Here is a 142,103-nt window from a genome sequence, read left to right on the forward strand (position 1 = left end):
CTTCAAAATAAAAGCACCAAAAAGGGAAACGACTATCGCTGGGATACGTGTGTTTGTACTTGTTAGCTTCAATCATTTATCTGAACTAGCTAGTATAAAATAGCATCAAAATATGCACAGACTCGATTGTAATTTTATTACTTTTTTCCCTTTTTATATCTAAAATAAAAACATAAAATAACCATAAATGCCTTGTTTCTCGGACTGTTAAGGTCACCAACTGATGGTGGAAAGCACACATTATTATTATTAACTATAGCAAGTTGTCCAAATGTTAACACTTAATGACTTATTTTCTCAACTGTATTTTTAGGAATAATTTGGCCTACTTCACGATGTCAGATAGGTTCTGTTAAATATATATATATATATTTTATTCTGAATTCTGTGGTGGAGGGGCTGGATGATGTTAGTGAAACTTCAACCAAAAATCAGGCAAAATAATGTGAATTTCCAGTTTTCCAAAAAGTAGCAAATCTAGCTATAGCCAGCAAGTAAGCACCAGATTGGTTTGGAAAGCTTTTTTTTCCCTTTCCGTATATACTCAAGTTATATTAAACATTTAGGTGTGGGAATTAAAGCAAAAAAATAAAAATAAAAATAAAAACATGAAAAAAACAAAACATTTGCCTCACAGATTTCTTCTATTTTACTTTGAAACCCGTAACCGGAAGAGGTTTCTCACCTTGTCTCTGACTTCCCTCCTGCCTCTCCGCGGTGTAAACTCAGCAGGGGGACAGTGAGCAAACGGTGGGAGGAAAAGAAGGGGATAAAACCCTCCAGTCTGCCGGAGGTGTGGGGACGGGAAAGGCGTCCACACGTGGGGGGAGAACAAACCAGGAGCTTCGCTTCACAAAGAGGAAGAGAAGTAAGAGGGAGGGGGAGAAAAATCCAAACTTTGACTAAACTGCTCGAGTGAAACATGCCAAATGTGTTACTTCTTTGAGAGAAGACAAGCGGTTTTGTCAATATCCACTACTGTCAGCTAGTTAGAAAACAGGACTGCTCGCAGCGGGAGGAGATCATGGAAAACCTCTGGAGGAGATGGAGAACGGAGGCGCTTAAATTTCTGAGGAACTCTCTGCTGCTTGGTTTATTCACGGGTAAGTCTAACTTTTAAGTCAATTTTTTTTGTGACGATTTTTACCACTTCAGTCATTAATTAGGTCCTTCTTGGCGTTTTAATTAATAATCTGACTCAGAACCATCCCTGCTGGGATAAGATGAAGGAGGGATATTTTCAACAGAGTGGCACTTTCAAAACTGCAGGAAATTTGAGATCTGGTGGGTTCAGAGGACAAGCTGATGGTGTGGAGAGAGGGAGAGAAAACAGCAGGCGGGGATAGAGAGGAGGGGAATGAGGGACATGGTGCCCCCATTGTCTCCCAGCGTGTGGAGAGACAGGAGCCAGGACCTCATAGTGGACCACCCAGACAGATGTCCCCAGGAGTCTGCCAGTGGGAAGCGTTTAGGGAGTGTGAGTCACCAACATGAGCAGCTTGGAGGAAATCAGAATAACCTTCCTCTGATTTAAAAACTTTTAAAAACTGTGACTCATCATAAATAGGCATTTGATTTCCTCTTTTAGACTCCCGCTCCCCCCTCGCCCCCCCCAAAAAAAAGAAAATCTGCTTCCTTTCTATTAGTTTTTCCCACCTGTGTTTGAACTTCTTGCTTTTGAAACGTGCATATTTGCCTCCAGGCACGCATCATTCCAGCTTGAGTGATTGCTGAGACAAAGCAGATCCCTGAGCAAAGACATGTGTGTGTACACACACACACACACACACACACACACACACACACACACACACACACACACACATGCACACAGATGGGTGTGCTGCTTGTTTTCTGCACAGCGACATTCATCCAAGTTCCATGAAGCGAACCGTACAACCTTTCAACTTCTTGGCATTTTAGATTGCTAGATATGTGTATTTAGATCCATCCCCACAGCATGATGCTGCCCCCACCATGGATTAGAGATGAGCACATGACTAGTTATGCCTATTCTCCCTCCTGAGCTGTACTTTCTCCAGCTCCTCCAAAGTTACCATGGTAATTTTTGGCTTGGTTAAAGGGCCAGTCCTGCAATTCTGAATCAGACTTCACCAAAATCACAGTTTTTTTTTCTTTTACTGTTTAAATCTAACACAGCTGCAGTATTGTATATTTTTCTAATGCTTTTCTGCTTCGTCCTCCACTTTATGTCAAGTTTTGCCTACAGTTCTTTCATTTTTTTCCAGGCTTTGAGCTCGTGAAATGTCAGAGGAAAGGGTAAATCTTGCGCCCAACTGCTCTCCACATCCATTCCTGATGTCATCATTAGATATGTATGTCACAGATTAGATTGTCGGCCCCATCCGGCACGCCAGCCTACAGCTTTTTATTCAACAGGTGGGCTCCGTGGGCCGCTTTCGCTGCCTCGTTCCCAGAAAAACAAACACAGCAATTCATATCCAGGAGATTGTAATTGTTGCTGTGTTTTTTTTTCTCCCTGTGGACAATTTTGTATTATTTGAACAATTTGTAGTGAATATGTAATGGGTTCTGCTCAGCATAGCCAACCTGCTGAATCAAGCAACGCAAAGATCATGACTCAACTCTATGGAAATAGTCCTAGGCTTTCAAAAGGGAAGATTTGTACATTTATTTGTATTTGCAGTCTGAGGATTTAGGAGGGATTTAAAAATAGAACAGCAACAACGATGGGGCTTTGTGCGGTGGTCCTCCATCCAGTGTAACCGCCGTCTGTCCTCATCCCCCGTCACTAGTATGTCGAGTTGTGCTTATTTATTTTTATTTTTTTTCATTATTTACGCGTGAGAAGAGGGTGCTAATAAGAACACGGCCGTGTGTTTGCAGGTGGTAGCGAGGCACACTGTGAAGGCTGCATAGAGTACTGCTGTGAAGGCTCGCCACCTTTCTGCTGCTCCTACTACGCCTACGTCGGGGACGTCCTCTCGTAAGTAAACGCGCTGAGGAAATGTTGCTAAAGGACAAGCTTGTCTTTTTGTAAACTCATTTGTTTTCTTGCTCTTCTCTTTGGTAGAGGATTTCAATGAAATGTAACTTATTTTAAAGTCTGTAATGTGCAGGTAGGACACCTAGTTGAGGTGGCTACTGAGTTAAGGTACCCAGGCTTTAACAGCCCCTATTGCTAGGAAACCTCTTATATGTCTGTGCATTGAATAATTTGTGCTTTTAGCCTTGGACACTCCAAAACGTAAAGTAGGTCCAGACTGTTTCTTCATGCAGCGTAACTGGTCAGAAATTGGGTTTGATTTAAAAAAAAAAAAAAAAGAAAAAAAAAAGAAGAAAGCAAGAAATATTGCAATTCGGACACTTTGGATTGTGGTTGGATGATTCAAATGAGGGGAGACCAACTGTTATACAATTGGAGCAAAAGAGGACAGACTTGGCTGACTAACTACAAACCTGCTAATGAGCCCTTTCCTATTTTTCCCCCGAGTGCCAATTCGCAGACTCCTCTGCAGCGAGCGCACATGTTCTTGTCACACGATTTGCGCACGCCTCACAGCTGAGCTAGATCAGATGAGGCGGCACATCTCCATGGCAGCACTGGAGAAGTGATGGCAGAGAGGAGAGAGCGTTGATGAAAAGCCCTCGCACGTCTGGATGGCTCATTACGTGCGTTGTGTGTGTGTATGTGTGTGTGTGTTCCAGAGGCACCGCCATCTCCGGCATAGTGTTCGGCGTGGTGTTTCTGATGGGGGCGGTGGCGGCCCTGTTCCTGTGCGTGTGCATGTGCATGAAGAACGGACGCGGAGCGCGGGTCGGAGTTTTCAGCACCTCCTACATCAACACTGTTACCCAGGGTTACCCAGGTGGGTCGCCGTGTTTGACCGAAAGCCTCCTGCACCACACTGTAAACCTCTTTTGAAGCCTGGTTGTTTGGTAAAAAGTGGCACTTTTATGACGTTCGAGTACTTTTTTTAAAGGTTAATTTATTACCAAACGAGCAGTTAAATGTTTATTACCTGAAAAAGGGGTGTAATTATGAAAACCAAGAGTTTGATGTTTGCTATTATTGAACAAATATAACAAAGTGCTGTGGCTAAGCAACTTCTACAAGATTTTTAAAAGTATTTTTCAATTATTTTAAGGATAGAAAATCACTGTGCAAACCGTAGAATATCACTTTAAAATCTTTTAAAAATGCTTCAAACTTGAACTCAAAGCTAAAAAGAATCGAACTAGTAACCTTCTTTACACTATCATAACTCATGTTCACTTTTATTTCCTCTACCTGTCACACGATTTCAAACTTTTTGTACTTAGTTCTTGAGCTGGGCACCACATTTTGCTTGTGCACCTTTTTGCTACCATACTTTATCCTTCCACTGAACTTTCCACTGATATGCTTGGACACATCTCTTGGGGAACGCATTTCTGAAATAATAATAATAATAAAAAAAGCCCTTAATGTTCTTGTATAACATTCTACTTCTCAGAGAAACTGAAGTTTGAGTTTTTTGTCAGCTACAATCATCCATATAGGCAGAAATAAGTGCCTTGTACTTGTGCTGTGTTTTAATTTCTGGAATAAATTAGCTTTTTAAATATATTCCAATGTATTAAAATACAGCAGCATGTAGAGTTATACATGAACTTGCTTCTAACTTTACCAGCTGTCCACAGAGGTGGAAATGTGAAGCAACCCAAAGAGTTTAGGAGTTTTCCTGGAAATTTTCTTGACTCAGTTTCCCCCTACGTTTTAAACTCTGTCGCATAAACTACTTTATGCGACAGAGTAAAAAAAGAAGTTGTTTTTTTTTTTTTTTCAATACTTTTCTTTACAATAGATACATACTATTGTCCACCAGAGCCGGTGTTCTGTGACACTCCTCGGCCTTTGTGTTGCTATTTTCTCTCCTCTTCCTCATCATTTATTCACAGTGTTTTGTTCACAGCTGTGTTTCCCCTTCATGCGACAGTAGCTGAGCTGCTTTCGCGCTGCCCTGCGGCGCCGATCGTGTTTCACGAAGGCACCGCTTGACCTGATGCAGTATGAATGATTATGCAGCGTGTGCAGGAACACACGATGGAAGTCATTGTGTTTTGACACGGTGGTGTTGGTTCCCTGGTTCAGTCGCTCAAAGATCACAGCATGAGCGTCCTAAAGCTGTTGTTTGACACCATAAGAGGAGGCAAGGCAGGTTTGTTTCTAGAGTATTTATACACAGGGATTTAGAGGAAAGTAAAGGAAGAGGGATTAAAAGAACACATAATGCATAAACAAAATCTTTAACATTTATTTACTAGTAAATATTAAAATGCATTTCTAAATTAGATGCTAACCTATGATAACAAATACAAAAGAAATCTCCCTTTTAATGTTGAAACTAGAGTAAAGTTATGTTTTCATGATTTTCAAATTGAAACTGGAATCGGACCTATGATCTTTTGAGTTTAGTTGATTTTTAAACACTTTTTTTTATATCTTTAATCTTGCATTTTGCTGGTCAAGGACAAAAACAGTCCCATAAATATTCAGTTTTTCGTGGTAAAGTCTGTACTATATCATTTTCATTATAAATAAAAATTTTTCTCACAATAAGATTTTTTTCTTTTCACTTATTTCGATGGTACACCGGCTCAGCAAAAACTTCCCAATTTGTTATCTTCCCAACTCTTCCCATCCACTTCTTTCAAAGTGCAATTCTGTAATTCTACCACTAGATGGTGCAAGAGTTTCATGAAAAATGTTGTGGGCCTGATTCATGTTAAACCTTGAAGAAATCTCAATCTAAATCATGTGGTTTTAACTTTGGGTGTGTTTTTTTGGTTTTGTTTTGTTTTGTTTTTTATCGTTCTATAACCCAGGTCCTCCGCCTCCTTACAGCTACGACTATGAGATGTACCCACCATCATTACGACCCCCACCCTACACCCCAGCCCAGCCTCAACAAGCCAACTACTCTCCGCCGCCTCCTTACCCCGGCTTCACCCGCAAGTGAGTTCTCGCCATGCAGATCGCACGCTGGTTGGACCATAAATGGACACTCGTCGCGGTTGCTCTTCGGGTTCATCAAACTAAAATTCTCAGAATACCCCTCCCACCCCCCAACTCTGCTCTCTCTGCCCCCTAATGCTCAGCTTTACTGCACTGCCGCTGCTTTGAAGCAGAACCACTGGTGGGAAGAGAACCATTTGAGAGAAAATGTGGGTCAGGATTGGAAACGCACACATGCCTCATCACGTCTGAAAGACTTAACTTGTTGGCAGCTTAACTGTTCTGACCTGTACTCTCTGCCCCCGTTTGTGCACATCAAAGGTATTGGCTACACTTTGATGAAAGTGAAGACCATGTTTTTTTTCTTTTTTCCGCATCATCACGAGTGGGAAGGAATTGTCAGCGATAAACTGCGGACAACTTCTTTTTTTTTTTTTTTTTTTCATTCTTAGAGCTATTTTGCTCCACTTTTATTTGAAACAATGATTATTTTTTTATTATTATATCAGATCGGGACTTGCTTTGTATTAAACTGAAAGACTTGACTTAATCCATTATAATAAAAATGATGGCTTTAAACCAGTCGGCAGCTCAAAACTGGACTGTTGTAATATACTGACTTTTTTTTTTTGCCGCGTTTTAAATTATTTTTATGTCGGGGGAATTTTTTTTTTAAACTCAAAGTGACTTCACTGTGCTTGAACTGTGAATTGATGGGACTTCATCATTATAAATATCAGGTCAATAACTGTTTCTCTATTGTGTCAGTGCCTGTGTTGTAAATTAAAGATATGTTTTTGAATACAGAGGCAGAATCCAGTCTCAAGTTATTCACCTAAATATACTACGCAGTGGTGTGTTTTTGCCTTATTCCCATGTAAATTGACATTAAAGACACAGTTCAGTAATGAAGTATGGGTTTCCCTAATACCTATAAAATAAACGGGTAGGATCTGAGAGGAAAAAACACATCGGCTTTTGATCTTCTGGGAAAAGAATAAATACTTAATGTCTCTCTCTTGGCTGCTTCAGATCAAACAGCAGCTCTGCGATTGAGAAGGTTGTTAGTTCTGGTTTAGTTTTTAAATGTGCAGGCACTTCCTTCCTCTCTTTAGATCCATTAAAGGGGGAAAAAAATCACAAAAATGTACAAAGACATCAAACAAATCAGCTGATATGTCTACGGACCGAAGAGTCAGTACTTGGTTACATTTTAAACCCCAAATATATGTTCACTTTTAAAGAGATCTTCTATTTGCCTTATGTGATGTCACAGGAGGCACTAAAGTTTTTTTTTTTTTTGTTGGAGGGTGTATCATGACTGTATAACAATTGCAACAAAATAGCTAAGTAAAAAGGGAAAAACTCCATTACAATATGTTTTGTATGTGGTAAATCTCGAATCAATTGTGTTGACACGATTGATGAGTAGTACCTTTAAGATATTAATAAAACATTTATTTTAGTGTGAAAATAAAAAAGGTTGAATCAGAGAACTTTTTTCTGTGGGTATGTACACGAATTAAATAGGAAAACAGGAGGGTTAGAGTGATAATGTTGTGAGCATGGGAGGCTGAGTTAATCCCAGCCGGCTGCGGTCAGGTGATCCGACTCCGAGCAGCTGTGCAGCTTCAGGATCGCTCACCATCAGACAGCGGGAGTCACCGGCGGAGAGAACACCGACTCATACGCTACACTAGTTAGGAGACAAACGCTGCCTTCTGGAGCGTCGCTTTCACGAAACGACATGGGAGACCGAGTGGCTTTACTGCTGCTCGCTGTGGTGGCCTCGGCCATGGCTGTGGAGGTAAGGAATATTGGTTTTAAAAAGCGACATTGGAGTATTTTTTCCCCACCGAGCATATTGTTTTGCTGCCATCTCAGTCAAGCTAACACGAGTTAGCTAAGGATAAGACCGGAAGCGGAATGGTTGTGCCTTTTAAAATTAAAGCTGAATGTGTTTGGAAGTAAAAAAAATATAGTTGATTACACTTAATCTCGGATTCACCAGGACATCTGACATGAGTATGGAATTAAATATAGCCTGTTCTTTATGTACTCTAGTGTTGTACGGTTTTCTTAAACAATGTCTATTGCTTTATGGTGAAGGTTTAGCCGGAAGTGTGGAACATTTTTGTTTGGTGGGTTTTTAAGGATGTCGAAAGTGGAAAATTCACGGGAATTTCACCATTCGCGGCTATAATTGGCGTTCATAAGGAAACGTTATATAACATAAAATATAAATCAGCATTGTGTCGTTGTTTTACGACGTTTTTACCCGTTAAAGTCGTACGTTAAGTCCCCGTTCCGTTTGTGTTACAGTGGAAAATATGCTCCCCACTTTGTTGTTTTTGTGCTTTAAGCAGTTCCCTTACATTTCTGTGATTTAAAACGATACAAACGAGTCGTGTATGGTACAATCATTAACACAGACAACATAAAAAGACATGTTGAGGACATACATTCTACGTTTCCGGCTCATTGGACTGAATATCCATAGCGGATAAAACGCGTATTGTCTAATTTTTCCATATCCCGAGGGCTCATATTTTTAGAGTGGGTGTGTTTGTAGTTATGGAAGCAAGTTTATGTGTCTAGTTGTTCCTTCTTGAAGCCTTTTCGTGTGATTCTGTTCTGATTGAAAGAGGCGAGGTTGTAAAAAGGACGGTTAATTTGGGAAACAAACATTACTGACGCCCCTCGTCACATTTCAGTTACACGGTTAGAGAATGGAGAGGTAAGATGGCGGCGGTGCACTGCACCATTTATGGAGGGTCGGGAAGCTGGAAAGCCAACAGGAGAGTTAATCATCACGTTCCCTTTCATTCACGCCTTTCTCTCCCATTATTTTTAAGTGTATTAGATTTGAAGTTACATTTAACAATGTAGAGTATTTTCCCCACAGACTTGTTTCTAAATAAATCACTGCTTATACATTTTCCCCCCCTAACATTTTGGTATATGTGCGTGTTTATACCCTTAAATAAATGTTAATTTATTCCATGTCGTTCGCATGTGAGAGGAAATGTATAACTGTTTGGCCCAACATATTTTATTAAAGTTAAAATTATTTTAGTAGGCCTACACACTCCTGGTTACTGAATCAGTTATTAAGAGTAGACTAAACCTATTTCTATTTTTTCTGAATAACAAACACTTAATTTTTTTAAAATCTATACATATTTTAAAACTCAGAGACAGCAATTAGTGTGTCTTAAAACGACAATTATATTATTTTTCAATGTATAGTTAAATATTGAAATTAAGACACAAACTAACAGATTTTGCTGGAACTTGTACATTGTGTGGAAGCAATTATGGTTATAGTCTAACAACTGTAGGTAGGAAGGATCTACAATAATGCTCCTTTGTGCACATAGGATACAGCAATCTGCCACTGAAGAAGCTATACACTTCAGCAACTGCTTCTTGCATTTTTTTTTTTATTATTTTAATGTTTAATGTGCAGCTCCTAGTCAATTAAATATTTTTGTAATTCAGCACAGTTTTTAAGAATAAGCAATCAGTTATAGCTATGAATAGGAACTTAAAATCAACAAATTTCCTAAGTACATTTTGTATTTTTGACAGCAGCCGATGTTTAGTGCTCATCTGAAATTTTAGGGCGACTTTTACTGATCATAGAAAGTTGGCATAATGCCTTGTCGAACTCCCACCTAAAATATGCGTAGCTTCATCATTTATTTATTACAAGGCATTGCAGCTACAATTGCCCATTTGGTTGCAGAAACTCCACCTTTTCATAATTGTGGTTCAGTGGCAGCCAGAGTTCACCGTTCTCTGTGGTCATGTCTGGTTGTTACCATTTATGGTTTATAGCTGGAAGAGAATTTGTAGGAATGTGAATTGACTTTGAATCTGTCTGTAGGACCAGACTGAATTGAATGTCTATTTCTGTAAATAAATCCTTTTCTTTGCACAATTCCTTAAAAAGTAATTTGTATAGCAATATAAAGCTGAATTAAACTGCATTAAACTTATAAATACGTGTATTTTTCATTTAATGTCTTGTACACTTGTAGCAGGTTTTTTTTTTTTTTTTTTTGCCATTTTGACTGAAGTGAAATTGGGACACTAATCTACTGCTTCCCTCCTCCCAGGCTTCAGTGGGTTTGGCATGAGTAGGATTCGTCTTTTGCTTTGTTCTGAGTACAGTTCTGAGGTCATTGCAGATGAACAGAGCTTTCTGAAATCCAGCATAACATTCGCAACTTCAAAGGCAACAGCCAGGCAGTCTGATTAGCCGCTCAAATACCGAGAATTAATTTGAACAAGATTCAGTCCGAGTTGAAAGGACGTGTTGCAAGTTGTCGGGGCTTGATTCTTGCCTTGGTGACCGGGCCGCCCAAACACACACACCAACACCCTCCGCTAAACACACAACCGAAGGAAGCAGCTTTTCCTGCACAGGGAGGCTGTGCTGTGAAGCGTGGGAGCTGGATGCCAGCCTTTGTGTTTTTGTAAGGGTTTGGGAAATGCCTCTTGGATGGGTGCACAGTCTGTCTGTTTGTGTACGTACTGCAGTCTTTCAGCCTGGGGCGGACCAGCCTTCTCCTCTTATTAGAAGGCCCTAATGCCATTATGGCTGCTGGCGCTGCCCGTGTTTCCCACTCTGGCACCTTCTCTGCTGCTCACGCTGCAGTTTCAGGTCTAAGGAGGAATCCGCTTGACACCAACGTGTCTCGTTATAGCTGCTGAAATTTTTGCTTGCCGGTGTGTTTGCTTGAAATATATCTTTAAAGAAAACCTTTTGACTGCTTTTAGGGAATGAGTTTGAACTTTGCTTATGGTCCAGTGCTCTTTTTAGAATGAAACGCAACACCCAGTGCTAATGTGTGATCTCACACAAATGGGTAAAATTGCCTGGTAAGCATAGAGAAGCTCTTTGTTTTCTCAAGGATTAGTTCTCAGAGTAAACTGTAATGTCTAGAATTAAAATCTTTTGATTAGTGCCAACAATTTCTTACCTTTGTTTTTATCCTTATTGTGGGCTATATGGAACCCTTTCCGGTTCTGAAATGTGGATGCTTTGGGGGTGGGGGGGGGGGGGTTGTACTGCCTAAGAGAAGACTCTCCAGTAGCAGTCAGTGTTGCAATAAATCTGACAAGGCCTCTGACTCAAGACAGAGTCACTACTTTCCACACTAGTGTGGTTTAATATTCAGCTATGTTCCTGAGAAGCATTACTAATTGACCTCATTTGCTTTTGTTGCTCCTCTTTAAATTTCTCAATCTTTACGGTTAGAAAAAAAAAAACATGAGTAACATGTTTTAAAATGTAAAGATTTTGTGTGTGTGTGTGTGTGTGTGTGTGCGTGTGTGTGTGTGTGTGTATTGAATTAATCTCTGAGGGAAAGAATTAGGAAGATAACTTGAGGAAATGATGGCCAATATTTTTATCTGGGTTAGAAAAAAATTAGCTTCATAAATTGTTGCTTCGTTGATTGCTTCCCCCTTTTTTTTAAGTGTCCTATTTTCAGTTGAAGTGCAACAGAAAAATGAAAACATGAAATAATTGTTGCTGATGCAGTTATATTTGATCGTCACTGATTGCTTTAACATAGGAATATGTTTTGATCTTGGCTCTGAAACAACCTTGTTATGTCAGTATGCGCCATATGGTCAGGTTGGACAAATGTTGCTCTCCCTGCTGGATCCCTGTCATCTGTGCCATTTTTAAACTGTGTGCTGTGCTCTGTTGGCTGGCATGAACATGGTGTTTAGCTGTTTGAAGATGGCACATTTATTTCTTTGAACCAGTGTCGTAGGGCCCAACGGAATCACTTTTCTTTTTCTTTTTATGATTTTTCTACTTGTATTAAAAAAAGAACATGTTGGAAAAATGACGCCAGTATCCAACAGCAAAGTGAATTTCTTGCGGTTATTTTCCCATATTCATTATTTTTGACCGGTTTGGTCGCTTGATATCGAACACATATTTCTTCCTGTCCACCTGTCGCCACGTCCTCACCTTGGGACCATTTTGTTCCCTTTTTGACAGCTAAAGATTTGAAGTGTTTTTCTGTAACCACTGTTTGCTGTAAGAATGTTTGTCCACTCAAATTAATTCCGGTTTGATAAGTTATTACAATGTCTCGTACTTAATTAGAGCTGATTGACGATCAAAACCTTGATGAACAAAAATGGTTGTACTAGCATCATAATTATTGAGAGAAATAAACTGATGTGCGATGGGTAAGGCATTGGAGACGAAACGGCAATGTGTGAAGATGAAAGCAAATTGACGCTTGGTCATTGAGAGCCTTTAAAATCAGGTTTGAAACAGTTTTGGAGCAGGAAGCTGAAAATGTGTTTCAGCTTCCTGCTCCAGGAAACGCACGACTGTCAGAACGGTCAGGCATCCCAAACCTTTCCTCTGGTGCCACATTTTGGCTAACCCTTTACTCAGCCTTGGTCCGAATGCAGCCCTCGTTTCTGTTGTCACGGTAACCAGGACGAGGCAGACAAGCCTGCGTTCCTGTAGATCTGTCCATCCGCAATGTCTGCTCCTTGGTTGCGAGTCTCATTGGCGTGAGTCGAATTTGTTCGCGGGGGGTTTGTGGTCTCCCCACTTTGAAAGCATGCTAGGAATCCAGCAGTGCTGATTTTGCTGGTTTCAGGCCAGCTGGTGACTCAAAGGCCTGTTTTGTGCTCTGCCACACGCTCTCTGAATGAAGCGGAGAGTAAACACTAGAGTTAATTTGATAATAGAAAAGTCTGAAAAGGTTGCAGTTTGTCTGATTTTGTTCATTAGGCTACTATTTGTATTTTGATGCTGCGGTAGTTTTTAATTGCTGGCTTTTTCAGTCATCTCTTTGTTCGCAGAGATGGATTTTAAATTCCAATGCTGAGGTTTACTTCCACTTCATAAAGGTCAAACATCTACTTTCTTCCTCAGAAGTCTTCTCCACTTCCTCTTCGGATGCTTGATGAAATCCCCTCGGGCCAGGAGCGCTCATCGTCATGCAGCGGTTGTTTCCATCTGCACATATCGGGAGTTCACCGTGAAGTCTCTCTTTTCTTTTTCCTTCACAGCTGCTGAGCAAGCAGCTCTCGGTTCACAATCAGAGCAATAAGTCGAGAACCAAGCTCGCCTGACCCGTGCAGACGCAGAATACATCCAGCCTTCAGCGTATCATCAAGGACACACGCGTTATTCACTCACAAAGCCTTCGTCTGAAAGCGTTTACCTCCCTCTGCTCACCGAGGCATCAAATCCGCAGCCGCCGCCGTCAAAGCGCCATTGTGTCACGCGTTGCAGTAACAGATGAGTTATTCTCCGTGTAACCGACCTTCTATTCAGATCCAAGCCTGGTAAAGTCATGTTGAAAACGTGGATTTGATTTAAAGCCGTAGGTGTGTAATGGAAGGTGGTTTACGTCTTAATGAGACTAATTCATAATAATTGCAGCTCCCCGCATTGCTGTGCTATAGGAATGTGGTCATTATTATTAATCAGACATGATTAGTGTGTATGTGGTGAATTGGGTACCCACACAATTTCTTGCGTTAAAATGTAAGCAGCAAGGATTTTTTTTTTTTTTTTCTGAAAAAATTAGAAAACTGAAACGCAAAGTTTTCGATACGAACAGCCATTTTTGCCCATATAAAATTAGTCAAGAGCTGCAAAAACATGATGTATCACAATCATCATCCTTTTTATGAATAACATTTGCTTTAAAAATCTTTTTTTTATCGTGAAATCACGATTATTTTTGTTTATTAGGTTTTAGAAAAAAGAAGAGTCTTTAAAAAAAATGGGAACAATTATCTTTTTGTACATTAAGTCCTCCCAATATTCATAGGAAATTTGAGATTAAAATAGTTATTTTGTATAAGATTGTGGGAAACGACAATGAGGCCTTTCAGCTCCGTTCACAGCTAAATAACAATAAGTGATAGAGAATATCCTCGTTGCATTTGAATACTTTTGTTGTAGAAATTTTATGCAGACAAAACTATTAAAAACTTCTAAAAATACAATGTAAATGTAGAAATATTGCTAATCTGCAGCTTTTTATTTTAACTAGAGCCGCAGTTTGTACACCCCTTGGTTGAGACCTACGACTCATAGGGCAAAGGTTAAAGAAGGCATGTTTTTTTTAGCAGTAAGGTCGGATCTTATGCGACACCTGCTTCTGAAGCTAAAGATGTTCGAAGGCAAAAGGTTAAGAATATAAAAAATGAAATACTGTTTCAACTTGATTCATAATAAAAAATATATACATTTCTTATTTTGTTAAATCCTGATTTTGAATTGTCGTTTTAATTCTGTTGAAATCAGAACTACTTTCACAGCTCCAGCTTAAACCGTAAACAGTTTCTCACTCTGTTTTGTTAAGACATTAGATCTTTTTTTAACAAGCATACGTAATCTTTTTCAAAACCTCACTTCCCATTTCTCTTAACAAGTGTTCACTCGAATGTGTGTTCCTTTGCTAGCAGAAGTGATGTAATCTTTGCGTGCTTCTCCTCCCTTTTCTCCACTCATCCCAGGTTTGCAGTGTTGCTATAGCACCGTGGCCTTCCCCAGGTGACTGGACTATAATTAGGCCGCTCCATGTTAGTTCTTGTTACTTCTCTCACCCTTTTCTCCTCCTCATCATATTCCTTCAAAATCAATGTTTTCTTGTATAGAAATCCTCATCTGTGGGAATAAATAATGGTCACTTTAAATTTTAAGATCCGATGAATGGTAATCTTCTCAGCTGAAATACTTAATATTTAGAAAATTATAATTGAATTGTAAAAGGTAAGACATGTTTTGAAAGGTTGAGCTTTATTTATCTGAGCTGTTCAGATTAGCACAAGAAGGTGGAATTAGGAATCTTGACTGTCCTACAGTTTGTAGATCCATTTCCTGTTTGGTTTTCCGGATGGGGACGGAGATCCGCCCTTTGTGCTACAAATAGAAATGATGAAAAACAAATCAAGTGTGTGTGTGTGTGTGTGTGTGTGCGTGTGCGTGTGCGTGTGCCTGGATTGTTATAGGAAGTTACTGTTTGTGGAAAATCCCTTATAGAAAGGTCTTGATTGAATCAATCTAACCTAGATGATTTGGCTATTCATGGCAAAGCAATTTTATGGTTGTGAATTATGATATTTATTTGGTTCTTGTACAAGTGAAAGGTAAAGAGCAGTGGTGGGCACACTTCTGCTAATGCGCTAAAAGTAGACTTAATTTTTCATTTAGTGCTTTTACTAACTTGTCCCATTGTCTAATCTGTGTTGAAGATTTGGTGATCTTTTATTTATGCTCTTATTTTGAAGTAGGTGAAGACTGTTTATTCCACAGTTTCATTTCTTTTCCTCGGTTCTCGCTTGTTTTTTTTCCCCTTATACTTTGGTGCAGTGCTTTAGCAGAACAATTTTTTTAGCTAGTGGTATCTACCACTAGCGAAAGAGTGTGTGTATTTACAGTGTCTTGTTCTATACACAGGGCACATATATGTACACATAGAGCAAACCATTACATTTTAAAATGAACAGTAAAAAGATAAAACAAATCATGGTCCAGTTTCCTACAATTAGGCTTTAAAAAGTCTGTATATTGATAATTGAATAAACTTTGCAAAAACATTTTGGGCCAAAAGGTACCTCAAATGGTAAAATGTGAAAAAGTGATAACTGTGGTATCCTTGAAGTAATTTTGCGTTCGATAACGACATTGGGACTGATTTACGTGGCAGAATGACTCAACTATTACACTTAACCTTCTTTTAAGGCCTATAAAACCCCGCATGACATCCGTAAACACAGCCAACCCAGATCCGTCTCCAAAGCAAACTACCCACATGATGAAATTGTCTCCCAGGTGAGATGGATAATGGTGTTGCCTTAGGTTGTTAACGCTGATGACTGTGGGAGGTTATAACAGGCAGGTCCCTGGAGCAGAAGGTGTATCCATGCCGAATATAATTAAGGACACCAAAGAGAGTCCCTCTTCGTTTTTTTATCTAGACGTTTTTAGATGTCCAGTAGTTCCAAATGTGATTCTTTACACACTTCTAATCAGATTTGAACAGATTGGCCTAAGACGCTTATTCCACTGGAATCCCTCAAGACAAAGCTTAATCGCATTAAATATAAATGGAGATCATTCTTCAATTGAACTTTGATGAAAACTTTTAAAGGCGAGGAGCGGAATATGAAGAGAAGCAATCAGGAGCGGTTGAGGAAACCTTTCATCGTGTCTGTTTGACCTGCTAAAGACTGAATAAGTGGTGCAATCAATACGTCTCGCAGATGGTTTAGGAAATAATGATTTAAAGAAACGCCTGGCTGGTCATGGTGCAACCTGCGTGTCTTAATCCGAAACTTCTTGGTACATAAAAGTAGAATCGTATTTTTGTATTCCCACCAAATATTTATGATAAATCTTTTTCTCTCAACATCTAGTCTGTAACTAAAACGTCCAGTCTACAGTGAGGATGAGGGACATCATCCCACCTACAAGACTAGCTCCCCAAGTATCACACACACATTTGATAGTGGTCCAGTCAAGGATGGAGGGTTCTGAGCAACAGCCTGAAGTGTTTATGTGAATTTCGTGGTTTTGTCCTGTCCATTGAGACCCCACTTGTCCTAATTAACTCTGCTGTCATGCATCCTCTCAAGGAAAGTCAACAAATTAGCAAAGTGACGCATCAGCCGCCTGACCACCAGTCCTGCTAACGCCGTAAACGATTGATTAATAACTCAAAAAAAAAAAAAAAAAAGCAGAGTAGTTGTGCTACACCCCATAACAACCCCGTCGCATCACGACTGCTCAATGTATACCAGAGGGATCCGTCTTCTGTCTGCTCTGTGCACTGATTGTGCATCAGAGTCACGTTCTGGTGTGGACAATACCAGAACGACCATTAACCATCGTTAATGGTTGGCCCTGACGCGTCGGCCACTGATTTCTATAAAAGACGTGTGGGCCACAGAGAAATTTGTGTGTCAGGTTTGTGCTCTCCGGGGAGTCTCCCCAGTGGAACGAGTGCTGCTTAAAGACACCCCGCCCACACACACTCCGTTTATCCCTCCCTCCAGCCGCCATCACCCCTACCCGGCTCCCCACAGCAGTCCTGGGCCACTCAGATAAGACTATGCAATTAATAGCGCTGCAGGACCAGCGCCCATCGGGGACACTTCAAAGATTGCACAAGAATACATTAAACTGTTTTGCCAGTCTTGCTTGGCTGCGAAGGGGTGTGTAAAAATAGATTTATTTGCCTATGGCTTGCTTGTGTTGTAATATTTCTTTATTTCTGACACCCCCCATTTAGACGTAATGGGCAATAAACCCATCTCTGTTTTTTTTTTTTTGTTTTTTTTCCGAGGTGCTGATCACATCACTGACTGCAGTCATAAGCCTTTTCACTTGCACAAGGCAGCGTATGTTATGCAAGGCTTCAGGCAATGACTTTCAGATGGGAATATTTGGAAAATTAGCATGAAGCGGAGGAGGAATGACGAGGCAGGAAGTTGGATTTGTCACATTAAATTGTACTTCTTGTTAGTCGGCGTTGAGGTCATAAGCACCCAGGACAACTAAAAACAACAAAGACTTGGTGTTCCAGCTGGTGCATGACATCATGTTCCATGTATTTAAGACTCATTTGAGCGGGATTTGGGTCATGAATCCTGACAGCGATCCACAACGTGATTGAAGTCACTCCTTCTAATGAAATTGCAGAGATATTTCATGCACTGAGCGTGGCGTTCTCATTATAAAGCCGCGCGGACGAAAGCACTCCAGCAAATTGCACAAGCAGATCTCACTTTAATCAGTTTATTAAGATAAACTTGATTTTTGTTGTTTTACATGATTTGATTGTTCCTTTGGGGTTTTCTTTTATTTATGGTGTATAAATAAATCTTCCAAAAATGAGTTTTAGCTACAGTTTTGTGTTGCTGTGTAGTTTAATGAGGCTATCGGCTGCACACTGCCTTGAAAAAATGTTCACACAATTGTGTGATTGGGGATGCTTTCCTTTAACCCTAAACCTACAATCAGAGCTAGAGTAGAAAGCATATTAAGTGTCAGTGGCCTTGTCATAGTCCAGACCCAAATCCAACCAAGTCTGCCTCAAAACCTGGCTATTTTGATCAAAAATGTCTTCCCAGTATCCAATTCGTCCCCTGATAAGAATAATGGAAATGTCAGCAAGCTGGAATGTATTATTTTTGAATGCTCCATATTTTGTATCTGAGGCTCATTTACACCATCTTCATGAGGTCATTGTCTCGCAACATTGGCCTTCTCCGCCCTGATTCATTCAGAGTCAGGTAATGGGACGGGTATCATGCCAGATTGGGAGCGAACCGGGATATTTCTCCTGAGCTGACTGTTGTCCTAATCCACAGCGCCCAGATTACTGCTCCCTTCTCTGCAGGATGGCCGACTGTCAGGCTGGCAGACTTTGAGCCAGAGCTGAGATAAGATAACGACAGAAGGGGGGTGGGTTGGATGTGGGTGGGTGGGTTGGATGTGGCCGGTGTCTTGGTTTATGACACACAAAGCTTTACTGCTGATGTGGTTTGGCATTTGTCTGCCTGTCATCAGAGTCCATCTGTTCTTCATTGATTTGCCTCAAGATCCAAACAATCAAGTCTCACCCTGTTATTATCTTTGAGTTTTTCAAAATGCTACCAGAACCTTCGAATAAGTGGATCAAAGTAGTTTTTTTTTTTTAGTTTTTGTTTTATGCAGACATGTTTTTATATTCTGATGACAGAACTCTCTGCTTTGAAAAGTTGCCGACCTCATTCCTGACCCCAAAGGCTTATTGTCCACCTCATCTGTTCTCCAATCTCTCCCTGTCTCTTGCTATTGTAGCCATTGTTCTCTCGTGCACTCTACTCTTGTCTTTTTTTCCCCATCGTACCCGGCCTGTGATTTATAGACTTGCGGCCGAGGCTTGACCACTTTACCATCCCCTTGCTTCTCCTCGCCTCCTTTGACAGAAGAGAGGTCAAGAGGCAAAGGGCCAGAAGATGCTGATTGACAAGGATTCGATTTGCCATCCAAATGAGGATGACCAAGAATTTTAATGTCTGCAAGCAGCTTGTCGTGTACTGATTTACCTACATGTACCTCAGGGCAGAGACAAAGTTTTATCTACTAGGCCAGGTGTGTCAAGCACTCGTAATGAGGTCAAAATAAAACCGTGGACCCTTTGGACTATCTTAATTAACCGCTCTCTATTTTTATGTTTTATTTTTTTAAGCCACCAGTTTGGCTTTTCTTATCAATGAGTAAAACGTGGTGTGTATCTGTTAGCGTCACAACCTCACAGATGGTGGTGTGGAAACATAGCGACAGACTTCCAAATAATCCTGTGGTGGTGCAGATGGCTCCGTGTCAAGAGTAATGGCTGCCGGTGTTAAGTTATCGTTTGTGTGAACAGAGGAGGGTTGTGGCCAATGGGGGATTTTACACCCTAGTGTGTGTTTTGTGAGGGATTTTCTTCAGCGTGCAGCGTATGTTGACCTATCGCTGAAATATGAACTCTAAAGGCGAACCCTTGACCTACAGTATGCCGATATATCTGTATCTAATGGCTCTAAATGAATGAATTGTGTGTAATGACGGGATTATATTGATTCAGTGAAGATCAGTCTTCAGAGGTTTTCATGTTATTTCCTTCAGTAGTTCTTAGTACAGTATATTACCTGTAATACACTCTGACGTTCCTTCCCCCAGGGAAGGAACGTCAGAGTGTATAGACAGATTCGAACTGTAGCTTTCCATCTAAGAAAAGCAAAAATGCTTGTTATGCTGACGTTGTGGTGCAGTGTCGATATATTCATTAACCGTTCTCACTTTTTGGAAGACGAGGCAGAAGAAAAAAATTTATTCTGTGAAATGGCTTCAGAACAGTTGAGGTCCAATCAATTTGTTGTTTCTGAGCAATAAAATTGATATTGACCATCTTCCCAGCTCTCCGCTCATTGTCTTGCCGTACGACGCAGTTGCTTTGCACAGTGCAGATGCCGTTTTCTTTAGCATTCGTTCCGTGTTTGTGTACCTGACCAGCTCTCTGCTCTGCTTTGCTCGTTTTGTTTGGTCGCAATCTGGTGAATGGAGAACATCTCCCGAGAGTGCTGTCACCCTCGGATGATGCCAGCTGTGTAAATACGACGTGTGTAAAAGCAGTACAATGAAGTTAATCTTTGCACTGATACACCAGGTACATTGCTGCTGGATCGATTCAGGCATTTGAGTTTTTCTTTTTTTCTTTTTTTTTTTAATTGAATCCAAATCGACCAGCTATTCTAACGGCGAAGGGGACTCGCTCATGGCTGCTGGGAGAGAATCAAGTCTGCAGGGGAAAATATGCTATCCATCTCACAAAACATTTGTTTGCCTGCCAGGGCCTTCAAACCATTAACAAGATTAGGGAGCATACAATGGCAACAGTCCCTCTCCTTCCTCAGTCTGTCTCCGTCTCTTTTTTCTCTCCCCCCTCCCATATTCCCTCCCATTTTGTTCTAGCTCATTTGACAGTACAATGCAGACATTCAGCGGTTTGTCTGCACCTCCTCTCTGAGGAGAATCTGCACAAAACCTTTTTTTCCTTGTAGGCAGGCTGTTGTAGCTCGAACAAGCAGAGGTACAAATCATCACACAGGGATGTAAACCAACAGAAAACGACTACAGTCGTGTCAAAGGTGGGCTTTTTGTCCTCCAGAGACGATTCCTCAGACCAAAACCGACCAAAGAAAAGTTCAGATTTTCGTGAGCCATCTTTGCTTTTAATTTTCAAACTTCACTGCCAAACTGGAAATGCAGTGAAGAAAAAAAGAAACCACAAGAAACTCCATTATGATCCTTTGTCTTCCATTCCTTGCATCATCATTCCTTTCCCCATATGAAGATTTTAATCCCATTACAGTCGCGTTTTTAGATACCAGCACACAAGACTTTAGATCTCTTGACGTTTTCTCTGTACGCTCTTCCTCAGGTTCCCGCGGACGTTTCCATGGGTCTGCTGGCTGAGCCCCAGGTGGCCATGTTTTGCGGTAAACTCAACATGCACATCAACGTGCAGACTGGAAAGTGGGAGCCCGACCCCTCCGGCAGGAAGAGCTGCATTGGTTCCAAAGAGGGCATCTTGGAGTACTGCCAGGAGGTAAATTGTCTCCGAGAGTTTACAGTAGCTCTTCAGGAGAGGTTTTGTTTTTCTTGTCGATGAGTAAAAATAATTTTTTTTACAAGCTATCGGTGCAATTATTTTGTGTTTCACTTCATTTATTCACAGCAAATTATGTCTCAAGATATCATGCAAGTGGTGCAGTTACAAAGACTCTAATTTAGTCATCAGTTCACCATGATTGAACTGATCCTAGTAGGTCCGTTCAGTCATGGTGTTTTATACCACAGCGATGTCTGTTTTAATCTAAATTGGTAAAAAAGTGTTTTAAGAAGCCAAGCTGATTGGGCAGGATGGAGCTTGATTTAAAGAAAAAAGAAAAAACAAACGTGAGGCAAGAATTAGCTTCTTTGTTCACAAAGTTTGTGGGCACAACATCAGCAGAGTCGTCAAGGAAAGAGACGAGTAAAACGGACGTAAAATGGAGAGCACAACAATATATATTCATCAGTGGCTTTGTCCAAGAAAGACACAGCTAACCTCCAAAACGCTGAACTGATATTAATCTCTATGGAAATGAGAATAATGCAGCAATGCAGTCGTCAATGGCTTTGTGGAAGAAAGAAACAAAACTAAAGAACCCAGAGAACTTCCTGTTGGAATGGAAAACAGTGTCCCCATTGCTAACGGCAACAATGGCCTCAGCTGTTGCTTTATTGAAGAAAAATCTAGAGAACCCAGGAACGGGACGCAGCTAAACGCAACCCTGACCTTTTAGATTACTTATTAAACAGAAAACAAGAATGTCTTCTAGGAAAAAGACGTTGTTAAAGACAGGAGCTCTGAGCTAGCCGACGTTCGTCTGTGGTTGAAAACTGTAATAGTTGATGACATCAATGGCTTTGTCTGAGAAGGAGACTAGACTAAACACAAACTGTTTGCCACAGGTTCTTTTAATAGACTGAACAACAAGCTGGACTCCGTTGATGCTGTGACAGACGGGAACACTGAGCCAAGAGAAGTTTCTGTTGGCTGCAGCAGCTCTGTTAATGATTCCATCCACAAGAAAGTTATAGCTCAACACAAAATCACTGAGCCATTTTAGACACAAGTTTGTTTTATTTGGTGAGTTTTAAAGCAACTTTACCAAATTGAAAGAAAATCAAAACTATTCTGAAGAGAGCATCTACTTCTGTTGGTGTAAAAATAATAAAGACACAAAAAGTGTTTCTTCAGGGTTTGTACACATGTTGAAATCCTGAAATGATTGAATTTTAGTGAGATATTTAGGTTTCTAAAGTGCTTGATTTCTGTTAAATTAGTGTTTTGTTCTTGGACCAATCAGCTGTACAGGGTGTGTGTGAAAGAGACATGTCAAAACATAGCTTTTGTTATATTTTAGTATTTTTTAGTCTCTGCTGTAGAATGTAGAATACCATCACCAGACATGATTTATAACGGTGATCATTTATATCGTATAGTAGGGTATTGAAACTGTTTTTGTTAGTCCATTTGTATTGTTTTTATCTCAAAATTGTTTTACTGGAAAAGTTTGAAAACTTACATTGAAAATGCTTGAATTTTACTTTGTGAAAATGAACGAACCCTGCTCTTTAGAAAGATTACACCTTCTGGAAACTGATTATTATTAGATTTTTTGGTATTTGTTTTTCTTGCCAACTAAAAACCCAAATTTCTCTGGATGACATGGTTGCCAAAATACGTCTAATTACAAGCTGACTGTTACTGGGAAAATGAAGTTACATGGATATAAGCAGCTTGTTGGTTGGGCAAAGGGAGGAAAACCAAACAAAGAATCTCAACATAATGCAGCGAAGATCTGTGGTTTATACACTATAAACCACAGATCTTTTATGTTGCGTTGCTCTGGAGACAATATGACAGACGGGAAAATTACCCCATCTTTAAATCATCTGTAATGTTGTCTACAGGTGTATCCAGAACTCCAAATCACCAATGTAGTGGAAGCCAACCAGCCAGTCAGCATCCAGAACTGGTGCAAGAAGGGACGCAACCAGTGCCACAGCCATATGCACATAGTGGTGCCCTATCGCTGCCTGGGTAAATCCGCCATGTTTTGGTTTTCAAAAGTGCCCGTTTTTTTTTTTTTTTCTATCTGAGGGGAAAAAAAAAGTTTCCGTATGGTTTCTGAGTCTGTTCTGTTTGCAGTGGGAGAATTTGTGAGCGACGCCCTGCTGGTTCCTGACAAGTGCAAATTCCTGCACCAGGAGCGGATGGATAAATGCGAGAGCCACCTGCACTGGCACACCGTAGCCAAGGAGGTGAGGACGTGTTCCTTTTTACTTTTCACCGCTTCTCTTTGACGCATTTCTCACCGTTTACGACTCACTCCGTGTAGAACTGTGGAGACCGCACCATGAATCTCCATGACTACGGGATGCTGCTGCCTTGCGGGATCGACCGCTTCAGAGGAGTGGAGTTCGTCTGCTGCCCCAGCGAGGCGGAGCGGGGCACGGACAGCGTAGAGCAGGACGCCGATGATTCTGACGTCTGGTGGGGCGGCGAGGAGACGGACTACACCGACAACAGGTGGGCACAGAAAAGGGGCGAGGCTGCTGGGAATAGTGCAGTGATGCATCAGAAAGTGCCTTGTTCAGGTGTAGCATTTCCACAAGGACAGATATTATATCCTTGAAAGGAAACGGCTGCCATGACCCTCCTTCACTTCCTCAGTTATTCTTCCTCAAATCATTTGACAGATGTTTGCCAGGCTTCAAACACAATTTGTGTTGAGTGTTCTTTCTTTCCTTCCTTCGTTAGTTTCTTCTTTCTTCCCGTTCAACTTCCTTTCCATTCACCTTCTTTCCTCCTTCCTTCACCTTCTTCATTCCTTCCTCCCATCCTTCTTTCCTTCATTCCCTTCTACCTCCTTTCTTTCCTATTTCCTTATGTCCAAATTCCTTGTTCAGTATCCACCACATACTGACGATGAACTTGAGTATTAGAATGCAGCAGCAGGGAGCAGGGATTTCTGGGAAATGGACTTGGTGGAAGTGTGTAGCTGTTTTAGGACCAGAAGACCTGGTCTTCTCTCTGTCCTTTGCGTTCCTCCTTCATGCCCTCATGTCTCTCAGCATGGTGCGAGAGCCGGAGCCAGCAGAGCAGCAAGAGGAAACCAAACCATCTGTGGTGGAGGAGGATGAGGACGAGCCGGAGGAGGAGGGGGACGATGACGAAGAGGAGGAGGAGGAGGAGGAGGAGGATGATGACGATCAGCTGGACAACGACCAGGATGGAGACGGAGAGGAGGACGAGGAGGCGGTGGACGAGGAGGATGACGACGACGACATCATCGACGCGCTTGACGACGCCGTCGACGCCGACGAGCCCACCACTAACGTCGCCATGACGACCACCACCACCACAACCACGGAGTCTGTGGAGGAAGTTGTCAAAGGTAAGAGGGGGCGTAAACTTTTTAAAATCACAAACCCAGCCGTCGTGTTCAGGCCCACGCGTTTTCTCCACCATATTTTCTGTACAAATTGGCGTATTTTGCCTAAATGATAAGTGTGTGTGTGTGTGTCCTCCAAGATGTGTGCTGGGCCAATGCTGAGACTGGCCCATGCCGGGCCATGCTGCCCCGCTGGTACTTTGACCGCCAGGAGGGCCGCTGTGTTCAGTTTATCTACGGCGGCTGCGGAGGCAACAGGAATAACTTTGATTCAGAGGAGTACTGCCTGGCTGTCTGCAGCAGCGTCAGTAAGTCCTGCCCCCGGCAGCGAGCCAGCCTTAACCAGCCAATCAGATCTCTCTCTGTAACTCCCCGGTTTCCTCCTTGGTGTGTGTGTTTTTTTTTTTTTGTTTTTTTTTTTTGCCTCCAGATGTATATTCCTGTCTAACATGTAATTATTCCTCTATATTCCAAGCTTATTTTTCCCCCTCTACTTTCCCTCCTCTTTTTTGCTTTCTGACACCAGTGTGAATGTTGCTACATGGGCTGTTCTTTACAAGTGGGTCAAAGTGTTTGAACATTTCCGCTTAGTTTAGAAGTGAAAAGTCCAGACTGTGGAGGGATGGAAACACATTTGAAGTGGAGATAAAAACTATGCACACTCTTGTTAAAATGCTAAACTTTCTACTTTATAGAAGTTTTCCAAATCCACCAGATCATCTCTTATCCACGCCACTCTTCAGATTTTTTTTGGTCAGATTTAGTTTTGTACTCAATTTTCTCAGCTTTTCTTGCAGACTACTGGGTGAAACATTCCGCTCCACATTAACAAAAACATAATAATTACATTGAAGGTGTAAATTTCATAGAATATTGTTCCAGAGGGCAAAAGTTATTTAGAGAAAACACAGATTTTGTCACAACTGTGATTAAAGTGATCCCCTCATATCCTAATATCATGCCGTTATATAAAAACAAACTGTAATAGGCAACATTATTACTAGAATGTCCTCCTTATTGTAAAATAAATCTTTACAATGCAGCGGTTGAAAAATGTAAAACCGCCAGCTGTCGTTTAACCTCTGTTTTTCTCATAGAGGCGGCTTTTACAACGCGCCCGTCTCCTGTATATAAGCTCAGCGTCAATATGAGCTGTGAAATAACCCGGGCGGACATTATTTTCACAATAAGCCACGCTTCAGCGCCCGTGTCCTTTATGTGCGTGACATGTTGCAGGCTGGGCTGCTGGTTCCTCTGGTTTATTCATTCACTTCACAATTCAATTTTGTTTGTGTAAAATGAGTCAGAATCCGAACCTGCGCTCGACTTGCTAAACGCCGCATTAGCATGTGTGATAAATCGACAAGTTTTATTCTCCAACACACATAAATCGGTTAAAGTAAGCGCCATGTCGGTGTTTGTTGGCAGTTGTTTTGTGTGTTGGTTCAGGTAATGGAAGGTTGTTTTTAAAGCACTCAATTGCTCAATGTGTTAAGTTTAAACTATAAATTTCAGTGTTTCATTAAGATTCATTGTGATACATAATTGATGCATTGTTTTTCTAAGATTTTTTTTTTTTTTTTTTGACAAAAATCTGAACAATTAACTTCGTCAACTTTCAAGTCTACATTTAGCTCCACTCTGTCCCAATACAAATCATCAACAACATATTCATATTTAAGTTTCTGTAAAGCGTTTGAAGCTGAGGAAGCCCTGCACTGCGGGCAGCGAGTCACGTCCCCCTGGTGTTTTCTGTGCAGTCATGCGCTCGTTAGACGTGACCGATTTCACATGATGTGCGACCTTCACGCCTGCGCTCGCGCGCCGCTTCGAAAGCGCACTTGATGGATGATCAACTTTCCTCTGATTAAACTTTAACGCCGTGACGCCGTCCGATTTACTCCCAGATGAATTCCTGACAGAAGTTTTGCCAGGAAAGCTCCAACATGGTCTGGGTGAAGTTATGTAATTGTAAGAGGTTTTGTCTCTGTCCTGCAATGCATTATGGGTCATCTGATGTATTTACTCACTGTTTGAAGGTCCTGGCTTCCAGCTACACAATTGTTTTCTTCCTTTCTCTGCTTTCACTAACCTCATTAACCCTTTTCTGGACGTTGTGATCCCATTCCCGTCGCTCTCTGAAACATCTCCTCACCACTGAGATTTCTTTTCCTCTCTTTCTCCTTTTTTTTTTTTTTTTAAATTGTGTCGCAGTTCCCACGGCAAAGCCCAGCTCCCCCGACGCGGTGGACCACTACCTGGAGACGCCCGCCGACGAGAACGAGCACGCCCACTTCCAGAAAGCAAAGGAGAGTCTGGAAGCGAAGCACCGCGAGAGGATGTCCCAGGCAAGACAGAAACCAACGTGTTTGAAAACCGACTGACGCATTTCTGCTTCAATTTCACCTGGAGACAGCTCCAGTTTGTAAAACAGCATTCTTTAGAGAAGCTGATGTTTTTTAAATGTAGTTATAACAAATCTGGATTTTCAGGGTTTTTTCATGGAGTAATTGCATTGAATTGATCAGAATGACACTAAAAGCACCAATAATCTTCTTTTGGATCTATTTTCTGGTAATTAGGTTGGAAACCATATGTTTTCTCTGCATCAAAAAAATACAAGTTGCCTTTTCCAAATGCGATGTAACATTAGCGACTCTAAGCGAGTTTTATTTGGCTTCCTTAAATCCACTGTGATGTTTTCAACTCATTTTTTTTTTAAATGGGTTGAAAAGGACAGAGAACTCTGCACTTCGTCTATGAAAAGCAGCAATATGTGAAGCAATGTTCTGCCGGGACCAGACAGAAATAAAAATCAGCTTGCCAGACTTAATAAATGTTTTCCTTCCTGTGTTTCTATGCTCAGGTGATGAGGGAGTGGGAGGAGGCCGAGAGGGAAGCCAAGAATCTTCCACGTGCCGACAAGAAGGCTGTGATTCATGTAAGACCAGCGTGGAAGCACACATCGGAACACCACCCATGTTTTTCGTTTTTGTCGTTTTTCGGTACTGATGGGGATTTTTGTGTCGCTGCAGCGTTTCCAGGAGAAGGTGGAGGCTCTGGAGCAGGAGGCGGCCAGCGAGCGCCAGCAGCTGGTGGAGACCCACATGGCCCGGGTGGAGGCTCTGCTCAATGACCGGCGCCGCCTGGCTCTGGAGAGCTACCTGACGGCTCTGCAGCAGGACCCGCCCAGGGTGAGCGGCACCGACTGTTGCTCCGTTTCGGAGGATTTCACATCAAAACCTCTCCACTGATGTTTTCTTTTGAAGATTCCCCCGCCGCATGAATAATTCTCACCACCTCATTGTCTTTCACAGCCGCGTCACGTCTTCAGCCTGCTGAAGAAGTACGTCCGCGCCGAGCAGAAGGACAGGCAGCACACCCTCAAACACTTCGAACACGTCCGCATGGTGGACCCCAAAAAGGCTGCTCAGATCAGACCTCAGGTACAGACGCACTGCTTCCTTCTGCCTTAAAAAGTCTGAAATTCATCTGTCTAAAATTAAGCCATTGAAATATCTTAAATTCACTTTAAAAAGTACGTTGTTAATCATAGGTCTTAAATTTTGTCTTTACTGGAGAATTTAATCTCCTTTATTTAGTTTTTTTTATTTTCTTGGAACTTTTCTGGCAGGCAAAAGTTTGCGTTGCATTCAGACATCTTCATTGCTTGTGACTCGAGACGGTTGAGGCTACAGCTGTTAACATAGACCAGCTAGCTAGCAAGAGTTTAACAGTGAATTAATGATGGTCAGCTGAGTATTTTTGCTAGCTAGCTAACAAGGGTGTGTTAGCTAAGATATTTTAGCTTGCTAGCTACAATACTTGGTACTTATTTTAGCCAGCTGCATAAGTGCTAGCTAAAATACTAGCTGCAATACTTGGTACTTATTTTAGCTTGCTCCATAAGTGCTACCTAGCTAATTAATTAGTGGATAAGTACAAATTTATCATGAGTTAGCTGGACGAAATTTGTACATTTCTCTGGAGATAATAGTCCTAAGCTGGTTTTAAATCATAATAGACTTAAAGTCTTAAATTTCAGTTGGTTAAACCTGCAGAAACTCTGTTGTGTTTTTGTTGCATCTTAAAATCGAAATCCTCTCGTTTCTCACAGTCTTGTCTGTACTTTTGTGGTACAGGTGCTGACTCATCTGCGTGTTATTGAGGAACGTATGAACCAGTCTCTGGGCCTTCTCTACAAAGTCCCTGGTGTCGCCGACGACATCCAAGACCAAGTTGGTACGTGTTTATTCCCACAGCATCCTGCTGCCACCTCCGTGTGTCACCGGGGGGGATTGTGAGTTCTTCTACACGAACCATATTGTAGTTTTTCGGTTTCCTTGAGGTTGTTCTGTCATAACATCTAGTCGAAATAAACATTTAGCAGCAAATAAACTTTTTTTTAAGGCGTTGTAAATCCAGAAAAAGTTTCATAGCCACCAAAATGTTTGGATTTGGCTGCTTCAGCAGAAATAAACACAAACATTTTAATCATTCCAAACCATTTCTTGCAGCTTTGGATATAAATCTCTTATGTTCTTTGTGGCTGCTGACCCAAATGGGAGGCGGATACTGTGAAAAGCTCAATGCCTTGATTGTGTTACGGGTAACAGATTAAATGCTCTGAATTCCAGTCTGCAGAATTTTTTTCTTTTTTCCTTCTCCTCCCCCTACCAATAAGGACATTGGAGCCGTTTGGCCTAATTCTTCTGTTCAGACTCAAATGAAACTGTTTGCTAGGAAGATAAATCCTCTCCCTCTCACCGCTGCAGTCGCAAGGTTTCTATGGGTGTCATGCGACCATCTGCGTGTCTGTCACATTCTGCAGAGCTCACCAAAGATGAAACAAATACCATTTAAAAAGTCTGCCCATGTGCTTTGGAATAAATGTGCACCAATTAGACGTGTTTATTTTTGCAGAGCTCCTGCAGAGGGAGCAGGCCGAGATGGCCCAGCAGCTGGCCAACCTGCAGACCGACTCCAGGGTGAGCTATGGGAACGACGCCCTGATGCCCGACCAGGAATTCGACCAGACTGACCCGCTGCCCCAAGAGGATGTCCTGGGAGGAGTCGGCTTCATCCACCCTGAGAGCTTCAACCAGCAGAACACGGAGAACCAGGGTGCTTATTTAAAAAAAAAAAAAAAAAAGTTATTGGGTTAAAAAAAAACACTGAAGCAAAACATGAGTTCAGTTATTGTTACAGTTTAAAACACAGATTTTCTGGTAAAGATGTGCAAGACTAAATATATCTTATTGGCGAAACAAAAACAAGGCGACAAAATCACAGCTGCCCAAAAACAATCTCTTGTTATTTTGCATGTTACTTTCAAGCTGAAGCCCATCCTTCAATGTTTTTCTAATTAACTTTGCAGCCACCAAATAGAAGTGATCTCATATTTCTGTTCAACTTTCCACTGAACAGTCCACTATTTTATATATTAATTGACCCAAACTCCCTTCAAGTTGCTTCGACTCCTTTTAACTGTAGTTTCTAGTTTCCCCCAAAAGGGGGCGTGGCTGTTTGTGGGAGAAGGTTCTAGGTTTTTTGCACATTTTTACCAGTGAGACCAATAATGTTGGCACCAGTCATTTGTCCAAACAAACACAGGATTTATCGTGTGTTCCTGCACCCTCTGGTGGTAATAAGAGCCTTTTTATATCTACACAGTTGCTATTTATAAAACCAAACTCGAATCAAAAAACTGATTTAATTATAGATGTAGTCTAATGGGGTCTAGTTTCTCTGCTCCACCAGGACAAAGAGCATCACCACTTCTTAATAAGAGACCTTTGAAAAGGTTAATTAACCTGCCAGCCGTCTTTTATGAGTAAATGTTTCTGTGTTCATAGCTGGGGAAAATAGCTTCAGTAATGGGTTAGAACTCGAAATAAATTAAAAATGTAATGGATCGTACCGTTTCTTCCTGCTAGTGACCGGAGTCAAGATGGACGCCGTCCCCGAGATGCGGATGGAGACTGAGGACAGACAGAGCACCGAATATGAAGTCCACCACCAGAAACTGGTAAAGCTCATCTCCACCTTGTCCGACTGGTAAACTCTCAAGGTCATCACCATGGAGACGAATAGGCGACCGTGATAATGCATGCGTCACACTTTCTCCGCCGGCCTCTGATCGGAGGGAGGTCTGCCGGCGGCGTTTTTCCCCGCTCCGCCCCGAAGCCGCTCCACTAAAGATTATAGGAGCATTTCTGCTCTCCATCTTTAATCTCCTCAATCCATTCTCTGCCCAAATCCACGCACCTCTGTCCTCTCACCTAAAGGCTGTAATCCCATAATCCCTGCATGTTATTAACGCCGCATTTCATGCGTGCACCAGGAGCATCCCAGGCGAAGTCACTTTTTATTAGATTATCTGTCATTTGTTGGTTTCTGTTAGATTTTTCTCATAAAGCTAGGTCTTTAAAGAAAACAAGAACAATTTTCTTTATTCCTGGAGACATACTGAAAATAATAGAGCGCTGTAATCCTGTTTTGTTGTTGTCGAATGCATGTGGTACATAGTGTGGGAGTCATCTGGCCACTGCAGGAAGGAAATGAATTTCCCATCCCAAGTTGTCCAACTCCGCAGCACAATTTCACCCTAATGTCCGTGGATGTAATGACAAAACATCAGACGCGCCGCAAATAACCCGCTCGGCTCATTTAACTCCACTCTTGCGTTTGCAACCTGACCACCATTTTGTCCTTGACCTCCCACAGGTCTTCTTCGCCGAGGACGTCAGCTCCAACAAGGGCGCCATAATCGGGCTCATGGTGGGAGGCGTGGTCATAGCAACAGTGATCGTCATCACCCTGGTGATGCTGAGGAAGAAGCAGTACACTTCCATCCACCACGGAGTCATTGAGGTGAGAAATGGCGGTGTGTGCGTGCGTGTGTGCGTGTGTGCGTGCGTGCGTGCGTGCGTGCGTGTGTAGCATTACAAGTAAGACGTCAATGTAGTTTTGTCCAATGTAGTTGTAATCTGATGATGATAATAAAGGAACATATAGAATCTGGTTAGTAAACGGTTCTGATGTAAACTGGAAAAGCCTGAAAAAAAAAAAAGCAAATTCGGTATAACCTCAGAAAAATAAAAGGCATTTTTTTATTTTTTAACTTCTCGAAACACAACACTTGAACTCAAATTAATGTAGAGTATTTTATTTGCTTATTTGGGCTGTTCGCTTCTCTTACCAGCAGGTTTCACATTGGTTTCAATTCCAAAACAAAATCCCTGAAAGTCCATTCTTTGATTCCAAACAGTCATCAAACCGTCTGGATTTGGATAATCCCGTCCAGATTCTTCCAAGTATTTTAGATTTTCATCAATCTAAATCTGACTCTATATATATATATATATATATATATATATATATATATATATATATATATATATATATATATATATATATATATATATATATATATATATATATATATATATATATATATATATATATATAATCTTTGAAACAGCCCTTTATCACTTCAGAAACCTTTTTTTTTTTTTAATGGGAAAATGTTGAAAAGCAAACGGATTAACGCCTCTGCTGCGTTTAATTTTCTGGTTTCATGTTTCTAACTGGCCGCATTCATCTTTCCTGAAATTTCATTAGCGCTTCGATTTAAAACACGAATCACCGATTTTGTTTTCATTCATTTGTCTTCGAGACGAGTGGCTCCGAAATGATGGAGCGTGTCAGTTTTCTCTCCCACATGACGTGTGTAACCTCCGCCCCTGTTGGCTGCCCTCCAGGTGGATGCTGCCGTCACCCCAGAGGAGCGCCACCTGTCCAAGATGCAGCAGAACGGCTACGAGAACCCCACCTACAAGTTCTTTGAGCAGATGCAGAACTGAGGCGACAAATGAAAATAAATAAACACACACACACACATAAACACACCATCACCTCCTCCCCCTGCCTCTCCTCCTGTGTCAAACCACTTCCTTCACTTTATTGCAGCAAAGACGCCTTTTTCTCTTTCTTTTTTGTTTAATTAAATTAAATTGTAGAAGTTGCTGCGTCTGGGCCGTAAGCGGGGGGTAAAAAAAAAAAAAAAGGCAAAAAAAAAAAGCACACTTTCTCAGTTTAGTTTTGGGTCGGCACGTCTCTAAAAACAAAATGATTTCATCCTCCTGGAGAACAAGTGAGTGTCCCCCTCTCTTTCCCGTCTCCTCCCTCCATCCTTCTCTCCTCTCCTTCCATGCAACAGCTGGGCTGTGTGAAGCCGCCCCGGGCTCCGAAGGGACAACACGGCGACCACGGCTTTAGTAAATGTTGGAGCTGTTTTTACTTTGTCGTTTCCACTTTTCTTTTTTTCAAAAAAGATCGAAAACGGTAAAAAAAAAAAGGAAAAAAAAAAGTCAACTGATGTAAAGTCATTTTTTTTAAATTGCGTGTAATGTTGCTGAAGTAATAATGCTGAAGTCTTAGCTGTTTATGTAGTGTGCATGACAACAGGATTTGGAGTAAGAGGGGAATAAAAAGAAAACAAAACCGGATCTTGACGCTGCTCTCTCTGGAGATCCTTCCTCACTCATAGATTGTCATTCTAGCAAGATTGTACATTTAGTATCCAATCGTGATCACGTGACATCCAAACGAGAACGAAAAATATCTAGAAACCTAGAGGAACGGGCTCTGCTTTTTTCATATCATGTGAATTTAGGTTTCCTCTTTTCTTAATTTTTTTTTTTTTTAAGTTAAAAGTTCTGAGCTCCTCCCGTTCCTGAGGCTGGAGGTCGAGGAGGAGATTCATCTCTGTAAATTTTCACCCATCGAAGTATGTCTCTCAGAATCCTTGCGTATACCGACGTTCTGAACGCTGCGAAAACAAAACCCTGCTAAGCATTTTTGCTCTTTTTTTTCTAGTTTAGTACACATGAAATGAGAAAACTAAATTACAAGTAAGTTTTCAGCAAGAAGTGAGTTTAATTCAATTAAATCTGGCACACTGTTCCATTTATAACTAGTACTTTATCAATATTTAGGCATTAAGCACTTAAAATAAGCTCCGATGGCGTGCTGAAAAGTTACTCGTAAGTTAGTTTTTTTTTTTTTAAATTAGAGCAAAAATACTTGAGATTTTGTGTTTTTGCGGCGGAGTTACTTCTGATCATGTTCTCGTTCTTGTTTGTGCGACGGTTGAGAGAAGCAGGTTGGAATTGTTTCCACGGTTCCTACACAGTCAGGATGGAAAGACATCTTTATTTCCACACCTTAACCCTTTCTGCAATCCTCCCAGTTTCTCGTTTTTTTTTTTTTTTTGCAGATGCAATATTTTCCACTCGCCCACTGTTGGATATTTATCATAGAGTTCTGGTGAACTTGAGTATTTTATATTTTTTAAAGTGGAAACAAAATACTGGGGAGTCTGGAAATTACTATGAAATTGGTGTAGGAACCCTTTCAGTCGCGTTTTCCTCCATTTGTAAGCCAATGCCGTCTCATTATTCCTTTAGTTTTGCTTCAGGAGTGCTGAGAGGTAGAAAAGTAGGAGGAGGAGAGGAAATGACTTGCAGTTTCGGATGGATAACCAACCAGTCAGGCAGTCTGTGTATATAATGGATTTTTCACTTCCCGCTGCACTTCCCCTCCCTTCCTCGCCTTTTCTTTTTCCTCCCGGTGTTGCTGCTCACCTCTCTGCCATCAGCTCAAACGCTGACACACAGACATATGGATGTTTTCACCGCAGAGGACCAACAGCCAAGTTGGAGGAGAGCGTAAAGTACATGGAACCTCTCACACTTGTTCATAGATCCCATGACGAATGAAGCAACTGAGTGAAATGTATATTTTAGGGATGCTGCTGGGTGAGTTTGTTGTTTCAGAGGGTGCGCCATAGAGTAGTAGAAGAAGCAGGATTTTCTTTTTTTTCTGTGGGGTATATGTTTGTTTTTGTTTTTTTTCCACTGTGTAATATTGTGCAGGCCATTTGCATCGACTGGGAAAATGCTTTCTACACTGTATTCCATAATAAAGTTTTGAATGTACATAAAAAAAAAATCAAAATGGCACCTCGTCTTTTATTTCTTTAAATATCTGAGTCTTTGGATCAAAACAAAGCAACTGTAAGGAAAACTAAATATTTTTAACATGTTTCAAAAGAAGGTGGCATGCATGATCTTATTCCAATTGTAAATTAGGATGGACTTTAAAGAAACGCAGATGGAACGGCCCAATCAAAGTCCACCAATTTTTTTAGGTTTGAATTTGGCTGTTGCCTAACGCTGCCATTAGCTGCAGCTACGGTATAACCTGTGGACTTTTAAATAGATGTCCACAGATAATTTTTACTGCGCTAGGGCTAGTTTGTGAATGCAAAAGCATCCCACTCTTTTCAGATTTTTCAAATTCGAAAGCAAATATTTTTGCATTAAGCGTTGGTCTGTCTCAAACGCCAGTAAATGCGCTGTCAAGAGGTTTGAATTGTTTTGCAGCTATTTTTATTAAAATGTACTTATGAATCCGGCTTTACAACAAAATCAAGGTAAAAATCTATGTACGTTCTAATACAAGATGTATGTATGGCTATGTATTATTTGATATATAAATCGTCTTTAAAAAATTATTTTAATCACTTCCCAACCTTCTGTTTATATCAATAAAAATGTAATCTGAAAATGCTTAACGCTGCCAATAGGGGGCAGTATTGATACCTAAAGCCCATTTTCTTCCCACAATCCACCGCGGTCCTCCACATTTGTTACCGAGTGTCAAGCCCAAGGTGAGTTGTTCTTTGGAAGCTCAAACTACTATGAAAATATTCATGATTTCATCTGGTATTTGACTTGTTAGCGTTCTGTGTTCACTTAATTAAGGGTTGTAGCGGTACAATTGACAGCTGTACGTCTGAAAGTACATTAAAAATAAGTGTTTAGAAGGCGTTCGCTTTAGCATTTTTAGCTTGTTTAGCTTTAACTGCGAGGCCTTTTTTTAAACGTTTGTTACTTGAAGAGGGGAATTTGTAACTCATTGTTATTGTTGGTTGAGTGGTTAGAGATGTTTAAAATAATGCAGGTCACCGAAAGTTTAGGCTTGAATTTGTCGTAGCTAGCTGGTGCTAACACTGGCGTTAGCTGCAGCTTCTTCCATATAATCACTGCCTGATTTAAACTCCCCCGGTCGCTATTTACCCTTTATTTCTGTTTCACTGGCCAGATATTAATTTTCCTTTTATTGCATTGTTTAAAGGTGATGGAAAATGTCTTCAGCTTTAATAAAGATGTTTTTAAATTGTGAAGCAGTAGCAGGCATTGTAAGGTCACCCTGCTCTCTAAAGCGAGTCTCTTTGCTGCTTTTTTATGCAGTTTACTGATGAGATATAAAACTCCAGTCGTCGAAGGGCGGCCTAACGCAACTTTTAGATGTCTTTTTGCTTCAGCACACCTGACTCCAATATCAGCTAATTAGCAGAGCTGGACTACATTGTAGGAAAGCTGTTTAGTCATTTAATGTTGGTGTTTAGGACTCTGACCCTCGAAGTCAGCAATTTCAGAACACCTCTTTACATGTTAGCAGTTTTCTCAAATATTATTAAAAACTGGCTTACAGAAGGCACGTTTATTTAACTTACAAGCAACATAAATTGTTCATGTTTGAACATGGGCAGTGACGATGTGCAAATTGGTACCACTCACACTTTATTCAGATTATTACAGTTCAGCAAAAACCTGTTAAGCCTTCAATTTGTCTTTTTTTTTATAAAGTACTACTGTTAGTTTTAACTTGAACTTTTACCCTTAGATTTGCAATGTATTAGCTGGTTTATTTGATTTCCAAGTTCTCAAACACAAGGATTCAGGTTTTGTTCTCCACATTTTTGCTTCAGCGCTGTGATTTGAGTCGTCTGTTTCCTCCAGATGTCGCTGCATCGGCTGTTCCAGCTGTCCTCTCTGCTGCGCTCTGCCGTGAGCCTCACCCTGCGCAGGAACATCGGCATCTCTGCGGTGGTCTTCAACAAGGCCAAGGACCTCGACCCCATCCAGAAGCTCTTCCTGGACAAGATCCGGGACTACAGCAGCAAGAGCCAGTCAGTCAATTTGAGTTTTTCTTCTGTTCTTGTTCACCCCAAACACTCGGTGGTAGCATGAGGAGCTGTAAGTTGACCTCGTAACAGCGTCCCGTTGCCTCGGCTCCCCCCAGGACCTCTGGCGGTGTCGTGGACGCGGGGCCCGAGTTCCAGAAGAACATGTCCGAGGAAGTAGCCAAACTGCAGAGGCTATATGGAGGAGGAGACCTCAACAAGTTCCCAGACTTCAAATTCTCTGGTTGGTTCTCCTTTTTTTTGTTATTTTCTATATAAATGTAGAGTTTATAAATCAGTCCCAGAATCTTGGATGTCTGCGTATCTTCCTGAAGGACGGACCAACCCAGACAGAGCAGTGCAGCTCGTGGTTATTTATGAAATGGCTAAAGTATGGAAGTTTAAGTCAAAGTTCCTCCACCAAGAAGCCTTGATTTATTCCTCTGATTAACTAAAGTGCTTTATTGTGTCCCTGGAGGGCAAATATGGAGCAGCCAGCAGTTTATCCCCACAATTAATTTCAGCTAATAAAAATAGCAGCAGTCTTGGTGAGATGGGGGAGCGAGTTCTTTATGACGTGGCTTTTTTTTTTCCCTTCTTTGCGTAGACGCTGTTTCACGCTTTCCCTTTCATGAATATTTATGCCTCTGAAGAGACGCGCTGTCATTTTTCTTTTTTGTCCGCATCTAAAAATAGCAAAGATGGTGACAGAGAGGAAGATGACTTGTGTTGGATTCAGATCCAGGAGGCTTTTTTTTCTCTCTCTCTCTCAGCTTCAGGCTTACATTGTTGCCTTTTGGAATCAGTTTGACAGTTTGTGCTGTAGCTGGTGTTTAATGCCTTTTTTTTTTTTAACCCTACAGAGGCGAAATTTGACGAAGTCGCCAAGTGAAGGACGTCCATGTTGTAAATCTCCTACATGTCTCAAATGTGTCGTATTTAATAAAAGAGAGTGGAGCGAAAAATGAGGATCTTGATTTTATTTTACGTGAGTTGTTCAAATGATAAATAATTTTGGGACCCATCAAAAACCTGCTGATATTTTTTTTCAGATCACAATATCAGAAATAAATGTTATTTTGAAATGTTTAGCCACAGTTTGGTGTTTTTATTGGTTCCATGTTACAAATAAAAATGTAAAAGGTGTGACATTCCCCCGGAATCAGTTTATTCTCCTTATTTTTTTGCTAAACCAACTTTGGAAAGTCTCTGAACATCAGATTTCATTTGGATTTACATCTGGACTTTGACTAGGCCATTCTAATTATCACATTTCTTGTGATCCAAATTATCTCAGTGTAGCTCTGGCTGTATGTTTATGGTTGCTCTGCTCAGGATTTACACACTTTGTTTAAATATTAAACCAAGGCATAATGCTGTCGCTTATGACAGCATTATGACGTTGTGTTTTTAACACGTTCACATTGTTCTTAGGTCGTTTTGTTCACAGAACAGCTGCATCCAAGATGAGACTAAATCACACACAGGTGCTTTATGAAAGAATTCGCTATTTGAAACAATCTATTTCTCTTAGACTTCACTGTTACCCATTGCTTTGTGTTGGTATATCTCAGACATTTGTGTGACAAAAACGGGGGGGAAAAGTAAATTCCTGGGGTGAAACCCAGAAATGTGAATACAAAATCTTGGGTAAAAACATTCTAAATGTTTCGTGTCGGATCCCGGTTTTATTTCATGACCTGATCCTAGATATTTACTTCTAATTTCTCTCTGTTTATGGATTACGTCTCGGTCTCGATTTGTAGTGAAATGTAGTTCTTATCTGAAACTGACTGAATTACAGTGAGCCGAATGTCTGGTGACCTAGATAGAAATTGGCTGTCACTCTGAATTAGTCTTGAGTGCCACATTATGACAAGGTCAGGGATGCATTTAAAGCCTCTCCAGGATGACTGTTTGAAGCCGAAAATAGCAGCGGAAATGCTGTTTTTATTCGACCCGCTGCTTAAAATTTTAGGCCGGCGCTGCCACGCTTTGAGATCGATCTCAGGAGGCTCCAGATAAAAAGCACGAGCAGGTCCAGCGCTCATCTAGAGTCACTTGAAAGATTCGTGTATAGTTTTGCTCTCCGAGCTGCTGGTGCTCTTTATTATTTACGCCTCTGGGAACGTACAGGAAAATGAAGAGGACATGATAGAAAAGGATGTTTATTAGAAAAGAAAAAAAACTTTTATTGATTCATTCAAATAAAACTCTATAGTCATCCACACGTCATTCGATAAACAGTGGCACGAGAATATATATATATAAAGACAGAAAAGTAAGGCAAGTTTGTTTACAAAAAAGCGTGATCCCGAGATCGATATGACTGTGAAATTAAAAAGGCACAAGGTTTACTGTAGATAATTTATGTATACATTTATCAAAGAAGACCATGCAGGCACATCAGGACGGAAGGGGGGTTGGTCTCAAGTTGAACAAGTCAAACTTATTCCTCCTGGTTTTTACTAAGATCGTGATATGGGGATTTTAATGATGTTTGGGCCTGAGACAGAAGACGAAATACTGACTGGAGGTAAGCTCTATTTAAGTCTGAGTTGTCTGGAAACAACTGAAATAATTCAGTATGGCTTCAGAAGATTCCCCTTAGATTCAATTTCTAAAATGGAAATAAAAGTCACTTGAATTAAACATCAGTCTTTGGTTTAAAAAAAAAAAAGTCAAGTCAGAGGATCACTTTCTAGATATGACCAGCAGGGGGCGGCAGAGTACCACGGCGCTGCTTTGAGTCCCGTAAGAGGAGAGGATTTCGATGGGCAAAAAGTGAACAGCACAAAAAGCAAGATGTAATCAAAGATTAAAATCAAAACAAAGCGAGGATCGAGTTTGGTGTTTGCTGGAAGATCAAAAGCGGGGCAAGAGATCTGAATCCATCGTTGGCACCTCATCACAGGAGGAGGGACGGAAGAGGGGGAGGGGGGGTTATTGTCCGTCGAAGGAGAGCCATCTTCTCAGAGCATGAACGACTGAGTGTGTTTGAAATCCTGGGGCTGACGAGGGACAGAAGCAAAATCATTTATGTCTGGGTGATCAGAATCTAAAGAAGAGCAGCGGTAGACGGGGAGGACACTTACTTCTTGGGGTGGGGGGACGTAGTTGACGTTGGACCTGAAAGACAAAACCAACGTGAGGACAGCAGACAGCTGCGTTCTGACTCATACTACACATGCATCGTACAAGGAACTGAGTGAAAGGCACCTCTGAGTCAAGATTTAACGGAGCACAGCGAAGAGCGTAACAGATAAAAAGCACAAGCTGCTATTTTGTACCTCCGAACAAACCTTTCTCTGTTTTTAGCACATGTTTTATGATAATTGAGTAGTTTTATTTAATCATAGAAATGATCCAACTTTACATACAAGTTAAGTTTTCAGTTAAATCTATTGGTATTGACAAAACCTCTGGAGAAACCGCCTGTTTTCAGCCATAATGGCACAGAAGTGAAAGTTTTTAATTTATTCATATATGTGGTAATTCTTATCTCTGATAGCAACGCACATGGAGTGTCTGAGCTGAAGTAGAATAAAACATAATCAGGAAATTACAGTCAAATGTCGTTTTAAATGCGGCTTTCCACTCCAGGTAAGATACTGACTACCTACAGCTCTCACATACTGCCCTGTTTTAAACAAAGATGTCTATTATCTTGTCAATCTGTCACATTCACTGCGCGCTTTAACTTTAATGAAGCAGGTAAATTTTTTAGTAGACTCATTAACATTTCTACCTGGCTTCATAAATATTCCATTTGTTATTTAATAATGTACAGATGCCAAAGTTGATGTGATGAATTATTCAGATTTGGTGATTGTTTAGACGTGAGGGAGTCTGGTTTTACATTTTGACCCGAAGCTAAAGTTTCTCCTGAACTTTAGGGGAAAATAATTAGACATTTCCATCTTGAACACTGGACTGAAATGATGAGAACGGAGGTTATTTTTCTTATTACTGGATGTTCCTGCTCTTCCGTGTGTTCAATATGCAGCAAGCTTTCAGGACCAAGAGGAAACAAAGAAACGACTCCAACAGTAAAAGAAATCAGCTTAGCGGCAAGTAATTAACACCTTATCTCGTTAGTTTAATCCAAACAAAACGGCCGTGGCCACGATTTATTTCCCCAGCGGAGAGACGGAGAGGGTGGGGGGATGGGGAGGACGTTTCTCGGCCGCGTTCAGCCGTTTCCTGGAGTCGGTGCCGGTAATGAGATTTAAACTCTTCTGGCTGTAAGTTCGTCCTCGTGTTTCACTCACGTGTCGTCCGCTCTGTGTAGGGTTTGGCTGCTGATGTGGGCCGCGCCGTGACACTGGGAGATCCAGAACGACCTGCGGGGGTATCAGGTTGGCGGCTTTAACCACAGCGGGCTCATGTTGCACTGCACACCATGCGGGAGTTCGGAGGCAAGTCGCTCGCGGAAAGGTGCAGGGATGCGGGTCCACGCACCCCGTCGCGTTCGAACAACTATGATCTTTAGCATTTTTACATCTAGACTAAAGATTGCAGCCAACAGGTGATGAAAACCCAACATTCAGTTTCTCTGACAGCCATAAAACTGCATCTTTTGCATGTATTTGTGCATAAGTGTGGCAAAAAGTCTGTTCGCCTCTCTCCTTTGAACCAAAAAAAGTTTTCCTTTCACTAAACTTCCCATTAATCCCCTTCCATTCTGTAGTTTGTGATCAGCCAGTTAACATTTTTTTCTTTTAAATCTGAGAAAGTGAACTTGGAAGTTTTCAGTCGCTGAAAACCAAAACCATTATAATGCATTCTTGCAACTGAGATCATTTATTAGTAAGACAATTTAACTAGTTAGGAGTAGGTATGATGAGAGCATATTAAGAAGCAGATAGTTAAATAAGAAAAAGAAGAGTCAGTTAATAGTGTTATGAGATTTAAATTCATTCAGATTAGTAATAGTTAGCTCCTTATCTGTATCGCTCTGACTGCTGTTGAGCTCAGGTAAGACATTTACCGTTTATAATTACTCCACAAAACCACTCTTAATCCTATTGAGTTAATGGAGACAGGAATTCTCCTTTGTAGTTAAGTGGATATATTTCCTCATCTAAGGGATGTCGCATACTTGGACTATCTGCAGGTGTGATGCTCAGAGTCACTAGAACAGATTGGATCCTGCAGCTGAACTCATTCAGATCATCTCAGAGTGTTTTTGCAGTAAAGGCGACCACAACTCTTTTTTTTTTTTTTTTTAATTTTGCACCACTGTTCTTTCTGCCCTTTGGATGTTCACGTCGCGTGTCGGCCGCTCAGCGCGATATTCCGCCGATGTAATCCCGAGATAACAATAGAGACGGATTGAATCAAACAAAGACGAATACAGTTTGACCTTTTCGTAGACAGATAATGACATCAGTTTTCCTGTGCAGATAGCTCCCGGTTGGACTTAGCAGCATAATACTTTGACACGGCGAAAGCCATGAGGTGAACACTCCTAAAGCGTGTAGTTGTCAAAGACGACGGGATAAGCTGGATATTTTACTTCTCCAATCTGTTTTATAATTTTTTTTTTATTTTTAATGGAAAAAAAGTTGATTTAACCAGGGTTTTTTTCTGTCCTCTTCAGGTTTTCCACACAGGAAGTGCATCGATGTTGCACGGCCTCCATGATATCATGCAAACTTGAACTTTGTAGTCTTTAGATACCTTCTTTTTCCTCGAAGAGATTTTGTAGATCAAGCACAATGACTCCATGCCTCAGAATTAAATTAGATTTTTCTTTGAAGATGTTTAGAATGTAATTATTAGGCTTGCGGAGCATTAATACTTTAATCTGTATCTGATATGCACGGACGTTGACAGCTTCTACAAAACGGTTTCTGTGGCGCTACAATAATGAGCAATTCAGACTGAAAGTGAATAATTTATAAGCGTATGTCTGTCCTAGCACCGACTCCATCTTCAGCATCCAGGACCCACTGATTTGGCAGGACAATTATTAATAATTTAAAAGTACATGAAAGCCAAAATCATTACTGACCAACCACAAAAAGGCCACAGAACCAGATCTGAAAACATCAGAACAATGTCTACAAATTGAAGCTGTACCAAAAAAGCATTTGCAAATTTGCAAATGAATAAATGAATATATATATATATATATATATATATATATATATATATATATATATATATATATATATATATATATATATATATATATATATATATCTTTTTTTTAAGTTGTGGTTGAAAGCATTTAGACATCATGGTGTAGCTTTAAGAAATTTAAGTGGAATCATGTTAATAAAAATGGCACATCCTGCCTTTCTTTTTATTTTGGTTTTTTTTTTGGTTTGAAATCTGTCAGGTCTGAGGATTCAGTTTCTGTAAACATATTTAACCACCAGAGGAAAGGGAGACAAATGTGCTGTAGATTGTTTGGTAGAGATGCTTTTTAATCCTGCAGAAATTGAAGGGAGATTATCCCCATTTCTGTACTGAAACATATGTTCTCAATTTTTTAGATTTAATTTTCAAAAGAGTATTAAAAACGGTAAAACAGCGGTCGCGTTGAAGCATTATGGATATATGATTTCTTTCCTTTTTGTCTGCTTACAGAATGAGGAAAAAGATGTCCTGAGATTTTCTTCAAATACAAGAAGTTAATAGTAAAATATTTTTTTTTGGTATGCCAGACTTTGAGGTGATTGTACAAGAAAAGTTCTTACCTCCCTCTGTGTCCTTCTAGACGGGTCGTATCCACGGTAAAAAAAAAACAAAAACAATAACCAATCAACATCATGTTAATAAATACAAAACTTTTATCTGCTGTTGGAGAAGACACCTACGAGTCAACAAGCCGTTGCGATGCAGCAGCATCCCGCCGCAGCCGCACACCACCAGCAGCAGGAAGACCACCACCACGGCCCCCAGGATGACGGTGATGTTCACGTCCTCTGCAAAACCAGAGAGACTTGAATTTTAATCGGTGTGGGGGGGGGGGGGGCAGCAGCAGGAGGCCGTTACAGAACAGCCTTACCTATGGTCATGTGCTTGGCCTCACACATTTTGGGCGAGCCCACCCCGTTGGACGCCAGGCAGCTGTAGCGACCGCTGTCCTCCTTGGTGACCGCCTTGAACTCCTGCAGAAAAGCAAAACTTCAACGAGGAATCTAGAATATTAACTACCTGGCAAAACTATGTATTACAGCCACAATGGATTTCACGTAAAGTCATGTTTGAATCTAGTTTGTCCGGCACGTCTTAGTCAAAAAAATACTAAAATGAAAGTAAGGCGGTTCTATAAAGTACTGACTGAATTTGAACACATTTCAAATCCTGCATACGATAAACCATCTTTAACCTCCATTTAATAAGATACGGCTCTGAAGGAGACGGTCATGAACGCTCGCCCTGCCTTCTGTTTCTCCCTCTAATCTGCATGCCGCCTCACCAGTATTCCCGTGTGGGAGTTGATTAGATAGGTCGCGTTGGCGTGACGGGGCTTGCTGATTGGCTTGTTGTCCTTGAACCAGGAGTACGTGGCGGGCGGGACGCTCTGTTGGTCCCGACAGCGCAGCTGGACGGCCGAGCCCGTCACGGCCGAGGCGGGGACTTCGCACATGGGGGTCTGCGGGGGCACTGGGTGACGACGAAGTGAGAAAGAGTGAGCCAGAAATTTGGGTTTGTCCAAAAAAAAAATAGCAAAAAAAAACAAAAAAAAAAAAACGGTTTATGTTTCTTCCTTACCCAAGACGTTGAGGGTCACGTTGGTCTCGCCCAGGCTGACCGTGTCCAGGGACGCGCTGATCTCGCAGCGGTACTCTCCGGCGTCCTCCTGGGTCACTCTGTGCAGGGTCACCGTCGCCCCGTCGATGGTCGCTCGGCCTTCAAAGGGACCTGGGAGGAAAGTCGGAAGGTCTTGAGTGGCTGAAAGCGTCGCAGGCGCTGAAGAAAAGACTTACCGAGTTTTTTTTTGTTTGTTTTTTTTCACCCAACAGAGGCAAATTCAGCAGCAGTCAACTTACTCAGACCTGGTTATAAACTAAAAACAAGTGAAGTGAAATTGAACTGAAGGGATGTTTTCTCTGTGAATCCCAACTAAAGCGTAATCGTCCAACTAAAATGGTAAATCTAAAGTGACAAGGCTGCAGTTATATAGAGGTTATGAAACGGGAGGATTTGGCCACCGTGGGACCAAACTGCCTGGGACTAGGAGTCAGATAAAGTGACTTAAAAATAAAATAATGACACTGGTGTCAAACATTTTTGCTGCTATCATTTTAAAAAAATTGAATACATGTTTACAGAGGTCATTAGAGGTCAAGAGCCCGGTCCACAGTTACCGAAATCATGCTGATTTGACGGCAGTCAACTTTAATGACCTCTAAATGTTGATCTCCCATCTCATCACGGTTTTAGCATTCAGAGCTGAAGCTCAAATAAACATGCTGCTTCTGCTCTTTGAAACACACAAGTGAGGGAATAACAAGCTGGTTCTATATGAGGGAAGAAATTGTCGCAGCCACCATCAAGCACCACAAAAAGAAAACGCCACTCTCTTTGCGTGGTTTTTATCGTCCCAGAGGGAAAAAAAAAAAACTGCGTCCTTAACGAAGCAAGAGCCACAACTGGCTAATTGACCGGTGGAGGCGGCGGCAGGTCAAAGACGGTCATCAACAGGGTCTGTCTGGTGAAAGCTTGCGTTCATTACCATTCAGCCTCAAAGACGAGAGGTTACACTTCCACCACACCACCGACATTCATCAGTCGGCTGCATCTTAACGAATTAGAGTCTGAAACTTTGATGATTAAATCAGCTTATCTGACGTACGGATGGGATCGAAACAAACCTCTGAAGCGTCCGTCGAAGTAGACGAAGGAGACTTCTTTTGCCTTCTTCTTCCACTCGATGCGCGGGTTCGGGTCTCTCTCCGTGTGGAACAGGCACGACAGCTCTGCGTCTGAAAGGCGGGAGAGCGCGACCAATCAGGGGCCTCCTCCACGGCGGGCAAAGGATCAGTAGCATTTTAATGGCCCGATCTATTTATAGCCACCCGGTTTGCTGTCGCGAAGAAAGCGGACAGAGGCGTTTCCTTCCGCTTGTATTTCTGTCCCCCCTGTCCTCACCTGAGAACTCCTCCACCTCCACCTTAGGTCTGTTGGTCGACACGGTGACGGGAACTGAAGGGGAACCTGGAGGAAGAACACAAAACAGAACATTCATATGAAGTGGAGCATATTTTTGATGAAACTAATGCAAAGGAAACAAAGTGGCGTCGTGATTCTGATGAGCAGGTTTCTGAGGATGATGAAAACATGTTTTTATCCGTTTGTGCTCTTGTCACTGAAGGCCTAGAGGTATTTTCAGAGCAACAGTCTCCTGAACTAAAATGAAGACCTGGAATTTCAACAGTGTCAGACAATCTGAAACACTAAAGTGACCAAAAGAACTGAACTGTGACTGGCCTAGCATCAGATTGAACTCGTTGGAATGACTGTCAGTGGTGCTGAATGTTTTCCACTGGCGGCTAAAGGGTTGACCACACCAGTCGGTCACTGGTGGATCATGTGTATTTGATTAGAGGCGTGAGGCTGGAACCCTGCTGATTCTTAAAAAGTGGTTCAACTGTGATTTTACTAAAGTACAATATCATCTGTGCAGAACGATAAAAGACCATAGGGCAATTTTACCCTGGTGAGTAACGGAGGCTTTTTCCGACCATTGTTCTTTCAAATGACAAATCTAAATTTATAAATAAGCAAGAGGCCTTTATTCAGTGGACCAGTTTCCTGTTAGTCTATGACTTCCTGAGCTGGCTCCACTGCTGCACTGCTAAACGTGCAGAGTGAGTCGCAGAGGGCTTCCCACTAGGTTCGTAACTTAGTTACTAAGCTAGTAGTCCTGTTAAGCCGCCTCCAGTTAAAGCATGTCGGACCAAGGCGGAAAGACACCATCAAGAGGGAACGATGCACAAAATTAGGAGCCAGGCCGATGAGCTGCTCCACATTTATGAAAGGCGTTCACAGGCTTTAAGATCCAACTGGCAGATAAGGTTTTTGACTGTGTACACTTGGAACGACAGCTGTTATCTGCTGTTTTATTACACTCTTCCAACCTTTTGGCTCAGCTTTCCCTGCTTTCTGTAGCATCGCCTCTCTGTGTGCAAGCAGCCTAGTGTTCCCCAGCTTTGGCGCAGAAGAGAAAGAAAGGGACTGGGATCTCGCAGGTTCAAGTCCTGGGAGCAGGCTGGTGTAGGTAGAGGAAGCCTGACAACTTTATCTATACGAAGCCTCAAGGTTATTCAGCTCTTAAGCTTCCCTGCAGTTTTCTGATAGACTTAAAAGACAAAGTCGACAGCTATCGGTTTGGTTGGTGCAGTCAGTAAAGTGCTGTGCTTTGAATCTGGTGATTGTGAGTTCAAATCCCAAACATGGCAACCTCTGAACACAGTGTGTGAAAATGTCTAGATGTTCTTGGGTCAGGTAGAGACAGGATGCCAGGGGAGAGCCAGAATTGTTTCACTTTAATTTTCTTTCTAAACCGTCAGTGTATATTGCCAGCAGTTTTAAGAGACAAACAGGGAACTGCTCAGCACGTTGGTTGGCACAGTTAGTAAAGAACCAATGTTTTGTCAACTGCTGGCACCATTGACAGCAGAAAAGATACATTTCATCATCATTTCTTCTTAAATTTTTTTTTTTTTATCAAACTATTTTTACTCCAGGAATGCACCGATTTCAAAGTGTTTTGCTGATACTGCCGATATTCCTGTTTTCTTGTTTTTGGAATATCGGCAGTATCAGCAACTAATTTTGAAATCGGTGCATTTCTGGAGTAAAAACAGTTTGATAAAAAAAAAACATATATATAAGCAGAAATTATGTTTTTCTGATCATATAGCCTTAATTTTGACTGATTATGATGAACTTTGTGTGTTTTAATCTAAAACTCCCAAATAAAGCATGAATTTCCACTTAATTTACAGATCAAGATCAGGATTTGAACCGACGTCTTTTGTCTCTGACGTCCGATGCCATAATCTGTGGACCACATGACCTTCCACCCTTCAGAAGTTTCTTGTGGCACATTTATCTTTAGAGGTGTCAATATTGACTGAAAGATGCTGACAAAATAGACATCCTTTCCATGCACTGATTTCAAATTTTTTTGGTGATACTGCCGATTTTTTATTTTCTTGGTTTTTTGCATCAAAACGAAGAAAATGAAAATTCCTTTCCAGGATTTGAGCCATTGTCCTTCATACTTGAAGGCTGATGCCTTAACTTGTAGACCAAACATCCTTCCACACTTCAGAAATTTCTCGTGGTACATTTATCTTTTCAGGTGTCAATATTGAATGAAAGAGGCTAACAAGAAGTATACACTATGTTTTCTTACCAAGATTTGAACCCATGTCTTCCGTACTTAACATCTGATGCCATAACCTGTAAACTGCACTATTTTCCACGCTTTGGAAGTGTTTCATAGCAAATGTATCTTTTCTGCTGTCAATGGTGCCAGCAATTGACAAAACATTGGTTCTTTCTGGCTTCTTTACCAACCGTGCCAACCAACGTGCTGAGCAGTTCCCTGTTTGTCTCTTAAAACTGCTGGCAATATACACTGACGGTTTAGAAAGAAAATTAAAGTAAAACAATTTTGTCTCCACCTGACCCAAGAACATCTAGACATTTTCACACACTGTGTTCAGAGGTTGCCATTTTTGGGATTTGAACTCACAATCACCAGATTCAAAGCACAGCACTTTACTGACTGCACCAACCAAACCGATAGCTGTCGACTTTGTCTTTTAAGACTATCAGAAAACTGCAGGGAAGCTTAAGAGCTGAATAACCTTGAGGCTTCGTATAGATAAAGTTGTCAGGCTTCCTCTACCTACACCAGCCTGCTCCCAGGACTTGAACCTGCGAGATCCCAGTCCCTTTCTTTCTCTTCTGCGCCAAAGCTGGGGAACACTAGGCTGCTTGCACACAGAGAGGCGATGCTACAGAAAGCAGGGAAAGCTGAGCCAAAAGGTTGGAAGAGTGTAATAAAACAGCAGATAACAGCTGTCGTTCCAAGTGTACACAGTCAAAAACCTTATCTGCCAGTTGGATCTTAAAGCCTGTGAACGCCTTTCATAAATGTGGAGCAGCTCATCGGCCTGGCTCCTAATTTTGTGCATCGTTCCCTCTTGATGGTGTCTTTCCGCCTTGGTCCGACATGCTTTAACTGGAGGCGGCTTAACGGGATTATTGTAACTTTGGCCCGCGTACCTCGACACCCTCGGGGAAGTGCGATCTCGCCAAAGGAGGGGCGAGACGAGGAGGAAAGATGCAATCAGATTAAAAGGGGACAAGAATGAACGATCAAGGAGAGATGAGCGTCCCTAAGAATAGAATACAAATGGAGTGAAGGAGAACGAGTCGCACTGAGTGGAGGAAGGAAGGGAGGCGGAGGGGGGACAGGGGACTTAAGACCTGCAGGAGCATGAATAAAAGAGCGAGTGGGACTGAGGGGGAAAGAAATGGTCTCTGACAGGAGGAAGGAGAAATGGGAGAAAGTCTTGTTGTACAATGTGAGAGCAGGCCTGGTGCCACCTTTGAGGAGTGTGTCTGAAAAAACAGAAACATAGCAGGGATGACAAAATGCCTGCACAGACACGGTTGGAGAACAAGGAAGAAAAGAGGTCCTGCTTCGAATGCCGACGACCTTTACAACCTCGATTTAACCGTGAAGGTGTTGACTGACTGCTTCTCTTGGCTGCAGAGGAATCTGTCCGTTATTTGGTCTTGTTCAGTGAACTTGACATCATGCGATCACAGGTCAGATGTAATCTATATTTGACCTTTGTAAATATCATTAGAGAATCAGATCCAATCGGGAGCATCCTGTCGGGGCGGGGCCCCTGTTTGCATCCTAAACGACCCACGAAAAACCAGGTGAGTTCAGGAAACAGGAAAAGAGACAGATACCCGCTAAGCCCAGTGTCGTTTGTCACCTTGGATCAAACAAGATTCTTCCGACGAGAATGAGTCGGAAAGTTGTTTTCGGCAGATCTTGATAAGTTATGCATGTGCGTCGCAGCGGGAGGTCCCTGGCGGTTTACTGATATAGCATCAAACAGGCGCCTCTGTGGTAATTAAAAAACACTCCTGCACTGAGCGCGTGGCATTAGCATGAACCAAACACGGCGACGGCTTATGAGCTCAGAGGGACAGCCGCGTCTTGGCCGAGCAGAAAATAGAAGGACGGCACACTCCGGGCTTGGCTCGGCTCTCGGACTCTCGTTACAAGAGTCCGTACAGGGTGTTACGAAGACCAGGCTGGGCGCTGGCAGGCCTGAGTCAGGGTCAGAAGCGTGGCGCGGTAATAATTAAGGCACTTATTCAAATTAACAGGGAACAGATGAGAGAGGGAGGGAGACGGACCCAAAGGAAGCACCCCGTCTGGCTGTGCGATGGAGATAAAGTGGATGGCACGCGTTTTAAGGCTGCAGAGAAAAACAGGACGTGAACTCTACGTATTCCCGCATGTGTGTGTGTGTGTGAGTGTGTGTGTATACTTCTGAACAAAGGCCGACTGTGTGAGCTGAATGCAGGGAGAGCAACAGCTGTCTCAGGCAGGCACACCATGTGTGGGAGACAGAGATTGATATTTGGGATGGTGGCTCTCTCGCTACAGGGACACGCCCAGTTCTCTCTCGGTTTCGGCAGAAGACGAGGCCGAAAACCTACAGCTCTGAACTCAGTGGCCTGACAGGTGGCGAAATGTCACCGACACGGAGTAAAAGTGTGCATCACTCACTCGCGCTTGTCTCCTCGCATCAGTCAAAGCATTTCCTCCTCCCTGGACGTCATCCCGGTTTCTCAAACAGGATAATCAGGAGGGACTCTGATTATCCTCTGTGTTTAAAATTAAATGTTGTTTTTTTTTTTTTTTATCTCCGCCTGCCTTGTTGCAAACCTTCCTGTCTCCGGGAAGTGTCTGAGGAAAGCTGTTAGTTGGAAGTAGCTTTTCACTGACCTCATGCAAACATCTGCCCCTTCTCTTGCCAACACCTTCACGTGGCGAGACGCCAATACAAGTTCAGGGCCAAACCTCTAGGAGCCCAGCCCAGGCGCTCCGATAAAACAACAAAATTATAATTATAAAATTACAACTAAAATATCTGCCTCGATACAATCTAGTTGTGTATCTTTGCTTCACTGACGATAAAAACACAGATGGGCAATAAAATATAGATTTTTACTTCAGGATTTTACAGGTTTTTAAAAGGCATGTCGAAGAACAAACTGCTCATTTAGCTAGGGTTGATGACATCACACGAGGGACCAGAATCAAGCCAATCAGCTGGGTTTAGTTAAGGTAAACAGGCAGCTTTAAAATAAATAAATAATTAAATAAATAAAGTACTTGAGGTAAGATTGAGTGGAGATGTTGACTGTCTGAGTTGGAGTCTGGCTCCGTTATGGATGCTGTGGTGGATAACGAGGTTGAAGCAGAACTTAAGGTGTTTGAAAAACGTCCATCTGGCTGGTTTCCATGGATATTCTCCATCTCCACCCATAAAATGCATGACTTTAAAGTCTCAGCTTACTATACTCAAAGTCAACTCAACAACTGGCGACAATTGAGTGAATAAATGCGCGGTAGGATTGGGCTCATCCTACTGGTTATTTTTACAGCTGAATAAACACAACCACCTTTTAGGGAGATTTTAAACAAATAAAAAAACAAACAAACAAGTAAACATACTGAAAAGAAGTCTGATCGGTCAATGTACCTTTTGTGATGTCACCAGACACATGTCCACCTGAAAGCTTCGTTTTTAAAAGGAAAGTATTTTAAATACATTTGCAGCAGAACAACAACAAATCTGACCGTGACATGTTAGAAAGGTCACAAACTGTATCTAAAAGTGAGTTTGATTGATTTTCCAGAAAAAAGTCTAGCCGGTAGCTTTAAAAATAGGCTCCTAACCCCCAAAGCGTTAAACTAATTGGCTAAGTGTTTATCTTAATCCAGCCAATGAAACCATCATAAACAAAAGGATCGGTTCGGCTGCCGAGAGAGCAAGCGCTCCCTTTAGATGTACACTTTTGGTTTCCACTTACATTGCATGAGTAAAATAACAATAGGAAGATACAGGGACGTCCCCTCCATTGTCGTCCACAACTCTGGCTGAGTCTCGTCTTCCGTGGACGGCGCGGGGGACGCAGATCGCGGAGCCTCGGCGTTCTTCTCACACTTGTTCACAACTCTCCGATCGTTCATCCAGCATCCAGGGAATAAACTGCCGTCCAGACCTGGGGAGGGAGGGGATGAGGGGTTGAGGGAGGGAGGAAGGGGCAGGAGAAGGCGACCGGACTACCCCGGCGGGGAGCTGCTTTTACAGCGGGAAGAGCGGGGCGCAGCGTGCCGGCGGCGGAGACGTCGGGCAGGGAATGGCGAGCATCGGTCACTGTCTCGGATGCGAATCGATGCCCCGTTTTTTCCCCCTTTCTTTCTCCTTTCTTTCTTTCTTTCTCGTGCCGTGCTGTTTCGGCGCTGATTGAGATTGAGGTGGAGATGAGAGAGGAGAGAGCGCGAGATAGAGAGGGAGAGAGAAGGAGAGAGAGAGGGAGGCGGGCAGAGCGGCGGAGCGCTTAGAGCGCAGCGCCGTGTCCAAAGACGCGCACTGCACCGACGGCTGCTCCATCCTCACGCATGAACTTGATGTTGGTAAATGTTGGATAAAAATAGTCTACTCATTCAACTCCAATTTGCACAACTGTCGTATTTTTGGTCAGTTGAAAAAAAAAAAAACAAACGAATCCACAAAAAAAAAAAAAAAAGAAAAACAGAAAAACGATCCCTTGACGTTTTTCACCACGTTGCAGCCACAAACTTCAATGTTATTGATTGGAATTTGACAAAGCAGAAACTAAATACCAGAAAAACTGAACACACATTTCTAACAGTGGTACATAGTGGTGGCAGCATCATGCTCTGGGCCAGGGAAATTTCTCACTCTGCAAGAAGTCCAGTTTCTGGTTGTGCAAAGCAGGTAAACAAACCCAGAATACCTGCAGCTAATGTGGGTAGCTAGAAGCAGTAATCAAGTAGCATTTATGTAAAATAAGGAATATAAAAATCATGCTTTTTGACCAGCTGCATTATCAAATAGATGGATGATAAATTATTTTAAGATATCTGACTTAAAATTGGAAAGATCCATAAATATGTTGGCTTTAATGTCAATTCAAAATATCTCATGATGGGCAGGGACTGAAAGAGGAGCAAAAGCAAATGAGGTGGATTAGCACTAATGATGAGTAAAGATGTCCCCCCCCTTCCCCCAGAAAAATGTAGATTTTAGTAAAGGCTTCCAGAGGTCATCTATGGTCAACCAGCCATTAATTTACATTAATTTAGCTAATGTTTGGGTTGCAGGTTGATCTGTAATAGCTGCTGGAAACTTTGTGAATATCTTAAAGATTGCATCGGCACAAACTAACATTTTTGCCACGCAAACGTTTGACACCGACTACAAGGCCTTTACTCAGGCCTGATGGTGTCATCTAGGACATGCTGCCGTGGGAGATTGTTGCCAGGAAACTGAGTCTGAAATCAGAGTTGTAATCAGATTTGTTGCAAGACTGACTGCTACTGGAGATTCACAAAGATTCTTAGAAGAAGATACTTTGATTACACGAGTTACAGCAATATTTAATTGCCTTTTGGGATACATGAAGTATCTTTGAATTAAATTCAGTTTTAGGAATGCTTGTCACTTTATATTCAGTGTAAAAGTTACGTCTGAACACTGTTCGAATTAAACAGTTTCTCCTTTCTATGATACGGTAAAACAGAGAAACTTCACTATTAATAAACAGAATATGAACAGAAAGTAAACAATCAAGGCCAGTTAGAAAATGTGTCTCTTCTCTGCTGCAACTACAGCTTACTTTGTGTCTTCTCCTAACTGTTAAATGTTTCTCCCTTTTGCTCACGCGGATCGCTTTCTGATGGCGTTATGTCGATCCGCAGCCGTCACCGTCCAAACTCGTAAAAACCTCCTACGCGCGCGCGCACACACACACACACACACACACACAGTGTAACCAGAAGAAAACACAATATGAAACTAAACTAAAACCTGCTGCTGCTAAACTCGCTCTTCACCATAAAAAAAAAAGGACTATGATTTCATATCTCAATGAGTGAATTATTGTGGAGGCATTCAAGCTCCTCAGCTGGTGCAGGCGCTGGACTTCAAGTGTGCAGCACATGTCCCGGGGTGTGTCTCTCCGCGGGGTGTTGGATCGGGGACGCCCGATTGGCACCGACAGCTGCGGCGAGCGTTTCTGATGGGAGTTCTGTGGAAGTCAGATGATTAGTCTTCGTGCAGATTTACCAGAAGTGGAATTTCCCCAAAGAAGATGACGCACCTCTTGGGTCCAATTCATCACGGCACTTCTGGCGAAAACAAGTCAAAAGACACCAGCTTAGGTGCTCCGGTTAAACTCGGAGGGTCAGGAGCCACCTGTTTGACCACTGAGACACACAGCAGCTGCGGGTACACACACGCACACACACGGCCTTTGTTGCAAAAAGCAGACACATGTCACTTTATCTATTTTGGCTAATTTGTTTACAGCTGCAAGAATCACAAAAATGAAGCAGATTTGTGGCTAATGTTGAGCATTTATTGAACAAATGATACACGGTTGAGGGTCTGACTAGGGTGGAAGACGGTCACTGAGCCGAGTCAGGAGAGGGAGGTGGAGTTGATTCTTGTTTCGCTCCTGCTTCTACCTGCAGACGTGAAAGAAGAAAAAGAAAGAAAAGAAAAAGAACAAGGGTGCGTCACTTATTCACGAAGGTGTACAAATGGCAAAACGCTCATGGCGCGGGGTCGTGATGCCGGTTTGCGGCGTGGGCGGCGGCGTTTGGAGCGCCAGCTGGAGGCAGACGGGAGACGCGCCTCCCTGCTGCCTGCAGCCGGCTGACGCAGCGCATCCGCCCACGCCTTCTGCTGCTTTCCAGCCGTCCCTGCCTTGTTCTGTGTGCCAGTGGACGACACGTCCAGACTTCAAGCCTCCAAAATACAACAACAACATTGACAACTGCACAGCCCTGAGATGAACACAAGACGATGTTGTATGCAGCAGAACAGAAGAAGATTTGTCTTCCTGATTCACTGGAGTGTGTCTGTTTCTTTAAAAACTAACTAAAGCAGGAAGAGATGCACCGGTCCGATGTTAATATCTGAATCGGTCCCCATAGTGAAAAGAAAAAAAAAAAAAGATGGGAGTATCAATGACAAATGTGCCAGATCCATACAGTCAGATCTATGCAGTGTAATTCTACACTTTGTGCTCAGAGCGACGTTGTGCTTTATCGTTTATTTTACATTGTATTAGAATTCCTAATTTCGCTTTCTGAACAATTTGCTGCAGTTTTTTTAAACACATTTAACCAAAGTCATCAAAAAAACCTGGTGTTTTTTGTCAGTTTCAGTTTTAAAGTCGTGTTGTTTTCACACGTTTGACCAAGCTTGTGAAGCTACTGATTTTGTTTAAGTGTGCTGCACTGGAGTAAAACTGGCAAATAAAATTGCAATTCAGTACGTTAATGTCTGTTTTTCAAAAAAAAAAAAAAAAAAAAAAAAAAACTAAGTGAACAGGACAGTTTTCTGTATCGGCCGATTCAGATATCGGTATTGAAAGTGGGAAAAAAAATGGATCAGTGCATCTCTAAAAGCAGATGTGTTTGTTTATTTTTTTTTAATTTTTTGTGAATGGCAAAAAAATGGAAAAATAGCTTCCCATCAGAGCAGACATTTTAAAAGTCTACACAGCTGTGGCATTTAAACAAGAACCAAAACAGACCCCAGCATTATAGACAGATAACATACAGCCTAACAAATCACCTGCTTTAACAAGGTGAACTCTTCTCTCTCGATCAACACATAAACAGAACTGCACAAATTAATATTAGCACTTTTGCTGAAGGGGGGGGACTGGAAAGTCAGATATTCTTTCCACAAACTGCTGCAAATGGTCAGAGCACAGAAGTACTAGATATAACCCCCCCACCCCCCAAAAAAACACACAAAAAAAACAAACAGCTGCTTTTTGAGAAAAACTTTGCAAATGTAGATTTCTAGCTGGATAGTCAGAGTAACTACTGTCTTTTTTTCTGTTCACCATTTCTACTACGTTAGTGAAAAAGCAAACTTAAAGCAAGCATGAAACTTACAATTTAGCCCAAAATTATTCATACCTCTCTCAAATATATATTTTAAATCCATTTATTCAACCAAAATATCTCTAAATATTTATTTCTGCTTTGGAAATTATTTTACTATCAATGTTGCACTTGTTATTTCTTCATTATTACAGCAATCAAACCTTTTTTACCCATCAGTCTTTAAATGATATCACTATTTTTTGGTATTAAGAGGTAAAAATTGAAGTATGATTTGCCAACAAACTATAATTCACATCATATACTGGAGTAAACGTCCTTGACAGAAGTTTCTAACTAACTGGTGGCGTATCTGCTTTGCCACCATATGGGATCCAGAGGACAATCAGGACGCTGCCCTCTGCACACACACACACACACACACACACACACACACACACACACACACACACACACTGAGAGCTGCATCTATTAGACTCAGGTGATAAAAACACAGCAGACTACAAAAAAGGAAGAGCGAATCATCCTGCAGCCGCTCAGGATGCGCTGATAGAAGTCTTACTTCAGGAAAATGTAGGCCACACAGCACACAATGTCATCAGCTGCCAAGTTAAGAGTTTCTATAAACGAACACCTTTTTTTTTACCCCTTTAAATTACGCAATCACTGGTGCCAGCAAAAAATTTTTTTTGCCAACATGGATCCTAAATTAACTCTTAGCCTACTTTACATTTGCAGAATCCTGTGCTGCAGGGCGGCCGAGGCGTTCATCATGCTGAAATGAGACTTTTTCCAGACCTGAATTAATGATTCGCACTCAATTTTAAAATATAGAATACTAAACCGGACCAGAAATTTAGGATGGAAATTCCTACAGTAGGAAAGAAAAGCTTTAAATACAAATGAAAAACAAAATGTGAAGAAAGAAGGAAGGACATAAAGAAGAAACTTAGAACTCAAGGAAGACGGGGAAGACGAAAGGAAGGAAGAGTTTAAAGAAATAAAGGAAGGAAAGATCTAAAGGAAGAAAGGAAGGGTAGTCAAAGAAGGAGATAAGTCTAGAAGTGAGGAAGGAATCGACCTGAGGATGTTAGGATACAAATGCAGCAGGGGATAAATGTTTTTCTATGCTCTTATTTATTTTAAATTCTTATCCAGACCTGGAAAACGATGAAATCAAATGACTTAATGTTTGATCCTTTTCCCGGCTGCGTAGGGAAACAGAGCAGATTGTCCTCTGCGTCGTCTCCAAATCTCCGCCCCATTTGCAGCTCTGAACTTGGAGAGGTTTAAAAATACTTCTTCCCTTGGATCTCCAGTTAGCGCCTGTGTTTTTGATGCTGCGCTCGCACCGGCAGGATGGGACCTGCTGTTTCCGAAAGATTACAGCCCACCATGCATCTCCTCTGCTTTTTTTCTTTTTTTTTTTGCCAGCATTAGAATGAAGGCAATAAAAATAGCAGTGGTAAATCCTAACCTCTGGCTGCAGCTAGGGAAGCTGGCGAAAACGTGAAGCAGGCAGTTTGTTTGGACACCCGTCCAATAAGCCCTGAAACGCTGAGGGGCTCCTGTCAGCTGCGCGAGGTAGAGAACCAAAATGTTTGCTGTCCTTACCAGCTTCTCTGCCCGCTCCCTCAGCCTCCTCCAGACCGTGTGATGAGCCTGCAGAAAGAAAGAGGAAACGTGACATGATGCGGGCACATGTGCACAAACACGGAGCACACATCGCAGCGTCTGCAACTGAGGCGCGTCGCTGTGGAAACGGCTGATTGTTTTGTGTCCATTGTTGACTTGAGATTCATTGCAAATTAACCACAGGGTTTTTTTTTTTCCTTGATGTTTCGTAACAGAATATTTCTTCATGTTTCTTTATGTGCTTATGTTTATATTTGCAAACAAACACGACACACATATCATCAGGAAAACTCTGTAAATGGAAGCACGTCCTCTAAAAACATCCCTTTTTACCATTACGAAAGGAAATGAACAAAAACTGATTTTAAATGATTAAAACAAGGAAACAAATAAAGTGCAATGAATAAAATGTAGCACAACACAGAACTGGGACTCATTCTTTTTATTTCTTTTGTTACCATTTTTACTTTGATTGCTTGAAAACAACAAAAACAAACATCTAATTTTACAAACTGAACCATATAAAAATTACAAATTTTGTTTTCCTGACAAAGAATCATAAGAAGAAGCTTATTAAAAGCTAAAAATGTTCATCTGTTGAAGGTTTTGTGCCGCTTCAGGAGTGATTAACAGAAGGACGGAATAGTAAAGGGATGAAGAAGGAAGAAAGAACTGATGATGACTAGATGGACGGGTGGAGGGACGGATGAAGAAAAGGTAGCTGACAATGGAAAGAAAGAGGGAAGGATGGAATGGAGGTAGAAAGAAGGACAGAAGGTCATAGGAGAAGTAGGATAAGAGGTGGGAAGACGGACGGACAGATGCATGAGAACAACGGAGACAACATAGGAGTTAGAAACCAAAGGAAGGGAAGGAAGTCAGCTAGAAATCCATTTTAAAATTAAGTAACTAACAGCAGAATCAAATTTCAATCAGATCAGGCAAGATTTGCTTTAATTCTATTTCTTTTTGTATCGAATCAAAAAGAAACAGAATTAAGCAGAGAAAATGTGGCAGAACCACGGAAAGAACAACAACAGGCTTCCTGTAAAAACAGGAAGGGAGTGAAGTTACCAGGCTACAGATTTATGAAAAATAATTCAGACTATTCCTCATTTCCATGTATGAAAGATTTACAGAAAAGACCCAACACAAAAGACATGCATCAACGTTGCTTTGTCTTGTAAAGAATGAACAAAGGTAACTTTGGTTTCAAATAATCTGAATAATGGATAGTTCCTGTTTTCCTTTCAGAAGACCACTTATATTAAATCCAAATATATTATGATGAGTATAACTAATGAGTTGTGGTTTCCAAAATATTACAAATGAGTGTTAAATCAGAGAAGCTGACAGTCGATGAACGAGTGTAAATCAACGTTGCAAAAGAGGAACTGATTGGAGGTTTTCAGGAAGGCCTCAGGACATAATGCCTCCAAGGCAAAGGTGGATTTCAGATCATCTACTCAAGCAGACGGCCAATGAAACAAGCCTGGCAACAACGCTAGCCAATGCAAGCACCTCCATCGGGTGGGAAAGCCCTAAAAAGGCGAACACAAAAGAGGAAACTTTGGTTGTTTCCTAGAGGGAAATTCGAGGCAAGATCCTGATGGACAAATAGCCCTGCTGCTGTTTGTTTCTCCAGACCAGGAAAACACTGAAGCTGCACATGTTTCCCGAGCGGTGAGGAAGAGTGTGACTGCAGCTGAAGCTGCTGATGCTGAGCAGGCTACTGGGGGGAAAAAAAACTGCTGAACCAGTTCAGTTCAACAGAGCAGTGCAGAGGAAAACATTTACACACCACTGATAAAATGGTTAATGTTGTAGTTTTTACAACGTTTTAGTTTATCCTCCACAACACTGAGCTGCATTTACACCAGTAGAAAAGAGAAGATCTAATCCGGTTTAGATCTCTTTCCTTCATCTTATCTCGAATGCATCCATTTAATATGGGACACAGAGCTCCTTCTAATACATTAAATACAGCATGCAAACAGCTCCCCCTCCTGGCAAAAGAGGGAACAGGATTTTAAATATCAGTAAACTGGACCAAAAACAATATTTTTTTATGGCCAATATTTATTAAATGAAATTGTTTCAATATTAATAATAATAAAAAAAACTTCCATTAACAGGACAGTAAATAACTTATAAAAAATATTATTTTTTTATTAAAAAAGTAAAAATAAATAAATAAATAAATAAAATAAATAAGATCCATAAAATGAACTCAATTTAATTTTGTTTTAATTCCACATAATAAAAAACGTACCTTAACAGGATTATATTAATTTAAATTAGTGGGACAGTAAATAATCCATCACCACATCTAATATTTATCATGATAACTACTTTAAAAAAACTTCAATATTAGGTGCAGTTAATGTAATTAAAAGGTTAAAAGGGCCAGAAATTTGCTGGGCTTAGATCGGCCTACCTGTAGCTGCAGAGGCAGAGAGAGGCCCTGCGTTCTGCGGTGGTGACCCCAGGGACCCTGACCCAGGCTGTGCATAGCCGTCACCTCATACTGGGAGCACAGGCCTGTTCTGGCCACTAGAGGGCCCCCACTCAGCAGCACATGATCACCGCATCTAAAGGAAATACAGACAGATGGTCAAATTGAGGAAAAATAAATAACCAAGTTAATAAATAAATAATAATAATAATAATAATCACCTATAGAGCATGACTGTGCCTTTAGGACTGTCTGATGCTTTCTGTTCTACTTCCTCCTGTTTACACCTGAGACACAGAACAATAGAAAGTGAGAAAACACACTTGTTTTTTTTTGTTGTGAGTTGGACATGTTCCGAGTCAGTCTGGACCTGCTATGTGAGAAAACCTCCAGTGCCACAGAGGGCGCCACCTCCAGAGGCTCCCAGGCCAGGTTCTGATGGATCAGCTGCTGGGCCCCGCGGGTCAGAGAGCGCAGAGACTCCTGCGAGCAAACACAACCCACAAACTCCTAAAGCTTTGCTTTTCTACAATGTGAACTCAAACGGTACCAAGTTTCACAGAAACAGACAGGAAACTTGTTTCTGATTCAAAACGGTTCAGTTCTGATCTCGGTTACCGGCGATGGAGTCCAGGAGTCCAGCTGAGGGTCCAGGACGACGTCACAGCAGAACGCCCCTGAAGTCACTGCAGGAAGTTACAAAATGAACCAAACGTGAATAATCTGACCCATAAAAAAAAAATAATTTTTAATACAGAAAGGTCTTTCTATTTTTCATTTTTTTAATGAAAACGATGAGACTGTTCACTGCAAAAACACAAAAACTCACTATGTATTTTTGGAACAGTTTGCAACACAAACATATTAGCACACTTGTAATAAGACAAAACTAACTTAGAAGTAACTTTTTAGCAAGATATAAGAGCTTGTTTTACGTCAATAATTCCAAACTCTAAGTTAGTTTTGTCTTATTTCTACTAGACCAAAGCACTTGGTAAGATTTTGTATTTTTGCAGTATTGCTCTGGCTTGTTGAGTTATGTATTTACAACTCTCTCAAGGTAGCACCTTTTTCTCCTCCCCAAATTGTTTTCCTTCCACTAAACTTTCCATGAACGTTCATGCAAAAGAATTTAAACAAGCAGCTTGTTTAGTAATGACCATTTGTTACATATCCTCCTTATGAAAAGTGTCGATCGTTGTCTGTGGGTCTTCCTTTACCTGGGACCTCCGGTGTGCTGAGCAACTCCACGGTGTAGTCATCCTTAAACGCCGTCTCCAGGACCTGTCCAAGGAGGGCGGAGCAGGAACGCCAGTAAGCCTGAAAGCAAAGATACACATTAATAACTTTCTCAAACCGACTTCCAACCCTGAAAAAATTGAGTTTTTGCTGATTTTGATGCTACCTCGTTGAGGAGAGTCGGGTCGCTGTCATTGAACATGAGCAGAGTGAGGGTGCAGGAGTCGGTGAGCGGCTGGTGGAGGGGCCACAACTCTCCGTCCACAAGCGCCAGCGCCGAGTTGTTCACATGATACTCAGTCAGATCTGAGGGAACCGCATAAATGTTTAAGCCCAGGTCGTTTCCCCTTTAGCTTCAGAGTCTGGCGTCTCCTGCTATACGTACGTCTGGCGCAGCTCAGCGGAGTGGACATGCCTTTGTTCATGATCAGGAGTGTGCCGTCCAGGCCCGGCCCCCTCAGGGACACCTCAATCTTCTCGATGCGCGGGTACAGAGCTCTCTGCCTTTGCTGCTCTCTGGAGAACACGGCGTTACGGCGACTGCGTATCTCTGCGGTTGACGGACGCAGAGCTGCTGAGGCGGATGAAAACCCTGAGAGTGGAACAAGACGGAGGAGAGGATTTAAACAGAAAGATGGAAGAAGAGGAAGTTTCAATTAAATATATGAAATATAGTTTTTTTTAAATCTGGACTTTAACTAGGCTGTTGTAACACTTCAGGAGGTTTTTATTTCCTCCTGAAGCTGTTTTATTGTAGATTTGCTGCCATGTTTGGAATCATTGTCCCTTCACCTCTTCAATGTCTTCACAATCAACTCTAGAATACCTACATTGTAAATTAAGTATTCTTCAATATTTATATGCAAAACATTTAAAAATATTTGTGCATGTTTTATAAAAAAGGCAAAATAAATAAATAAATTGACAGTAAATAAATTTTTTTATAAAAATAAGTACAGAAATTGAAAGATAAAAAAAATGAAATAAAGGAACCTAGTTATTAAAACAATGAGAAAATTAAATAATCGTGATAAATTAATAATGTTGAAAATGATCAATTTTGATTTTGTCGTACTGTATAATCCAGTAAGTTGGGATAATTCTTATTGTTAATTTTTTGGATGCAATATTTAGCACATTAATTACTTTATTATGCCTTTTTTATTACTACATTTACTCCCAAGTTTGTCCTCCACAGAACTGACGACTTTAATGAGATGACATCTTATTATTTCATAAGAAATACTGCACTAAAGAAAGCACTGTTTGTCAACAGTGGTTTCTGTGTTCTATATTAAGTAAAAATTTCAATAATTATTTCATATTTACTAATTATCATTATCAAACCTTTAAAGCTAGTGTCCAACATGCTATCATGCTAAAAGCGACTTACGTTTCCTGAAAACTTGACATGCGGTCCTTGTCGCCATTGTTCCGAGTTTTAATACAATTAATAGAGAAAACAGCTAAAATACATACTGTAGAACAGTAAAGGGGAAAAAAAAGAAATTTCTAGCTAGAGAAGCACTTATAGTTGAAGGACGCCATGCATAAGTCGTGTGCACCACTTATTGATGTCCGCTGTGTAACGGAAACTGAACGTTCCGTGTGAAAGAGGAACGAAACTGCAATTCTACTCACTGACACCAGGTGTCACTGTTGGTGCCAAAACAATAACGTCTTAATAAATGATTAATAAAATGACAAAGCATATGAGTTGAATAGATAATTAAAGACCAGTAGTAAGTAATGTTTCAGTTTAAAAAAGTGCAAAATATCTATGTTAAATGCAATTTTTAGAATGAATTTCATTTGTACAAACATATGAATATCGATATTTCTGTTTTCACACTTTTTCTTAACGTTTGCAACATTAATTTATCTTTAATTCTTTTTTTAAAGAGTTTTTTGGCTCTACTGGCCTTTATTTGATAGTTAATTGACAGGAAAGTGGGTAATGAGAGAAGGGGGAAAACATGCAGCAAAGGTCGCCAAGGCCGGGAATCAAACCTGTGACAGCCGCGTTGAGGACTAAGGCCTCCATATGTGGGTTGTGCTTAACTCCTGCGCCACCACAGCACACCCCAATTTATCTTTAATTCTGTACACTTGCTTTTATTGATCACCATCATTCTTTCTGTTGAGTCTCAGTTTTATTTATAAGACACCCTCATCTGATTGGATGTTGCCCTGTTTTGACCTGGAACCCTGTAATAGTCTCTAAAGGGATGCAGATGTATTCCATAAAGTTTAACTGGAGGTTTTACAGCCAGAATCAGCAGTAGGTGTTGGATTAATGGCAGACAGAGAAGGAGAGGCGTAATAAAGCAACCCCAAAACATAACAAATATCTTTTTTCAGACCAATAGGGCAACAGAAAACCTTCTTACCTCCCAAGTGATTACATCAAACAATCCTTCAGCAATGAAACACGTCAGACACTTGTGCATAAAGTTTTATTTTTGTTGAAAATAAGTGTTTCTGACATCAAACCACTAACATATCTGATGTGACCTAGACAGACGAGCTACACGCCGACACTTCTGCTTCCATTATACACATATCATAACATCTGCATCATCCGTAGTGTGAAAAGACGAGTACCCAAAGGTTTCAACGACACGTTTGACTGACTGATACTGCCTCTTTGGACGAGACTGATTGTACTCAGTGTCAGTGTGACAGCACAGCTTCATGCACACGTCATCCACAGTAGGTCAGCATTTAGGATCTTCTGCACGAGCTTCCCCCAAAAGGTGCGGTTCTCTTTTTAAAAGACATTCTTGCATCTTTTCATTCATTCTTGGTTAGGTTAGGCGGGTCCGGCTGTGAAATGAACTCATCACAGTGGTGTTACTTATCTTTTAAATTGGTGAAAGGTCTTGTACTGCCTGATATGTCCTGAAAGTGCAAAAAAAAAAAAAAAAAAAAAAAAAAAGACAAACGTAAAAGGAGGAAGAGAGGTCAGTAGAAACCACTGAGCACACTGCCATAACTGCTTTAACCTATGGCTGCTTTCCCAAATTAGCATTTAGCGCTACAATCCTCTTTGTTGATGGCTTTGGCACCGCGGTGCTTTAGGGAAACCCCAGAATTTCACTCCAAATGAATCAACCAGACGCTGATGGAGACGCTGGAGGTTGACTGCTGCTTAGTTGTTCAAGTGGAAATCCAGTTTTCATCTGAGAGGCAATGAATACTTGAATCGAACTCACCCCAAACTGCTTCAGAGAGCATTTTCCTACATTGTCCCACGAAGCTTTTCCAAGAGCGAGGGCTGAAACTTGTAGAAATATCGGATATTTCCTCCAGCTCTCCATTTTAAAACCATCTAACATGAATACATTTGCACGCTAATGACTACTCTAGCCCTCCCCCGTGCACCACCCCCTCCTTCAGGCTGCTACTGAATGCTACAGGCAGGGCAGCAGGTCTCCCTCCGGTCGGGCAGAGGGCAGAAGTCCATCTGCCTGACGATCTCGGCGAACAGCTCGTCCACCATCGTCTTGCTTTTGGCCGACGTCTCCATGAAGGGGCAGCCCCAGTCCTCGGCCAGCGCCTGGCCCTCGCTGGGGGACACCTCCCTCTCGTCCTCCAGGTCCACCTTGTTACCCACCAGCACCACCGGCACCTGCTGGTACCTGCAGAGGAGACAAAAGGCGGCGACTCGTTTTAATTTGTGACATTTTGTGAAGAAGCTAGGAAGAAGAGGCTTTACAAAGCTGTGGCGGAGTTTTGTGAAATTACAGAACTCTTCCATTTTTGGCAGTGAAATGACAGATTTCTTCTGTTTTTGGCTGACGAATTACAGAACGCTTCTCGTCAGACTTACATGTTTAAGTCGTGTAAAGAAATTTGAATACAACAAAAGAGTTTTTGACAGCATTCCGATGGAATTTCTGACCCACTCTTCTTTGCAGAATTGTTTTAATTCACCCCCGTTGGAAGGTCTTCAATCCTTAATAGTTTATTTAAGATCATGTCACAGCATCACAGCAAGATTTAAGTCCAGACTTTGAGTAGGCCATTCCAAACCCTTCCTTTTTTTTGCAACATACAGAGGTGAATTTGTAACTCTTTTTTATTGTAGTCACAAAAGCTTTGATTATGCTTAAATATTTTTACTTATTAAATAAGTAATACCTTCAATCTCTTTAATTAGCTAAATGTGTGATTAAATCTTTCCTAGAGTAGATAATTGGAATCGATTCATCCTTCAGGCTTAATTTTCATAAATTATTAGTCTGAGTGAGATGGATAATCTACATATATCAATATAGTTTTACATATCTGCAGCTTCGCTGGCCTACATGCTGCTTCTGCACGACGCTGAAACAACAAGACTGTTGAATAATGAACACCGGAGCTCCATGCAGCTTCATTCCCCCAGTCGGCTCCCTTGCTGTCTTATAACAGTAGGAGGCTGCAAATTAATATCTGTCAGGATAAATAACAGCTGTTTCGGGTGGAAAACACTGCTGCTTTATTTATTTCTGCATGCATTACATAACATCCGTCCACTTCCTGTTTAAAATCACAAAAGAAACCCTCTCCAAACAGCGCCGGGAAAGTTTCAGAGGATCAAAAAGCTTCAGTGGCTGACGATCTCTCTCAGCCATCAATACAAGCTGAACAGAGTAATGGAATAAGTTGCTGAATAATTGAGTAAAGATAATGTGTTGCTCTAAAATGGGGTGACATGAACATTAGCTTTCGAAGAAACCATTTTCCGTTCCGTGCGCGTATGATGTACATTAACAGTTCGTTTTACAGGAGGAGGGAGGAGACGTAACAGAATATGAAGATCTGGTTCTGCAGTTTTGTTTGTCTCCAAACGTCATTGGATTGAAGTCTGGCAGAAAAATTTTAAATCAAGTCGGTTTTTGTCTTTTTTTTCTTTAATGTAATGTTTGGAAGTTATCAGTCAACTAGAGTTTAACTATCATTACACATCATTACACCTCCGCCTCCGTACTTTAGCATAAAGTCATCCAGCTGAAGGTATCGCCGTCATCCCGATTTTGCACCAAGATGTTAGCTGCATCTTTAAATCATGTAAGGAACCTTAAGAATTTGACTTTGATTCGGTATCGGCAAAAAAACTGGAACAGGAAGGAAGGAAACAAGGAAGAAATAAAAACAAGAGACAAAGGAGTGAAGGAGAGAAGGACACAAGGTCAGAAGAGAGGTAGGATAAACAGTGGGAAGAAAGAAAGGAGAGAGGGAAGGAAGAAAATTATCTAAGGATGTAAGGATACAAGAAAGAAAAGATGGTCACAGGCAAGGAAGGAAGAAAATGAGGAAACAAAAGAAAAAGTATAGCAGGAAGGAAGAAAATAAGGAAGGAAAGAAAAAACTTCAAGCTCAATCCTAAAGTTGGATCTTCTAGGTAATTTTCCGTCTTCGTCAGGCTCATAAATTCAGTTTAATTTCTTCAATAAATTCAACTGATGTGTCTCAAAACTGAGGAGGCTCATAAATTATGGTGAAATTATGATTTGAATAAATTCTGGAGATTTTTACATCTCCAGAGGGTCTCAGACACTTTATACTAATATACTTGTTTAATACACTACAATAAATTCTATTCATAAATTTTATTTCAAGCACACACACCCTGCAATGTTTCTGTTCTCAAATAACAGCAGAATGTCAATTACAGTAGGTATATTTTCTCACAACAGGCAATGGCACACCCCAGCTAATAGCTTCCACCATCAATCACTTCTAAGTGCTTTCAAGCCTGGCTTATTGATCCGCTGGCGCTATTGAGAAATTCGGCTCTTATCTACAAATTGGTGGCCTGTTGCCACGGCGCTCTGCTGGGAAAAAGAGCTGAGGTGTGGAAAAGAGCTGGCAAACATCTCACTGGCCCAAACAAGGGGCGGCGAGATGGAGGAAATGAGTTTGTAGGACACACAAGGCGGTGGCGGCGGCAGTCCCACAAATGTTAAAGCTGCAGACAACGTCAACCGAGAATTCCCCATGAAAAAACAGCAACCAGCTGGAAAAAGTGCATCAGTCGAGGCTTGAACTCTGAAGACTTCCCTGGAGCTTGACATTTACCCCCGCTGTCCAGCACACACACACACACACACACACACACACACACACACACACACACACACACACACACACACACACACACACACACACAGAGGCAGCAGCTGACCTCAGCAGGGCAAGCATCTCGCGTCGGCCTGTTTGCTTGGAAAGCCCAAGTCTAGAGGGCGTGAGGTATGAACATAGAGAGCAACGTTCAGACAAATGCAATTTGACAGGCTTGCAGGAGAAACTCTATATATAACTACAAAGACACAGGGAGAGCCGGTTTCTCCTGATCCAGGCGGGGCGGCAGGGGGGCAAAGTAGGAGGGGGTTGTATTGGGATTGTTTGTTGTAGCATCCTAGCTCCTGCTTTTTCCTCACCAGATGATGCGAAGCTGCCTAATTCAGCATGAAGAAGCCCCGTACCGCAGGGATCGGCGCTCTACTGCTCCGCGTCGTGTATTATTGAATAATACATCAGTCGGTTCTCAGGATTAAGCACCGGAGTCCATCACGGTTTCCAAAATTGCGCTGGCCAACATGTCGATCCGGAGCACAGCTGAGCGCTAAGATATGAGCATCTGAAACGAAAACGGAAGAGGAGATTTGGAGAGCAGATGCTTATTTCGAATACGATCCCTTGAGTTTAACGCAAGCGAGCTGAACTCAAAGTCAAAGAGAGGAGAAAAGAGCAACGCCAATCTAAAAGAACGAAGTCCGTGTGCGCAAAGAAGAAAATACAACAATAAACCAGGAAGTAAACACAAAACCATTCTAATAATGAATGCACAGTTCCAGCTGAAGTTTCTTTACCATTTGATAAAGAAAAGGTAAAGAAACATGTTTATGTTTGTAATGGTAGGACAGAAAAGATTTCGCTACCAGTGTGAATCTATTTTTCTTATATTCCCTACTAAACAAATTAAGTCAAATAATATTTTTATTACATAAAAGCTAAAAAAAAAAAAAAGAGACACCAATTTAAAATTGCTTGGAAACAAAACTGAAATTGACAGCGTCCAGTTTTTTGCTGCCCTCAAGTGGCCAAAAAGAGGCATTTAAATGTCGGGGGAGTGATGCAGCTCAATTAGCATATGGTTGGCTGGAACTCCTGGAGGTATGAATATGAGAGGGAGAGAAGCTAATTAGATTATAAGACAAACAGACAGCAGGAGGTGAGCTACAGAATCAGATGTCTGTTGTGATAAACCGTTTTCAGAACAATACTAAATGTTTTCAGCTTAGGTTCCTGCAACCCTCATCCTCTGTAGCTCAGATTCAGAACAGTCTTGGGTTTTTAAGAAGCTGCATCCTCACCAAGTGCCAGGAATGTGAAACAACTTTAACAAGCTACACAAAAAAACATCTTACTGCCATGTACTCTGCAGGGTGTTATTTCAGCTGCTAGATGGGAAAATACAAACATGCAACGCTCCAACACACACCAAATGCATCTTTATAACAAAAAAAAAAAAAAAAAAAAAAAAAAAAAATGTTGGCTCGAGTTTTTCCATTTATCCCCCCCTGGCTGCATCACATTTATTGGGCTACCTGCTGTGCTAAATATCTGCAGTGACTTCACTAACTCATTTTCACAAGCCCCCACAGAAGGGGGGAGGCGAAAACACACGCAAACAGAAAATAAACAGTCAGGCATCTTCGACACGAGGCCCCGCAGCCATCTCCGTTCTCTCCGCATCTGTTCTTAATTCATTGTCGGCGGAGTTATGGTGTGCAACAACGCCGCCTTGTATCCGAAACAATCGCAGCCTCTGTAGCACCAAACTCTGCGTCAACTCCCAAAGGGTGTTACTGCCGGAGAACAAAGCTTCTGTAGCACCCATGCTGCAGCGCGCGAGAGGCATGAAGGAGAAGTCAGGGAGAATAAATATCAGACTGTGAATATTCCTGCAATAAACCAAGATAACCCACTTTGAAGCATTTCGACTCACGAGTCAATTCGGGTCATCTGTACGTTAGCAGCAGAGACACTAAACTTTGTACGGGAGTTCACAGAGAGAAGCTTAAAAGGTTTGTTTGGGTTTTTTGAACTGGTGAGGCAAAGCAAGTTTATCTGTATTGCAGCAGTCATGCAGTAGGTCATTCAAAATGTTCTGGAGAAAAACAGAGATAAAGAAAATATATTGAAAGAATAAAATCGAAGGAAAACTTTAAACAGAATAACTGGGAGAAACCTTAAAATACTCATTTAAAAATAATTAAAAAAAAATTAAAACATGATCAACTGATAAAGTAATCTGTGATCTTTATTAAGGTGATATTTTCAGTTTTCTGCTCATCCTATGTTTTCAGGAAGCAGACTGTAGCGCAAGGCATTCTGGGTAAATATAACCAAAACAAGCACGTGTCTAGTGCTGGCCGGAGAAACATCTCGTGGTCCTACAACCACTAAAATTCATTTTGTTTACATTTCATGAAGAAGAAAATTGCGCTCAGTCTTCTTCAGAAGACTAAGTATCGTTTCCTTCAGTAGTTTTTGGTGCAGCGCCACCACAGGCGAGTGAGGGAACAGACTGCATCTGCTGAAAATGTAACAAATGTTGCAATTTTGGTCCTCCATCGAACAGAATCTAACAGACAATAAGGTGTTAAAAACACCACTAAATGCCCTAACAACAATCAGAAAATAGGTCAGGCTGCAGTCAGTTGGAGCCAATTCAAGCACTCAGCATTCTGAGGTGAGTAAGTCTTTATCAGGGCACATGTGTAGCATACATGGCACTAACAATATTCAGGACTCATGCTACATATTTTTTGACCCAAGTCAGTCTAGTTTAGCTGGATATTAAATTAAGCCTGTGATAGTGCCAGAGGCGTATGTTGACAATTAACCTTATGTAAAGGTAATATTCTTTCAAAAATAAACACGCAGATATGCCAAACTTAAATATTTATGACATTTTCCAGCTATGGTAGTTCACTATTTTGCTTCCTTCTCTTTAGAGAATGCATCCATTAGGTTGCATTACCGACTCACCAATTGTTTGAGTCACTCAGAATACTCTTAGGCACAATATGGTTTTCAAATTCCTCATGCTGACTGAAAAAAACCCTTAAAAAATTCATTTTCTTCCTCTGAATCCAGATAAAATCAAAACATTTCTTTAAAATGTAACTCTGTAATCACCCAGAGACCCACGAATATCCCCTTTCTCTCACCCTAACCAATGTCAAATGATTTTCTTTGAACTGATCTTTATAATATTGCTTTTAAAGTGATTAAAAATTCACTTATACATTGGATCTACCTAAACTGTACCCCGCTTTCTCCAACCAAGGAGTCCCAGGTGCCATGGACGTTCACCGTTTCCTCTCATTTGGCATCTGGGAGTACAGTCTCTGGTTTCCAGCTCCCTAGTGGCGACTAGTGGTGATTGTCATCTAAATGTAGGAAATTGGAGATAGACATCAAAGCATGTTTGTAGCCCTGAGGGGTTACAAGATAAGTCGAAGAGGTTGCAATATAATTAACAAGGAGGGGGCTTTGTTTTTGTTATTTAGTCACAAGCGTTAGACCGCCAAAGGCATTTTGGGTCCTTGTTTTTTTTTTCCTATTCTGGATTAGAACAACACAAAGAGTACCTTCATCTTCCAAAGACGTGTGAAATGACAAGCTGGGTTAAAAGACTTCAGCAAACATGCTGCAGTAAATACATTAAATCCAATGAGTGGCTAAGAGGCGGCTGCTTAAACAACTCTCTCTGCCCTGATTGCAAACACTAAAAGCCTCTGGTCAAGAAAATTGCTTCGTACCTACACCAAAGTGCCCTCCGGGATCACAGTTTTAGCCTCTCCACCCTATTCCCACTCAGCATAGCGTGACGCTCACCTCCTGCTATTAGACACAGCATCAGTGCAGCGTGAAAACGCGGCTCTAGTGCTTTGAACACGCTCTCTCCTCGTGGGGCGAGGGACAGTAAAACCTCGACATGCCAAGGAGGCGATCGGCTTGCTGGGAAGGCCACACCCGGTTGTTGTTTTCACACAAAACGTCTTCCATAAAGCCTTTAGATCGGATGCTGTGCTTGTGCACCGCAGGAGTTTGCAGGTTCCTACCTTTTCTTGCCCACGTTTCCCTCTGCATATGCTTTCTCGTTCATGTGGCTCCCTAATGGAGGCCTGATGTCTTCTTGGCTTTCACGCAAAACAATCCCATTAAGTTCTAGTGAGTGGGCACACATCTCTGTGTGGTGTTTGTTGTTACTGCTGCTGGCTCAGCAACAAGTTTGGAGGGAGGAGAGATAGCTAATGGAGACCAGGAGCTAGCATTGTTGTGTGAACGTAGTTGTGCATGTGGCGATCATAAAACACAGATGAGACGGTGGAACGATTCATCATGTGCTTTGAATTGCTGTAGACACAAAAATAACTGTCTTTACTGCGAATAATTGTGAAGTTTTTACCAATAAAATCCCCAAAAGTCAGACCTGGATCGAAATACATATATATTAGGACTTTAGCTAAAATTTTAGTAATCGACTATTCTATTATTCTGAAGATTAATCGGATAAAAAAATGGTCATTTCTGCTGATTTTTCATTTAACTACTGAAGCTTATTTTATATAATATTAGAAATACATTAAAATATGCAAATATACAAATATTTCCATTACCTTTTCTAAACGAGAACATAAACATTCAGAAAATTTAGCCATCTTTTAGTGAATGCTTCATCATTTGTGGCAAAGGATGCATGTGCAGCTAAAAAAAAAAAAGTTTCTAACATCAACATGTGAAAAACTCAGGCATTTCTGCTTCACCCAACATCAACGTCAGCATAGAATTAATGTCGACAATCTATTTGGATGAAAAGATTAATAATTGGATTGGAAAAGGTGTTTAATTAGTTTTTTTCTTTCTTTTTTCTTTTTATTTTACAGAATTTGAACCAGGTGAAGCTAAAACCTCCACTTGAGACTTTTTTTTTATCTTAATTGCAAAATATGTTTATATATTGTACAGTTTCGGTTTAATTACTGCTCTGAATATATTGTCCTGTCATCAAGTGGCCTTTTTTGAGTCTATACACTAGTTAACAATTAATCGATTACTAAATTGGTTGACAATTATTTCAGTGACTCGATTAATTGTGATTAATTTTTTTAGTTGTGTTTAGATGTGAAAATGTTTTCCCCGAGTCTGATTACGCCTGAGGCCTTTTCCTTATCCCAGATTCTGCAGCAGAGTGAAACTCAGGTAGAAACCTGGTGGCTCTTGTTTAGGGGTGGCAGCTGAATGGAGGCTGCTGTGCTCCATCGTTATATTATTCATGTCTGTGGAGTTCCCTCATGCATTCGCCTCTGCTGTGCATCGTCATCCTGCTTCCACTCAGGTCATCCGGTTCACTCCAAGAGCCGAGCTGAACCCCTGGAAACGGGAACGTTACGCCATAACATTTTGAGTCAAATTCCAACGGCGTTGGGTCTTGACGTCAATATCAAACCCCCCCCCAAAAAATCGAAATCATCTGTTCAACACATTTTGAGAGAGGAGCCATAAATTAAAAGAGGCTCAGGGCCAAGAATTTACAACAAGATCACTGCTGAAAAAGGAATGGATTGCGGATTTTCTTTTTTTTCTCAGAGATGACCTCAGTGGACAGACTGAGTCATTGTCCGAGCCGATCAAAGCTGTTCGGAGTTAAATCAAGTGTGAGAGACGCCGTAGAAGAATCTGGGACACTTTGGATGGTTGCTGTGAGACAGGTGAGCTGCAGCTGGGCTATTATGGCGGAAACCAGTTGAAGTTTTTCCACGGACGACTCGGGCGAAGAAGAAGAGAGGGAAGATGAAAGGATGGGTCTTGGTTTTATTCGGGAACAAAAGGGTTATTAGTATTTTCTGATGTGATTTTTCTTAGCTAGTGCATTTAAAGCACATAAAACCAATTGTAATACTTCCCCTACACACATCAGTGGTAGTGTTTTTGTATAAACAGCTTGTGCTGCCTCACACACAACCAAAAAAACACACCCACTTTTCACGACACAACTTACTAAAAACAGCACTGATCTCACATTGATTGACTTAAACAGAACGTTTTCACACGTCTCACTTCAAAAGGGTGCCAAGAAAAATGCTACCTTTTTGTTTTCCAGAATACAAACTTTATAAATCCATCACTGGATTATTTCATTTACGAACAATCCAGTTGACATCTGACTAGTTGTAAATATCTACAATTTTAAACAGTTCAAAACAAAACCATCCATTCGTTTAGATACAAATTATATCACATGTCATTAAAGGTGCAACTGATGATGTTTTATTTAATAAAATATATAAATAAATGAATTGAATTTTTGCCCCAAGCTCCTTGTGGCGTCCCCCTAGGCCCTGCAGCCCTGGGCAGTCAGCCATTTCGCCTTCATCCATTATCAAGCACATATTTTATATCAACTTTACGTGTATTTGGAATGCATGCAGCCGGACAGGGTCTCACCTCTTGACCCTGATGATCTGGTCCCTCATGGGCTTGATGTCCTGAAAACTTTGCTGGTTCACCAGACTGTAGACCAGGATGAAGCCCTGGCCGTTTCTGATGTAAAGGTCCCTCATGGAGGCGAACTGCTCGGTCCCCGCCGTGTCCAGGATCTCCAGCACCGACGGAGAAGAGTCCACCTCGATCTCCTTCCTGTAGAAATCTTCAATGGTCGGGTCGTACTTCTCTATGAACGTCCCGGTGACGAACTGGACCGTCAGCGCGGACTTGCCCACCCCGCCGCTGCCCAGCACCACCACCTTGTACTCCCGCATCGCCTACCGCTCCTCTGGAGTCAAACCCGGCGTGCAGAGGAGAAAGAAGAAACGCATCCCCTCGCACAGGAGCCTGCAGCCAGCCTCCGGAAGACGAGATGCTCCCCACAGCTACACAAGAATGGATGCTGGAGCAGCCTCTCTACTGAGATATTCCCACGCTACCTCGAAGGGACACCATTCCAGAGGCATCCATAATGCAATAAGGCGGCGGTGGGGTAAAAATAAGAGCGGCTATTATTAGAAACATCTAGACGGCTCATTTTTTTAATGCGCCGACAAAACAGAGCCAGCGCTACATTTCCCTGCACCGCGGGGTTCGGCGGAGTTAAAGGCAACGAGCAGATGTAGCCTTAAGACGACAGTGGAGCTGGGAATCCACGCCTCTGGAGTCGGTGCATCCTCTGGATGCGACCATTTCCTGGAAGATATGGAGGGCGATTAGTGCCACTGTTTAACAGGGAGGGAGGAGGGGCAATTCTGGAATAACGCCACATATTTGATTTATACCTTAAAATTATACATTAACAACAGCAATCTTTTTAATTTAATTACTGAGCATTTTTTTTATTTTGTTTTTTAAGCTGTTGCTATGTGGTGAAGGTATGGCATGAGACAGATAATCTGTGAAAAAAATAGAGATCCTTTGCCTTCTCCCAGTGCTAACTAGAAACAACCAATCAGAGGCAGGAAGCAGGCCTTAGTGTTGTCAATCACAATTTCCTGTGGCGCTGCTCATCCCCCCTCCAGATTCTGTTGTGAATGCTCAGGCTACTTAGCATAGCCACCGATGAATGGTTTCCCTGTAAGTTGTTTCTCCACCATTTAGCAGCTACATGAGATTTATTGACAGCGCTAAGACCCGCCTCCTGGCTCCGATTGGTCGTTTTTGATCAGATTTCATCAATAGTAGCTCAGGCAGTAGATGGAGATCGATTTTTCCATTGATCATCTGTCTCATAACATACCGATATACGTTACTGGTTTCAGTCTTCATTACCTTAACCATGTCTCTGAGCGCCGAACGCCTTGTACTTGGTGCTCCAGGCAGGTTGCAGCATTAGAGGAGAACAAGTTGATGGTGTCTTCACTTTTGATTCCTCTCAAGTCCTCAACACATTTCTTGGAACCCTGTTGACTCTTTGCGACAGAACATTAGATACAGAGCACACAAGTGGAAATTTTATAACTGGGCGAGGAATATCTAGAAATAGGTTAACTCCTGTAAAATCTCAGCAAATTTTGTTGCCTTTAACAACAGAGTGAAAGTAACAATTAGTCTTATTATTACGCTCCTTTATTTTAGTTGAAACTTGAATTTTTTTTACATATTGGAGTTTATTTAAGGAAATCATTGAAGGTTACTGCTGAGGTAAAAAGTGCTGCAAATGTATAAAACACTATTTTTACAAATTAAGTTAATTAGTAACCCCTCATAGAAAATCTATTTTTGTTTTTATTTTGCTCTACTAAAGTCACAGGAAATGACCCCAAAATAAAAAGAAATTATGCAAAAATCTTACTTGTACTAGTCTTTGGCTTCTTCATGTCTTAAAATATGTCATAAAAACATAACTGATCAACTCTCAGGCATTCCTAAATCCATGCAGTTCTGAATCCACTCAATGCCCAATGTTTAGTTTTTATGGCGGTGGGAGTTTGGGTCCAACTGTGGCACTTCAGGGAAAATGGCAGAACAAACAGATTCCAGAGAAAAGACGTCGGAACCCTGCTGGTTTCATATGTTTCTAGTTTCCTTTAAAAACATCTTTTTATTAAATGTATAAAAAAACACACACACACAAACAGGGCAAAACAAAGATAATTTCATTTTCTTTATTTCGTTCTCTCAATAGATTTTACACTATCTCGCTGGAACCAAAGAAACAACTGACTATATAAACATAAAATAGCACAAAATATATGCAAAAGAATACATTTAAAAGGATTACATTAAAACTATGAATCCAAAGAGGGTCTTATTGTCAGTTTAACTGTGTAAAGGAGACTGCAACTCTGAGGTCTCTACTGTAGTGCCCTCTGCTGTCATAAGCTGTGAATTACAGCTTATGGCAGCTGTAATAAGCTGTCATAAGCTTATTACAGCTTATGTAATAAGCTTATTACATAAGCTGTAATAAGCTATGTATTACAGCTTATGCAATAAGCTGTAATACATAGCTTATTACATAAGCTGTATTGTAATAATACAGCTTATGTATTATGTATTACATAAGCTGTATTATGTAATACATAATTGCCTTACAATGGGACCCAACATGGCTACTACGTACTCCGGGAGACCAGTTCGGTTTGCAGTGCTCCCAGTTGGCTTCATGACACACACATTAAAACCTTTAAGGAAAATTAAAACGACCTCGGATATAAAGAATCACATTTGAAATGAAACTCCGGAAGGGATTTGAGAAGTGAGACCGTTCAAGTCGTTTTTAATAAATTTCAGAAGAGCTCTTAAAAACATAAAACCTCAAGCACGATGGACTCAAGATAAGGCAAAGTGTTTGGATAAGCTGAGTCTGCTCAGTTGACCAACTGCTCAGAAAGTGCTTACATTTCTCCTTTTTTTTTGTCTTCCCAGTTCTCTTTTTTTTAAAACCATCAACGACAGCAAACCTTACGCCTCAAAGGGATCCCATACACAAGATTGCTGCAGACATATTTTTTTTCTTTTGTTTCTCTTTAAAAACATTCAGTATGTTATCGTTTAGTAAGTAATGAAAAATATTTTCCCATGCAACAATATGTTGAATTAATTACTGATGCCTTTGAAGTCTAAAGGAAGTGGAAAAACAAACAAAAAAAAGTGCAATCCTAAAATCTACGGATAAATACGCTTCAAATAAAACGTCTCAGTGTGGAACTTAAAGGTCCTTTGTCAGGGGAGGAGTTTTACATCTGAACTTAATAATTTATAGAATATTTAGTTCTTACATATATATATATATTCATATTTATATGTAATCTATATAACATTGATGATTTTAAATCTAGAAGTGTTACAGTCAGTATAGAGGCTGTTATTTGCTAGTGAAAATATCAGGTCACTGTCATATTCTCATTGAATAAGAAATGTTCATATCTTCTTTACAATCTACCTTGTGTACAGTGTTCTAGCAAAAAAAAAACAAAAAAAACAAAACGAACAAAAATGAACTTAATGTCATTTACAAAAATACCAAACTTTAGTAACTGTAACATTTGGTTGCCACTGCAACAACTTAATATTGTTATGAAATACTATCATACTAGAGTGAAAAGTACATCTTTTTCAAAAAATTTTTTTCCTTTCACTTTTTTCGTTGGTAAAACGTCATCTATACAATAAACTTTTTCTCCCACCCTCCTCAGTAACACAAGCAACTTTAGTACTACGCTGTGATCTTTTTCCAAATTTTTTTTTTCTTTTTAACCTCGACGAGAGGGCGAGAAAGATCCAGAAATGTTTCCAGTTCCGTCGCTGGGGGAGAGCTTTTCAAGCCACCCCCCCCCCGCCGCAGCGTGACTCCTCATCTGCCGACTCGACGGAGGGCTTGGCCTTTAAAAAAAAACAAAAAAAACAAAACGATCCGTGCAGAAACGCTGCACAGCTCAATAAATTACATTCATCTCAAAACAGGATAGTTTACAACATCATTTCTGAGTAAAACCTCACCTAGAGTGACGCAAGATAAATTACAACAAAATAGGACAATTTACCACCTTTCACAAAAGGGTGAGTAGCAACCGATAAGGTAATAATGACCAGCAGCGCAACAAATACCATTTTAAATGTTATGAAAGAGTAATGGAAAAAAAATGTTAAGTTTGTGGGCCATTAATGTGACATTTTGCTAATAGCATAATTAGTTGTCACGCTATTAGCATAGCATTAACTTCTGTAGACCCAATTGTTCCCTTTTAGTCACTTTTCATTTTTTAATTGCTGATATTTTTGTCAGTGTTATATGGAATTTTCCAAATAGAAACACTTTGAATGATTGCTAAAAATCTCCACCTCACTTCCCCTTAAACCTCAAAAAGTTAAAAGTTACATCCTTACCCAAATTGGTTCCCATTTCATCTTATGTTAACTGTATATTTAAATAGCAATATACTTTATTTAGAATTTCTGCCACAAAAAACTAATTCCTTATACACATTTTAAAAATTTAAGGGGTTATTATAATTTTTATTTTCATGGGAATACATATTCAGCCACTAGTTGGCAGCACAACAGATAAAGGGGTCTAAATGGAACCCATTTGTTGTACTTTGTTGTGCTATTGCATAGAAATAAATTATTGCAACACAAAATTGTCTAGTTCAAACCTTCACATCGCCCAAATCATTCCACTCTGCACTACACAATTTATATAATTTAAAAAAATTTAATTTAATGAGAAAAATGTAAGAAATCGTTGAAAATGAACGCTTTCTGATTAGTCAAACTTAGCACTTATATCATTTTTATAGCAATTTTTTTCTATAGGGAACCTTTTAGGTGTCAAGAATCCTACGTTGGGAGTTTTTTTGGGGGGCGGCAATACCTGCATAAACAGGACTACAATTATCGCAAATAAAGCCAATTTTTCCCAGTTGCTTTGTTATTCACTTATAAACACTTATGCTGGATGACATAAGGTGTTATGTTGGGTTATTGGCTCAAATGCTTCACAACAATATTATGTTTAAAATGACCTAAATCCAGTTATTGGCCATTATTACATCATTGTTGCTACGGTGTACATACAGGTCACAATGTGCATGAAAACAAACTGTTTCGATTGTGGATTGTCAGTGTTGATCAAGCACCATGAGATTACATCAGAATTTTTGATCAAATGGAGAAAAACTTCAAGAAAAAAAAAAAAAAAAAAAAAAAGGAAATCAAACCCAAATGATATTTTTCTTGTCTTGGCCTTGAAAAATGAACACTTGTTACAGGAGGCGGAGGGTCAAACACACCTTGATAGTAGACACAACACAACTTCTTTAAATAAGTCTGAATACATTTTTCTAGAACCGTGAATAGAAACTGTCAAAATAACAGACACTTTACATACATTACACAGTTTACAATACGTTGTTTTTCTCACTCACTTTCCTCATGTAAACTACTGAAACCGATGTAAGAAACGACGGATACACCGTGAAACGTCACCAAACATTCTACAATGCTAGTTTTGATTTGTCGATCCTTGAAATTCTCTCCTTGCAGTGAAGTCACTTGTGATGTAAAAGTAGCCGTTGCCGGGGAAGTTGTCCCCCAACCCTCACCCCGACCGGCAACGTGAAGTGTAATGTCTTTCCCCGAAAAGAGTCCGTATGGATTTAACAGCCGGTGGGGCTTTTTTTGTGACTCTTAGTGATCCACACCCTGGATGCTTTATGTGTCGTCGATGAGCTTCTTTTAAAATTTTCTTTTTTGAGGCACTTCTACAAGTTTTCTAAAATGGAAACAGGATTATCGGTGATAGTAGGGTTGGACAGGACAACCGACGGTCACAGATAGCCCTCCAGTTCAAAGTTCAAGTCATCTTTTTGCTTGACGAGTGTCGTCAAATGCACCGTTTTCTTTGTTTTTTTTTGTTTTGTTTTTTTCAAACTTTTTGTTGTTGTTTGTTTTTATGTTTAGATTTAGCACTTAAGTCCCTCACATGTCCCCCGGTTCTAAAAAAAAAAAAAAAAAAAAAATCTCATTTACCAGGCCTGGAGTTGCAAGTCCTCGCTTAAAGTCGCAGTCTGCCGGCAGACCATCAGTTTCCTGACAACGACACACACAACGCACACAGTCGCACGTACACACACAAAAGGCTTGGTATGACTGAAGCTAACCCCTCCAGCTTCTGTCGAGCCCTTGGCGCAGGCCCGAGCCTCGTCAAGCTTCTCCAGTCCGGACTGCATTGCGAACAAGCTGAACTCACGGCAAATAAAGGGCGAGCGGGGCGACTCTGCAGCGACAGGGGCGATGGCAAAAATAAAAACGGAACGAGCGCGTGGCGCTCTAGTGGCGACAGATGTTTCCGGGCAGAAAATGTCGGGTGTCTGGGGCAGGCTATCGTTTGAAACAGCAAAGGGGACGTGAAGGTGTGGCTGTCGGGCTGAACGCTGCTCTGAAGTTCTAAAATAAATATCCAAGAGTTGATATTCCACTGTATCTATAGTGTGTCTGCACCGATACATAAGAATATTTGTGACTTTTTCATGTTCATATTCTGTTTTCTAGCAATACATACAGTATTTTATATATATATCTGGATATATATATATATAATATATATGTGTGTATATCTTTTATTTTCAATGTGAATGTGTGTGTGTGTTACAGCGGCTCTGCAGTTCTGGTGGTTAAATTGAAGTGTTACACTCTTAGCATGCAGGTTGCTGGACCTCTATGGGAGAGGCAAGGTAGTATTTACAGAGGGGCTGTTTTGGGCTTCCTAGTGCAGCTTCGTGACACTCCGTTTCCCTGGTGATGCTCACTTCAGGATGATCTGCAAGCCAGAGACACAGAAATAACAAAGGAAGAGACCGCTTTAGTTTACATCGAATAGTTCACGAGCTACAAAAGAAATCAAATATAACGTCATCTTAAGCTACCTGAAGCTCTTTTTCCTCTAATTTCTACTTTAAATATTCTTCTTTTGTTTTAACTGCTTCCACATCACAACTCCTACAGTAGATGTGATTAAGTTTTGATAGATAGCTGGCAGTCCTACTCTTATGCTTCAACATAAGAGTAGTTGAGGTATCGTCAATTACAACTTCATTAGATGAAGCAAACTATACATTCGAATAAAATTCTAATAAAATATATTGAAGTTGGTGCAAAACAGGGTGTCAAAATAGGGTGTGAATACATTTCGAAAGGCTAAAATAGCCGACCTGCAACACTTGGGGGTGAGGGGGGAACAAACAAACAAGGAAAGACAGACAAAGATGAGAGAATCTTTGAAGGGGGTAAAGGTAGAGGAGCTGCAGGCTGCAGTCATGTTGGTGACCCAGGCAGAAAGCCAGTGCAGAACAAAGCACTGCATGGTTCCTGTTAGTGGACAGCATTCAGCCAGCAGCATGGGAGCCACTGATCCCATCACACACAACATAGGGACGGCACAGTGTGTGTGACGCGAACACTCCACAGCGCAGAAGGAAGCCGTTAAAAAAAATAAAAAATAAAGTAGAAGCAGCAACAAAGTGGCTAGACACAGATGATGGTTTTAGTTAATCGTTAAACAATCTCTATGTGTAGTGAAAATAGTCTGCCACTAGAGGGTGCTGCACCTTTAGAAAGCTCCTGCAGCAGTAGTGACGTTACCAGGGACACAGCAGTGGTAGCACATGGTTAATATTATGCTCAGACATGGAGGGACGTGATTGGCTCCTTCACGTCGTGTCACGTTAACGGTTCGCTGGTCGTGAGTTGACCAGACTCTGAACCTGTCGCGCTGTCTGCAACTATCTGACGTGTTTGCAGTAGTTACATTCAGCCTCAATTGTTCATTTTTCAAAGCATTTGAATCTTAAATATTTTCTGGCCTGAATGAGACGAGGTAGAAACCACCCAGATACTAAAAGGAGATTCAATCCAGCTGCGTTAGGGCTGTCAGGCGGTGAAAACGAATAAAAACCAGTCAGGGTTCTGGATTTGATAAAACCACATGACTGCGAGTGGAGTAAACAAGGTGAGGACTGTATGCAGCGCAGCTGATGATGAGGATGATGATGATGATGTGCGCCCCTAACTGCTGGGTGGGAGGCAAACGGAGCCAGACAGCGAAGGGCTGACGTCACCCCTTTTTTCCAGCTCCTTGTCCCACATGCATCTTTAAAGAGTGGCTCTGCTTCCTGCTGCTACTGCTGCTGCATGCCAATTACAGGAAGAGACGGTGACTCACAGGAAGTGCGCGCGCTGCCAGCCTATGAGGAGCAATACGACGCTGGGTAATGGGTCTTTGATTGATGATGATGGAGAAACGGACAACACATATCTGTTTGTGTTTTTTGAAAGCAAAATGTTGCTCCGCTCTCATCAGATGGGATAAAGGCACTGCTGTTAATTATTTGATTGTCAAAGATGGTTTTCTAAAACTTAGAAGGGGGGGGAAACTCAAAGAAAAAGATTAAAGAAAAAAAAAAGCACCTGACTGTTGCTGTTTAACATGTGGAGCACGTTGCTGCGTGTCCTCAAAGCACCTCTGCTTGGATCCAGCAGTAAATGACTGCCAGCTGTGTGAGCGAGGCCGGGGTGCTGCCACCGTTCCTGAAATTTCCAGGTTTAAAAATGGGGCCGCACGTGCTTCACCCTGGCGGTCGGAGCTGTTCGTCTTTTCAGGAGGGCTGACGTTTGATCAGAGGCCTTTTTTTTTTTTTTTTTGATGGCTTCTCTGGTTATATTTTCCCTGGAACTGTTTTCTCATGATTTACCTCTCGCATCAACCTTACATTCAGGAAAAACAAAGAAGAAGCGTAATGAGTTCATCTAAAGTTGATCGAGCTTACGATTAACTGAGACGCTCCCATTTCAAAGAGAAACAAAAATACTGAATTTTCTCTTGTATGAAGAGGGTTGAGTGTCTTTCCTTAACATAAAAGGATAATATTTTCATAATATTTTTAAGAAAAAAAAAAAACAGTCACTAGATTTTAACATTATTTTGTGTCAGCTATATTGTACTGACTAAATAAACAGAAAATTGTGGTTTTCTCACGTTGTTTTCGTTTGGACCATTTCTCATTCCCGTTTTTGTATGTCCCCGCCATCTTTGTTTCTGTATCAACTGCCTCTGCTTAAAGCTGACCAGCGGAAGAAGGTCAAAGCGGACATTATTAGTTAACTGATTGGAACTCATTTTAATCTAATAATTCTATTTAATCATCAGTGGAGCCAGATATTTAGATACGATGTACAGAAATATCTTGTTTCAACTGTGGCTACTACTAAAAGCAAGCCGCAGGAATGTTTTCGTGCGTGTTTGCTTGAATGTCTGTGTCTGCGTCGCACACAAGCGGTACAGATGACGTCCCAGCTGCGGATGGAAGTGGCCTCATCGTTTCAGACAACAAGAAAGGTGGAAAATAAAACATGCAAAACAAAACCAGGAAGTGGTGCAACATAACACAAGTACTACTTGCAAATGTGGGAGCTCTGAAGAAGTGCTTTTCATTAGGAGTGGGTTGTGGTCTTTACCGGAAAAAAGAGGCGCTACTCAGGTAGCGTCCCTCTGCTTTTAAACTGTGTGGAAAACACCCACTCACCGGCTTTCACCCTGTGCAGCCGCATGGATGACTGGAGTATGGCTAAAGCTGCAGGTTTTGTTGCAGCTCACTATCGGGAGGCAGTACTTATTCAGAGCTCCAGGGACTGATAAAAGAAAGCTTTAAAAGGAGCAAACCTGATTGGCTGGTGCTGTTGCTGCGTAGGGGACACTTGTGGCAGGAGTTGTTGCTGCAGAGACAGTAGCAGGCGTAGCACTGTACATCATTGGGACTTTGTTTTTGAGGACGAAGGGGGAGGAAGGAGGGGAAGGAAGGGGTAGCAATGAACAGGTAGGTGGAGCATTATGGCAACCATGGCAACAGTCGTGGCGAGTGTTGACGGCAACATTTTGTCGATGGCGGTGGCGGAGGGAGGGAGGGAGAGAGAGAGAGAGAGAGAGAGAGAGAGAGAGAGCCAGCGAGCCATCGTTAGGGTTACACCGGCAGATGGCATGCAACCATTCACAATGCAAAGCCAGGAGGACAGAAAGAGAGAAGGACAGCATGGGAGGATAAAAAACAAACAAAAAAAAACAAGAGGAGAGAAGCTGATTACAATCACAAGTAAAGAAATTTATATGGAAAAAAAATCAGTTTTATGTCTTTCCCAGAGAAGTTAACAAGACGCATATTTTGATGCAAATTTAAACCAGTTGGCCTGACCAAGTGAACAGCAGGAAAACGCCACATGGCTACTGCCAAGAATATGCAATTCTGTCAAAACATGGTAAAAGTTCTTATTTATAGTCAGCGCCTTGCAATCAATATTTGACTTTTTCACATTTCATCACATTTCAACGCCAAATTGGGATTTAATGCGAGGCCAACCCACAGTAGGGCTTAACTGCGACGCTCTAGAGGTGCAAATACTTTTGCAAGGCGCTGTAGCTCCGCTTTGATGACTGCGTTTCCAGTTCTGTGGAATCTCTCTGGGAAACTGATTTAAATTTCCTGGTTAACACGGCACGGCAAAACAGAAGCCATATTAGAGCTCAGGAGTCAGCACTTTAATCGTAAACAAAAACAGTCGTTAGCAACAGAGTCAGTCGGTGGGGAAATAAGAGCTTGGAGCTGCAGCTCCTTCAGGTGATGCAAACTTAGCTTCAATAAATATCCAGAAATGCTTCAGAAAATATCTTAAGGGACTTTTCATCTCACCTGTAAGGGCTGCAGACCATAAATCAGCCTAAATGCATGTGTGTGTGGGTGTGGGTGTGTGTGTGAGTGAGAGAAAGAGAGAGAGAGCAGCGTCAGGACCTACCAAGACTGCTAGCAGGGGTCATGCACAACACTGACCCTGTTGTGTTTAAGCAGAGAACGACAGACAGAGAGAGAGAGAGAGAGAGAGAGAAAAGGGAAGAAATGGGTTAATTGAGGAGGAGGAGAACAACAAAGTTAGACAAGACAAAAACAAAAAGCATCAGTCAGCTCAGATGCTACCGTTACAGCCGTGACGCCAGCTAATAATGGAAGCAGTCAACAAAAGCAAGCAGTGGCGTTCTTCACTCGGAGCTCTGCATTAGTGGGCGGAGCTGCAACTAAACCCAGGCTGGAGGACACCAACCAGGAGCGGCGCGGAGTTTAACTTCAGGCAAGGCGCTATGAATGCGTGCAAAGTTCAGCTTAGACTCAGCTCTGTAGGTTCTGCTTTTCTGTTTTTGCAGTAATTAACGGTAAACTTTTGCAGGATCCCCCGGTGGCAACTGAGCACTGCGACTGAGTCGACTTGCTTAACCGAGGGGCGGGTCGTCTCAACGGAATGCAGAGATGGAAATTTCAGGTCAAACGAGGGGAAGGAAAAGTAAAACTAAAGGGGGGGAGCAAAACGGCAGCATCATGCAGAGCAAAAAGCACAGCTTTCCGTCCGGTTCTGGATTAAACTGAGATACTTTTCACACAGTTTCAGATCTTGTGAGAATTTTTTTTTTCCCTCTAGATTTTGGACAAACCCCACCGATACGAAAGCTTAAACATTTATAGTTTCAATGAATTAAAGCTTAAAAATATAAGATCCCTAGGGGTTAGATTATGTATACTGCTTGGCAAAAAACTTTTTTTTTTTTACATTCTGTGTTGTTAGAGCTAAATACTTAAACATGTCTTATTAGGGAATTAATGTAACAGACATTGTGCAAACCCTAAAGGAAGAGAAGTTTACTTTCAGCTCTTCAATAAAAACTAATGTTTCTCCTATCTGAGCTGTGGACAAAATAATTTCACAAAAAAGATGACTTCTGCTTTGTGTTGGCTTACCAACAAAACAAAAATGCAGAGAGAAAACAGAGCCAGGAATAATTTTGCAAGTTGTAAAGTTTTTAGTATCTTCTCAGGGTTGGAATGAAAAGGAAAACCTCAACTAATTTGGAAAAAAATTCAGACAAAATGGAGCCTAAAACATGGCACTTATCACGTTTTATAGACAGGAAGTGAATCAGAGCTGCTCCACACGACAACAAACAGACTTCCTTTGTAGCCGTGAAGCCTCCAAAAGATGGGTTTGTGATTAATCTGATCGCCAAGACCTGTCTGCAGCTGTGTGCCACGTGCATGAAGTGATCGACCTTACCTGTGGGAAAGAAAGCGGGCTGCTGGAGCTGTGCGTTGGCCAGCGCCTGTTGGTAGTGCAAAACACTGGGGTTGAACAGAGAGCTGGCTCCGTTGCTCTTCTCAAGTGCTGGTCTCTTTGGTAGCGGCTGGAGGACGCCGTGGGGGAACGCCTTGACACACACACGCAAACAGAAGCACAAGATTTGAGCTCCGCACTCACTTGAATCGACACTAGAATTATTGTAAAAGTGTTATTTTTCTCTATGCACGGCACAAAAAAGAAAACCAGAAAAGAACGGCAAGAAATGGAAACACATTAAAGACAGCTGGAATTATTTTAGCTTTACGTTCGTTGCTACAAAAACACAATCTAGAAATGCCACAGGTAAGGTCTACACATTAAAAAAAAGTGTCTTACTGGGTTTCACAACAACAAAAGAGCCAAATTAAATTCTGTGAGTAGCTACAAGTACAATTAAAGAAGCTACATGCAAAGCAAAAGGTGAAAGGTCCAAGTACCAGGTCTACAGTTGCCTCGAGGGGTCGCTTCATTGCTTTGGCAGTCGACTGAGTCTTTAATTAGCAGGCAGCGAGCACATGATGGCAGTGGGCCAATGGGAGTCAAGCGTATTAACATACAGGTAACAGCAAGCAGAGGTGCATCATGGGGGACAGCATTGCATTGTGGATAGGTGAGAAGGAAAAAAAACAAAAACAAAAATAATCTGAATGCCAGTATACCACATACAAAACAATAGGCATGCACATAAACAAAAAAATTGCTTTCATTTAACTGTAAAGAAACATAGCTACTATATTAATTAGTACAAAAGCAAAACAAAAAAATAAAGAAAAAGCAAAATAAGGCAGCTATAATATTAGATCCTACGACTAACACAGCTGTTTATCTATTTGATATCGACGCATGTGAAAATTTTAGATAAGAGATTAGCGCAATTGTAGCAGTTCTGACCAAAACGAGAGAAAAAAAACAACAACAGCTCAACGTTGGGAAAAAAATTACACAAGTTGGAGTTTAATAACAGAATGTGGAGCTCTGTTTATTCCAAATGTTTACGTGGGGTAAAAATTTAGACATTAACATGAATAAATGCTGACTAATTTACCTGAATGCTGCAAAAACAAAACAAAACAAAACAAAACACATGAATATGACGCTCCATGCACAAGCCTCTTGCTTGATGTATGTGGATTTTTTTTTCCCCTCACTTGTGTAACTGTTTCTCGTTGTTAACAAACAATGCATTGCTGATGCGCTGCGGTGTTAACAGACTTCAAAACACTGGTTAGTTCAAATGAAAGATGGTCTATTGATTGAAAAGTGACATGAAAAGCAAAGATGGCTGCGCTTGACTTGCAATGAGGAAGGAGGTCACAGCATGGCAAACAACACATAACGTGGCACAGCAACAAAAACAAAAAAAAAAAAAAACAAAAAAAAAACGACTCACTGCAACTGCGTCGGTCGGAGTGCGATATTGTCTAGTGGACACGTTTGGGAGTTAAAGGTACTGATCTTTCCCTATTTTTAGCGGCGCATCTGCGCAGGTTTTATGGATCTGCTGCGATAAAAGTGCCGCAGCTCAGGCGGAGGAGGGCTCAAAGACAATTGGATTAAAGATGCTGACTCGGCAACTTGTCCCGAGGTTAACCCTCTTCACCTCTAGCGCAGGTCGGAACAGCTGAAGGTAGTTTGGGAATTGGGTCATAAAGATGATAAACTGAAGCGTGCGAGGGCCGCATATACAGAGATTGCGAAGCAGGGGGGGAACAGAAACTCGCTTTTCTTTTACTGCTACAGCCGCAAACTTCAGCGTATTTTATCGAAGCTTTATGCGATCGACACCAAGTGGAAGAAAAATGACGATTTCCATTGTTTTTTTAGAATAAAAAAAAAAAAATCCAAAAACGGAGGATTTCAGCTATATTCTGCCTTCCTGAGTCAATGCTTTGTGGAGCCTCCATCAATCTACAGACTGAAATCATTTCGGATTTTAATTTGCATTGAAATCTGGAAAAAAAAATGTACTGAAGATCTGATGTTCTTCTGTTAAGATGTCGAACCTCCAGTCTCATCACAAGACAACCTCCACAGCATGACGCTGCCACTAACGTGTTTCACTAAAGGTATGGAATAGGTTTTTTTTTTTGTAGTTGTTGTCTTTCAAGCCACACTATGGCGTCATATAATGGTCATTGTAGGTAGAAAAAACAGGAGGTGTAAATTTCTGCCAAAAACCTAAAAAAAATCTCAGATGTTTTCTAGAAAAAAAAAACAAGTAAATATGTGAGCTCTGAAAGACAAAAATTTACCCGCAAAAAACCCATAAGTATTGTGATTATTATCAGAATTTTTCCAGGAAACAACTAGGACATTTCTGAAAAATCTGAAGCTCAGAAAATTTCCAAAAGTTGAACATGTTCAAGCTTTTCCATTTTTTTCTACACAATTTCTGAGATTAATCTCAAAATTTCAGAAATCTACTCCTTCGTTTTTAACACCAACTATGGCCCCAATACGCTAAAGTACACACCATGTATCACTTTTCTTCTGCTTTAAAATGAGTGAGTTAATGTAAAGCAAAAAGCTGTCCACCGAAGTGTTTAAATACGGCTTTCTGCCTTCTACTGGCTTGTAAAGGAAAGAGAAGGACAGCAAGCAGCGATGGAGTCAGCCAATGAGAGCTGCAGTGTGCGCAAGGCGTAAAGCATGCCCATGCCACGGAGGAAAAGAAAATCAGTCAGTCAGCACACTGGCGCAGTGCAAGGTGTGCAGGTGGAGCAGCCAGCGGACCAATCAAAACAAGACACTCGATGCCTTGGGGAAGACGGGGAACGGACAAAACTGTACGCCGTGCTCAAGAGTTTTAACATCCTCATCTCCCTTCTCCCCCCCCGATCGGCGGCGGATGACTCAACCCAACGGAGGGTAAAACTCCCGCCACGTCATGCTACATCCAACCCTGATTCAATTTGCAACCGATCTGCAGAGAGCTGCACTTATCACCGAGCAGCAAAGTGGGATGGGGGGAGGGGGGGTTGAGCCGACGCATTGTCTCCGTGCGAACCAAGGGCATTGGGAAATAAAAGGAGGCTGCAGTGAAATAATAACAGATTGTTCTTGCGGCGTCAACGCTGATCTGTTTAGGTCTCGCTAAACCCCGTTTGTCGCATCCAGCCGCCCCTCTTCGGGATGACTATTGTCAGTGAATTGTTCTCTAGAGTCCACTAGAATCAATCAGCAGAGGACAGTAATAAAGCAGGGCTCCACATTGCATGTTGAGGGGGATCTGTTACAGTAAGCGAGAGGTGTTTGGAATCTTTCTAAGTCAAGATTATTTGGACTGATGAGATTATTCGCAAATGGTGAAAACGTTCAGAAAATTTTTTTTTTTACAGTGCGTCACTAAAAGTTATAAAGCTAGAAAAAGGAGACCTAAGCATATTGATTAAAAGCATCACTGAAAAAAGGTAAAAGTGTGCATTTCCTGCTCTGCCTGAGGTAAAAGTGGGTGGCCAGCAGGGCGGCGCTCTCACCATGGCTGCAGCCGTGGCTGCAGCTTGTGCGGCCACGGCCGTCTGGTTGGCCTGGTGCTGGGCCGCCTTGATCTTGGCCTGCAGGTGGGCCGGGGGGTGGAAGTACTTGCACTTCTCGCGGGAGCAGCGGCTCTTGATGTAGTCCATGCACACGGTGACCGTGTTGTCGCTGGTGTCGATCATGGGGCTGTCGCTCGGGTGGGCGAAGCGGCAGTCCGTCTCGCCGCGGGCGCAGTTGCCCCGCTGGAACTCACGGCAGACCTGGCATTACAGGGAAAGGAAAAGAAGACGATTAAAAGTCAATGTCACAATAATTTTTAAACATTTATTGCAATGAATTTTAAACTGTGCCATTTGTTTTGCTTCTGTAAGCAATTTCACTTTTTCAGGTTTGTCTGTTAGCGCCTAAGCGTGGTGCGTTTACTGACCAGTAAAAGATCAGAGTTTTGTGCTTTAAATAATACAATTCCAGGCACCAGGTTGCTAAGAGACATCTTGTGCAAAACAGTTTCTTTTTATAGATAAAAAAAAAAGTTAAGAATGAAACAATCAAAAGCCTCAAATAGCATCTAAAACTGAAGCAACTCGGAATCAAAAGTTTTAACGAGTCAAGCATCAGGATTGCAAACTGAAAGTGCAGTTTGCAATCCAAGTAGAATTTAGTTTTTTCTGCCGCAATGACAAAATACATGAAAACACAAGATCAAACATGTCAGACATGTTCCTTAAATCAAGCGGAGCTGCTAAACCTGCTTCAATTAAAACACATATACGAATGTTAAACACACTCGTATTTACACACAAAGTACGCCTACGTGTTTTTTGGGCAAAAAAAGTTGCACACACATGAGCATGCGTTTGTCGGCTTGTGTGTAGGAGGAGTGCACACGTGTCTCAGAGGGATACGGCTTAATTAAAGCCAGCTCCATTCAGTTGCTAAGTGATGGCACTCCTGCTGAAAAACACATACAGGCACACGCCCACGCGTCACCTTCAGGTCTTAGGTAGATTACTGTTTATCTTGATAAATATGGTGCAGAAAAAAAACAAAAAAAAAAAAAACGTCCTCCTCATGGATTCTTTCACAATCCCAGTTATTGTTTGCCAAGAGGGCAGATGGAGACATTCAGAGTTGGTTTTCGGCATCCCAGTTCGACTGCGGCTGTCTAGCAAACTACCACTTTGAGTGGAGTTAATTCCAGTTTGGATCACTGTGAATTATCATTCCTCATTTTCACATCGCGGCTCTGAAGGAAGTCGAATTATTCAAGAAACGTATGTTCAAGGGATGCTGGAGTTTGTACTAACTTAAGCACTGACTTGTTTAGCAACAACAACAAAAGAAACCCCAAAAACATTTTGTTCGGGTCACCTCCAGTTTGTCGGCACGCAGGAGTTTCTGGTTGGAGGAGGAACCTGCCGTCACTGATACGGGTGGGCTGCCGGGGACGATGACGGGAGTGCTGGGCAGGATGTCTGTGGGGACCAGGCCCATGCTGTGGGACATCGGGGTCAGGTAAGGCGTGTAGCTCAAGCCTGCGCTGGATCCAAGGCCCTGGCTGACCGGAAACGTCTGCTGAAGACGGAGACAAGATCAGAGATTTCTCTTTGCAGCGTTCGAGTAAAATGCAAAGGCGCTGAAGAACGATGAGAAGAAAGAGAGAAAAGAGACGAGGAGAAAGCTGGAACCTGATATTTACTCTACAGAAAAGAAGATCGAACCCTTTGTTTTTTTTTGTTCTTTTTTTTTTTTACTGTCTGACATTAAGCAGGTCAAAAAATGATTTCTTGTTTGCTAAATGTCAGAATAATGAGCGAGGTTTTGCTAATTACTTATATTGATGTCGTGGCTTTCTAAGCTTCTCATCGGGTAACTCACAACAACCATGATTTTAAACAAGAACTTCTTTCTTGGGGGGGGGAGTAGCAACAATAGCAATCTGCCAAAATATTAGGAAATGTTAAAAGTTTATTCTGATTTAATGTCCTTCAGTGAAAAATATCAGGTACAGCTGTACAGAGCTGTGGTTGAGGAAGATGAGAGGAAAGGCGGGGGTGGGGGGGATTGATGACGGGTAGAAAGATGGCCAGGGTAAAGGAGAGGGGTATGTTTCAAAGAGGACGCAGTAAGAGCGGAAAGTGAGTAAAAAGGTTGCTTTTTTTTTTTTTTTTTTTAGTTTTTTCAACCTCTGTGCATCCTGGAAAGATTTTGCTGAGCAGGCATGTTCTGTTTTAGTCACGCCTGGGTGTACACAGATGCAGCTGAACACATCCACACCTGGAAGAGCAGCTCCCAGCGTTAAAGCAACAATATTTCTAATGGCTTTTGAGCCTGACAGCAGGAGTCAGTGTGTGTCATTCTTTCTTTCTTTTTCATCCCCCCCCCCTGCACTGACCACGGGCTGCATGGTTGTTCCGGGGATCATGAACTGCATCTGCTGAGCCAACATGGCGGCCGCCGTCTTCTGCTGGATCAGGTTGTTCCGGCCGTTGATCTCCAGCTGGGTCTTCAGGTGAGCCGGAGGGTGGAGGTATTTGCAGTTCTCTCGCGTGCAGCGTCCCTGAGAACAAAGAACACGCAAAAAAAAAAGTTGGAAAGATTTTCAAAACAGAACCTAAAGCGTTATGCAAATGCCGAGTGTGAAAAGACCACAAGAAGCAACTTTGTGTCAATCCTGCGGAACAGAAGCTTCTGGTCTCTGTAAAGAAGCATTTTTTTTTTTCTGATTTTAAAAGATAAAAAAAAAAAAAAACAGCGCTTGATTTGCCAGCTTGTTATTTCTGCTTGGTGTTGGTCGCGCTTTCATCAAAAACACGCCGCCCACAAAGTCGTCGGGGCGGACGGGGAAAAACGAGGACAAAAAGAAGGATGAAGGCTGGAGCTCTTGTTCTTGTCGATCTCGGAAATTCATCTGAAAGTCAGACAGATGTGGTCGCACGGAGGGTCGGCCTCGCCAAAATCCCGCCGGACAAACACAATTAGTCTGCCAAAGCAGAGGCCAGTGTCTAACACACGACGATCCACCACCACGGGGGAGCTAACTGCAAGAATGAGAGAGGCTGACCTGAGGGAAGATGGGAAGGAAATCTGGGTGCAGGCATGCAGAGTGGACTGATATGGATTAGACACAAGACAGAGCGGGAGAGGACACGACATGGCAGGCATGACACGGCGGGTCTTGGCTAATGTGAAAAAGGGAAAAGGGAAGCGGCGATAAATTAGAATCAGTGTAGCGTGAGGAGGTCTGCTGCTCTGTCTAAATAGCTCTTAACTCCGTGACACAGAGCAGCTTCAGCACCGTGTCCCAATTAGCAACATCCCCTCTCATCGCAATCCCGCTAATTTCCTCTTATGAGGAAATATGACAGGCCTGCCCAGTGTCAACGCTCTGATCGGTAATGACTGAGTTTAATTACTCGCGAGCGTGTGTGTCCATGTGTGTGTCCTGAACGCGTCACATAAAACAACAGGATACAAAAGAAGTTCTCGCAATTTATTTATTTACCTGATAATCACCAAAATAGGACGATTTGTGATTCATGCCACACTTAGATTTAGGTCTGGGCTTTGACTAGGCCATAAATAAACTATGATACAAACATTCAGCAGCTACCTTTCCGATCCACCTCAACGCTTGTTCTGGCAAAATCGAATGTATTTGGAGCCGCAAAATGCACAAAAAAAGATAACATGATTTTCATTACAATTTTTGCTCATGTTGAGAAAATATGTTTTAATTTTTAAATTGAAGATGCTTTGTTTTATTTTCCAGCTCTATTCCCGTTTAAATTCGGCTTCAAATTCTATATTTAGGTCGTAAAAACAAAGAAAAATATGAAAAAAAAACATTATAAACACACTTTATTCAATGGAACAATCCTTATTTATGCAAAAATGGTGTCAAGAAAGAAAAGTGTATAAATAGAGAAGGAAAATTAAATGTCATGAAGGCAGGAAGTGCTCCAGTAGCAGTCAGTCTTCCAGTTAACCTGAAGAAGCCTCCGACTGACTTTTGCAGCCTCACAGGTTTTACTTCAGATTGTCACTATTAGCAAATTCATTTTCCATTCCAAATCAGCCTCTAGTCACACCGCTCTAGTCAGGTCGTAGTAATTAGGGTTATATTGAAATGCAAATCACAGTTCTGTGGGACAACTCCAACTAGCGTTACGGACGCATCCCATGGGAGTTTGACGCAAAAATGAACAGCAGAATAATATGGATTATTTCTGTTCACATTTGGTAGCTCAGTAGTGCTGCGACAGGGATTTGGTGCTGATGCTCAACCTGCTCCAGAGCTTTGTTCTTTCCTCTACGATACGTGGGCAGACAAACAGAAAAAAATACTTTTAATCAAGCACGGCTCTAGGTATAATCCTGTTTCGCAGCGCAAACAGCCAATGCTCTCCAAGTCTCGTCGAGGGGAGAAGTAATAAAAAACGGGCTTTCTTGTGCTGCAGGAGCGATATGAAAAGCAGCCCACAGAGCTTCAAACACCGTCGGCGACGTTACAGTAGCTTTTCACTTAAAAGGTCCGAACGTTAATGTTTCTACACCTGTGTGACCTATGAACTCTGCTGTAATGATGCTGAGGCAGCCTCAAAGACCAGATGTAAGAGCTGCAGTGAGCCACTGATGCGTTCACGCTCCTCCTTCATGCTTCGAGCACACACACAATCACACCTTCCCACACACGCGCATACCAAATCACTAGCAAGGTTCACACACACAATCATAGGCATGCGTGCGCACAGAAATCTGGAGTGTCTGCTCAGACTTCTTCAAAACAGAGGAATAAAGTCACCCGTTTAACCCGACAGCTGAACGCAAAAAAAAAAGAAGTAATAATTGGACCCTCATGATTTGCACCGTGAAATGATGCGGTGGCCTCGCGCATCAGCGGGCACCAGGAAGAAAGCGTAGGCCGGCGCGAGTGTGCGGGGCGGCGGGGGGGGGGGATCGCGTGGGAGGGTGTGAGAAAGGGGAGCCGGAGCCGGGTGATGAAGCTGCGCTCTGGACGTCATCCCAGACCGAGGCTGCAGGGAAGCACGCCGTCGCCATGGCGCCCTGCAGAGATCAAAACAAACCCAAGACCCTCCTGATGAACTTAGGTAGACTCAGAAGAAAGGCAGCCACTCTTCTCTTTTGGCCTGTATTCTGTTTGTTTGCAGCCAGAGCAGGAGAGAGAGAGAGAGAGATGCTTCATGGAATTGCTCATCGTTTGAAGCAATGAAGTAAAACTGCGGTGAAGAGACTTGGGAGAGTGGTTCAAATCTCACTAAGTGCAGGCTTTTTTTTTTTTTTTTTTTTACCGGAAAACCACCTCGACTTCAAGTATGTGGTTTGACAGCCATCTCAAACTGCTCCGGTCTTTGCAGAAATTTCTATTGTTCCTCTCCTCCTTTGTCTCAGGGGCTGCCACTGTACTAATAATCTTAATGTTATATTATGAAAATCTGTGAATGGAGAAAAGCGTTGAGCTTCACTGCGTTTTATTTGGTTGTCATCAAGTCAAAGGTTAAGATGAAAAAAGAAAAAAAAAAGACATATATGGACAATCTTTGGGCTGGATGTGTTTGCCAGTAAAATATTATAAAGAGAAAGCGTTCAAGTTTTTCTTAGTTAATGCCGTTTGTAACTGTTTAACACGCTGATCAAACTATCATATGCATACATCAAACATATTCCTCTTTGGATGTAATTAAGTTAAATGTGTAAGAAAAGAAACAATACTCTAAATAAGGAATTTGCATATCAAATTCATTCTTAAATTGGCTAATTAAGTCATAATTAGAGAGCGAGCGTGCCTATTTGAAATCAGCAAATTGCCCCAAAACCTTCTATTTTCAGGAAATGAAGAACTATTTATGTATTATTACACAATCTGCCGCAGTCATTTTGTTTTCAAAGGATTTTTAGCATACTGCCCAAATAACCTCTTACTATAATAACGTATTGCCAGAAAGCGATTATATTATTGGCCCAAAAACCTCATTACATTTTTGGCCAGTTATTATGTTATTGGCTTTAATATGTTTAAAATGGACCAAATTATTAAGCCACGGGCTGTTATTACATTATTGGTTGCTAAAGGGCGTAACTACGTTCAGATAAGCTCAAAAATTACTTGTTGCTATGGAGATTTATGATCACAAGATGCAATATGGTGGAGATTTTTTAAAATGTCTATTAGCATCATCTTCACTGTCATTAATGGCTGAAATAAATCTGGATTATACTTCAAATCTTTTTAAACCTAACTGTAGATGTTAGTTAGTTAGTTAGTTAGTTAGTTAGTTAGTTAGTTAGTTAGTTAGTTAGTTCTCTACTCTTTTCCACTTTACAGAGTGTTTCAGTTTATTCACTCCCCAGGGAAACAAGAAGTCATGGATTACTGATTTTAAATAAATCTAAATAATTACTCTAAAATTTAATAAGTTACTGAAATTTGCAGGGTGTCATCATACAAATCAAATGTAAGTACAGACATTTAATAAATCTAAATATTATTAAAAGGTCAATTTATTTTAGGAACTTTATCACTAGTAAAACCATCATATAGATTTAATTACAAACTAATGAATAATTAAAAGCCTTTACTTCCGTTAAATATACTTATTTTCCAATTGCATTACTGAAAACATGACATTTAAAATACAAAAATTGTGTCACCCCAATAAAAAAAAAAATAAAAAAAATGTGGGCTTTATGAAAATCCTAAATTGCTTAAAGTTACTTTTAATAGGGCGCATATTCTAATTTCCTGAATAAGACAGTAATGTAGAACTTTTTCTTGACATTTAAAATGGTAGCAGGCATTTTATGATGAACTTGCATAAATGAACACAGTGAAGAAAATCTCGGTTATGCAGGCACAGATAAAAGTGGAAACTCAAATGATAAATCTACAAAACCACAAACAAACTATAAAGCTATATTAAAAACCACCATAAACTCGTTCACGGTGCGCTCTGGCTTCAAGAAGCTGTTTATGAAAAGAACGGCTGAGAACACCTCAGCGGTTCACGCAGCCGCCTTAGGTGTAGTCATAGCTACATGGTGAAATTACACCTTTTCACCTGCTCACGCGGCTGCTTATTATCGTAGGCATCACGGTGTCTCCCACGTGTGCGGACGCAATGATCCATGTTTTGGGATGGGTTAATAACTGCTGTGATTTAGATTGGATAATCACCCCCTTGCATGGCGGGGAGAAACAAACGTCAAGGAGGGAGTGATCAGAGACAAACGATCAGGTGCTTCCTGACAGGGAAAGCTGCTCACAACATCTAGCTCAGTTATCATTTAGAAAATCAACTCATACACACAATTTTGCTTATTTTTAGAACTTAAGAAAGTGACTTGTTTAATCTTTAAAGGGGGAATAAAATCTGGACAAGATTTCTACTACTGCCTGGTCCTTCACTAGTGTGTTCAAACACTGAATTTCTTAATAACCAGAATTCACTTTATACACAACGACAGATCTTTGCTGTCGGCTACTGCGGCGGCGATTTAGATTTCGCCAATGCACAGATGGGGGCACAGAAAAGAAAACAAACAAGGCAAACATTTATCATAGTAAACATGCTGCCATGGGGAGACAAAAAAAAACTGTAATGGAGGGAAGAGAGGGACATTATATCTCCTCAAACATGACATAGAGATCACAGTATTTAGCTGAGCGAACTGTGATGTTTGGATTTATTTTAGCTCCAGCTGGGAGAAAACCTGAAAGGGAATGAATGATGGTGCCACCACCATGTTTCACTGTGGAGGTGCCGTGTTCAGAGTGCTAGTTTCCCACAACACAAAAGGTTCACCTGACGAGCGCACCTGGTCAGTTATGTCTTCATTGGGTTTCATCCCAAGTGCCAGGGACTTTTGCCTGTCGCTGCTGTTTGTCGCTCCCTGTTTGTTGACAGTTAACTAGCTAGCTAGCTAGCAAGGTTTTATTGTTAGCTAATTAGCAGAAGCCTCAACTGCCTTGAGTGGCAGAACACAATGAGGGGAAAAAATGCCAACTTAAATTGTTTTAAGAATTTGAGACATTTTAAGGTCTTAATTTTAGACACAGGAATTTAAGACTTCATGGATGAAAGGACGCCCTGAACCCTGCTGGACTAAAAGAAGCAGAGAAATGTTTTCAGGCTGATTCCATGTCCATCTGCTTGACTTTCAGCGGGATTCCTCAACAACTACCCAGCTGCGTTCAGGGAAGCTCATTGGAGAGGTGGAACACAGCCATATCTCTCGCTAGAAGGCCTTTCCGCGACCCCCTGCCATCTCCTTCATTGGTGAATGGTCAGAGCGATGGCCGTTGTGTGTTTGTGGGTGGCGCAGACACAGAGGTCCAGTCTTCCGCCCTGCTCTGAAGAATAGCGCTTCAGTTGTGGGCCTCTCCCTTCACCACTGTAACATTTGCATTTTCCTCCCTCAATGGGTGCTTTATTTTAAGGTCTGCCCAAGACAGAAAGAGAGACCGCCTATAGGCCGCCGCCGACCGAGGAGCTGTAAAAGTCCTCATAAACGTGACTGGGAACGCCTTCGTGTTGCACCGCTGTGCTTCTAGTAGGACTTAATAAGAAGGCTGGTGTCCTGGTGCGTTTTCAAGATGGATATGCATAAAAGAAGCAATTGCTTCCTTTCCCTCATCAACACTTCAACCTAAGAAACAATATTGACGCATTACGAAACACCTAGGGAATCTGCAATGTGTGTGTGTGTGCATTTAATTCCACAGTACGCCTTCGGTTTATTCCTTTAGCTTTGCATATCTTAAGTCCTGGTGTCTTAACAGTGATGACTTGATCAATGAGAGTCTGTCTGGCGTTATTGGCAAGATGCTGTCCAGAAAGGACGATCCCAAAGAAAGAGCTTAGAAACAAGCAGGGTCAGCAGTAAAAAGCGAGCCTTTTCTTAGTTATAGACAACACAGCAACGTTTTCTCTAAGGGAGCAGTACCTGCGGACAAAAACACACTGAAATCAGCCAAAGTTTTCAGGCGGCACTGTGACGCCACCGCAGATGCACAAGGGCGCGATACCTTTATGTGCAAACGGAAGGCCTCTGTAAGGAGCTGACGCAAATCGTTCTGACATGAAACCTTTGAAAAGTGTAATCTCCTTCCAGCTTAGCCAAAGAACCTCCTGTATTCCTTCCTTCCGAATCTCCTCACATCTCGGTTGTCTCAGTGTACTTCAGTGCCTGTCTCTGTAGTGTGCCATTTATGTCTACCCTGCAGGTCAGTTGCCATGTTAAAAAATAGCACAAAAACCTGTTTCACGCCGTTCTGTTTTGTGCTTGATGTTTTGCTTACAGATGTTTGTATGAGTGGCTATAAATATCCACACAGAAGATCTTCTAGCTATACAGACACAAAGGAGATTCAGGTTCCAGGTGTTGGTGACTTACATTTACATTTCTCACACAGAAAACAGCTGCTGCTGGATTGCCTATTTTAGACCTTCTCATCCCGTCTCCCGTTTGGTTCTTAGTATCTATGTACTAATCTTGTCATGTCCAAATCTGAAGCAATATTGGGGCTCCTTTATGTTTTTCATACTATTAAATTCCTAGAGTTCTTAAGAGTTACGGCGGTGGTCAGGCTTTAAAAATGGGAGGAAGTAGGAAAGGAAGAAAGGAAGGAAGGGAGGAGAAAAGAAAGACGGTCGGCCAGATGGATGCATAGATGGATGGCAATTAAATGAAATGATAGACGCGCACAAACAGACGGCAATCAAATGGACGTAGGGATGTTTGTTCCTGACCATCACTTGTTCTTGATGGTCATACCCTCCTCTTGTCCTGGCTCAATTTACTCAAAGGCTCTCCACAGACACCAACCGGTGCTTATGGGATGCCCTGTGGCTGCTCACCTGGAAACCACTTTGAAGCAAGCCTCCCATCCATAGGTCGCCAGCACTTCTGTGCTCAGAAGACCGAAAAAGGTCCCGGTTAAGTAGTGTGGCTCTGGGTGCACATGGACAGGGATCTGCTTCATCCTCCAAGACAGAGAGAGACTCCTCTTGAGGATCTTGTTTTGTTTTTGCCTGGCTCTAATGGATTGGTTTGAACTAATGGGTCCGTTCGAAGCGCTGCTGCCCCAGGACTGCAGGAAACACTGAAAATCCATTTTGAAATGATAGCCAAAAGCTTTTTGCTTACATTTCGACTGGTAATGGAGATCAAAGATCAATGTTGAGTACTGGGTAAGCGCTAGTCATTTAAATGTAAAAAACAAAGCTGCTGTAAAAGCCCAGCACCAGGTTCATTTCAGCTTTAATTATGCCGTACGCAGGTACGTCTGCTTGCCGATGAGATTACACTGCTATTAAAAATAATAAGTAAGGACACAAACATAACAATATCACGCAGCGGACCTGTTACAATTGAAACTACATTTCCTTTCACCCACACTTAAAGCAGACACATAAGACGTTGCATCAGCGGTAATTAAGTGTCTTTGTTTCACCAGTTGTAATCCCGCAGATGAAGGAGTGGCATTGCTGCTGACACGCCTGAGATTACCCAAGGATTAAAAAAAAAAAACAGAAAAGGAGACAGAGACAGAAGGGTGAGATTGAGGCGTGATAAACTATATTGCAATGTTTCTTCTTGTTTGTCCTTGGATATCATCACATCTTTCTTCACTGAAAGCAAACACACCTCACAAGCTGAGGTGTGTATGAAGTACCTGAAGCAGCAGAATCTCCCCCATCTTTAACGTCTCGCCCGCCGTTTCTTTGATCGCGTTGTTTTTTTTCCCCAGTAGATCTGTGCGGTAACGTCTCAGAATAGCAGCAGAGAGGGGTGTGCATCAGCTGAAGATCACATGCCTGTGTTATCATCATGCAGCACTGGCTCTCTTGGAGCTTGTGATCAGCTAACTCAGGTCAGGCACTTATTGAATTCCAAGTGATACTTCAAAGAACGGTGCTATACAGGATGAAAATAGGGTTGAGACTAAGATTTCTGCTGAATGTTGTGTGATTTAACAACCATTCCAGGTTTAACGCTTACACTGAGTGCTACGGTTTAGAATTTTGTCCATCAACTGAGTTTTGATTTTACTGGAAAACAGAGGGGAAAAACAAAATTTAGCTGCTGGTTGAGGTACTGCGGGGTATCTGCAGGTTTCAGCAAGTCAAATGTAAGACTTTAAGGCCTTTTTGAATAAAACGTGAAGCGTTTTATTCCCTATATTTATAGAGAACTATAAATATAGGGAATGGTTGGGGCTGGCAGTAGAAGTGAGCCAGTTGCAAAAACAAATATCGCCCAGTCAACTGGATATATCCACCAATGATTTCCCAAAAAGGTAGCTAGATAGCTAACTAGCAAGTGTATATTAGCAGCTACTTCCTGTGCGCCTTTAGTCAGTCACTTTTAAAAGAGAACAGAAGAAAAAAAATCTACATACAAGTTGAATAGTCCTCCCACAACATCAGACCTGTAATTAGCATATTAAAGACCAACTTAGATTTTTTTATTAACTTAAGACAGTTTAAAGCCTTCAAGTTAGTGATTTTCACCTAGTGGCAATTGGCAATTAAATTTTTCCATAACAGTACAACGCCAGCTCTGAATCTCTGCGTTTCTTTTGAGCGATGGCCCCGTTGTGAGGCACCTGCTAATCCAGCCGGATGCCGGAGTCCTGCTTCAGTTAATCTGATCATCTGACACCTGCTGAGACATGAAACCCACCCTCTAGACTTATTTAATCTCCACATACAAGCAGGCATCAATGCATGGAGGGTCACCCTCTAGCTAGAATTTCCAGGGTTAGATTACGATACTGCAGTGAAAGCTTATTATTGTTAATTTTTAGGGGAGTTTTTATGCGTCTTTTCTTGGGGTGCCAACAAATTTGCCTGCATCCAGACACTTAAAATGAGATGATTGTCTTACTTTCCCACACCTTTAGATCTCTCTGCAAGTCCTGCAGCTTACAGGCAATGTCAAACTGGTGAAAGAGTCCACAGAAGTAGGTTAGATGTCGTTGATGGCCCACTTTGAAAAGAACTGTGTCGCATCCCCCAAGAGGGACGCAGCAGAAAGGTCTCACTTCAATTCCCTCGTTTTTTACATTTACAAACAGATTTCAAACACTCCTTAATGAACAAAGCTTAAACAAAACAAAACTGCTCGAGTGGCTAGTAGCGAGCGAACAATTTGGGACAACGCGCAAACGGAGAGGTCCGCGCTACACCTCGACGGTATCGACAGCACGTCTAAGCGTGTTGAAGAGTTGTGTAAATCCATACAACAGATAAAAGAGGATAATGAGATGGACGGGAGAGAGCAGATCTATTCATCAAAGCCTCTTTCTAACACACTCAGCAGATAGGAGCAGAAATGTTGTATGGCTGCTTACTCTCCAGTTTTGAGATTAAAGCTTTGGTTGCTGGCAGAAAAAAAAAAAAAAAGTTGAGATGTACAGTTTTTTTTTTTCCTTACAGTCTTCAAGAATCCGGATACTAGTGTAATAATTTTAAATCACACTAATATTTGTGTTAGAACTGTTTGATAATGCTGGACTTGATGCTCTCTGCATCTATTTGATCATTAGCAACGAATAGTTGGCGAAAATAATCTGAGTAAGTACAAATAAGGCAAGGTTGGTTTGAATAGCTTTTCTTCTTTGTTGAATAAAATAATCTTATGGGAACTGTTAATTTCTATTTACTTTGATTATCTTTGATATTAAAATGTGTTTGACGAATCAGGAAAAGAACCACATAGAGGAAATATACATTTTTCACGCCGCTGTGACTATATCAACTTGATTTTCATCTAGAAAACCAAAGGGGAATAAGCCTCAGTGCCGCCTAGACGGGCGTGTTGTTTGTCGGCGGCGATGATGAGGCCTCTGAGATGTCTGTTAACTCCTCTGGGCTGAAGAGGCTCTAATCCCAAATGAAAACGATGAAAACAGGCTTCATATGACTGAGAAAAAAAAATCGAGGAAGCTGCACAAGTTGCTTCTGCTCGATAAAGTAAAGTTGAGATCAATAAACAAGTGCATACTGGTTCGGTTTTAACAACTCTTGAATGTTGCCTCGTTTTTTTCCCCCCATATCCTCACGTCGCACCTTCATTTTCTCGCTCGCCGTGACTCCACCGTACGCTGCGGTGGTGCCCGCTGCCAATTAGTGTCCTCCACCTGTCACTGTGGGTCACCAGTGCAGGCATCTGTTGGGTGTGATACCGGCCGTCTCACTTTCATCAGTGATCTTTAGACTCTGCTGCCCTCTCTCTCTCTCTGTCTCTCTCCACTCAGACAAACACAAGCTCTTGCTGTACTGGCCTGAAGTTGACCTTGATGGTATGGTCACCATGCCAAGTGGTCAGAAAGAGGGAGGAGAAGGTTGCATATGATATCCTCTAGCTCAGACAGTGCATAACTGTCTAACCTAGTGTTTCTCAACCCTGGTCCTCATCGCCCCCCTGTTCTGCATGTTTTAGATGTGCCTCTATTCCAGAACAGCTGATTCAAATGATTGCATGACCATCAAGTAATGCAGAAGCCTGTTAATCACCCAGAGACACAATTCAGGTGTGTGGCAGAAGGGAAATACCTAAAACATGCAGGACAGGGGGGGCGGTGAGGACCAGGGTTGAAAAACACTGGTCTAACCTTACATTAACCCTTGTAGATAACTGTACAGTCCAAGTCCCTGTTATCCGATATCAAACAATGGTTTACAATAACCGAATTACGATAACTCACCTACAACAACCCCCATATCTGGATTTCTGTTGGGAAAGTCAAAGGCTTCTTGCTAAAACTGATCTCATCATCCAGTACGGCTGGAATGAGTGCAAAACACAACCACTGCTGCAGGAACAACAAAGACGTTTAAAACACCCCACCAAATACTGCATACAAGCAAACCTTTTGAGTTTGTAATTCTTTAGGAATTGACTTGATAGCAATATGTTCTGCTGCTCTACCGTACAACTTCAGCTTCTAGAAGCTGGCAGGCAGCTGAATACGATGGCTAAAGAACTCCGATTGTCAAGGGCCGATGTCCTGCAGGTTTTAGACGTGTCCTTGAACTTAGTTTATTATCCTGTTTGTGTGTGTTTTCAGCTGCTGTTTATCACTAATATCACAATGTCACTGTCTCATCAGGTCAAGACGGGTTAAGAGGGGAATTTATTATGCAGACGACGCAACGGTTTTTTAAAAATCCCTGCAAACACGTGTCCTCGCAGGGGACCAGGAAGTCACGCCAGGCCTGGATTGTGACACAGACCAGCAGTCGTTTAGACAAAGAAAGAACCAGAAACCCATTGTTCTGCGGGTCCCCTAAAGATTTCTGCATTTTTGTTGCCTCATTAGATGAGGCCAATTAGGAAGATCTCTGTCTCATTAAAAAGGTTGGCCCCTGGGAGACAGCCAGGCTTGTCTGTCTAGCTGTTTGTAGCTCCCAAGGTGAGAGTGTGCATCCGTTTCAACTTGACAGGGACTGCATGGAAACTGGTTAGCATGTTTAGGAGCGAGTTCCATCATTTTTCTAATAAGAAAGTCATTAAGGAAGCCCGGAGGACGCAATCAATACACGTCTTTGCACTCAAATGTTTAATTTAGATCAGGCTAAACACCATATCTCTTAATATATTAGCAATGTAGCTAACATATTGTGGCGAGCATCGGTGACCTTTTTAGATGCCACTACTGACTTCCTGAGCAATGTATGCATTCGAAAGGATGTAAGATGAGACAAGGCCGCATAGGCAAGCAAATAAATGCCTCTCTCAGAAAACCTGAGTCTGTCTCTAAGTGATGATCAAAAAGATGCATCAATAATTAATGAGACCACTACTGAAAGGTCAAGAGCACAGCGAGTCTCCTGCCTGACTCGCGATAGATCTGCCTTCAGCTTTGCTGCAGAGGCGCTCGCGAACAGCAGCAACTACTGCAGCGCTAAGGCAGTTTGAGTCCAGCTGGCTTTGAAATCAAATGTGAGGAAAGAATTGATTCTGCAGCACTGATTTAGGCTGCCGTTTTCTACGCGGAGGGGAGGGAGGGAGGGGTGGCGGAGAATCGAGCACTTTATCAGCACTGTGGGCAGCAGAGAGAGTGATGGAAAACGAGGATGACTCAGAGCTAGTGGGTGGACTTAGACCAGGTGAGACATTGGTACAGCAGATGGGCAGTTTTTCAGTTCTCAGGCTTTCCATTGTGTGTCAGGCGGCTCATAGGGCGAAGAGCAGTGAAAATTGATTCTATTGTGGAAGAAAGTCATGGTGGGAAAAAAAAAATTACAAAGGGTTTTTGTTTTCTAACTTTCCATAATGAAATTAGGAAATTCCATAATTGTAATGAGGTAATAAAACAAAACAAAAAAAATCCTAAAAAAAGATTTTTATCTTACAGAAATAACTTGAACTGTTCCCTCGTGAGTGATTTTTACTTTCAGACTTGAAATATGTTTAAATGAAATTCCAGATCCTTAAAAGTTAAGTAAATGTTGCCTATAAATGGATCTCCAGTTACTTAGCAAATAGAAATCAGATTGTAGAGATAAACAATGTTGTATCTCACTTAGGTTAAAAAAAACTGTGGAGTACTAGTAGATGAATTATGACTTTAAAAAAAAAATATATATATAATGTTCTCACAATGTATATTGAAGTAGATTGACTCAGTAGAGTAGTGTATCATTACAAAGATAATGTACCTGTTTTTCTTTACTATTATTTTTGCCTGTTTTGTGTTTAAAGGTGTATCTGTATGAATGGTTGATTGACGCTTACTTGCTTATGATATATTGAACTGACTTTTGAGAGAAGGGGCAGACTAAGATTTTTCTTCATTCAAAACTTTTGTTTATATCAACATGTGACATATTCATATTAAACTGTAAATGAATTAAAATAAATAAATAAAAGGTTTGTTTTTATTTCCGATTTCTGCTTGGTTTTGGTCGCTAACCCGCATGAATACCGGAGGTCCACTGCAGCCTCACATTAGGATCAAGTCAGAGGGAACGCCAGCAATCGCCGCGCCGCATGCATTCCCCTCCACATGTTTGCTCTGCCCAGGGTGTGGCCCCGTTTGAGAGGATTACACAGAGGAATGCAGGCGAGCCCATCTTTTTAAAACAAGAGGCCACGGGCGTAAAGTTCATGTCCAACAGAGCGTCTGCGAAGTTCCAAACGACGCCGGTGCACACACCGATGATAGGGGTTCCTACAGTTCAAGTCGGAGGATTCGCTAAGCAAATTTGGCAGCAATTAGCTTCAGGGTTTCCTTATGACTTCTGTCTGAACAAGTTTATCTGGATTAACATTTGCAGTTTGTGTAGGTACGGCTTGAGTAAACAGTTTGTGACAAGTAGCTGAGAAATATTAAACCACCATAAAGCCCTCTGTATTTTATGGATCTGAATCAACCACATAATCTTCCATTAACAGTCTGTTTTGTTTTTTAAAAAAAAGGTGCACTTTCAAGCTGTTACAAATAATTTTCAAATGTTATTTCTAATCTAAATAGTTGCTTTAATTATAAGCTGTCAAAAATATGTGTGTGTGTGTGTGTGTATATATATATATATATATATATATAATATATATAAAGGACAAATAAATTGTTTCAGTCTCGCCGCTAAAACGGGTGAATTGGAGCAGAGAGGAGATAAGCATCAACAAAAGGCTAATGTCTGCAGCACAGTTGATGTGACATCACCACATGACCGGCGTGATTGCATTTACTCCATTAAGGTAGGCATTCTCGCTCATTTCCTGCAGCCCCCACTTCCACTCTGCCCACAGCGACCACTCTGTCACGGTTGCCATGGCCACCGCGCAACAAGTACAGAAGAGCCTAAAGGGACGGGGGCTGTCAGGAGATATCCACACAGGTTTTCTCTGAAGGAGCAAAGGGCAAAACATATCAAATTGTTTGAGTGCAAAACAATTCATTTTGCCTTTTTTTTTCCACGCAGCAGCCATAAATCTTAGTGTAATTAATTCAATTTTATATGATACCAATAGAAGGGAACATATGTATGAAGTGTAAGGTAAATATTGCATGGTAGCCAACATTATCCAAACAAAAAATCTGAAAAGTGTGGTGTGTTTTTGTGTTAAATACCCTTTTCTGTTGAAATATTAGCTGTTCTGTTTTCAGGTAAGGTGAGATGGGATTTTTTTTCCAGGGTTATTTAATTAAAGGGGACTGACACTTTTCAACGGTCTACCCTCTCCCTTCTACTTCACAATAATGCCCTACTTTATATTGGCCTGTCACATAAATTCTCATAGGAGGCACTGAAGGTTGCGATTGAAGGAATAACAACAACGTGCGCTGTTAAAGGGCATTTCAAAGCTCTGTTTTTATCAGACTGTTAATATAAATGGCTCAAATGTGCGTCAAGTGTCCCAAAATACTCACACGACTAAATACACTGGACAAAAATGGTGACACGAAGGGCCTTAATGCCAAGTGGGAAATCTAAGAGACCTCGCCTAGCTTAACATGGCTTCTTGAATGTATTTTTTAAAAAGCTGACAAAAGTAGCACAAGATTTGTTTTTTCTAAAAAAAAAACAAACATCTGGTGCAGAAATGCTGAGAACTGTGCGACAGCATCACTCTGCATGCAAAGCAACCAAACTGAAAATGCAAAGCAGAGGTATGAAATTTTTCAAACGACCGTTTATCTCCTCAAACCCGCCCTCTCTCTCAGATGCGTCTCAGATGATTTTACTGCCATGAACTCTCATTTATGGTTGAATTACAGTCTCAAAAGTAACACACACCAGGTCTAAACTACAGCAACTTTTTCTCACTTTCCAGAAGACGTCTAGTTTATATAAAATCAATCGTAGTTTACGGACAAGTTCAAGTCATTAAAGTAAAGTCGTTTTACATCAAAGCATACCTGTGTGAGAAGATAATTGTGCTTTGGCAATGTTCGGGCTGAGAAAAAGCAGTAGGAGTGTTAGACAAAGTCCCATTGTGGTCACAAGAGAGTTTTTAGCAAATTAGCCTGAAAACAACAAATGCCTCATTCACTTGGCGTGCTTTCCTGTCGTCGCGAGACAAGAGTAACACCTTTTAGTCGACTACTTTCTTGAGAGTTACCTTTCATTCCGCTTCTTCTTACGAGGGGCCCTGTAATCTGTGGCCAAGTTACGGCTGGCGGCGCACAACCCCGCCACGATAACACGATCGGATGAGAAGACCCGGGAAGATGATATGGGCGTAATGGGGTGAAAATCAGCCCCGCGTTGAGAGAAACACATTTCCTAATGCATAATAAGGATTTCACTCTCTCAGCTGTCATGGGGAGACTCTTTGTGACTGAAGGGACAAGCTGGGGGTAAAATCCTGCTGTACAAAAAAAAAAAAAACAGGAGGCTATTTTTTATGATGGGGAGCAAGAGAACATAACAAAAAAATGAAAAAGAAAGAAAAAAAGGGAATTCTTCAGGCAGAGTAACGATTTCTAAGTTGGATCCTAAACATCATCTCCAAAAAACTTCTTTCCTTCCTTCAGGGTGTGCGTAAGATCTGCTTGATGCGACGACAAATCGGTCCTGATCCGAGTCAGATGTCGGCTCGTTAAGCTACAACAGAGTTAACGGCTTGCATAAAAAGGAACGACGCTCTGCGAACGCCACTCCGCGAACGCCGCAAACTACGCCTTAAATGATCCTTACTCTGTTAAAGTCACAGCCAAGAAGGCAGCTGGCTGCACCAATAAAAGCAGCTTTTTTAAAATGTGTTATAAAGAAGAAAAAAAAAAAGACTGACCATGACGACTTCTGATGACGAGGGTTTTTAAATGCGTTACAATCAAAATAAAGTTTTAAGATTTTCATCTAATCTGAACTAAGCACTCCATATGTTTACATTTATAATGGTAGGACAGAAAAGAAGGCATTTTCCCAGCATCCCCCTTTGCTCTATCTGCAGATACAAAGCAAAAAGCAAAGGTATAACGTATGAAGTTCGACACACATCTGCTTTAACTGATTGTAAGGAATATGGGACAAAGATGGTCTTCACAAGGGTTTTTATTCGTTTTTGTCGACAGTATCTTCGACAGAAATTCCACCATCTGCCTTTTTAATGTGTAAGCTGCAGCTTCAGAAGACAAGATAAAAACTCCTCACTGGTCTAGTATGCTGCTCTAGTTTCTTCTGCTATTTATCACTGTCACATCTGCAGCAGAGAGAAGGAAAAAAATAACAGCCTCCTCTTAGATACAGCATGTCGCGCCTACTGTGAAGAAGCCTTGCTACGATTTAAGGGATATTCAAGTATTTGGCGTTAAATTTTGGACATTCTACCGGTACGATGAAGTATCAATAGTGGAATAAATAAAGACTGCACCTGCAGTGTGCCGCTTTTATCGCTAAAAACCGTTCCCCAGCAGCCTCTGGTGCTTTTATGTCTTCCCACCGGTTGTAAACATCGTGACAGCTGACACAGATCCGAGAATAGACGCCCTGGAGCGGCTCGAGGCGATCAGATGTTGGCCTGGGAGCGCGGATGATGGACAAGGCACGGTGACATTAGAAGAACTTTTTATGAAAAAGAAAATAAAGACGCAGCCGTCGCTGGTGGCACTGAACGTGTCAACAGGCCTCTGTGGCCTTTTGCTTCATAGGTCAGAGCAGTCTGCTAACTGAGTACAGCAGGGAGACCTGACACACATGCTAATTTGAGCAGACGTCCTATACTGACCGACCAAGGGAAACCATAAACTCTAATGTTTTATGTCACTTGTGTAGGTTTTTTTTTTTTTTTTTTTAGGTCACTGGGCCTCAAACTTTTATCTACACCACATGACATGTGGTTATTTACAAGTTTGTGTCTGTGTGAATACGTACCTTTAGCGAGTCAAAGCAGGCGATCACTCTCCCGTTCTCCACCTGGCAGCTTTTGGGTGGGTGGGCGAATTTGCATTCCTCGTCACTGCGCGAACACGTCCCTCGCTGAAACTGTCGGCACACTTCCAGGGTCAGCCATTTTGTGTCCCGTATCGAGGCTATGTTTAGAGCCATGGCGAAGGGGGTCTGATGGCCACGGGGCTGGAGGAAGGAGAGGGAGCCACTCGGTTCGGGGAGGAGGAGGTGCTTCGACACAGAGCTCCGGGTTAAAAACACGTGAAATCAAAAGTAAAACCAGTGGAACATGCAGCTAAAAATACTCTGCCTCAGGTCAGCGGAGGTGTTTTGTCCTTGCGGACAAAAAAAAAAAAAAGACAGAAAATCTGGTGGAGAAACCTGAGCATGGGATGAACAACTGTGTTGTGGAAGTTTGTCAGTCAAGCACATTCATCAATCATCATCAATCAGTAAATCTCAAGAGCAGACCTCTGGCGAGGCAGAGGGGTCATGCATGTCTTGGTCACACTACTGTCCCCAAAATGTCCTTTTTATGAGTAATGATCTCTTTCGAAGGGAGTGGGTGGGGTGGGTGTTTGGGGAGCAAAGGTGGCCCTATTTTCAGGTACAATGGCACATTTTAGGACAGCACAAAGGAGTGCAGCTCTTCCCTTCGAAGCGCCTTTAAGCTTTGGCACCCTGGCCAGCGGTGGAGAGGTTCGGCGTCAGCTTTAACTCGCACAAAAAGCACAGACAAGGACAAACCAGGTGGGATTTGAAGCTGTGACCGGCAGAGACCGCAGAGGAATATCCGGAGCTCTTCGGACCAAGTCTTCAAGTAGGGTTGTTAACTCAAAAGGCACTTTCTGTCTGATCTGAAACAGAAAAAAAAATAGAGAAGAACATTTTTTTTGTATGAAATTCCAATAAAATACACCAAAGTTTGTGGTTGTGACAAAATCTAGAAAGGTTCACGTGGTTCAAGGCGATAAAAAAAAAAAGGCAGCTGCACTATTTGGCTGAGTATGTAGAGACTGGAAGTCCAAAGTCTTTCCAACATAGTCCCTACCAAAAACAGGAAATGGAGAAAAGCCCTTTGTGTTGTAAGACGAGAGCAAACAGTCCGAGTGGAGATGGAAAAGGAGCTGTGGGGTCTAGCCTGGCCCGTAGAGCCACACATGGTGCAACCAATAGAAAAGTGCAGCACTGCACTATTCTGGGCGGCCGTCCAGCAGCCACAGAGAGAGACTGAGACAGATGCATATGCCACTGCCAGACATGATTATGACGCTGCCTAGTGTCACACAACATTCACTAGCATCTCCTCTCTCTCCGTCCATATTAGGAACCGCCTCGCTGACATCAGCCTGTCGGTTCACATTCGTTCGGGGGTATGTCGGTACGAGCTTCCTTCCTTGTCTTGTAAAGAGACCGCTCCGCTTGTCTCGATGTCGTGCAGTGAGAGCGAGGGGACGATTGATAAAGGAACAATCTGAGGAAGTGACCTTTCGCTCGGGAGAATGAAATCCATTACTAGGCTACTGAGCAGGGAGCTCGTTTCTGGGCACATCTGGAAATGTTTTGCTTGGTAACTGTGGGTTGGGAGAGGGGGAGGATGCTCCAAACTGGAGGAGGGTTGTAAAAAACAAAAAACAAAACTAGAGCTCTGGTTAAAAGATTATTTTACTATTCAATGTGTATAAAAAGAATGAATGGAAAACGGAGGTTTGGCCCGAACATCTGGCATGTAGGCCAGCATCTTAAATTATTGAGAGCAACAAGCTAAGACTTGTCCAAGAGTCTACAAAGACTTTGCATTTCTTGAGAAATATGCCCCTTAATCATTATAGAAGTAGAAGGGGCAGAATTAAAAATCGCCTTGGGGGGTTAAAGAGCAGCTTCCTCCTTCAAATCACAAACCAAATGCAGCCACAAGCCGATAAATCCAAAACCATCGTCTTAGCTAATCAAATTGTCCCACTTTAGTGCTGATAATGTGAAATGAGATCAGAAGCTTCCTTTGCCCGATCGTACTGACGCCTGGTCTCTGCTCTCTAAGGCGGGATTTAATTTCACATCACACCCCCAGGGAGCCAACCAATCGCTGCAGAAAGAGACAGTCAGGTAAGAATCATGTCAGATCTGACCTTTAGCAATTAATCCCTTCTTATTTTTAGAAGCCATAAGATGTCGGCCATGAAGCTAACCTAATTTGTCACCCATGTGAGGAAGCGACGGCGCCCATTGTCTTTTAAGTGACTAGCCTGAAATGATGGTGCATAAAACACCAGTGCGTTGCTTTTTACACGTTTGATTTGGACAGAAAAAATCGGGGAGGGGGTTAGCTCACTAAACGAGTTCTGACACTTGGTGTCAGTAAGGGCCTGTCGGGGTCGCCTGAAGAGGCTCAACAAGCAACAATGAAAGATATTCAAAACAAACGGGATCGGCTGAAGATAAAAAGGTCCCTTATAAGGGTGGTAGTAAGATAAAGAACACATGCAGCAACATGACCACATATCTGTGGGCAGACTGGTGACATTTACTCTATGTTTTTGCAGTATAGAAAGGAAGTTTACGACGAGTTTCCCACCGATGGGACTGCCTCCAATGAGAGCAACCGACCCTCCCTTTACCTGTTGTTTCATGATTGAGATGAAATTATCATAGAAGAGACCACCGGGAGCAAAAGTCCTGAACAATTGACCTCTCAGAATCATTGGGTGTTTTCACACCTGATAATCCAGTAGATTCGGTTCAACTGGGGACCGAAATTGCAACGTTTGTTACGTTTTCAGCTGGTGTAGTTTGCTTTCACACTGCACTACTTCAAAGGAACCAAACACTTTGAAAAACGTGTTCACCTCCGACCTCGCCTGTAGCGGCGCTGCACCAAAGAACCACGGGAAGAATGACATGAGAACTTCTAAAGACGACAGGAGTATAAAACAAAATTGGAATGTTGTCAGATGTTTTGCAGTTGTAGGATTTCTCTTTGGTAAAAGGCCATGAGACATTTCGCCAGAGTTCGCTTGAACTGAACTGAGTTCAAGGTCAGAAAGAGGTAAATTCTTTGGATGGAGGACACTAAAGCTGACTTCTTGTCAGGACAAAGCTAATGTATAAAAAGACAAAGGAATGGTCAGCTGATGGGGTAAAACTACACCTATCTATTCATTAAGAGAGTGATATTTCTATGTGACACTTCATCCATCAAAAAATCAGTAATACTCTGAGCTGTTGCAGAAAAGGAAATTGCAAAGTTGTGTTTGCATTTTACGGATATAAACCCTGTGAGGTATAATAAACCGCACAGTGTAACACTGGAACAGTGTGAGTAGTGTTAACAGAAATAGGCAACAGAAAGTGAAACTTAAAGAGCTGGAGGTAGAAGCAGATTCTGTGCATCCTGTACCAAAGTGGCCAGACAGGATGACCCGATGAACCCGGATGGAGATGTGAAGAAAAACACCACAGTACTAGACTTTGTGGATTACCGACGCTTGCTAAGACCAGCTGCCAGGGGCATTATCTTGGTCAGTCTGCTTAATTGAATGAGAGTCAGCGAGACTGGGGTGTCTCTAGTGAAAGTCATTGGCTTGACCTCTGAAATGCGAGCATGTAACCCATTAGTCTGCTATCTGTGCCAGGCGGTTTATCTTTGTAGCTTGTGTTTGCTCAGCAGGGACGATAAGCTACCTGTTTTTAACGGTCATATGAACTTGAAAACAATGAAAAAAAAATCCTAATGATTGTGAGAGAAAAGATTATGAGCAAGATTACTGAGTGACTGCATTTCCATTTATTACCATTTTATGCTGGCAAACGGTAGATGTTCAGTCATTTGCATGGCCAAGAGGAACAAGTGGACAATGTTTTCCATAGAGAGGGGTCCTAAATGCAGAAAGGAAACGTGAAAATGTTTCATTTCCCGAAGCTTATGAAATGCCTTTGGTCTAAGCTAAGAATCCTTGAGTTCAATTCTATCAAGTACCATTAGGTATAATGATGGGTGACGGAGATCAGCACACTCTATACCAGGACTAAGCTATGAGCGTTTTCCAGAGTCAGCAGGAAGGTGAGCCCCATATCATAATAGCCTTAGCTAAACAAGGGTGACCCAGATAGTCTATACCTCTGATATAGGACAATCTGTTTGGATTTTTTGTAAAATGCACTTTAATTGAGAAAAGGCGAGAGAATTTTTGCTTATTTCACTGCCTGCACTCCGTTAATAGATTTGTTTTCCCTAAGCATTCTTGTCTGCTCTCTGCTAAGTCGAAGGGACTCAGGCAAGTCATCATCTAATTATAGAGCAGTCGTCTGCCTGAGATGAATTGTGCTTCTCAGATAAATATGATGATTAACAGGGTTTCCAAGGTAATTAATGGTAAAAACTGGATAAATACCACACTTAGCTTTACAGTTCTAAGCCCGGCTGACGTGTTTGCTTTAAAAACAACAAACACTTGAAATGAAACCACTTAAATCCCCCCTTTTTCCTCATGCGTAAGTTGTCTGAAGATAAAATTCACTTGAGATTTAATCTCAAGGTGGGGCACGTTTGTGATTTAGCCCGGTCTATTTTCAACAGGAAGGGCCGGGACCGTTGTTCCATTTTAGAAAACACCCACTTCCCCTTGATCTGCGGCCAGGCGCATGACACCGCTCTGGCCTTTTCCACGCAGGGCGGCGATGTTCAGTTCGCCACGCTCGGCTTTGGGTCGAGAAAGCGAAATTTGGACAGACTCGGTTCCAGATCTGTCCAAAGAACTTTGCCAGGAAGAACTTTGTAAAAACTCTAGATTTGACAAGCTTTTCTGTGTCACACTTGAAAAAGTGGAGCTCCTGACATTTGGACTGAGAAAGGGGCAAGTCAACTGCTGTGATAATGCCCGTTCCCCCAGGAGTTGAAAGAGAAAGTCTATGTTGGGAGACTGGAAAGCCTCAGAGCTCCTATGGATTTTTCTTCCTATATTTTTCTTTCCTTGTTTCCTGTCTCACACCCTCTCTCACACACAGATAAAACATTCCCTCAAGTCCCTCCCCACCCAGACTGGTATGCAGCACACTGCAGCAAAACTCCTAAAAAAAAAATAAGAAGAATCTATTTAAAAAAAAAAAAAGCCCAGACTGTATGACAAGTCATTCCCACCTCGGTATATCCGTTTCCCGGAGCGCCGCTGTGTGCTTCTGTCTTAGTCCCAAACACACGAGGCACCCGTTGGCTCCGGTGCGGTTCTCCCTTCAGCCCCGGCGAGAGGAGTTAATGACCATGTGAGCTGTTGTCATTCCTCGCGAGCCGCCGAGCACCGCAGCCAGAGGTCCATGCCTAGACAGGGATTTTCTCTCTCAGCGTCTCTCTCTCAGCCGCAGAGCAAAGCGAGCGAGGCAGGCGGGCGGGCAGGAAGCAAAAGAGTGTCTACTCAAACTATTTGGCTGTAACACTTCCAGCCAACATCCCACCTCCTCCTTCACCCCCCCATCCAGACACACACCCCTAAAGCCAGCCCCTTTCTGCCCACCAGCCTGTCGAGGTCCTGCCCCTGAACAGCTCCAGCCAATAACACACAGCATTGCTCTGAATCCCAGCTTTCGCCGCCTCCTGATTGGAGGAGAGCAATCCGATTGATGGGACAAATTCTGCGTTTACAGTCAAAACACCTGAATGCTGATTTCTCACAAGGTATTTCCCCAATTTCACGCGCCGCTTAACGTCACAAATTCAGATCCCGGAGAGCGCGGCGTTGTTTAAATTCAACGCGCGATCTGATTAGAGGAGCAGGCCGTGGTCGGGTGTGTGAGGGGGAGAGGGAGGAAAACAAGCAGTAATCAAAGTGTTGCGCAGCCGCATAGTGGAGATCAGCAGTGTCCTTGTCTGCGTTCTATCGCCGCATTTAACACCATCCCCCCAGGAAACCGGAGCACTACACCTGCACCCTCCCTCCCACCTCTCTCCTCCACCTCCTCTCAGCATCCGTCCTCCAAACTCATCCTCCATCCCAGCATCCCTCGCTTCCTCCTCCACTTAAGCACCTTTCTCTCGCCCTCCCCATGGCTTCTCTCCATCCCTCACCTTGCACGTTTCCTCCGCAGTTCCGCGAGCTATCTCCCAAACTCTATTTCAGTCCAATTCTTTCGTTTACTGGACTGGAAAATTACTACTGTTATTGCTTGGGAAACATAAAAATAATAATAGATGTCATAATAATAATGTATTGCAGTGTGTTTTTTTTTTTTTTCCCCCTCTCCCCTTCCAAGCCGGGCTGATGACATGCTGCCCGGCAATCACATGGGCCGTGAAACCGGAGCGCCACAGAACTGATGAGTCAGAGATCCTGCTTCATGACTTTTCGATCCAGATTCAATAGAACAGCTGTACTGTCTCTCTCTCTCTCTCTCCCTCTGTCTCTCTCTATGTCCATCTTCCTGGCTCACACAAAGGTTGTTGGTGACGCGGTATCAGTCGCAGCTAGGTGACCAATAAATGTATTTACTGTCCGATTTTTTTTTTAATATAAACTTTTACATGTTTTTATATTTTGCAAGCAGAAAATATCGAAAGGACACATTGTTTTCAACGTTTTGCAACGAGTTAATGCTTTGTAGAGCCATCATCAAATAAAGTCATAATGTTACAAGAATACAGTCAATACGAGAATAAAGTTAATGTTACAACAAAAAAAGGTGGAATATTAGGAAAATTAAATTTATGAAAACTCCAACCAAAAAAAAATTATCCAAGCTTTTTTCTCATTAAAATGACTTTTTTTCTCATCTTAATTTTAAGACACTGTTCTGGCAAAATTGTGTCTTGATTCTGCTAATATAATGACTATATTTCACACAAACATGCATTCAAGATGATGTAAAATGTTAGCTTTTTGCTATGTATTAGCATTTTGAACGATTCAGTTTCATTCATCTCACTTCCCATCACTCATGCGTCCGTGTTGACCTGTCACATTAAATCTGAATTACATTAGAGTTTGTGTTTGTGACGACATAAACGTGGAAAAAAAGTGTTGAAAGGTCACTGGAACAGAAAAAGCGTCAACGTCTGGTGACGGCGGCATAAACGTCAGCGCACCTGTAGGGGAGACGAGACAAACGAGCGCTCTGCTATTGCACGAAGCATTACGACGAGGGCGGGCAACGCCATCTTTGGTCAAGAGCAAAGTGTCAGCTTACAACAACAGCGAGAGTCATGCAAGTACAGTTGCACGATTTAAAAGAGGAGGAGTTAGGATGCTGGCAAAAAAATAAAATAAAACCATCTACTGTGGCTTATCTAGAAGCAAAACAGTTTTTCCCACTGCAGATCTCAGATATGTCCAACAGGAAAACAAACAAAAGCCTGGCAGACAAACAAGCTCAGCTACTTCCTTCCCTCGTGGAGTCCCCTCCCCTCCTATTATCCCTGTCCTTTTTGACCCCAAACAGCTCGGCACACTCACAACGATCTGCGTTTCCAGGAAAAAAAAGAAAAGAAGCGTTTATATAAAAAAAAGACTGACAGGTAAAAACTGTGTGCCGAAAGTTCAACATGACACGAGAGGGAAAAGGAAAAAAAAAAGCAGGGCTCAGAAATAGGGCGGCGAAGACAGATCAATGAAAAGGCAGCTGTCTTTTTCTATTATTAGCCATAATCAAATAACAAGCAGTAAAGGGGTGTGCTTCCTTTAGTCTGATCAGTCTGTCTTAAAACGACGCACGTAGCTGACAGTGGTGCTATTTATATCCAATTTCAAGTCTTGCTTTTTAACAATGGAAGGTTATGTCCTTCTCAAACATACAAAGGTCAGATTTTAATCATCTGTATTTATTGGCATAAAACAGAAAGCTCACTGCGTTTTGGCCCAATTGTACAAGATACCAACCTTGAAAAGATTTCAGACTGCAGTGACATTCTGGATGATTGCAGATGGCAGAATTTTAAAAAATGTGACAAGTCAAAAACACAATAAATGTTAAACGTATTATTTTAAATAAACACACATACGGGATATATATAAATATCTTGCACACAACCAGTGGAAGTTTTTGATATGTGCAAAACTACACACTGCCCAGGGCAGTACAACCTTGGGGGGCAGCAAATACCTTTGACAAAAAATGTATCTGTTGTTTTCTGTAGCTTTTTTGCACATACAGTCAGTCAGTGAAGAGTTGGTATTTTTTTTAACCTAATTTCAAACCCAGGAGATAAACAGTATGTCAAATGGCTAGCGATAACCTAACCCTGTCGGATGTAACCTAAAAACAACATTTTTGTTCACAAAACTCACTGCACAAAACTCCACTGCAGAAGAAAAAGCCAGTTGAAGCTCGTCTAAAGCTCTCTGTCAAAAATTTGAACAATTCATTGAAATATTAAGAGGATATTGATTCGTTAGAAAAAAAACAAACAATTTGGATATAATTTCACATATGTTTAAAAGGAGAAATGGCGCTGCACACTTCTTTATCAGGCTGATTTTTTATTTTATTTATTTTTTTAAAGGCAGGTTCTGTTCTGGAACATCTGCATTGTTGTGCAAAAGGAAGCATCCTCTTCATGACACTGTTATGCTTCAGTTAGAGGCTTCAACATAGCTGTAATACGGGCTGCTACAAGAGATAATTTGGTCCTATAGCCATCAGCATTTCAACAACTCTCTGAACTTCGATAACGAGTTTCAACAATATTTAATTTCCCGCTGGGATTTTTTTTCTTTTTTTAAAAACAAGGTCTTTTTCAGTCAAACTGAACTGAATAAATTCTTGAATAATTATTGCAGATGTTTGCCAGAGAAAAGGAAAAGAATGAAAGCATGTGTATTCACATGCGAAAGTTAATTTAATATTTGAACTACTAAGTAATTACAAAGTCATAAGAGCAACAACGACGACGATGCAACATCACATCCATTTTTTTTCTTCTTCTTATTTTCAGCAGCTCTCTGCTTCTGTGGAGTTATTTCTCGGTCTTTGAGCCACAAACAAGACCTAAGACCTGAATTATTACTAATATTTCACAACCTCCCTTGAAGTCCTAACACGCCACTACGTGTGCATAAAATGAATACCTAAAGGATGCTAACGCTACCTGCTAAGCTAGCTACCTGCAGCCTACCTGATGTCGAGACCTGTCACATCCAGCTGCTCTTCAGCCCGCCGCCAACGGCTGGTCAACGACTGGATACCCGCAGCACGGCACGACAGGGCAGTCACGGTCTTCAGCTGGCACTTTTCGCCGGCTCTTTTCCTCCTTACAAACTTTTTTTGCTTCTCTTCTTTAAAAAAAAAACAAATATCACAGCGGCGCCTTTGACCCGCTACATGCTAGCTCGCTAACTACTTTTAAAGGTTGAAAGCAACAAGCGATTTTGACAGTTCGAGGTAAGGTCGACCTCTCTCTGTGGAGAGGTAATTGTGAATATATATGATTGAGTTTATCAGTTTTTTAAATTATCCAAGCTTTAGGAACTGGAACACTTTTAATGCAAAACAGATATTCCGTATTTGCAGATAATGTACAGAAATATAATTAGTTTTGAAGAAGACATCCCCCCCACCAAAGTGAACGTGGTACGGTCCAAAGAAATCAAGGGAAGTGAAGGGAAGGGAAGGGGCTCCTGTTACTAGGAGACAGCAGTGAATAGCTCTGGGGGAAAGATGGGCCCAGTGATTTATGAACCAGCGTCCGTGTGCTTGTCAAAATAGCCTGTTAACGTAAAGAGAAAACACCTGGTAAAATATAATTACCATTTATTCCGTTATAAAATAAATTACTAATTCGATTCAAAAATACTTTACAAATCCCAGAGGAAAAATAAACATTGCTGTTGCTTAGATTATACAATAATTTTTCAGTGAATTGTTGTAGATGCTGATTGCTGCAGACAAATCTCCTGTCGCAGTCAGTATTACAGCAATTCTGATGGAGCCTCTGACTGACCAGAGGTGGTCTAACTAACTAGTGACTAGTTAGATTTGCTAGGTTACATTTACTTTACTAAGTTTTAGGGGAAAATATACTCAGAGTAGTTTGCTCCACTATGCTTTTTACTTTTACTTGAATAATCTTAATATGAAACATCGCTACTCTTTATTGAGTAAACACATATCTACTGCAAGTATTAGTTTTATATTTCCAAAAAAGTTTTCTTCTACTTCAATTTATTATTTTTCAAATATGTTATTTATTACAGCTACTCCAAACGTAGGTAGGTGTTTTACAAAATACTTTTTTACCCTAATATCTTAGACGGCTATTTTTTACCTTCAGTTGAGTAAAAATAAGTCGAGGTGGTGGTAGTCTAACCTGAGTACATTTTTGGGGGCTACCTCCCACTTTTGAAGACACTCTGTTGTTGTATAACATTCACATGAAGAGGATGCTCAAAGTTGCTGGAAAGTTCTTGATTTCACTGTCATCTCCAGAGATTTCACGTCCCCAGAACAGAATCAGCCCTCTTCATCAGATTGTTTATCCTTTTTAAATCCCTAGTTCTGATGCTGCTACCAACAGATGACGACAGAAAACAGTACAATTTTCGCAACAAACCTGTAAATATGCAGCATCTTACTGCAAATCTCGAAGGACCTAAGCCCTCCATACGCAGATGCTTGTCCATCCCTGAAACACCTGACAAATGCAAAGTGATCTAAGTATTTCTGTGGATGACAAGAGTCAGAATTTGTGTTGGAAGTCTGAAGTGAATAGGGCGAAAAGGAATGGTGAGAGTACAGTTCCTTGTGGTGCTCCTGACCACCAGGTTTGACAGACAATCCTTTAGTCTTATAAATTGCGGTCTATGTCAGGTAGGTAGTCATTGATCCAGGCTATTGTTGCCCACTCGTGTATTTTAGAGTTTCTGACAAAGCAAATCAGTTTAAATTGTACTAAATGTACTGGGGAAACTGCCTATACTTTGTCCAGATGACATTGGTTTTGTTGAAGCAGGTGTGTGACGACCTCTTCAACTCCAACTCCACCGTGATAAGCAAACCGCAAGGGGGTCCCAATATGTGCTTGCTTGCTTACTCAGGTGGGTCAACAGGAGTCTCTCCAGAACTCACTGACAACGTATGAGTGAGTTTTCTTTGGTACTAGAATGAGACTGGATGTCTTCCACATCACTGGGACTTTCTTTAGTACTTTCCAACGCTTTCTTCGCTACAACAGACACTAACAATGACAAAAACCTCCTTTCTCTTACTTTGCAACTTTGAAATTGGCTTGGTTTGTCAGCGCCACTTGATGCTTCACAGAGGAGCGTGGCATTTCGCGGTCTAATTGCGTGCAGCCAGAGTGCTCTAGTCGCGTCGTGACACACAAGAGACCGTTGTCGCCGAGGAGGACGACAAGTCAACGAGGCGCAAGTCACAAATATCCCCGGAATGAGCGGAGAGGCACAAATTTAGCCCCACTGACGGCTGCCCACGCCATGTGCTGCCTATTGAGCACAGAAACAATGAGCGCAGCCATGGTGGACCGCTCTGTCAGGGCCAAGGCCAGCTTCACAGGAATGCTATCGGGAATAGCGGCATTACAGCCTGTCAGGATGCAAATATCTGAAAGCATCTGGACTTGCAGCTTGTTAGTTTCGTTTGAAAAATATCGTGTTGTGTCTCTACAGCACTGCCGTGGAGAAGAAACAGCATTTCCTAAGACATCAGTGATTATGAAAAACTGCTAACATAGGTCAAGCTCAGCCCCAACCCCCAAGACCTAATGTATTGATCTAGTTGCAGAGGAGGCATTTGCAAAAAAAAAAAAAAAAAAAAATGCTGCTGCTGGCATACTTTTTTTTTTTTAAAAGTCCCTGAACGCCCACTCACTTGCAAACAAATGCACAGCATGCACAAAGCTATCATGCATAAGAACGTGCAAAATAGGGGCAGAAACAACAATAACCATTGATTACTACAAAATACAAATTCAGTCTCAACAAAAACAAAACAGAAAATCTATTTAAGCACAACATGTGCAAAAAAAAAAACAAGAGACAGAAGAAGAAGAAGAAGAAGTAAAGCAGGCATCTCTGTTTGCGTGGCGCTCATTAATGGGTTTGGACTCTAGATCAGATGCAGTAGCGGTCCACGCCGTGGACCTTGGGATCAGAAGAGGAGGCGTCAGGCGGAAAAACAGCCACGGAGTCGGCAGGACTCCGGGTGCTAGTTTCTCTCAAATGGAGAGTAAAAAAGCAGCGCAGTAAGGAAGAGTTTACCCCCGCTGGCAGAGGACAGTAAACAGACACCCAAGGCGGGCAAATCTGTGGCCCGCGAGCACAATCAAAAGACCAAAGGTTCTGATTCTGGGGTTCCTTTTATTTGTTTATTTTTTTGGCTCCATGCATGCTCACTAACATACAAAGTGGAAAACGTTCTCTCCCCATGGCAGTATTGATTTTAAAATCCCTGAACGTTTAATTGGCGCACACCTGATTATGAAAGCTTTTAACCCAAATGCTTAATACAGCAGAGTTTTAATGGAAAGAGCTTATGGCTGACATAAAGCTCCATTAAAAAAAAGGAGTGTGTGTGTGTGTGTGTCTGTGTGTGTGTGTGTGTGTGTGTGTGTGTGTGTGTGTGTGTGTGTGTGTGTGTGTGTGTGTGTGTGTGTGTGTGAGCAAAACTCTCTCTACCCGGGTTTAGTCCATTTGACTGATTGTTGGGAGATCACCTGGGCATTCTACTGCCCCCACTGCGCAATTTTGATGGACATTTCACTAATCACAGGTACTGAGTAATGACTGATTGAAGGTGCCTCCACTATCATTAAACAAAATTATTCCTAAATGCTTTCAGACACGGCAGGAGACAGAAACACACCAAGAAGAGCCACTTCGAGGGCGGACGGCGTGTGGACATCAGCATAAATCACTTGCTGCTGCAGAATGCAGGAGAGCAAACAGCAAGTCAGGCGCTTTCAAATGCTGCAAGTGAGTTATTGTCCTGGGTGTTTCACAAAAACGGAAGTTGAGGTTGCTAAAAGATGCCTATTAGAGGTCCATTCTGAACGCTTAATGTGACAAAATATGACTGCAAATGATGATTTGTGTGTTTCTGTCCTCATTTGAATGATTTGTTGCTTCGTAATTGTGGTTAAATGAACGTAGACTATGAAATACGGCACACTTTACACCACACATTGGCACCTGCTGCCAAAAATGTGTAGAAACCCTTAAATAAAACCAGACTTTATTGCAGTAGCATGATCTCACACAAAAAAAATGCTTTCAGTGTGAAAAGTAATAGTTTTTTAACAAAAATAACCAGTTATTATCTTCCCTATAAATTCCCATCAAATACATATAATACCAGTGTAATATCATTTTACTCTTCTGAATTGACTTGGGAATTTTCAGGGCATCTTGAATAAAAGATCTGATGGCTTCTGCCAGCATGGACACGTCCCTCTTTACAAATTTGTTTAAGTTAGTTCAGACATTTACTTTGACGCCAGTGCCACAACAGATGGATGCAGGGAAAACAGTCCTCTCATCCGCAGAAGGACGGACGATGTGCAGCATATTGCTGCTCGCACAGCAGGACCTCGGCTCCTTCAGGAAACAGCCTGTCGTTTCCCTTCTTGTAATTTGTGATTTAGGGGCCAGAACAGCGAAAAAGAGACAATCATCTCTGACAGTCAGAAAGATTACAAAATGGGTTCAAGTCTGGATGAAAGGAGCAGCTGAAGCTCTACGACGGCTGCTCTGAGCTGGGCCGTGCTCAACTTTTAGATCTTATTTCATGAAAACACTGTTGTCCCCACCAAGCTTACACCGGTTTATCCAAATAATTAAAACATTACCATAAACACCTATTCTTTGAGCTGCATATACCGTCTTCCTGCTCCCGTCAAGCAGAAGATATAAGGTTACATCTTATATATAAGGATACATCTTTAAACTCCATAAAATGAGAGGATGCTGAAGTCGTTTTAATGTTCTTTTTATTTTGTGAGTTGTACGTCCTCCATATTCCAAGCTGGACCTAAAATGTTCCGTTAGTTAAATTAATTTCACAATAAAGTGTTTTTTATTCTTTCTTTCTTTTCTTTAGTGATCCACTTCCTTGTTTGATTTGACCATGAATTTTCAAGCGTAACCCTGCTGATGGACTTGCTTTTGTTTTGTTTTCATCTTTTAACTTGCAACAATTCTACCTTTGCACATTGTTGCAAGTTAAGTTGGCAAGGTATAAAGTCAATCATTTTGGCTCAAGTAAAACTCAGTGACCTTTATGACATGCGGCCACATCTGGGTTTGACTGAATTCAGCCAAAGCATGCAGGTTAAGATGCTCCTTTTTCAACTCTGCCGCCTTGTGTTTTGATTTTATTTATTTATTTATTTATTTTACAAATTTAAGATGCCACCCCACAACGGAGCAAATTCAATAACTGGCCGTGGCATTTCCGAGAAGAAAACATACTGGCAGTAATTGTGAGAGATGAAAATCTCGAAAATGTCAGGAGAAATGCCATATTACCATGACAACCCGGCAATTGTCTTGTCAAGGTTGCGGTGCGTGGAACGCGGCGACGGAAAGAGACCCCGACTGTTTCTCTCCATCAGGGGTGATTGCGATAAATTGTCTATTTTCTGCCAGCTGTTTGTTTCACCGCTGAAATTGAATTGACCTGTTCCCTGAAAATTGCTCAACCAAAATAAAACCAAATCAATGGTAAGGCATTACCGTCCTCCTCCCACTACGAAACTCCCAAAGAGCTTCCAAATACAGTAGAGAAATGTATATTATTCATGAGCTTCAGGTTCACACAAGGCCATCAAGTCGACCCAGACTCCTTAATGGCCGATCCGCCTTTCATCGCAGCCAAACTGGCCCCGTCACTCCTACTTGGCAGCCACTTAGCTCAAAGGATTGAGACTCCTTTGAAATATTCAATAATGCATTAAAGATCACAGAGAAGTTAGCTAATTACATTCACTCTCACACACACACACGTTTGCACACGCTCTGTCTTTTCTCTGAATTCTCGTTAAAAACAAAATGGAGTTTGGGGGGGGAAAGTAATTAGGTTTTCTTCTCTCTGAAAAGCCACAAATGGCGTTGAGTCATCGGTGGACGGAGAAGGAATGAAAGTTTTGGAAACTGTCTTGGATGGAGTGGTGTTCAGTCTGCATGTGATTCAATCAAAACTGGACCACCGTAGATTCGAGCTGTTCTGCCGAATGTAAAATGGTAACGACCGGCCTCACACTAGCCCATCAGTTTCCCATGCCAACGCTGCCTCAGTTAGGAACTGTGCTATTTTCTAATGTCTTTTCTATGGAAAGTTCTCCTGACTGAATCTGTATACAGACTAGTATTTCAACTTTTGCACTATCATTTTTTTCTGATATGTAACTCCCAAATTTTAAAATCTAAAACATTTGACAGAAAATGCAGTGCGGGCAGCTGAAATACTTCATTACAATGTTACTTGACATGCTATTTGCTGGTGTTTTCAAAGCAGCCAATCCAGAAAGGCCATTCATTTTCCTTGACACTAATTGGCTAACAAAGATACTGCAGTTGATTTTCTTTCCCATAGAAAGTAATTCTTTCTATGCCATTGACACAGCATTTGCTTTTACTAACTCTGTGTAATGTTCTTGTGTTTCTTTTACATAGAAAGTTTTCCTGGTGCAGATATTTTAATGTCTATCTACGGTTCTCTCCCATGCTGGTTGTGTAGATTTATTTGTGTTTTAATAATAGTACAACTTCTACCACAAATTAGACTTAAAACGACTTGATAAAAGTTTTCATTGCAAGACATTTTTCATATTTACTTTTTTTTTTTTGCACTGGCCCAGAGTCAAACGGACACTTTGTACGTTGAGTTCTGCGCTAAATGAGTCAAGTATTGAACCATTTCCCTTGTAATCACTAATTTCCAAGTGGCTCTGCATCCAGTATCAGTCAAAGCCTATACTTCCAGTGCGCCAATTATTACATTACTGTAACCATGGTGATTTATTTGCTGTGTGATTTGCTGTGGAAATGTATTTATGGGTGAGAGTGGGCAGCGGTTCAGTGAGTGAGTGTTTGTGTCTGTGTGTGTGCGTATGTGTGTGCCTTGGTGTGAGTGTTTGTTCACAAATACAGTGCCAGGGGGCTGGATCAGTTATACGTTTCCAACACATGTTTGCTCACAGACACTTGGCCTGACCCCCCTGAGCTGAAGGCACAGTTCAGCTCAACTTCAATCCGGTTACACAACAGATGCCCACGCTGAATATTGAATATGCTCTCAGGTACAAATATGGCTGCTATTTCTAATTTCGTGATGTAAAGCTGGAGGGAACGGTGGTTCTGTCAATAATGAATGTATTATCTTTTATTAAAGCAAACAGGCAGATATTAAAAACCAACCGTGAGCGTCTTGAGTGGCAGTGCAAAGGTGATGGCACGCTGAAGCTAATAATAGTTGGACTGCACCATCTAGTGGAAGTGATGTAGAATGCATTCATTTGTCCTCTGTTAAGTTTTTGAAAATTTAAGAGGGAAAATCTACTCCAAATTACATTCGAAAACGATTTTCAAATCAAATTGCCTGCAGACATTTTAGAAATTTAATAATTTGTATTTATTCTTTTAAATTGTCAGACACTAAGTTGAGTCATTCTGGTGTACAATGTAACAGAAACAGAAAATGTGTTGAGTTTTATCCCTAACGTTCTTATGGAGTGCATGAAGATAAATTTGGACATTAAGGAATGTTTTTATTATAATTATGTGCCCTTTATTTCAGTTAAAAGTTCACTTTACTGTGTCTGGTTGAGATAAATAACTTCTTATCTTCACATTAATATACAGTCTTCATTTTTACATTTGAGTGCAACCTTTTGATGGAACATCAAACTAATATTAAGAAAAACCTGGCATATTTGTGTAGTTTGTAGGAACACCTTTATCCCCCCGCCCCTTCTTTTTACATAGCTGAAAATTGCGACGCCGAAACTGATTATGATAAATTCACTTTTCTTTCTTTTGCGTCATCAGTGTTCCTCCTATTTTTATGAGCTTTATGAGCCTTATTTGCATTAATAACATGAATAAAAAAAGCAAAAATGCATAATTTTTCTTCCACATGTTGACTTCACGCTCCTTTGTGATGATCTGTCACATAAAATTATAGTAAAATACAACAGAGTTTCAGGTTTAAATGTAACAAAAAAAAGAAAAGAAAAAGAAAAAGAACAAGCCTGATGTTGAGATTTTCTTTAGCTGCAGGTGGCAATGTTGCTCTTCTCCTGAGATCCTCTTTTACGGGATCTCTTCTCGCTTCCTTTGTTCTTTCGACGAACAGGAAGAAGAAGCGCCACAATAGAAAGTTCATTGAAGAACACGTCATCAAAGACGAGTTATTTTTTTATTTATTACAAATCGGCCTCGCCCTGCGCAGAAAGCAAATCACGTTAACACAATAAAAGTCGGCTGAGTTGTTCGGTGTGACCAGTGATAAAAGTGGCTGAAAGTGTTAACAAGTGTCAAAGCAAAAGGAAATAAATGGCTAATGAAGGTATGATTTAGTATGGAAGCCCGTTTCCGCCACTCTGATATAAACAAATAATAAAAAAAATCCCATTATAATGAGATATTATATTAAGATATTATCTCAATATACAGAGATACTGTCTCATAATGTGTACTTTTTTTTTTATCAGAGTGGCAGAAATGGGCTTCCATAATTTCGAGTGAGAAACTGTCTCAAAGAGTGATTAAAAAAGCTGGAAAATCCTGTTTTTCTGTTTCCCAACCTGGAAAACTCTGCAGCGTGAAAAGATATAGGCGGAAGGACGGATCATGTATGGACGGTGAAGGCGGGACGCACGAGTCTCACGCACATGGAGGGGAAATGACTCTCCGGGGAGGATGGATCTGAGAGGAAAAAAAACAGGAATCTGTCTCCGTATGAGGCTAAAGCGAACCAAAATAAAGGCGCTGACAGCTTCCTCCATCCCACACCCGTTGGGAGCGCTTATCCCGTTTTGCTTTGTGAGATAAGAGGGGGATTTATTTATTCAGGTTGATAGCTGCGGGCACACTTTGAATGATAAAGGAGGTGTGTTTTGGATGCTGTGTGTGTTTTTGCCACTTTGGGTGTGCCAGTCAGGATTAAAGGTCACGGTCTGCAGGACAAATGAGGGAGCATTAGAATCTATAACTGAGAAGGTGTGAGTTTCTCGTCTCTTTTGCGTGGCACCATCAAACACCGTTGAGCGCGCTGTCATTAACGCGCAACGAAACAAGCCCACATCTAACAAGAAAGCATGAATATTTTGATCCATTGTCTGATTCAAAAAAAGAACCCACACACACATATAAAGTTGGGAAACGGCGGAAAATGAGCCTTTTGTTGTGGTTGTCCCCTTGGTGCTTCAAAGGAAGGTGTTGGGTTCATTACTGGGCGAGTTTGATGTTATTTCAGTCAGAAAAAGGATATCTGTTTCTCCATACCTCACATCTGTGTTAACTTCCCCGATGCAAATACTTCCCGGAATGGTGATTTATTATTTTTTTTATGCTTTTGTGTTTCTTTCTTTCTTTCTTTCTTTTTTTCTTTAGCTCTTCTGATTGTGGGCGTTTGGGTCAGAGAGGTTCCGGATGGTGATGTTGGCACGTTTGAAGGAGGCGATCGCTTCCAAGAAACACTTCATGTTCATTTTGTGACCTGTTGCTTTTGGATCACGTATCTCAGAGGAGGAGAAAAGTCTTCAGGCAACCTGAGCTGAAGTTTGAGAAATGAGGAGACAAGGTTTCTGTAAACAGATTAAGCTCTAATTTAGCTAAATCTGTTTACAGAAAACTTGTCTCCTCATTTCTCTTCTGAAGTGACCCAATTCCGATTTTTTGACGTAATGCGACCTGTATCCGATCTTTTTATGGCAGTGTAAACAGCACAGGTCGATATTTTTCGAATATGACCCATATCCGAAACGTATCCGATTCAAATGCGACCTAACGTTCAGGTCGCATTCATTCGAACTGAATGTCACTGATTCTCAACAAATCTCACTATTCTGCGTCCTGATAGGTGCAAGCGGGAAGAAAAACAACAACCATGACGGCCAGGCAACAACTTCAAATATGTAAGCTATGCTCCACCGTTAGCCTCCATGTTTACTTCCGCAAACACTGAGCACTTCTTCTTTTTATGGCGGTTGGCTATTGCGCCCTCTAGTGTGCATGCGGGACACTTTCAGGTCGTTTGCCCGTTCACACTGCAGAACACATACAGGTCGCATTTACTGACAGTGTGAACGGTCCAGGCAAAAAAATCGGAAATGCAAAAAAATCGGAATTGGGTCAACTCAGGCTGCAGTGTGAACGCAACCTGTATGGCCATTGCCAAAGATGTTTCTGATTTTTTTTATTTCTTTAAAAAAAAGCTCGGAATTGAAAATGCCTAACATGTTTCAGAAAAAAACTTCCCTGCTTTTCACCCAAAGAAGATGTGCTGGTCATCGTCTACTTGGGCATTTATTCTGTTTGTGTCAGTTCATCAGGTAGGGTTAAAATGGCAGCTAACATCACTGCTGCAGACCCCACACATGCTGCATACAAACTGTAAAGACTTTTACCTATATCGAATCGGTTAAAAACAATCATATTTTCAGATGATGCTACTGTCATCTGTACTGGAGGAAACATCCGGCAACTTTTAGAGAAGGTGATGATAGAAACATAAAGACAAGACAAAATGTATGATTTTTGGAAACTGCAATAAACAGGAAAATAACATCATAAAAGAAGAATTGACAGTACTGATTTGAAACAAATCCATAACATGAAATTTCTGCATGCTACTGTGGATGACAAATTTTGCTACCAACCACAGATTTGTCAAGTGAAATCAAAACTAGCAAAGAGTGTTGTAGGTTTGAGGAGAAAAATATGTTATTGCCTACAAATCACTATTTATTGTTGTACACTATGCAAGTTAATGTTTGGAGGTCTTATTGCACACAACAAACTTGAAGCCACTGGGCACAATACAAAGTGTTGTGTACACTTTGTATGGTGAATAGATTGAAATAGATTTTTCTTTTTAAAGGGGGAGTGAGGTGGACGCGGTATGCAAAGTGGTTAGAATTTGTCACAATTACAGTGTTGTGTGTTGTGTACACTTTGTATTGTGTACATTCATAGTATAGAAATATGGAGTATGGAGAGCCAAAATTAAATAAATAAACAAATGAACCAGCACTTGGCATCTTTATTCCCATTTATATTTATTCATTTATACATTTATTTATTTATTCATTCCAGGATTTATTTCTGAAATGTCTTTATTTAATTTCCTTATTTTCCTTATTCATTTATCCTTTTTCAATTTTCCATTTTCACTTATCCCTTTCCAATTTTTCATTTTCATTTATCCATTTTCATTTATCCTTGTCCAATTTTACAGAAAATAAATGAAAACGGAAATTTGGAAAAGGATAAATGAAAATGGAAAATTGAAAAAAGGATGAATGAAAATGAAAACTGAAAATTTGAAAAGGATAAATGAAAATGGAAAACTGAAAAAGGATAAATGAATAAGGAAAATTGGAAAAGGATAAATGAAAATGGAAAACTGAAAAAGGATAAATGAAAACGGAAAATGGGAAATTGAAAATTTGGGAAAGGCTAACTGATAATAGAAAATTGCAAAAGGATAAATGAAAATGGAAAATTGGAAAAGGATAAATGTATAAGGAAAATAAGAAAATGAAAAAAGGACAGGCAGAAATAAATCTGGGAATAAATAAATGTATAAGTGAATAAATATAAATGAAATAAAGATACCAATTACTCCTTTATTTATTTATTTATGTATTTCATGATTTATTTATTTAATTTAGGCTGAAATGGCTTCAGTTTCCTATTGTTTTCTTTGGTATATAGAAACCGGAGTACCCGGAAAAAACCCCACACCTGCTGTGACTTATTATATTTGTCATGCATCCAGGAATGATGGAATTTTACAATCAATCTATGAATGTGAATTTTATGTTCTGTTCTTAAATTGTGATTTCGGTGTTGTTTGTTTCTGTGAGTAATTGTGACAAATTCTAACCACTTTGCATACCATGTCCACCTCACTCCCCCTTTAAAAAGAAAAATCTATTTCAATCATTTAGAAAACACCTTTCCTTTTTATTTTTTTATTTTTTTTCACCACAGGAAATTTCACTTTCTGCTTCGTTACCAGTAGCTGATTGCTAGTGACATTTTCCACTTCCCTCTCTTTCTCTTCTCCTGCTCTTTGGACTCCTTCAGCCCTCTCCTGTTTCTCTGTTGCTAATGTCTCCTCTGTTTTACATTTTTGCTGAGCATTCCTCCTGATGGTCTTCCTTGCGTTATGCTTTTTCATATGGTCAGCAAATGACTCTTTGACTCTGTGGTGCTCCCTCTTGAGTTTCTGCAAGGCGAGCTCCGTTGTCATCTTGAGGTCTTCGCTTTTGCTCAATTTGACCTTCAGCTCCTGGATTTCGCTCTGCAAAGCCTTTCTGTGCTCCTGGTGTTTTGCCTCCTGTTGGTCTAGATGGTGGAGCGTAATGTGAAGGTCCCGCCGCATGATTACGACCTCCTGTGAGCGCTGCACCAGCAGCTTGGCGGACGACTCTTTCTGCTTCTGCAGCTCGTTCTTCATGCCCTGGGCACTGAGCTCCACCTTGGCCTTCTGTTCTTCACTTTTGCAGAGTTTGCTCTTCAGCTCGCGGATTTCGAAATGCAGGAGCTTTTTGCTTTCCTTGTGTTTTGCATCCTGGTCTCGTAGATTTTGAAGCGCGGCTTGAAGCTCAACGCGATGGCTGCCAGCAACTCTCAAATGCTGCTCCAAAAGCGCGCTGGACGACTCCTTCTCTCTCAGGAGTTTCTGATCCAAGCTCTGGGAGGTCTGCTCTGCTTTTACTTGACGTTCTTCTGTTCTTCTGAGTTTTGTCTTCAACTCAGAGAGTTCCTTTTTGAGAGTATCGGTTTGGGCTTTGCATGTGACGTTCTGCTCCTTAAGACATCTTTGGACACGTTTAAGCTCTTCTTGAAGTTGGTCAATCTTCTCCTGTTTCTTTAGGTTCTCAGAAACTTGGACATTCAGTTTTCTATTAATCTTCTCAAGTTCATGTTGGAGAATAAAGACAGTTCTCACTGTCCCTTCTTTTTCTATGCACAGCTGTTGGATCTTTTGTTCCAGCTGCTTGATGAATTTCTCAAACTCATGTGGAAACTTCAGCTCGCCGACTTGCTTCACCTTGAACGCCGATTCAGTTTCACCAGGAGAATTAGCTTGTTTTTCCACATTTTGTCTTCTGTTCGTCTGATCTCTAAAAGCAAAGTTGTCTTTCTGCTCAAACCCAACTTTCTGTTGTTTTGGTGTGCAGTAGAGGTATTTAGGGAAGTCGTTTCTCCCCACAATAGTTGAGAAGTTTTGCTTGATGTTCTTTGGCTGTAGATTCATGAATCGCTTTCCTCGTCCACGATCATCATGTTCATATGGGTTAAAAAGAACTCCTTGCTTCTTAGGTCTGCCTAGATCTAACAAGTGGTAGTATTTTTCACTATTATCTCCAAATGTTGAGATTTCCTCCAAACTTTTAATTGTCATGTCTTCATTATCAGCCCTGTGGCTCAGAGTAGAGTCCATAAATTCTCTCACACGTTCACAATCCTCATAGGGGTTATACAGAACTGCTGTTACCTTGGGTCTTTTGGGGCCTTCAATATAGCAGTCTTGTTCCCGAAGGTCTGCCATTTTTTCTTGAGCTGCCTCTTCTGGCTCGTCCTTGGGTCCGTTAGTGTAATATATGTCACTTTTAAGGTCTGTGTTGCTCATACTAAAGAAAACCTTTTGGTTTTTTGGTTTTACTTCAGGGGTTTTGTGATGATCCTCCGCAACAGGCCTGGTTCTCTCCACTCCGACAAAGTTACACAGGGGCTCCATTTTTCTCCTTCGTAATCAGAAATAAAAGTATTCGCTCTGGTACAAATGTCTTTGCCTTCGTCAATAGGAAGACGATTTTCTCACTCACTGTGGCTGCAGGTAGCGTTTGAGAATGAACGGAAGTTGAGTCATCAAGTTATACAATGTGATGTCATAGAGAGGATTGTAACCCGTCTTTCAAAATAAAGTTCTAGTAATCTTATCATTCATATTGTAAAACTCAAATTAAGAACTTATGAGTACAGTGATTCATTTTTTTTAATATTTTATCTAACGTAATATAGCTCACTGATTCTTGAGAATAGGGACAAAACAGGTCCTATGGATAAAGCACAAAATTTGAATAAAATATACACAAAATATATTTTTTTTCAAATATCTGACTCAACTAACCTGGGTCATGTGAGCACAACAATGTATATTTTCCAGGTATTTGCTGAATATTTTTTCATTTTAAACATTGTAGTCGGTGGATGATGCCTGTAAAAGCCCTTGTCCAGGAGCAGAACTCATTACATTATAATAGTTTAAAATAATTAAAGAAATACTAAAATTATATATTGTGACAATTAAGTAAAAGTAGTCATATAAATAATTATAGAGGTATCAATAAATTGAATTAAAAATCATTTTTATATATTTTCCAACTCCATTGAAATTTGTCCCTAGTTTTTGTCACTGTCAGAAATGAAAAGAATGTAAAAAAAAAAAATCAGGCATTACTGGGGGCACCAGAACTTCTGAGGACCCCATGACCACTTCCTTTCTCTTCCTTTGCTAAGAGCACTAGTTAGCGCTGGTTAGCTTAAGTTATTCTTTAGTTTTTTCTTCTGTTTTATTCCTAAGTTGCTTGTCACAACCAGGATGTGTCAACACCATAACTGACAATTTACAAAACTTTGATGAAATTTTGTGAAATAAAAGCTTAATTCTGGTATACTGTAAAGAATTCATGGACCTGACGAGCTACAATATGGCCTCCTTCAGAATAACATCATATAAATTGAGGTAGTTTGGCTTTTTCTCAACTCCGTCAGATGTCAACTCCATCAGAGTTTTTCTGACTCTTTCAGTGAAATTGTTGTCAAATCTCACTTAAATGTGCAATTAATTCATTTTAATGTATTTTACATAAATTGCATTGCTTCACATGTAACAAGTTTTTCATTTTATTCACTAGTTTGTCACCACCTTCAGTTCTGTGTCAACTCCGTCATGCACTGTCAACTCCGTCAGATGGACTTTTTGTTGTTTTTGGTTTTAAATAATATTTCTTTTGTTTCTTGAGAAGCATTTCTCTGTAAAATGAGTAAAAATATCACTAATAGGGTCATTAAAAATTATTTATTTATTTTTGTCAGATGGTGATGACAATGTTCTAGGTCAGGTTGATTAAAAATGTAATATTTTTAAAAAATGTTGCAACTGGGAGCCTGTACCTTAGCATCTTTACATTTCCTAAACATTATTTGTCATATTTGCATACATAAGGTTGAGAAATAACAAAAAAAAAATTATGGAAAAATTAAAACCCATTTTGTCCCTATTCTCAAGAATCACTGAGCTAATATTTCACTTCGCACTTTTGCTAACTTTCAAAATATTTCACAAACATTAGGTATGCTAATCTATATTCATGAAACAAAATTAATATATTTCGGCCAAAATTAGACCAAATAACTATCAGTTATGTGGACTAATTTTAAATATCGAGGAATGGAAGCTGAGCAGCAGAGACATTAGTCAAACACGGCTAACATGTAACCCGAAACCGTGGTTATGCATCATACCATATGACTGAAAACTTTACTAGCATCTTTTTCTCACTCTTTTTGTGGAAGACATAATAAAAGAAATTGATAGAGTTGTTATTGTTTTCTTCTGTATTTAGGGGTTAGCTTCTGCAGTACTGAATCAACATTAGTTTACCTCACTCCCATATACTCGCTCCCATATGCATTTCTTCTACATTAGGTTGCTCCAAATTTCCTAAAATTCAAATATCTCTCCTACTGAATCAAAAAAAGAAAAAAAAAGAGAAAGTCTGGGAACCACACAAAGGTCTGCCCTGCCAGAGCCATAGGTGGCTGCAATAGTCTCTTAGAACATATATGAAAAACAAATCTTACAATAGGCAGAGGAGATCAGAGAGAGCATAGGAGCCCCCAGGAGGGATGTGTGGGGATGCTTTATGGGAAGAGGGTGAAGGTGTGGCTGTGCAGGTCAGGCCACTGCTTTCCTCTGGGAGGGACCCCAGTGTCTGTGACAACAGGAAGAGACTGAAGGTCAAAGCGCAGACCTGTTGTCTTCCTGCCTGTGTGACAGACGCCTGTCTGTCTTACTTTATTATCTCTTTGTTGAGCACACAACAATCAGTGACTCTTCATGGTGGAAAAGGGGAAAAAAACACGGTGATATTATAGAAACTGAAAATATGTGGACTCACACAACATCGGTGAAGTACAGGCAGCATACATCTGACACTTGTGAAGATTTTGAGACCTAAGCAAATTTCTGCTTTCTTATGATTTCCCCTTTTTGTTCTTAATTTGTCCAAATCTCTCTCTTCTTTGGTGTTTCGTCAATTTTAACCTCTGGTACAATGACTGTAAGGCTCCGTCTCGTTGGCTTTTTTTGCACCATTAGCGCATGGAATGTAAATATAATGCAGCTTGTCCACCATGTCAACAATTGTAATATTGATATTTCTTCTGGATAAATATGAAAAGGAAAACAGAATGTAAAAAAAAAAATTGTATAAAACTCCTATTAATAGCACATCAAATCTGCATTAGCTGATACAAATCAGTGTTGAAAATGTTGTTTTAGTTCATTGAAGAAGAAACATAACCTTGAAGGTCCACTGTGTGGGTAATAATACCATCTAGTAAGATAAACAGAAAACTGCATTAGACAGCGGTAGTTAGTTATTAACACCATATGGGCAGTTGCTCAGGGTGGCATTAGATAAGGGAGGAAGCACCAGACAAAAAAAAAATCTTATTTGTTGCAACTTGCTTTTATTCTTGTCACATTAATAGTCAGCTGAAGTGAAAGAGAGAAAATATTTTACTTTGTAGAAGACTAGAATTTAGATGATTTATTTTATTTTTTTGCATTATTTAAGGACAGACTTAACTTGTGCTCAGGCCTCAAAACGCAGACGATGCTAATCCATGTTATGCAACTTCAAATATGTCCGCCATCACTCCACGGTCTGTTATCTCTGCTCTGTCAACCCTTCAACAGCACAAGTTCACAGGTAAATCCTCCCCGTGAAACGTGTGTGGCCTCTTTGATAAGATAAACTTTTTATTTTTTTCAAGGAAAAAAACGAAGACACGGCAAAGTGAGGCTTCTTCTGCTTTCCCAGTCAAAACTATCTGAATGTCTATTTTTGAGGATAAGGTCATGCTGGTAGACAGCCCCACCCCTGGAGCTCCAGAGACACACACTTGTCCCTTTGTGCCCTGATAAAGGAGACTGGTGGATGCATGTAATCAGCATATTATTGATAGTCTTAATGAGAAAGGCTCTGAGTCACTGAAGCCATTAGCAAGGATAAAAGAGGCTTAATTATTTTCAGTGTGGATGGTGTGTGTGTGTGTTTTATGGCTTGCATTTGTTCCTGGGCTAAGATCAGGCTAATTAAATCCATTTCCTTAGTTAGTAACTTTTTTCTTTCTTAATTAAGAGGGTTAATTATGGGCCTGGGCAGAGGAAACGTGCATGTTCGTGTGTTTATGAGGATCTTACAGACCAGAGCCGGATGAAGTGATTTGTGAGCCTCATAGAAACCCTGTGAGTAATCAAATACATCAATGACTCAAGTTACATTTCATATGGCAAATGTAAACTGTGTGTATTTTAAAAGTACAGTCATCAAAAACAAATAAAAAAAGCAAATAAGAATAAGTGTGTAGAAATTAAAACACATGTGAGAACATAAAGCTCATTGAATAAAAATAGATCAACCCTGAAAAAAACAACAACAAACAAACCTTGAAGATTATGTCAAGCATATCCTGATAATTTAGGCACTCTATTAAAGGGCTCTGCCTTTCCTAGATCATTTACAGGTGAGTTGTCTAATAACAGGAAAAGGACCGAGAATTGATCCCTGTGGAACCTCATGAACGATGATTGCTTTCACTGATTCAAAACGACTACTAGACACTGAAAATGTTGGGCTTAAAGTCAACTGATCGAGAGCAGCAGCTTCTGAGACGACGAAGAACCATTAGCTGCATCGAAAGCAGCACTGAGATCAAGGTACGCAGGAAAGTCTATGGTTGTCCAAGATCATTTTGAGATTATTATTCAGATCTAAAGCTGAAAACGCAGCCTCTTTCTTGTCTCAAGGAAATCCACGTGTTGTACTCTCTCATCAAAAGCCTCAGCCAACAGATCTGGCGTTGTTACCCACTTCTGTCATCACCACCAGTGTGTGGTACGAGAAAACATCTGCGGAGCACCAATGGTGTGGAACCATATTCCCCAGCATGCTTCATCTACACTCTACAGCAATGATATCATTATGGCTGCAAGACATGAGAGAACTCGCCCGGTTTGCCTCTAGTCACACACCATTACTTTTGATGGTCGGTTTGCGTGCATGTAACGTACAGAAGTGCACATATGCTCTGGACGTTTGTGTGTGTGTGCGTGCTCGTACCCTCAGGGTCACACATCCTGTCTGTGAAAACGGCTGATTCAGGACTGCCAGCCATTTCGCTTGTCATCTCGGGTCTATAACGGCTGGACATCTCCACGCAGCAGACTATCTCAAGTACGATGGGAATGATGATGATCCTCTGTGGCTAGGACAAGACATTAGCGGCTTTTACACTTGGCTGACTTGTCTTAAAGCTGAAGGCAAGTTTTTATTTTTCATAAGAAAAAAAAACAAAAAACAAAAAGCACAGTCATTCTGGTGGCCTCAGAAAATCCCCTGTCTGCTGTAGCTACCAGAATGATGGATGTGACTCATAACTACCAGCCCACTGATGAGCTGGCATGGCTTCACCAGCTTTTATTATGGCAACTTTATAACACTGTCAATATATTGCCCTTTTAGGGTTTCAAATATCACTTGGATTGCAATTGCAATTATGAAAACCTTATATTAGCAGTTGAGCTTGAGAAAGTTAAGTTCTTGGGAACAGAAAGTTTTTTGCCAATTCAAAGATTGTAAAGAAAAAACATTCAACAGAATTTCTGTAATACAAACATAAAGCAGATATAGACCATAAAAATAATTGTTAAAACTGCTAACCATTATTACTTTTGATATTGCCTTGTTAAAGCTAAATGAATTATCCACTGTATTAAGTATTTTCTCTTATTTAATAATATATGGTGTAGTGTCTTTCCTGTGTTTTTTTTTTAAGTGTAATTCTTTTGCTTCTCGCACACAGCAGGGAGAGCTAACAGCTTTTGCTACAACGCTAACAACTGGTAAATGTAGCGTTTCTGGCATATTATTTAGCAGCTAAACTTTCAGTTTTGTTCAATAATTTATAAAATGTGCTACGTAAATGTTAAGCTAATATTTAGTGAATGTTTACAATATGTTTTTAGTTTTAGTTAGACCAAGTAAAGAATTCCTAAGCTAATAATGTCTTAAGCTAATGACAAAGGCTATGGCTTTGTTTGTTGTTCTTCTCTTCACATAGGGATTAAAGTTTATTAAAATGTTTCTTTTTGTCTTTAGCCAGAACACATTTTCAAAAAATATTTGATGGTTTGATTTTGAGTCTTACTCAGTATTAGTTTGCAGTTACATGCCATTGTGATTTTTTCCCCCCCTCTTCTAAGATTAAATTTGCAGGTCCAGAGTGTAAATTTAGACATCTGCTCATTCACACAGCTGCTGGAAGTAATAGAACATTTCAGAGTTGGTCTGAAAAAATAGATACTGCTCCTAAGATGGTTAAAAAAAAAAAGAAACTCTATAAACATAGTGTTTCTTACAAGAGACAACCCTTGAAAATGGTACCGGCTTGCATTTGGACAGCACTGATTGGTTCATAATTTCTTCTTTTCTCCGTTTCGCCTTTATCTGAGAGCCACATCTTTTCCCTGTATCCCTTTTTTCCCCCTCTGCTTTTTGTAAGGAGAAGCTTATGGGTTTCGTCCATCATGCTGCCTCTGTGTGCCGGTCGCTGTCATGCTTCCTGCTGGTGAATCATTAGGTATTGGTTTTTATTAGCCTCTGGTGTAATGGCAGTAGGAGGAGGAGGTGTGGTGCTCGGCGTCGATCCGGCAGTAAGCCAGCACCGCTGTCAGCTTTACGCACGGGAACAAACACCCCATTAAAACAAGACCTTCACATATTACTGTAATAAAAGCCCCTGCTCTTGCCTTTATGGGCTTTTTAATTATATCTATTCATCTTCCCAGGCTTTGTGAGCTACAGTGGCATGATGAGGCCCATTTCATAAATACCCCTCTACAGGCAGGAAGGGGAGTCTTGGAAAATGGACGAATTTTAAACATGCGACCATTGTGACTGGGAGTTGCATGTACCAGCGACGCCGCACGATTACTTTGTGGTAATGGGGTGGATTGAAACGTCTCCGACCGATCGGGGTGCTGGAAATATTCATGCAGGTTACCCTGAAAGAAAAATTATCCACAAAACATAATTTATGTATTCAATATTAAGGTTGGATGTTGGTACTGTTGGCATGAAATATTAACATCTACAACCAGCAATGGAAATACACGCAATGCCATTTTGCATGCATTTAAATTTTAACCAAAATTTCATTTTCTGCATGATTGGACAGGAGTTTTGACCCCTCTTAAACTGCAAGAAGAAGAAAAGTTACATTTACAAAAACCATTTTCAGAAACCAACAAAAACTCTGTCCCACATTTTTTTTTTTTTCATTTTGGGAGAGGTGTGTCAGTCTTGCATCAACTTGGGAGAAGCAGACATTTCAGTTCTGCTCAAAAGAAAGAAAGAAAGAAGGAAAGAAAGAGAGAAAGAAAGAAAAAAGGAAAGAAAGGAAGAAAGAAAGACGTGGGGTTATAAATGTTTTATTGGCTTAACTCAGGTACAAACAGAATGCCCAGCGGGTTTGTGGAGCCTGCTGCAGACTAAAGTGCTCACTGAGACCATCACCACATGAGCAACACCTGCTCCACACAGATGAGTAAGTGGCTGAGAGAGGGAGCACAAGAAGGAAAAGGCAGGGATTATTGGCTCTGTTAGCTACAGCAGGCAGAATTAGCCAGGAAGACGTTACCAGGGGTTACCAGATTCAGTTTTGTTGAACGGATTCAGGAAGAAGCGCCGTCCTCTAACAGGATGGGACCCAGAGCTGCCATCCCGTCCCACTGCGGTGCTGAGGAAAGACACGATACCAATGCAAAGTGGAAAAAAAAACATTTTAGCTTTAGGGCGACGAGTGATTGGTCTGAGCGTTTGACTTAAAAATGGTTAAAACAGGGGTTTCAACCTCGCCAAAACACATTCGTCTCACATTTCTGCTATTGCTTTTGTCACAATGGCACCGGAGAACGCGTCAAAAAATTTGTCTCCTGGACGCGTGCCGTACACTCATTAACCATCCCGGAGTGTCATGTAAACCGTACCAGCATCTGCTGCGGGGCTTCTTCTCTGCACCTGCCCACTGCAGCTGGCCTCATAGCAGCTACACACCTTGTTGTCTCCACCTGATGCCACCCATCTGTCCGCAGTCAAAAACGTGTCATGTTGTAAAAAAAAAAAAAAAAAAAATATTGCATCGCAGTGAGGGGGCTCACCTTCCAGCTTCGGTCAGGAAGGAGCAGGCTTTGTGTTGAGAGTCGACGGGAACACTGACTGTTGTCGCGTTCAGGTGGCATGTTATGTAGAACTTGAAGATCGGACGTAGGAGTCACCATTTTCACAGAGTTAAAAGGTTGCAGTTCTTGAAAGTGATTTTTCAGACTTTCAGACTAAAATGTAAAAAAAAATAAAATTAAATAAAAAAAAAGCCCTCGTCTTTACCACAGGTAAGTCGCTTTAGTGGTGTTTCCATTACAAATGTGTGCAAAACTCTGTCAATATTCTACTAATGTCAAACACCCAATTTCACAATTGCAGTGTCTTTATTAAAGTAAAAATGACACATGTATAATTTTGTTAATGCGATATGTTCATCTGGTTGTTGATCACATGACTCTTGTGATGCAAAGAAGTGTGTTTTCATTAAAAAAAAAATAAAACAAGCAAATTTATTTCTTAATTCCATTTTGCACAATTTTATGCTCAATGAAAACGCAGACATTGTCTTGGTTTCATGAGTTGCTTCCTCTCTTGCTTTGGATAGGTTTGGTTTTAGTTGCTCTTGAAGTTCAGATGCAAGTCACAGGTGCAGTCACTTTTTCTTCCACTCAACTTTCCATTGACATGGTTAGTTATAATTCTCAGTGAGTCGCCAGCTTTGACTTTGAAGTCGATGCTCCAAAAAGAAAAAATAAATAAATAAGAAAAATAAATCTTTGAGACGCACAACTGAGTATCCAAGCCGTGCGTTTTGTTTTTCCTTTTTTTCTTTGGAAAATTAAACATTTTCGATAATATTTTAATGTTGGGACATACCTGTCCTGCCTTAAAGTACTATAGTAAGACAGTGCTGCAGTTAAATGTAAACAGGATAAAAGGAAAACCAAGGGGAAAGAGGACACACTGACAAAATGTGCTTCTGCATAAATGCATACATATATATGGTATTTTTCAAAGTGCATAAACAAATCACAGAGTAACTTCTCTTACTTCGCTCCTGTCATCATGTTTGAACTTGAAGGCTTTCAGCTGGAAATGAAGTTTATCCTCTTGGCTCCTCGGCATGAAGTAAAACTGGGCTCCTGTCAGCTTAGAGTCAGTCAAACACCTTGAAATGACACAGAGAGAGAGCGAGAGAAACCGGATTCACACACACACACAAACCTTCCCTAAACCTTAATTTATCTGTATTTTTTTTTTTTAAACCACAGTTAGTCCACAGCTCCTCACTCGTGGTTGCCGATGAAGGAGTAACTGGGATGAGAACTTGGATTGGGGTTCGCAGTGACCACACACAGCTGTCCACAAAGACCCTCAGAGGGACGTGGTAGCCCTGCATCATCGCTGCCGCCTCCACGTGCATTGTCTCTCTCACGAAGACGACGTTGGACGCCCTGGGCGACCGCCAGACCTCTAATCAAATCCACATGACAAACATGCACAGTAAGTGGAAAGGCAAAGTCGGGACCATCAATCCGATTAGATGAAGCTAAAACGATGCCCAGGGGAAGATGATTGGTCTGGGCTGATGGAGATACGGTAATATCAATAAAAAGAAAAGAAGGAATTAAAGAAATTGAACCTGGATAAGAAGCATAAACGAAGGTCTGTTTCTGTGAAATGCAGTTTAAAAAACTGACTTAACTTCTCTAACGTAATCAGAGTACAGAAAGACCAACTTTTCAGAAGAACAGTTCAGCTCCGATATCATCTGCTGTCCGTTTGGAATTAATTAGAAACCATAATCAGGAAGATATTGATCGCCTCGCCGTGAGGGTGACCCTGTCGGGTCAGCTCCCGCCTACGAGACATGGAATCTCACCTCATCCTGTTTAGCATTTTCAAGAGCAGGCAGTAAAGTCTTAATCTTTAAACTTTCTGGATATAAATCAGTATTTTATTTATTTATTTTTTTTTAAACCTGCACCCACCTGTCATGAGGCGCAACGCAAAGTGAAGCTACTGTTCTGTTTGCATTTCAAAGGCAAACGTCGTCCACTGAGACCTTAAGGTGTTGCTGCTCGCGTAATGCCTCCTGCGAGGAAAACGTAGAAACCGGTTCATTACAGATCATCTTGTGCAAACGTGTTTACATCAATCCTTACAGAGAATCGATCCCAAAAACTGCTGTGGAACTTTCATACATCAATATTGTTCCCCGATGTTATATACATGACAAAACAACAGTATTCTAAAATCTGCTGTAAAAATTTTTACAGCAGAGTTACCACACCCATTTTGGCGTTGGAAAAATTTTAATTTTTTTCCAGAGAATAGGTGTAGATTAAGAGCCACTTCTGTCATCTGA

The 142,103-nt window shown here is 41.2% G+C and overlaps 7 protein-coding genes and 1 pseudogene across 20 annotated transcripts; 3 read left to right on the plus strand and 5 right to left on the minus strand.

The window, feature by feature from the left end:
- The first annotated feature begins 292 nt into the window (after positions 1 to 292).
- cyyr1 (cysteine/tyrosine-rich 1) lies at positions 293 to 6,786 on the plus strand. Of its 2 annotated transcripts, none has more exons than XM_088013707.1 (4): positions 293 to 1,103; positions 2,869 to 2,968; positions 3,691 to 3,851; positions 5,870 to 6,786. In XM_088013707.1, the coding sequence occupies exons 1-4, from the start codon at positions 1,025 to 1,027 to the stop codon at positions 6,430 to 6,432; spliced, it is 903 nt and encodes a 300-aa protein (XP_087869833.1). In that variant the 5' UTR covers positions 293 to 1,024; the 3' UTR covers positions 6,433 to 6,786. The 2 variants fall into 2 exon arrangements, with proteins under 2 accessions (XP_087869833.1, XP_014858461.1); XM_015002975.2 differs by having other exon boundaries at positions 295 to 1,103; positions 5,851 to 6,133.
- A 797-nt stretch (positions 6,787 to 7,583) lies between these two features.
- On the plus strand, positions 7,584 to 34,540 carry appa (amyloid beta precursor protein a). 2 transcript variants are annotated; one of them, XM_015002983.2, is made up of 16 exons: positions 7,585 to 7,787; positions 20,956 to 21,123; positions 23,037 to 23,166; positions 23,275 to 23,387; positions 23,465 to 23,655; positions 24,201 to 24,523; positions 24,661 to 24,828; positions 26,735 to 26,868; positions 27,387 to 27,461; positions 27,556 to 27,714; positions 27,838 to 27,966; positions 28,663 to 28,762; positions 29,444 to 29,644; positions 30,457 to 30,548; positions 31,247 to 31,393; positions 32,284 to 34,540. In XM_015002983.2, the coding sequence occupies exons 1-16, from the start codon at positions 7,728 to 7,730 to the stop codon at positions 32,383 to 32,385; spliced, it is 2,292 nt and encodes a 763-aa protein (XP_014858469.2). In that variant the 5' UTR covers positions 7,585 to 7,727; the 3' UTR covers positions 32,386 to 34,540. The 2 variants fall into 2 exon arrangements, with proteins under 2 accessions (XP_014858471.2, XP_014858469.2); XM_015002985.2 differs by lacking the exon at positions 24,661 to 24,828 and having other exon boundaries at positions 7,584 to 7,787.
- A 612-nt stretch (positions 34,541 to 35,152) lies between these two features.
- On the plus strand, positions 35,153 to 37,651 carry atp5pf (ATP synthase peripheral stalk subunit F6). The gene is made up of 4 exons (XM_015002986.2): positions 35,153 to 35,255; positions 36,391 to 36,560; positions 36,674 to 36,798; positions 37,418 to 37,651. The coding sequence occupies exons 2-4, from the start codon at positions 36,391 to 36,393 to the stop codon at positions 37,444 to 37,446; spliced, it is 324 nt and encodes a 107-aa protein (XP_014858472.1). The 5' UTR covers positions 35,153 to 35,255; the 3' UTR covers positions 37,447 to 37,651.
- Positions 37,652 to 38,706: 1,055 nt separating this feature from the next.
- jam2a (junctional adhesion molecule 2a) lies at positions 38,707 to 52,677 on the minus strand. Of its 2 annotated transcripts, XM_015002987.2 has the most exons (11): positions 51,654 to 52,677; positions 45,663 to 45,728; positions 45,386 to 45,496; positions 44,283 to 44,432; positions 43,987 to 44,174; positions 43,573 to 43,675; positions 43,382 to 43,489; positions 43,262 to 43,277; positions 40,826 to 40,897; positions 39,650 to 39,683; positions 38,707 to 39,565 (listed from the first exon to the last, which is right to left on the minus strand). In XM_015002987.2, exons 1-11 carry the CDS (start codon positions 51,811 to 51,813, stop codon positions 39,527 to 39,529), a joined length of 1,047 nt encoding a protein of 348 aa, XP_014858473.1. In that variant the 5' UTR covers positions 51,814 to 52,677; the 3' UTR covers positions 38,707 to 39,526. The 2 variants fall into 2 exon arrangements, with proteins under 2 accessions (XP_014858473.1, XP_014858476.1); XM_015002990.2 differs by lacking the exon at positions 40,826 to 40,897.
- A 1,528-nt stretch (positions 52,678 to 54,205) lies between these two features.
- Positions 54,206 to 62,646, minus strand: mrpl39 (mitochondrial ribosomal protein L39). Its single transcript, XM_015003005.2, has 10 exons — positions 62,454 to 62,646; positions 61,446 to 61,652; positions 61,227 to 61,366; positions 61,042 to 61,141; positions 60,440 to 60,507; positions 60,192 to 60,304; positions 60,043 to 60,108; positions 59,804 to 59,957; positions 57,346 to 57,393; positions 54,206 to 54,336 (listed from the first exon to the last, which is right to left on the minus strand). The coding sequence occupies exons 1-10, from the start codon at positions 62,488 to 62,490 to the stop codon at positions 54,277 to 54,279; spliced, it is 993 nt and encodes a 330-aa protein (XP_014858491.2). The 5' UTR covers positions 62,491 to 62,646; the 3' UTR covers positions 54,206 to 54,276.
- An 853-nt stretch (positions 62,647 to 63,499) lies between these two features.
- LOC106927436 (ras-related protein Rap-2a-like) lies at positions 63,500 to 74,771 on the minus strand. The gene is made up of 2 exons (XM_015003006.2): positions 73,571 to 74,771; positions 63,500 to 64,701 (listed from the first exon to the last, which is right to left on the minus strand). Exons 1-2 carry the CDS (start codon positions 73,882 to 73,884, stop codon positions 64,464 to 64,466), a joined length of 552 nt encoding a protein of 183 aa, XP_014858492.1. The 5' UTR covers positions 73,885 to 74,771; the 3' UTR covers positions 63,500 to 64,463.
- A 935-nt stretch (positions 74,772 to 75,706) lies between these two features.
- mbnl2 (muscleblind-like splicing regulator 2) lies at positions 75,707 to 118,441 on the minus strand. 11 transcript variants are annotated; one of them, XM_088013718.1, is made up of 10 exons: positions 118,208 to 118,441; positions 109,096 to 109,967; positions 91,641 to 91,805; positions 90,617 to 90,820; positions 89,245 to 89,505; positions 86,206 to 86,259; positions 85,706 to 85,856; positions 84,401 to 84,436; positions 83,277 to 83,371; positions 80,177 to 80,378 (listed from the first exon to the last, which is right to left on the minus strand). In XM_088013718.1, exons 2-10 carry the CDS (start codon positions 109,267 to 109,269, stop codon positions 80,364 to 80,366), a joined length of 1,155 nt encoding a protein of 384 aa, XP_087869844.1. In that variant the 5' UTR covers positions 109,270 to 109,967; positions 118,208 to 118,441; the 3' UTR covers positions 80,177 to 80,363. The 11 variants fall into 11 exon arrangements, with proteins under 11 accessions (XP_014858478.2, XP_014858482.2, XP_087869844.1 ...); XM_015003000.2 differs by lacking the exon at positions 118,208 to 118,441 and adding an exon at positions 114,248 to 117,094 and having other exon boundaries at positions 83,277 to 83,329; XM_015002995.2 differs by lacking the exon at positions 118,208 to 118,441 and adding an exon at positions 114,248 to 117,094.
- Positions 118,442 to 139,047: 20,606 nt separating this feature from the next.
- Positions 139,048 to 142,103, minus strand: part of LOC106912013 (zona pellucida sperm-binding protein 3-like) — a 4,112-nt pseudogene continuing 1,056 nt past the window's right edge.

This window comes from Poecilia mexicana, unplaced genomic scaffold (genome assembly GCF_051168715.1).
Source record: "Poecilia mexicana isolate PSO_F unplaced genomic scaffold, ASM5116871v1 scaffold_2, whole genome shotgun sequence".
NCBI lineage: Eukaryota > Metazoa > Chordata > Actinopteri > Cyprinodontiformes > Poeciliidae > Poecilia > Poecilia mexicana.

Excerpts from the sequence above, each read along its gene's own strand:
- cyyr1 (XM_088013707.1), top strand. The coding sequence starts at position 1,025 with ATGGAAAACCTCTGGAGGAGATGGAGAACGGAGGCGCTTAAATTTCTG. Across the intron at positions 1,104-2,868 it reads GCTGCTTGGTTTATTCACGG|GTGGTAGCGAGGCACACTGT; the intron begins GTAAGTCTAACT and ends GTGTGTTTGCAG. Across the intron at positions 3,852-5,869 it reads TGTTACCCAGGGTTACCCAG|CTACGACTATGAGATGTACC; the intron begins GTGGGTCGCCGT and ends GCCTCCTTACAG.
- appa (XM_015002983.2), top strand. The coding sequence starts at position 7,728 with ATGGGAGACCGAGTGGCTTTACTGCTGCTCGCTGTGGTGGCCTCGGCC. Across the intron at positions 23,167-23,274 it reads GGTGCCCTATCGCTGCCTGG|TGGGAGAATTTGTGAGCGAC; the intron begins GTAAATCCGCCA and ends TTCTGTTTGCAG. Across the intron at positions 29,645-30,456 it reads GCAGAACACGGAGAACCAGG|TGACCGGAGTCAAGATGGAC; the intron begins GTGCTTATTTAA and ends TCTTCCTGCTAG.
- atp5pf (XM_015002986.2), top strand. The coding sequence starts at position 36,391 with ATGTCGCTGCATCGGCTGTTCCAGCTGTCCTCTCTGCTGCGCTCTGCC. Across the intron at positions 36,561-36,673 it reads GACTACAGCAGCAAGAGCCA|GACCTCTGGCGGTGTCGTGG; the intron begins GTCAGTCAATTT and ends GGCTCCCCCCAG. Across the intron at positions 36,799-37,417 it reads CCCAGACTTCAAATTCTCTG|AGGCGAAATTTGACGAAGTC; the intron begins GTTGGTTCTCCT and ends TTAACCCTACAG.
- jam2a (XM_015002987.2), bottom strand. The coding sequence starts at position 51,813 with ATGAACGATCGGAGAGTTGTGAACAAGTGTGAGAAGAACGCCGAGGCT. Across the intron at positions 45,729-51,653 it reads TGTTATTTTACTCATGCAAT|GTTCCCCTTCAGTTCCCGTC; the intron begins GTAAGTGGAAAC and ends TTCTTCCTCCAG. Across the intron at positions 43,676-43,986 it reads ACTCCCACACGGGAATACTG|GAGTTCAAGGCGGTCACCAA; the intron begins GTGAGGCGGCAT and ends GCTTTTCTGCAG.
- mrpl39 (XM_015003005.2), bottom strand. The coding sequence starts at position 62,490 with ATGGCGACAAGGACCGCATGTCAAGTTTTCAGGAAAC. Across the intron at positions 61,367-61,445 it reads TCCGCTGAGCTGCGCCAGAC|ATCTGACTGAGTATCATGTG; the intron begins GTACGTATAGCA and ends CGGTTCCCTCAG. Across the intron at positions 54,337-57,345 it reads GGGAGCGGGCAGAGAAGCTG|GTAGAAGCAGGAGCGAAACA; the intron begins GTAAGGACAGCA and ends TCACGTCTGCAG.
- LOC106927436 (XM_015003006.2), bottom strand. The coding sequence starts at position 73,884 with ATGCGGGAGTACAAGGTGGTGGTGCTGGGCAGCGGCGGGGTGGGCAAG. Across the intron at positions 64,702-73,570 it reads CAGATCATCAGGGTCAAGAG|GTACCAGCAGGTGCCGGTGG; the intron begins GTGAGACCCTGT and ends TCTCCTCTGCAG.
- mbnl2 (XM_015002992.2), bottom strand. The coding sequence starts at position 109,269 with ATGGCTCTAAACATAGCCTCGATACGGGACACAAAATGGCTGACCCTG. Across the intron at positions 91,806-109,095 it reads CCTGCTTTGACTCGCTAAAG|GGACGCTGCACGCGAGAGAA; the intron begins GTACGTATTCAC and ends CTTTGTTCTCAG. Across the intron at positions 86,260-89,244 it reads CAGCCACGGCTGCAGCCATG|ACTCAGTCGACTGCCAAAGC; the intron begins GTGAGAGCGCCG and ends TGCTAATTAAAG.